This window comes from Astatotilapia calliptera, chromosome 2 (assembly GCF_964374335.1).
Source record: "Astatotilapia calliptera chromosome 2, fAstCal68.1, whole genome shotgun sequence".
Lineage (NCBI taxonomy): Eukaryota > Metazoa > Chordata > Actinopteri > Cichliformes > Cichlidae > Astatotilapia > Astatotilapia calliptera.
Window position 1 is genome coordinate 21,441,694 of NC_137423.1, and position 125,918 is coordinate 21,567,611.

Sequence of the window (125,918 nt, forward strand, 5' to 3'; positions counted from 1 at the left end):
TGATGTCATACAGAGCCAAAAGATTTTTTAAAAGTTAATTAGTTGTGCACATGCTGACTTCATTATCTCAAACTTCAATATAATTCAATATTAGCATGCACCATCTTATTAGTATATATGTATACGGGGTGAAAGGGAAATTAAATCTCAATTTTTAACATTCATCACAGTGTGAGTTCATTCCCACAGGGTGTAACCGTCTACATGGTGTTAGGGCTCAGAGTGAGTGTAACGGTTACTCACCAGTTCCACTACTCAGCATATTTGCCTTCATTCAACTTTGTCTGTTTTAAGTTTTCACTCACCGGAGGAGATCGAGCAGGCGAGCAACTAATGGGTTTCCCTGTAGTTGCCTTTGCAACTACAGGGAAAGCCAACAGGACTTCCAACAAAAGACCTAAAAATAGCATCTGCACTGAAAATGATACAGAGGCATTCAAGGAGATGAGCTTAAACGTACAAGTTTTCATTTAGCTCGCCAATGGGATTAGTTTATCCCAACTGAAAAATAGTACATTACAAAGCATTTTTTCTTTATGTTGCTTAGACTTAACATCTGTTTTAATGTTGCCCTGAGGAGACAGCATGAAGTTCAGTCTGTAGGTCTGTTAAGCAGAGCATCACGCTAAACTTTGTGTTAGCATCGTGATCCCGATCAATCCAGCGACTCATTCGTTTTATAGTCTAATATGAAGTTAAATGATCAAACTTACAAAGCTAAAGCAACTTCATATGTTACATCACGCATAATATTTTAGCCTAAATGCTTTGCTGCCTGCAGCAAACTTTAAAGACACGCCCACTCAGAACAACACCAAATTAACAGAAAAGCACAGACTAAAGCTGTACTTTCCTTCCTTCTGTGTTTCTTGATTGTGGTTAGTAATATTTTGTTTGCTTTTATAATACTTTCAAATTGGGACTATCCTATTATTCCCTCACCATACATTCGTTCACTTACATTCATGTTGTCATTGAAAGAATAGAAATAAGTAGAGTGAAATGATACCGAGTTCCATTTAATCTACAAAATAGCTGCAGTTAATCAAAAACATCAGTTTCATTCATGTAAAAAGATGTCACAAGAACACATAAGATTTCTTTGTAATACATTTCAATGACTTTCAGCATTTGAAGTTTACAGTTTATCATCTAACTCTTATTTCTGTGACACAGTTTGAATCTGAACAGATCAAACATTCCTTACAAATTTAGTGACCGACAGATGTTATTACAGAAATATGGTTCAACAGTGAGAAAAAAAAATCTCAATGTTATTTTGGAAAACAAACACATAACAAGACAAACTTTTAGTTAAAAGAAAGTTACTTTTTACACTTATGGTTGCGCTTTTAGCCAAAAGACTTCTAAATAATTTTTTCGACCTCTTGTCACATGGAGTCCCAGAGGTGAGGGAACAAAACGTTCTGCTTCAAAGAGGAGCGTGTATCACATGACCAGCGTGCACGAGCGCCCACTTGACTTTTTTTGTATTTTGGCACAGGTGTGGGATTGCAGGACTTTCAAATGTGACACAAACATCAAAGACTAATGCACAACGAGAACAAAAAACTTTATAGATTTTTAAATACACGGTAGGAGGTGAAGTGCTTGTCTCGAGTATGTTGGATGCCAACACCATCAGAGCATAAGATAATGACGTGCAGAGCGTTATCTTGCATAACATCGTATGAAAAAATGTAGAAAAGCTCCACTGAGTTTTAAAAACTGAGCAGAGATGAGTTAGCATAAACATCAGCTCCGGATGGTGTATTAGTTTTGGATCTTAAGAATGCTCCTCTTCTCCAGATCATTCATCTCTTTGAGAATCAAAGCAACGTTGTAACGAAGCTCCTGGAATTTAGACACAGGTACCTGGAAAAGACCACAGAACATTTAGCACACCCACAAAGTGTTCAGCATTAAAAATAAGCACACAGCCACATTCCACAGCTGTTTACTGTGTGTCTGAATGTCTAAAAATGCAAGAAATAGTCATTAAAGTCATTAAAAACCTGGATTTCTACCTAAAGGATGTAGATGGACTCCTTGCAAAATGCTGTGCTCTAATACTTAAGCCCAGAGTTTCATTTGCTGCCTCCCTAATTTCTGTCCCTGTCATCCCTGTGTTTAAGTCTCAAGCTGCGTGTGAGTCACCATCTGTTTGCAGCTGTTTGCAAGTGCTAATTAAGAAGAGTGTGCTGAAGAAGGAAGAAGTCATCTCGTCTGTTTGCTATTCATCCTCCCTTCACTTCCAGAGAAGCATGCGTCAGGTGGAGATGAGCTGCACCCATAAAGAAAAACTGCACATCGAATGTTGCTGCTGCTTATCTTCTAATTCTGCTTTAATCTGATTACGTAATCGCTGCACATCCGTAGTAGGCGTCCTCGTCCCTGCTTCTGCTCCGACCACACTGGTAGTCAGCTTTGAAAGCAGTTGTGGATTCTAGTTTGTCATTTTGAGGCTGATGCGGAGTATGGCGCCCCCTGCTGAATAAGACGTACTATAGCATTACGCCGTGGCAGTGAGGCTGCCGCACATCCTGGTGGAGTGCATCTATTTATTCTTCATTTTTTCCTGTTTTAAAACTGACACTTTTGCATTTATGTGAATGGATATCAGGCTTTTTTTTTACTGTAGTTTTTTTTCTGTAAGCTGATAAAAGAAAAAAATAAGACTCAGAAATGCAACAGTTTTTTTTTAGCATCTAACAAAACAATATTTGTAATAAGCACAAGCAAGCTGACTAGCACAGAAACAACACTGCAAACGTATCAGGGGCACTTGGTCAAGGACGGCTTGTAGGTTAGGCTGCCGTTAATAAACGTTACTTCCTCTGTAATCCTGTTATGCAATAACTGAAACAGACCTACATTAGCCCACTGGCTTACAACCAACATGTTTAACACTCTATGTTAATCCAGGAATAACTACTATAGTGCACAACCATCATCAGTCATGTGGAGAAAAAAATCCATATGATGTTAACAGGTTTCTCAAAAGAAAATCATTCAATGGTTAGCTCATGAGAATGAACTCATTTCCAATGCATACTTTAAGTGTAGCTTTGCATGATTTACATTTAAAAGTAATCTTTATTTATCTGTGTACTAGGACTTTATGCAACCCAGTTCCCTTCCACTGTCTGGCACAGGGTCTCCCCCGTTTCAGGCCACCCTCTTGTTTAACTGATATTCTGGCTTCACCTTCATCCACCTTTAGCAGCAGGTGTGTGGGGCTGTTATGCTCACAGCCAGAACTGTGTCTGAGATGACCATATTAAGGATATCTTCGCTCACTGACATTAAGAGCCAACAGTTTTTACAAGGCTCTATGCAGGTCCTTGAAAAACTAAGTACATCCCATGATTCACCCTCGGGATTGCAACACCTTGACTCGTTTCTTTGTAGTTGTTCTGTTAGAGATTTGCTAATGCATAAGACATTTTCAGGAATTTAAAAGGTATTGTTAAATCCATCCATTTTCGTAAATACTTAAAGACAACCACTCATAATTATCCCTACAGCGAAATTAGTACTACCAATTAACCTAACAAGCATGTCAGTGCTAAGAGAGAATCCATGCAGGCACTTTGTCATGTTGGGAAGACAAAGAGGCGAGGAAACCGTCAACGTCTTCTGAACAACTATTACTTTCAACAAGACTCTTAAAAGCCAAAAGACCAAGAGAAAAAAACCCTCTGAACTGTGGTTTTATGCACAGAAATTTGGCATGTAGATCTATACTGTGGTACTGGTATCGTCATTAAAAGTAAATAAAATGAGAATAAGAAGGGGACTGTGGGTCAGAATGTATTGTGTGTACAATCAGGAACAGGTTACTTGTTTAAATACCTCAAAGCGTTGAAACCTCCCATCTGAAAGTTTCATCTGCATGAGAACAGAAGGCTGCAGCGCTCGGGCTAAAGAGCTGTTTCGACACAGAAAAGCAAAAACATCATCACAAAGTCTAAAGAGTAGGACTTTAAAATGAGTGCAGTAGAATCTTTTGTAATCTTTCACTAAACCCTTCTTCCTGACTTATTTCTATATTGCAAGTAAGAGACGGTGGTAAGAGATGGTATTGTTCCAGGAAAGCTTTAAAACACTGTGTTAGTAGGCAGTTAACCATTAACAAAGATTTCTTGCACATATTGCCATATTGTTTTTGCAGTTCGTTTAGTATGTTACCTTGTAGAAATGGCAACATCCACTCTCCATTTCAATTCTTCAAGTGTGGGGAGATGAGGATCCTTCTGAGAGGCGGCCGCTTCTAGAGCTGCACGGCTGAAAACACAAACAGCACAGGAAATAGAACCTGATTGTAGCACTGCTCTGAGATACCAATCCTGGACATGCCTGAGGTTGTAAAATCAACATACTGATTTCCAAAAACCACACTGGAGAAATCTGTGATGAAGTCTTCGGGTATTCTAATAAAAGAAGAAAAAACACAATAGAAATAACCTCTTCAGAATCTGGGGGGTGGGGTTGTGGAGATAATAAATGGAAACAAAGAGAGGTGTGGAAAAAAAATGATTCCCTCACCTTAGCTCCTTCAAATCTTCCTTAAAGATCTAATCAATGCCCCATCAGGCACCACAGAAGAGGAATGAAGATGTTAGTTGAGAAGTCTGTTTCAGTGAATATAATTTCTAGTGCTTTAGCATCAGCTCACCTCCTGTTTAAGTAACGCTGTGGGGATGCGGATGGCCTCAGACAGCAGTCTGTGGATCCCAGCTACGATGTGACAGAGCCTCTCCTGCGGGATGACACTGCTCTCTGCTATGGACTTCATCCCCTCTGTGCAGTCCTTTCCCTCCAGGGCACTGACCACAGCTGGACAGGGAATCATTCACAGTCACATTAAATGCACTTATCCGGCATCTTCAACTGCTAACACTTGGTCCGAATATCAGCAGAAGATCTTATCACGACATAAACATCCTGGGAGGCTGAGGAGGTCACAACTCTACTGTGGATACTGTTATTGGTCCAGTTTCACAATAAACTTCACCAAAAGGCGTTCAGTTTTATTGTTTCAGGGTACGTATTCGAATAGACACAATATAATACGATTATTTAGTTCTTGCTATTTTTTTCTGTTTTAGACTTTATTTACCTTTCAGTATTTTTCGGAACAACTCTTGGTCCACATCCTTCAAGTTTTTTGACAATGACTCGACTTCCGGTGGTATTCTGCCTCCCAGAAAGCTCAAAGAGTCCTTTGAATGGCTGGAAGACATGCCTCGGTGTTCACTAACATACAGAATTAACAGATAAAAAGATGAGAAATTGGTGTTAGAGAGGGATTTGTCTAGCTAGTTTTGTATTTGTGCGACAGCTTCCGCCTTCATGTCACATGACTCTCATTCCGCGGAGTCTCGCGGTGAGAGCTCAGCTCGTCGTTTAGAGGAAAACGGATTTGCAAATGGAGGCGATAGAAGTGGTCTCTTTTTGAACAACCAAAAGGTAGGATTTTTAATATCGATAGCTTCTTAGTTACAGCTTAGACCTGTTCACATAGCGTTCACACATGGCATTTGTTGGGAAATGGGAGTTTCAGATCGTTTTGTGTATTAGCAAACGCTACATAGATATTTCGGAGGATTAGCAGCAAGCTAAGGATGTTAGCTTGTGTTGTGATGTCAGAGGCTTATGCTCGCGTTTTCTAAACACGATACTGTTTATGTAAGTTCTACTCAAGCTAATGGAGCTGGCTTTATCAAAGCCTTTATAAATATGTGTGCGAGCGCGCGCGCGCGCGCTTTTAACGCGTGGGGTTATGTTTACCGTAACTTGAAGTATTCAGGCTGTTTACCAGTTACTTTGAGTCTAAGCTGTGCCAAATAACAGAGCCAGCAGTTGATTATGAGCTTTATTATTAGCACAGTTGCTAAGTAAAAAGCATTCATAGTAGGTAGCCCAACTAGTTTTTTCCATTAAAGTAAATCGGTAGATGTTTCTTCTTACTGATGCTTGGACGAAAAACAGGTTTTCACCATTAGTGACTTTTTTTTAGTATCTGAACAATCAGAGTTAGATTTATTGACCAAGTACATGTACACATACAAGGGACAGAAGTCCGTTTTTTTTTCTTTGATCCCAGTATAAACAGATTAGACATGCACAGTACAAACAATAAAAAACGTGTGCAGTGGAGCAAATATGTTAGAATAAATTATATAATAATTTATTAACTCGAGAGATGAACCAGTATCACATCACAATTTGGCAAAGAAACAATTTTAAATTGTAGTCAAAGGAGCTTGCAAAGAAAAGCTCACCCGAAACTCTGGCTGATTGGGACCCACACCTTGGCTCAGACGATTAGAGAATCATCAGGGGGTCCTTTTGTCCCTCTGCGGGGGGACACTCCCACTAGGTTTTAATCTGGGACTCCCCACCATTTGGCCTTAGAACTGAAGAAGCTTCTCGAATGAGAGGTGAAACGTCTTCAAGTAACTTAAAGAAGTCCAGACACTTTTCTTTGCAAGCTCCTTTGACTACGATGACCTGGATGACTGAGAACCTTCACAGACAATTTTAAATTGTATCTTCAGGCACTTTGTTACTAGCAGCCTGTTACAAAAACATGAGCAGAACGCTAGTCAAAAACCTGGCATATCTCACAGTGTTTTAAGTAGAGATGGCACGATACCACTTTTTTTTAATGTCCGATACCGATATCATAAATTTGGATATCTGACGATACCGATATGAATCCGATATAGTGTGCTTTTTAATCAATAAAGCAGTTTTTTAATATCTTGCTGCATTTTGTATGAGTTCATACTCAAGTTCATACTAAAGCTATTTTGTTATACTTGTATGCAAAAAATACACTGCACCCAAAATATTTCATAGTTCAGCAGTACTGATCAATTTAATAAACTTAAATCCTCCATCCTTCCTATTCTGGTATTTTAACGAGTACTTAGCAGAAATATTAAACAACCTAACTAACAGGGTTGCCAACTCCCAGCAAAAAAAAAAGAAAAAAAAGAGATTTAATAGTTACTATATAAATAGTGGACTTCTATACATTTTACATCAGATTAACTTTGGGTGTAAGATTAAGATAATTATTTATTAAAAGCTAGACATTTAAAATGAGAATAAGAAAGAAAGGTATTTCTTTGTGCCCCCCTTTCCCCTGATTCGTTGAAGACGTCATTAATAAAAATATGTTGATGCGGAATTTTATCGTCGACGCGTCATATGCGAAAACGATGTAAACGTGTTTTTGTAACTGCAATACACTACAGGAAGTTATGGGGGCAGTATCGCTTATATGGTCTGGCCAGACTGCACGCAATACTAACGAAGAAGAACGTAGCTGCGATCCGCAAAACAAGTTAGCTTACCTGTCGGAAGCTTCTAAGAATAATTCTTGTGAAGCCAACACCATTTCAGTTTTGTTAGCTAATGAGTAAAATACGATAATAAAACATTAAACAGGAGTAACTACACTGTCTCTTAGTTTATTAATATTAGCTGTTATTCTGAATTGTATACACCTTCCACCTTGTGTATTTTTGATAAATATCGAACCGTGACACCAAAGTATTGTCAAATAATCGAGATCTCAATTTCAGTGAAAATAATCGTGATTATCATTTTTGCCATACTCGAGCAGCCCTAGTTGCACCCCTAATAAACAGTGGCATCAACAGTTGTGTTCACAAACAAGTCTTATGAAGGTTAACACATGTACAGTCCAGCATAACGACCTTGCATAATGTATTTATTTGAAGGTGTATTGAAACATAGCCCTGCCTATTTATTACCCTCCTCCTTTATTTCAGATACAGATTTACCATGTCTGAATCTTTGTATGAGAAGTTTTTGGCCCCGGAGGAGCCTTTCCCTCTCCTCTCCCAAAGGGCCAACCTGAGTGATGTGGGAACTCTGGATGTCAGCGATTTTGGCTGTCAGCTATCATCGTGTCATCGAACGGATCCTCTGCATCGCTTTCACAGTAACAGGCAAGTACAGAATGACTGTATTTGTGTTTGTACATGTATCTACTGTGCCTGTATACCCCTATTTTGGAGCTCTGTAGTGGTGTGGAGCCTACAGTGCTGAGGATACAGACCTGAATGACATCCCTGTTGCCTTTAACACTCTTGAGTTCAATTCGATTCAGTTTTATTTATACAACACCAAATCACAACAACAGTCCCCTCAAAGTGCTGCTACTGTAAAGTGTCTATTGTTAGCCCTCTATCTGTGTAAGAAGAGGAAATTCTAAGTGGCTTGCTAAGCTAGCAGCCAGTCTTGTTGCTGGGGGACTAGAGGAATCCCAGCAGTGAGAGGTTTCAGATTTTCACAGCTCATATTTACACCTCAGGTTTTTTTTTTTAAAAAACTACAAAAACCCTTAAAGAGTAGACACAGGATCTTTAATGTTACTGTGTAACAATGATGGGATTTCAGATTAGATTAGATTAGATAGAACTTTATTAATCCCTCGGGTGGGTTCCTCTGGGAAATTCGATTTCCAAAAAAGCACAGCACCGACAGAAGTTACAGAGTTACAGAATATTATATATATATATATATATATATATATATATACACACACACACACACACACACACATATATATATAAATACAGAGACAATATAAATAAAATATACAAGTGAATTGCACATTTCAAGTATTGAGGTCTATTGCACTGTTGACTATTTACAAAAGTATTGCACAAAAGGTATTGCACAGTGAGGTGAAGAGGCACTACAGCTTAGTTGGTCCCCCCTCCTTTGTCCTCCTGTTTCCCCTCCCTCTCCCCTCCAGAGAGGAGTTAAACAGTTTGATGGCGTGTGGGACAAAGGAGTTTTTAAGTCTGTTAGTTCTTGTCTTTGGGAGAAGCAACCTGTCACTGAACAGACTCTTCTGGTTGTTAATGGCCGTGTGCAGAGGATGCCTGGCATTGTCCATAATGTCCATCAGTTTCTTTAATGTCCTTTTCTCTGCCACTGTCACCAGAGTGTCCAGCTTCATGCCGACCACAGAGCTAGCCCTCCTGATCAGTTTCTCCAGCCTGGATGAGTCCTTCTTTGCTGTGCTGCTCCCCCAGCACACCACAGCATAGAAAAGTACTCCAGCAACCACTGACTGGTAAAACATCCTCAGGAGCTTCCTGCAGATGTTAAAAGACCTCAGCCTCCTGAGGAAGTACAGTCGGCTTTGGGCTTTTTTATACAGGTGCTCTGTGTTGCATGACCAGTCCAGTTTATTGTCCACCCACAGCCCGAGGTACTTGTACTTGTTGACCACCTCCACCTCCTCCCCCTCTATCTGAACCGGCAAATTACCACTCTTGGTGGTGCAAATTAATCCTTGGCTGATAGATAAAATATCTGTTAGTTGTCACTCTTTTGGGACTATCCAGATTCTTTTCTAAAGGAAGTAAATGCATCAGATAAACTCTGTGTGCCACAGATGTGCATGAGTGGTATGCCCTGTAAATGCAGAAGAACTTTAAATTGGAACATCCTGTTGCCTGTTTCCAGTCTGCTTGGCAAATTGGAAGAGTTTTGTAACCGTATGTGGAAAGTTACAGATTATACTCCTCTGCAACCAAAATGCTTCCACATAAATGCAGTCAAACTTGACTCATTTACCGTAAATGTTGGGCTATAAGCCGCTACTTTTTGCACAAGCTTTGAACCCTGCGGCTTTTAGTCAGGTGCGGCTTTTCTATGGATTGTCCGTGATTTTTGTCATATCGTAAGACGATTTGTTTTGTGTGTTCCGCTGTTGTACGGCACTACGTTGCCTGGCGGAAGGATCGGGGTTCAAGAGTGGTATGTTAGTCACATGTCCGTCCGCCAGGCAACGTAGTGCCGTACGAAGTAGCGCGAAAAACAAACTTCAAAGTAGCGCTACGCGTTCAGCGGGAGGCGTGGATGATGAGCGGCGATAAACTTGCAAGTTATGCCCAAAAAGCAAGTTATGCCCAACTCCACCGGTGGATTCTGACAGCGTGGAAAAGTGTGAAAACATCCACGATCACCAACGGATTTTGAAGGGCTGGACTGCTGCATGATGGAGAGGAGGACACCGCCACGGCCCTTCTGAGGGTGTTCGACTCTGACACTGACAATGAGGATTTCTTTGGTTTTGAAAGTGACAACGAAGGAGAGAAGAAGAGTGGATGACGAAGCCATCCTGAGCCTGTTTGTATCCGACACTGGAGAAGAGGACTTTGGTGGTTTTAGTGCGCAGGAAGAAGAGAAAGATGGTGGTGAATGACTGACTTTTCTTCTTGTTAAAGCTGTGTTACTGCACCTGAGCCTAAAAGGTAGGCCGAATCTATTGTTCTGGTGTGCTGTAGGCTACTGTTATGTACTACATGTGCAAATATGTACCCATAACTTGTTTTTCAAAATATTAATAAAAGTGATGTCTCCAAACAGCCATCTCTTTCCTGACAATTCCCTTTGTGCATATTCTCTTACATATGATAAGTCAACATTGAAACACCTGCGGCTTTTGGTCAGGTGCGGCTAATGTATGTACAAAACAGGATTTTCCCCTGATTTTAGCTTGTGCGGCTAATATTTAGGTGCGCTTTGTAGTCCGGGAAATACGGTACTAATGCTAAACTTGTTTAAATTATTCTAATTGTTTAATTTGGAGTAGCTGCTAATTTTCTGACAGCACCTCTTCATAAACTACAGAGTTCACATATTTTTTATGAAATTTGCTGATATGAAGCATAAAATGCAATTTTCAGATTTCACATCATATGATGTTCTCTTGGATTAGACACATTCCCAGTAACAGGAATTCTATAATGCTGCAAAGTAAAGTTAAATCTTTTTTATGCATATTAAAAATTCACACAAGTAATATTTTTTTTTTAATTTGCATTTCATTCGCAATATGCCATTGAAAGTACTGTGACTCATAATGTGCACCAGTAAAATGTGTATAACCTAGGGCTGGGCGATATGACCCAAAATTCATATCTCGATATTTTTTAGCTGCATGGCGATATAAGATATATATCTCGATTTTTTTTTTTTTAAAGCCATAAGTTAAGAACAAAAAGAGAGTTCTTAGTCACACTGTGTCCCAGATGTCACACGGGCACTTTTATTTACATACAACGTAGATATTACTCAAAAATAAATTATCAGCATTTATTAAATAATCATGGTCCATAAATAAAAGAAAACAATGTTGTTTTTGTGCATAACAAAAAGCTCACAATTGTGCAGTCAAAATGTAAACTAATAGACGCTGAGCATAATAACAAAGAGACAGATTTCACAGCTGCACCACGTCTCTGAACAGGTGCCATTTGTGGTCCTTATACACACACAGTACGGTAATATTACGTTGAAGCACAGTACGTATCACTCCGCGAGGCTCCTCCTCGGTAGCCGTTATCCTCCGACAATCCATCAAGCGGTGCAGCTCCTTAGCTTAGCAAAGTCATATTAAAACATTTTTTGACAGATTGCTGAGCGCTGTGCACCACATAAAATCGGTTCGCGGTCAGTAAGCATAACCAGAATTCATACATAAGGCGCACTGTCGATTTTTGAGAAAAGGAAAGGATTTTAGGCCGTGCAGCCCCTCCGGGCTGCATGTCGTTAGCGCGGTTAGCTCGTTAGTGCGGTTAGCTCGCTAACATGTTGACGCCGTCCAGCCCCACGCACGGTAACTCGCTAACGGAGATTTTCCGCTTTCATCTTGTCATTGCCTGCAGGTGAAGCTATGGGGGAGGGGGAGTTGTGTTCAGTGAAGGAGAGGCGAGGCCGAGTAACGTTGCGTAGAGACAAAAGTGGACGAAAGAGAGGCAAACCTGCGGCTCCACAAGTATAATTATAACGTAACATAGACTATATCGATATAAACGATATTGTCACATCTTATATCTCGTATGAAAATATATCGATATGTTTTAAAAACTCGATATATCGCCCAGCCCTAGTATAACCTTTACATTTCCTCTACTGCTGTCCTGAATTGTTAAATGATGGAATAAGTCAATAGTCAGACATGTAGACATGTCTTAAAAGCAGAATGTCTACATATCATGACCTGTGCTCCATGTCAAAACTGATTCATGTGTTAGTGTGTTCTAGTACTAAAGTTGGAAAAGCACGAAAAACAGGGTACTTGTAATTTTTTTGTGCTTAAGAACACAGCAGCAGCATGTTCATTGCTCTTTGTATGGTTTATTTAGTGAGTCGCAAGTGCACAACAGTGACGAGACACATCTAAAGTTTTACTGCTGTCCACTGCTTGGATGGTTAGTTCGGGGCTGGTGGGGCTGCTTTGACTTTCACGTTAAGTCTTCTCTATAATGAAGAAAGGTGAAAGATCATATGAAGTGACCATAAACAGATGAAAAGACATAAGCTAACAGTTCATGATTAAAACTTATGTTAACAGTGTGCATAGGTATAAAATGTTAAACATAAATATCTTGGAAATTGTAGCCAATCAATTATTTGAACTGTCATATTAGGATTTAGCAAATTAAACACAAACATAAGAAATAAAAGTGTTTTATCTCCAAATCAGACAGTAGCTGAAACATTGTTGCCAAGTGTTACAGCCTGAAACTGTGCAAAATAGTTTAATTATCACCTAGCAGTGGCTGCCAAGTGAACAACTGTTGGAGCAACGTTTTATTATCTTAATTTGAAGGCACAGGCGAACAAAGGTCCAGCTGTTCTGTAATCCTCCCCAAATCCTTCATCTGTGCTTTTCTTTTACCTTACTGGTCTAAAAAGAGAGAAGAGAACAACTTCTAGAAGTCACTTAAAAGATTAATTTTGATGTCCACTCTGTTCTCCTCAGGTGGAACCTTACTTCCTGTGGTACCAGTGTTGCCAGCTCTGAGTGTAGCGAGGAGCTCTTCTCCTCCGTCTCTGTGGGGGATCAAGACGACTGCTACTCCCTTCTGGACGACCAAGAACTCACATCGCTGGATTTGTTTCCTGAAGGCAGTGTTTGCAGTGACGTCTCCTCCTCTATCAGCACATACTGGGACTGGTCTGACAGTGAATTTGAGTGGCAGGTAGCTTATTAGTCGGTCTGATTTTTAATATTCTGTAGGTGCTCATGTTTAGTAGGAGTTGTAAGTCATTTGCACTTGTTGCTTTATCTGTATGAATGTGGAAAATGGCTTTCCTAAACAATCCTATCTTGTCATGTCCTAATCTAATTGTTTCCATTGTTGTTTTCCCAGTTACCAGGAAGTGACATTGCAAGTGGCAGTGATGTCCTCTCTGACATAATTCCAAGTGTGCCAAGTTCACCATGTTTGTTTTCCAAGAGGAAGCCGAAGCCCCACCCTCATCGCAACCTGGATGAGCTGCCTTGGAGTGCCATGACCAACGATGAACAAGTAAACAAAACAAGCTCGTTTTGTGCTGAGTGCTCAGAATTAGCATTAAAGCTAATGAACCAGGTGTTTTCTGTCTTGCGTGGTTTTGTTTGTTGCAGTGTGTCGTCTATTATTTTTTCATTTGTTTGTCTATTTTTTTTAACCTGTAATACATTTCGATATACAGTCAGTTGAACTGGTGTGTTATTCCCCCAACCGGTCGTGCAGATGGCCCCGCCCCTCCCTGAGCCTGGTTCTGCTGAAGGTTTCTTCCTGTTAAAAGGGAGTTTTTCCTTCTCACTGTTGCCAAAGCGCTTGCTCATGCAGAGTCGTATGATAGTTGGGGTTTTCTTTGTATTATTGTAGCATCTTTACCTTACAATGTAAAGTGCCTTGAAGCAGCCATCGTTGTGATTTGATGCCATTTAAATAGAGCTGAATTGAATTGAATTTCCCCTTCTAGGTGGAGTACATTGAGTATCTGAGCCGGAAGGTCAGCACAGAGATGGGCCTGAGAGAGCAGCTCGACATCATCAAGATCATTGACCCCTGTGCTCAGATCTCTCCCACTGACAGCGAGTTCATCATCGAGCTCAACTGTCTCACCGATGAGAAGCTCAAACAGGTGAGCAGCAACAACAGCTTTGTAGCTGCTGCATATTGAGGAGCAGCGCTGTCGAGAGTTGTTCAGAAACTCCCCTTTTAATGGATCTGTGTGACGTCATTAGGTGCGTAACTACATCAGGGAGCACAGCCCCAGGCAGCGAGCCAGCAGCACCAGGGAGGGCTGGAAGAGGAGCAGCCACAGCAGTGCCAGTACAGGCGGCGTCAGCGGAGCCAGCAGCAGTAACGCCAGCATGGTCAGCTCTGCCAGCTCCTCCACTGGATCTACTGCCTCCAACTCTGTAGCAGGTACGATGCTGCCTGGTTTGACACCGCCACAGGAGTCTGTGCTTATGTTGGTACTTCCAGCTTTTGCCAAGATAAAATTGCTCCCCTGCATTCTGGTCTTGATGTTTCTAACAGTGTCTGTGCCTTGTGTTCCAGGGGGTACAGCCTCTGCCTGTAGTGGGAGCAGTGTTGCTAATATTAGCAGAGCTCACAGTGATGGAAATCTTTCCAGTGCTGCAGAACGCATACGAGACTCTAAAGTAAGAAAGATGAATGTTGAAAAATGAAAAACAGTTTTTGTTTTCTTGGTAAATATTTTGCTCTGCAGAGTCCGGGCCAGTGGTTATAATATATCTCTCTGAAACACTGGAAGAACAGTTGCAGATCTTGATTGTTCTATACAGAAGGACATTTGGCGTTGTGTTAATAATTGTTACACATTTTCTGCCCTTGAAACTTGAGTGAGAGTTTTCTATTGACGAACGCTTGCTTGGAAGCCTTTCTTGGACTTATAACAGATGACCAAGTTGTTATCAGCACCGCTCCTCCCCTCACCCTCACACTGTGGTGTAGCAGCAGAGGAGACTGTGTGACTGTAATACCTGAGCGCAGAGGTGGGCAATTAATTAACCCAAGGGCCCACGTGAGAAACTGGGACTCTTGTGGAGGATCACTACAGGCGTATGAGTGTGGAGACTCTCACTGAATCTAAGGAAGTGAGGACTGTGGTTGGTGTGATTACGAGAAACCACTCAGCATTAGAGCAGGGCGATATGGCCAAAAATATTTATCACGATATATATTTGAAAATTTGCGATAACGATATAACTGACGATATAATGGATGCGAGACAAAATACAACTCCACAACATTACTAGCGCAAAAAGACAACCTTCCATTTATTTTCACTTAAACAAGAAGCTGGTTTTTATGTACATTAAAGCTTTATAAAAATGCAACAGTGCAAATGCAAATTCCTTGCTGAAAGTTTAACCAAAAGGCATTTCCAGTAGAAATGGGCTGACATATCCTGAGCATAACCATGTATAATATCCACTGAAGTTAAAAAGAGGTGCTTTGCAACATTAAACTGCAGTGTGCAGTACGCATTTTTCGGACCATAAGGTGCACGGGATTATAAGGCACATTAAGCGAAACAAAGCAGTCAGATAAATCAAACTTTATTAAACTCATTCTTCTTGCTTCCTCCACTTCTGTACCATTGATTCATTAATGTTGAATTCTCTGGCAGCTGATCTATTCCCATGTTGTTGCAGTATATTAATGACTAACCTCGTATTGTGGATGGATTATCTCAGTTGTTCTCCTGACTGAAGTTTGGTCCGTTTACAGCATCCTGCCATGTGATTGCATTTGTCTCTAACCATGAAGAACCTTCACGTTAACTTTTATAAGTGGAAAAAAGTTAGCGTTCATCCTCCAGCTTCACTGTTTATGTTATGCTAACATAGCTGTGTCGCTAGCGATCACGTAGCACATCATTATATACCAGCTAGCCCAACTTCAGTAACCCTGCAAACGTCACTGCTGTTTAGTTTCCTGTCTTCATTTATGTTGGAAGTGATAGCAGAGCTGTACGTTTTAATTTTTTCAGAAATCTCTCAGTCAGAACATGCTATATCATGCTTAGGTAACTAGCGAAACTAGCGAGCTAACTTCCACTAGCTTCCTGCTAACTTCTAACTCCGTTAAATGTAATAACTTTTGTTTTCATGGATGCCTGGAAGTTAAACTTTATAGTTACACCTGGTAAAGCAGCAATGCTGATCGTTTTATTAAAGATGAAAGAATTTAGACAGGTTTTAACTCTCAGTGATGCTGCAGTGTTGTTTGACCAGAAGCATACAGAGTTTAGGACCCAGATTACTCCCAGATTTAAGAGCATCTTAGTCCGACAAATACGACAATAACAACGGCTGCTTGCATGTTCTGCAAAAAAATGTGCTTTGTTGTGTATCTGACGGACAAACACCAAACCAGTTCCACATCACTGAAGTTGCACCATTTTTACAAACCAATTCTGGTTCATCTGTTTCACTCAACAATCGGCCATGTGCGTATGAAAACAAAGGCACTGCGCATGCGCGTTTTACTCCCATTCTATCGCGATATTTCATTTTCCTATCGTTGCCTAACATTATACCGGTATTACCGTGAACGGTATAATATGGCCCAGCCCTACTCAGCATTTCAGAACTAGACTTTTTTTTTTTCCTTTTCATGAACTTTGTCAGACAGCAGAGTTTACATTTCTTTAAACTGCTGTTAATTGCGACTTTAAATATTGACATCCACTGTGATCTAAAATAATTATGATCTAATGTGAACTGCTGAGGAAAAATAATTGATTCAGTGATTTAATCAGTTTGGTGAACTTTGCTGTGCTGTGTTAGAATAGAGCTCATCGCTTGAGTGATCTTTGATTGTTTTTTCTTCAGACACAAACACAGGAAGTCTCAGAGTGCAGTCTGAGTGTAATCAGGGGGCAGCATGATGGAGATCACACAGTAAAGAGAGAATAGATTCTCAATGGTTAGATTTTAGCCTGGATCAGCTGTAAGTTGGCTCGTTAGGATCTGTTAAGTCACAAGATGTAGGAAAGCATCACAAGACCAACAAGAATGTCTTTGCAGCCTTGTCTCTAAGCTTTGATCCTGAGGTGAATTGTGTGTTTTGTCTTGTAACTGATAATATTTTCCAGTGCCAGTTCTGTTGCCATACTATGATTCCCACAGTTGTTCTCAACCAAAGAAAGTCTCAGTTCAGATCATTGGTATGTGCTTTGTCTCTAGCTTAAATATCTCTTTCATTGTTTGTGGAGTACACGTGAGCCTTTTCAGGATTAACAAATTGTAGAATAAGGTTCAGTTAACAAGAAAACTATTTGTAAACTGCAATCATTATTCTACTGATGGCCTGTAAAAAGAGTATCACCAGAAAATGGTTATCCCCGGAGAGCCCAAACATAAGTACATGGATGGAAATCACAATGGAAATCTATAACATGGAAAAGATAACAGCTTCTGCCAACCACAAGCTGGAGAAATTTACATCATACTGGGAAAACTGGGTCAAATATATCACGCCTCATAGGCCAGATTTTATTTTCACAAACCAATAACTGTGATGTATGAGAGTATATATTTATAGGATCACCCCCTACCAACACATCCAGTTTGTTTGTTTGTTTGTTTTTGTTTTGTTTGTAGGTTTGTTGGTTTTGTTTGTTTTTCTTATTTCGGATTATGTGATTGTTTCAATTGTTTCTATAGTTGTAAATATTCTTTCTTTATGATTCGGATGTAAATTAAAATACTATTTCGGTATCTAAGGCAGATAACCTAAGCAAGAAGTATGCTTACATGATGTACATACTGTGAATGCCTGCTTTTGAAACCTTAATAAAAAATATATAAATTAAAAAAAAAAGTAAACTGCAATCATAAAACAGAAATCAGCCTTTTTTGGGGACATATGAGAGAGCAGGTTGTAGCTGACAGATGGTGGAGCTGGTGAAGCAGTGGCTGGATGTTCACAACAACAGCTGTGAGAATGTGCTTACACAGTTTTAGATGAAATGCTCTGATGGATTGTTGAGCTGTGAAATGCAAATTACTGAAAGGGTTGAAGTTGACTTGTATCCGTTTCTACAAAATGCTGTCACACTGCTGACGTCTGCTCATATCAGAGCATTTAGACCCACGATTTATTTATTGTTATTATTAACTCCTCTCTCCACACACCGTCTCTTCCAGAAACGTTCAAAGCAGCGAAAGCTTCAGCAGAAAGCCCTCCGCAAGCGACAGCTCAAAGAGCAGCGGCAGGCCCGAAAGGAGCGACTGAGCGGGCTGTTTCTGAACGAGGAGGTCCTGTCGCTACGGGTGACAGAGGAGGACGATCACGGAGACGACCTGGACATACTGATGTGACACCAGTGAATCAATCAGTGCTCCCTCTACGCCTGCTTTCACTCCACCTAGTCACTAGCATAGAGCTTATAGAACGTGCTAATCCACATCGCTGCATGCGTTAGCTCCGCATATGCTAACATGCTTAGAATGCTTTTTGTAAGAACAATGTGATGGCCAGTAATAGCTTCTTGCAGCATATAACTTAGCTCGACATATTGTTTGCTAATACTAGTGTTACCTGCTGGTGTGTAAATTGCTAAGTGCTGCAGTCACTACTGCTCTAGTTAATGTAGCAGTGATAAAGCACTGCTAATGCTTTAATAGCCACAGTCTCTCCTGCTTACAGCCAGAGGTTAGCGCTGCAGCTCCTTAGAAGATTGCAATTGAATTCACACTACTAATGATGATTATGGCATCTTAATGCAGGTAATAAGAGGTTTGCTTATAGATGCTGTAAGAGGATATATTCACTACTACCTGGCAGAAGGACAGATCAGACGAGAGAGGTGGACTTTGGCTACATTTGCTTCAGTGGGAGTGATGGCAAAGGCTTTATTCCCCACAGGGAGCTGGATCCAAGCTTTGGAGGATGATGTAATTTGATCTGCATACAAATATGTTCATAATCAGCAGGATGAATTGGTCTCGTCAGATTTAAAGTGCTCATACTTTTCTCCTTAACAGCCTCCTTTGAAGCTAATGTTAAAGTTAGCCATGTATGCGACACATTCTTTCACTTTTAAGTTCCTCTTAAATAGAAATATGGCCCAAATCCTGGAACAGCTGCAGTCTTGTGTGAAATAAGTCAGATATGTTTGCTACTGGAACATCAGGATTTTCAGCAGTGCTCAGCTGAACGATTCGGCTGGTTCACATTAGACTTTAATGTGCTTGATGGATTTTTTTTTTGGTTGTATTTAATGCTGCTTGGTGGAGCATTATATCGTTGTGTAACTGGAGTGAAGATTGGACTATAAACTAATCCTTTAAGGCAGCTGAGCAGCATTTTTCCTGGACTTTGATCTTTTATAGGTTTGAATAAAAGAAGGCAGATAACAGGCTAAAAGACACAGAGATCCTTTAAGCATATTATGGGCAGTTTAACATGTCTGTAAACTTACTGTAAATATAATACCTCTCACACTGTGTCGACACATTCTTGATGCTGAATGAACTGCACATCGATGCACCCATTGTTGCCTTTAGGGGAAAACATGAATCCAAACTACGATGGTTTAGGTGTGGAAAATGCAGCGAGCTGGTCTGTCTTTCTCTCTGCTGAGCTTTGTGGTCCCATTTCACTTTTAAGGCTTAGAGGGAGCACTGAAACACTGCATGTTTCAATCGTTACCCACAGCGAATCACCGTGTGGACCAGAAACTAACAACTTGCATCATCGTTCGCAAACACCTGTTGAAATAGCTTACCTGTGTTGTAAATAAGCGATCGGTACCATCATATTTACTGCTTGTTTTCAAGGTTTCCTCTGTGATAACGTTTCTTTCCTTTTGGGAGTGTATGTAAATGATGGACATGGCAAACTAACTGGTCATTGGGGCTTGAATGCGTTGCTAGGTTGCTGCCGATCCCTTCAGATATTTTCAGTCATATTTTGATGTGTTTTGTTGTTTTCATCACTTTTATTTGGTCTTTTTTTTTGTTTTCTTGAACTCCTACTTGAATGTTTGACCCTCATTGTTTGTTTGAGTGATTTTGGGAATTGTGGACGTTTTATAGGATTTTAAAGACCACACTTTGCTCAGTGGCTGGTATGGTTTTGGAGCTATTCTTCAGCTTCTTATTTGAGCCGTCAACGTCGTTTCCAGAGATGTGCTCACTTTGCTCTGAAGATTCAAATCCCAGACAAAGTGCTGATGAAGCAGGACAGCGTTCTGTGGAACTACCGGGATGTTTTCGTTTTGCTCAGTTTTTTCTTGTTAACTTGTAGAAAAGATTTTTTTTCCACAGCTTCTCTGCTGTAACCTGATGAACCACTACAACTGTCGGCCTAAAAGCTGCCGTTTCTGATACTTGATGTGGACTGAGCCGTGGCTCTTGTTTCTGTCTTGTGTATAAAATAATTACAGCAGTCGGAGGAAAAACAGCTTTGTGTATTCTGTAGCAATGAATTAGTAAAACTCTATTTTGAAAAATGACATAATTTTGAAATAAAAATAAGTGATGCAACAGAGTAACTTCAGCAGATAAAATGCCATTAACTGCTGAAAATGAATGATATTAAACTTACAAACCTACACAGGATGTTTTGAAAGGGAAGCCCACTGTGGAGGTGTTATATTATATTACGCAAGTGAAAATGTTTTCATTGGCTACTAAAGCAAAGAGTGGATTTACATGCGTTAACTCCTGATTAACAAATGATTCTGGAACAGTGTTGTGTTTGAATAACAGGGTTGATGGGAGACTGAGCAGTTCACTCGACGCTTCCTGTTTATTGTGAACTCGACAAATAAACATTCAGTGTTGCATCTTTTCTACACGTGTGCTTATTTTGACTTGCAACTTCTGTAGAGGAGAGCATGACTCATCAAGTTATTCATCAGTTTGCAAATTCCAAGCACTTTTTATTGAGCGCTAAATCACTGTGATTTTTATTTTCCACAATAATTAACAAAGGAAAGAACACTTTGGCTTTTCACAGCTCATCAGCTGCTCCTTTGTGTAGTAAGTTCAGGGTGGAGATTGAGATCTTTTGGAGGGAATCCCATCAAGAAGAGGGATCAATGGACTTCCCTGTTTTGCCCGGCCCCAGAGCTCACTGGAGGAAAACCTCTGCATTAAATTTTAGTGCATATTTGTAATAAATACCTTTTAATTAGGTTATTCCAAATAAACAAAATTTCATTATTCTGATCATGGTACAAAGTCAACCTATGAAAAGTTAAAAATGAAAACTAGTGTCTTTCAAATATTGTACACTCAGACTGGATTTCATACAAGCAACAAATTTTTTACCCCTCAGCCATGAAAGGCTCATGTTGTCACTCCGCCGGTGAGGTGGGTGTGTGGGAGGCGTGGACGCTTAAGTTTGTGATAAATTGCAAATGAGGCGTTTGAAATTAATACCATACATGTATCTATTAAAAAACAAAAACAAACTCCAATGACTTCAAATGTCAGTGATGTCAGGTCAAGGTCAGAGGTCAGGTTTTCTGAAGATGCCAATGCGACGTCACATACATTCTGTCTGTGAAGCAGTCAGACTCGAACGTCAAGGAAGGTGGTAGGGAAGCAGACATTTCAGGTTTCCAAGGTGAGCAATTTATTTACAGTGAACTTAATTTAATGTAACTTAACAAAACTTCCTCCCCAAATAAACTCTATTAACAAACTGCAAATTAACATGGCTCTGGTAACACAGCTCACCTCTCCTGCATCTGGTAGAGACTGGCTTTAAATAGGGCCATCAATTTCCCTCCAATTGCCCAGCCAGTACCACTCACTCAACTGAGGCATCTAAAACTACACAGATGATCTAAAAACACAAAACCTCTACACACTTCTAACATGCACATTTACACAACTAAATGGCAGTATTAACGAAAGGAAAAACATTCAACAAATCCCTTTAAACCATAACACAAACAAAAGGAAGCATCTCTATGGAAAAAGAAACCCCTCCACTTGGTTTGACCTGCTGATGTCATATGTGACATCATCAGGACTTTAAAATGAGGAAATGCCAGGCAAGCGTTTCCTCACACCTGACCCTCATGAAGACTGAAAAGACAAGCAAAGTAAATATGAACAAATGACTTAATCTGTAACATAATAAAATATAAAGAAACATGTAACTGAGTATTTAGCTTAATTTGCAGAATGTTTGATTTGCCGGCAACAAAACGCTTACACAAACAAACTCGGGATAGTGAGTGAAGCAATGTTACTTGACAAATGGCAAAACATAGTAAATACATAGAAACGGAATAATGTGTACAATGTGTACAATGTGCAAAAAAAAAAAAAAAAGGTAAACACATATGGGACAAATGGAGAGCATTGCAACTGCTCCTCCACTTTGTCACACTGTCATCTACAGATCCGTATGCCCTAAAGTGCTTTTATGCTGATTGAGCCATGTTTATGATGCTAAAATTAAATTTTACTGAGTTGGTGCCGTGCAGCAGATTGGTTTAATTACAAATGGATAACTGATTTTACATGATTCAGTTAGATTTTATACATGTGAGACATATTAATCATCCCAGTTTACTTTGCATTTGTTTAACTCACTTAATGCTGCTGAGCAGCTTTTTCCAGAGGCTGAACAGGTCTGCTAACATTGTTGCCATTGTTATTTGTCAGTCTGTATATCCTCAGTTCTTTTCCTTGCCTCCCCTCCGGCCAGTCTGAGTCTCTCCCACCAAAGATAGGAGCAGAGGAGGTGAGGAAGGAGGTCAGTCAGCATCACTGTAGTGATGAGAGATGTTTACTTTGGAGCCTCATTTCAACGCGTGTCAGTTAAAAGAAGTGCGGCACCTGGTATCTCTCATTGTTCCTTTTGAAAAGTTTACCATTCTGGAAAATGGAACGATATCCTTTGGATTTTTGCCACACTTTCAAACGGTGAAGACCAGAAAGTTGGATCACCATCCTGATCTTTTTGCTTTTTGTTTCCCTCTATACAGCAAAGGTAACAACCACTACAGAAACATACACCTGTGTGTCTCTTCTGTCCTCCAGATATATTTTATGAAACGGCATTCTGTAAGATGGCAAACTGACATACTTATTTGGTCTCAAGATTCAAAAAAGAGAGAAGGCAGGGCTGAAAAAATAAAAAACCCAACCTGTGACATCACATAAATGGATGAACAGATTGGAGGTTGGAAATCGGTGTGCTTTTACCTTTAGTAGTTCTCATTCATTATTTGCTTCCTCCTGTTGCAGTTGTGCTCATGAGTAAAATAACATATGTGGGTAAGATATAGCTTTTACTGATTTGCACATTTGGGGTGATGCTGACCTGATTTTCACCAAAATGAATCTGAATATATAGAACAATCATGCATAATGGACCTTCCAAGCTATATAGTTTGTCTTCCATATTTCCAACTATATCCATAATCACATACTGTGTATGCTACCATTGTATATAGTATTATCTTACTATTTTTCATTGATTGTACTTAATTGTATTTTTGTATTTCCTTCATATCTGTACCTGAGCTGAGGTGACGCAAAAATTTCCCCGTTGTGGGATCAATAAAGTCTTATCTTATCTTACAAGTAAAAACAAATACACGCTTGTAAAGTTCCCTTCAGGAAGGACAAATAACAGGAAAGGACCCAAAAAACAACACAGAATAAAAGAAAACATTTTGTGCTGTAATAATTAATTTAATTCTCCAATCAAACCTGCATCAATGAATTAATTTCAGAATTGATTTTTTTTTTTTACTGGGTTGATAAGATTTGGGACTGTAGGGGGCAGCAGTGCGTCTAAACCGGAAGAGGAGCAACGAAGAAAAGAGAACTGATGTAACGTAGTGTTTACGCTACACAGTGGATTCGCGAGGACGTGTAGGCTAACGGGGCTAATTTAGAGGGTTTTGCTTCAAAATTGGATGTTTCTCCGTGTAGTTTGGTGGCAGTTTCCGCATTTTCCATGGGCGCTCACGGAGTTTTGGGAAACGAGCCCGACTCCATAGACTACTCAGTGCACGAAGCGTGGAACGAGGCCACGAATGTCTACCTGCTGGTGATCCTGGTCAGCTTCGGCCTGCTCATGTACGCCAGAAAGTAAGGACGCGTTTCTTAACCTTACCTCATAACGACTGTAAATAACTGGTTTGGCAGGTTAACATGTTACAGGTCAAACCGTGTGCTCGTTGATGATGTTCCCCTAGTTGTTTGCGGATAACGAGCACAGACTGACGCTGTTTGTTTACGTACGCTTTAGAAACAAGAGGAAGATCATGCGCATCTTCACTCTGCCTCCCACCGCGGGCAGCAGCCCGGAGCCCAACTTCTACGACAGCCTGCAGAAGGTCCGCCTGCGACAGCAGCTGGAGATGTACTCTCTGGGTGAGGATGCATGTGGGCTGATGTGGATTGCAGTGAAACTCGATTTGACGCTACAGTACTGTGCAAAAGTCTTGACCCGCTTCTAATTTCCTCTTACTTTACCAGGAAGATGGGAAATAAGGGTCGGGTCTGGGTTTTCCCCTTTTCTTTTACATACTCTTCATACTTTTCTCTCCCTCTTCTACTTGTCAAGATTCAAGGACCCACTCCACACCACGCCGAGATACGCCATGTTTTCAGCTAACCTCTCTGTGGGAATCGCCTTGTTGTTGCAAAAATACTATTTTACGCCGACCACACTGTTATTTGTAACCTTTTTTTTTCAGCTAAAGAAATGAAAACAAGGATGCTCCTAACACAGATACAATTAAAATTTGGTTCTTTGCCAAGTGGAGTCATCCATGAGTAAGATGCCTTTTTATATGCTTGGATCATTCGTAGGTCAGTGTTAAGTCGCTTAACAAAAAAATGAATAAATAAATACACGATATAGTACAAAGACTGGACCAATGCAAGTGATGTCCAAGGAATAGTGTTTTAATTGGTCAAAACAACTTTAAGAAATTACAAGAAATTGTCTCCATTGAAGCAAAACGGTAGGTGGCTCAAGACTTTTGCACAGTACTGTAGATGCTGCCTTTATTGAACTAACATAAGGTTGCACAGCAAGTCAGTGAATATTGTGTGGCAAAGCCTTTAACATTAAATTCAAATTCAAATTCAAATTTTTATTTGTCACGTACACAGTCATACACAGTACGATATGTAGTGAAATGCTTGGACAACTGCTCGTGACCTAAAGAAAACAAAAAAGGAAAAGGCTATGAATAAGAAAGGAAATAAATATGAAAAATTAAAAAGGGTAAATTTAACTAGGAAGGAATAGAATATAAATTAAGGTTAAAAATGAAATAACTGTACAACACAAATTAGAATGAAGGGTAAATTTAACTGGGAAGAATAAGATAAAGATAAATATATAAATTAAAGTTGAAAATAAAATAACTGTACAACAAAATACACAATACACAATATAGAACTATATAAGAATGTATGAAGAAATCTAAATATAAATAAATATATACACAATAACAGCAGCTGTACAAGTATTAACCAGAAATGAAGAATATAGTGACCAGTGTTGTGCAAAACCAAAGTTCAGAAAGTCCAGTGTGTGTGTACACTACACAACATTACACTGGGTTGTGCTTGCTGGTGAGGCTATGGCTGGACGAAGCCAGACGGAGGTTTGATATTGAGTTGTTGTTTTTTTTTGTTTTTTGTGTGTGTGTGTGTGTGTGTGTGTGTGTGTGTGTGTGTGTGTGTGACTGTTTTTCAGCCTTAGAGGTTTTGTTTTCCAGGTAAAACCTCTGCGATCATGCCTCCCCTACTTGTCTACAGTGAGCCTCTGTAGCACGTGCGTAATTCTAAAACACACCCCAGAGTTTAGATTCTATTGAGCTGAGCAGACTCATTTTATTGATTTATTTATTAGCATTCAAATATCTCACTGAATACAGAATAAAGATCTACCACAAAGCAAGAAAGCACGAGACAAGGCTAATCAAAAGGTATTGGCTGAATATGCTTATTACGCCAACCCTTTTAACAAAAGATCTTTCAGCATGCAGCTCATGTACAAAACAAAAACTTTCCACCTTAGATAAGTAACTATATTAAATTAAATGTCATTAATATAATCAAAGCAAAACAACCAAGAGTTTCAGTGTTATTATTTTGCTCTTTTCATTCTTGATTTATAATTTTTCTAATACTCTATTTTTAAACAACGAAAATAAACTGCACCTGTTCCACCAGTTAACTCCTCTAACAGAAACACTCTGCTTTATCTTTGTCCTTATGTTTTTTTTTGTTGTTGTTTTTTTTTAAAGAAATCTGTTCCCCTTAAGTCGTATTTACCAAACAAAGAGCAAAAAAGTAACCTGAAATCACTGTAGTGTGAAACCAGATACTAACGTAGTCGAGCCTGTGTGTGTTGGCTCAGTGTGGGCTGCGTTAGATGGGGAAAAGTGGGGATTTTTTTTTTTAAACTGAGTTATCTGGTGGCTCTTTTGTGTAATGTTTTCCTTCACATTAATAAAGACATTAATTCAACATTTCAAAATGGTGCATAAAACATTCACAAGAGTGTGGAAAGCCTGCTGGACGACCTGTAGATCTTCTGCTTATTGTAGTAACTCTCCGTCTGTCTCATGTCTCGCCTTCTAGCCAGGAAGTTTGAGCAGCAGCAGCAGCAACAACATCAGCAGGGCCAGTCAGACAGTGTGCAGCTCTCCATGGAGTGAGAGCCCGTCTTCAAGCTTCTCCTGCCCGTGGATATGAAAGGACTGGGATGGTTGCAGAGTTTGTGTAAAAAGAATCTGCACCCATCCTTGCTGCTTCATTCACCGTCTGACGTTTCATTTGTGCACGTGGAGCTGCTCCACAGCTACAAAACAAAGCTGTGGATGCTTTTGTACAGCTGGCAGCTAGCAGGTGTGCTGTCTCACACAACAGTGACACTAAGCAGGTGTGACGAGCTAAAGCTGGAACTGCAGCGTTCGACACCGACACAGGCTGTACATGGTTCATCCCATTTCTTCTTTTTTCCCAGATGTGTGCAGAGAAAAGATTCTTAAATGTGAAGATGAAGGCACATAAACCTGAAGTTAGTAGTTAGATTATTTGTAAATGCATCATCTGGATCTCTGTGGGTTTTGTTTTGAAATAGCTGCTTCAGTTCACGTATATAAAGATTTTTCCTTCTAGCATTGAGCTTAAGACAGCACAGATTCACTGTGGAAAGTCCTGTTAAAAAAAAAAAGTAACACGATTCTCGGGTCAAATGAGTCGTTTGTCTGAAACAGGCTGTTGGTACAGCTCCTCAGTTCATCCACTGAAATAAACTCTCTCTGCTAGCTTTCATCCGATTGGCTGCCCCTCATAAACTAAAAACAGCATGAGGATGGCGCTTTGGCGCTCACAGCCAGAGGTGTGATGTCATAAGAAAGAGAAAGGGCTCTTGAGGAATCCAGAAAGATTACCATATTAGGTGTGTCCCCTCTCTGACATCATACAGAGCCAAGAGTAGAAAAGCCTGCTTGAAAGTGTTTAAAGCAGCCTGAAGCTCTTTGTTTGAAATGGCTGCAGGTGAAAGCTTGTACGTAATACCAAGCTAATTGTTTTGAAACTGCAATAGGTCACCTTTAACTTTGTGGAACACCATTATGATTTTGTAGCTGATTTCACACAATCATCATTATAATAAAATGATTCTATGTTGATGGCTTAAAAGTGTGCAACGAGTTGGAATATTACTGCTGTGCTGACAGCTCTCAGTTTATAAAATAACACGTGTTGGTTATGTAGTATTCAGACTTTTTCTGTTGTAAAAGTTCAGATTTTGTAAGAAAATCCAGAGAAAAGACGTCTTAAAGGTCTCCAGAATGTTGTTTTATTTATAATGTAACACACTTGTCACATCTGTCAGCATATTAAAAACACCACAGAGAAATTAAAAAAAACAAAATAATGTGCTCTGAAAACGCAACTATATACAGAAAAAAGGCAGCCAGTCGGTAAACTGCAATAAAACAAACAGCCAGCGGATTCTGCATAGATGCAATAAAGTTCAAGTAGTAGCAGCAAGAAAGCATACAGCTCTTCTAAATGCGATGCGCTTTTGATTCCCTCAATGGCGCGGGCACACGTCCACGTCTTCAACGGGGAGCGTGGAGGCGTACTCAGACCCCCAGTCTCTGAGGAACAGCTCCTCTGCTTGGCTCTGCAGAGTCTGCTGGCCCGGTTTAACAGCAGAGCCCGTCTGGTTCACCACCAAGCCCACGCCAGCCGTGAATGCAAAGTAGTTTTCTGACCAGTTGGACGTCCCTGTGAAGAGAAGCAGTTTAACAAGCTGGACCACAGGAGACTCTGGGTGAGAGCTACAGTCTCCATTTATCGAATGCTTTTCTATACTTTCTGTCACACGTACACAAGTTTAAAACAATGTGATCAGACAGTTTTTTACTCTTAGATCTGTATGTTGTGACAGAGATTGGAAATACCTAATATGGTCATTTTAGAAGCCCCGCCCACCTGGTGTTTAAACCGTGGAGGATGGCTTTACAAGGAGAGCAGCTAAAACAATTAGAGGATGAAGCGCTGCACTAAGACTCAATATGTGATGAACAGTGTTGAGTAAGTAACTTTAAATTAGTAACTTAGTTACATTACTAGTTACTTCTATCAAAAGTAACTCAGTTACTTCAAGTTACTTTCAGAGTAACTAGTTACTAGGGAAAGTAACTTTGGTTTAACTCAGAATTCTCTTGTTAATGTGTTGCTTCCGTAACTGGACACCCAGCCAGACTGCCAGTCTTCTAGCTTGCTTACTTGCCACAAGTGCACTGTGCCACCTACCAATAGAAAGGAAAAAAATAATGTGCAGACTTCCACGAGAGAAATCCCACGCCTGATTCTATCCTAGCCATTCTATCCTCGCTTTTTACATCCAACACAAAAACTGCAGTCGTGGTGCTTTCGATTGTACTCAGAACTCGGAAATTCTGCCTTCTGAATAGGAAGATGTAGGTAACACCAGACTGCAGATGAGCTGCTTACAGAGCTGGACTGGGACAAAAAAAAATCGTCCCGGGGAATTTGACTAGAGACCGGCCCACCATTATAGGAAAAATCATAAAGCCTTTGAATGAAAATAAACACTGTTGTGACAGTGATGTACACTGTTCTGATGGTATATATGTATCAATCTATCAATCGTTTGTTGTAAGACTCAGATAATTATTTTTTTTAAAAGCTAGACATTTTAAATGAGAATAAGAAAAAAAAGTATTTCCCCTCTCCCTTTTAATGCCCTACATGGACCCCTGGCAACACTTTGCTAGACCCGCCCCTGCACAGTTACCAGCTGTCAGCTACTTAGAAAAGGATCCTGGTGTTATTTGTCTCTCAGAAACAGTTCATAACTTCCCTTCAACTCATTCATGTCACCTAAAAGGTAAACCTGTTTCTCCATCACAGCTCTGATGTGATTCAGTAAGGACATCTCCTGGTTTCATCTTCATGTTTCCCTCTCACCACATAACCAAACCATATCATGACCAGCAGATTTACAGCTGTGGCTCCAGCAAACATCAGCTGATACTAGAAATTAATATTAAATAAATTCTAACAACAGCTGATCAAGCTTAAACGTGCTGCTGTTGTTTAGCGCGACATGGTTTCCTCTTTCTGGCGCAAAGTGGGCGATAAACAAACAAGAGACAAAAGCCGATCAGCTGATCATTGATCAATTTCATGATTGAAGTAGAAACAGGAGAGGGAGGGTGAGAGAATGAGAGAAGAAGAGGCAGCTGTGCAGCAAAGACAGAATAAATCCAGCTTTGTGTCTTTTTCATTGTAGCTGAAGTCCGGGACAAACTGTGCTCCTTTTCACCTCAATATGAAACGCGTAATAATTTCTCTGAATACGAGACGATTCTGTTTTTTACAGGACGGTTGGCAACTCTAATAATTAACCTTATGAACAAAATAAAGTTCAACATCAGTAACATAGCACCACCCAGCTGTATAGAAACGCCGTCATGCTAGCTAGCACGCAGTACGAAAATGTCAGCATAACAAAAATAAACTCAACCTAAACTTGGTTCATATCTGACCCAGATGGACTGCAGGTCATAACTTCTTACCTGAAGTTCAGTTCACCTGACACTCTCGGACCAGCGGCCGCTTCGGGTCTCTCCTCTTGCCTCCCCTTTCCTTCATCCACCTGCTGCCCTCCACCACTTGCTAATGTTATTGAATCTGTGGAAACTCCGCGATAGCCACCACACGAAGTAACGAGTAACGACCCTATCTAAATCCCAGTAACGCGTTCCTGGTTTTGGCATAATAACTAGTTACCGTGCTCGTTACCACAATAATAACGTAGTTACTGTAACGCGTTACTTAATAACGCGTTAGTCCCAACACTGGTGATGAATGCAAAGCTACTTTTGGAAAGTTCAAGAACAGAAACAGAGCTGAAATTGAGTATAATCGTTCCACTTTACAGACATTACCTACTAAATGTTAAAAGCTGGACACCTTATGCTGTTAAATTTTGCCTTTCACAGTTCAAAGGAGCTAAAAAGTGTTAAAATGTAGCCAGTGCTGGCAGCATACCTATATAGACCACTCTGTCTGTAACCATGTACTTGGCATGGTTGACTCGTGCAAAGGGAATCTTCTTCTGCTCTGCTGTTGAAGGCACTGTAAAGATTTTCTACAGATCATACAAAAAACGTTGCTTTAGAATCCGCCATGTCATCGGTGACTTAAAACGTTTCATGAAAAGAAAAATCAAATCTTCAAACGTACCACGTCAATGTCGCACGTCAGTGGATGCCTCCTGAGCACCTGCAGGGACTGCAGGAAGATGAACATGTCAGGAGAAGAATGCTCCCAGCAGCTGACCAGCAGTTGGACTCGCACGCCTCTGGTGCACGCCGCAGCACGCAGGGCCGTGTCGATGGCGGGCCAGAACCTGAAAATGAGAGACCAGGACATACTTTAAAGCTCTACAGCTTCCACAAGACACATCAGCACTTTTACTGTTTGATGCAGGCAGGTAGAAGCAGAACGAGCAAATTTCTTCCTCCTGAAATGCTCTCTGAGCGTGTGTACTTGATCTTAATGAGAGGCTGCTTTGTAAGCCAATCTTTTACCTTTTTAGTAAGTCGACATAACATTTTTTAACAGCATAACAGTAATTTCTGATTGTGTCTTGCATTAAGGTTGACTGACTTAAGAATCGCTATTAAATGACATGAACAGTGCAGCTGTGTGAGTGGAGTGTACCTGAGTGGCTCCGTGAACTGAGACAGTGGAAGGAAGTCCATGACAGAGATGTAAACGAATCCCTGAGCATCGTTGATGACAGACAGAATAGTGGACAGATCGTCAGAGCGGCCACGGGCTGAGATTTGTGGAGGGGCGCTCTGCAGAAAACAGACACAGCAGAAGCAATGATGATCAACAGAGCCAACACAGGAGGAAGAAAAGCCTGTGACAGCTGAGTGATGTCCTTATCTTGAGATTGGAATGGTGCAAAAGCAGTTTCAGACAAACATACAAATGTTGTTTTTTAGCTTTACACCAAAACATATTCAGGGCATAGTTACATTATGAAGATGATTTTATTTCAGGGGGCTAAACCAAAGTAAAAGTCCCAGAGTGCAATTGGTGTTTCTGTGAACCCACAACATGCAGCTAAAGGAGCTCTGGATACAAGAGCTCTATGAAACCTACACTTTTTTTTACATTCTTACAAAAAAAATAGTGCCCTGGTGATTGCAGACTCCTTTTTCATGGTAAAGAAAACCCGAGAGCACATCAGTCTTAGAGGGGTAAGCACAGAAGTAAGCATATCATTATCCAAGTCGAACATAAGAGGAATCTTGCAGAGAGTTCAGTACACCATGCAAACCAGCTATCGTAACAAAGACAGAAAGGGGAGATTAGACACAAACATCTACAAAAATCTGAACGAGCCCCAGAAATCCTGGTCCAGCATTCTCTGGACGAGGGAAGCTCAGATCAGCCTGCAACCGAAGGACAAAAGAAAAGAAACTGAAAGAGAAGATAAAACCACAGAGAAGGCTTGGAATGGTTTATGATCTGAAGTATGATGGCATGAACAGGGATGGCTTCCCGTGGCACTGGGCCACTAATGTGTATTCATGATGTAAAAGAAGGCAGTTAAAGACGCACCATCTGTACAGATTTAGAAAAGAACAGCAAATTAAAATAATAATGAACAAAGATGTTGGTTTTAATGTTTCTCTCACTGACTAAAAGACTCCAAACAAACCACAGACAGCAGCTGTCTGTCTTTTTTGTTTATTCCTGATCAAATGTTAGGATATTCCCATTCGTTCAGTGTTGGGAATAAATCTGTTTGTCATTGAGCATTTAGTATGATGACGTAACATAGACTCATCTGCCTGTGTCTATAAAACAAATAGCAATCGATGCAACACAGTTCCTGTAAAATGACAGCAGAACTCAAAAGGATTCCTCCTGAAAGGATACTCACAGAGAGGTAGACCTGAGCAGGGACCCCGTTGAACTTCAGATGCAGGGGCTTCTGGGAACTCGACAGGGCAGAGAGGCGAGCGGGCCAGTACGGAGGCAGGGAACCGTTTATCACACCGCCGATGCTCCAATACACCCCAAAGATCCGAAAGGCATCCTGAGCCAGGCAGCTGCAGTCCTCCACTGACAGACCCACCTCCTTCACCTTTGTTCAAGAGAGTCCACAGTCTGCATTAGCTCTGACACAGCACAGCCACTGTGCTAGTATGCACGATGTGTGGGCTGATACAGGGATGTAATTACTTCTTCTAAAGGGAAATGTATCATTTTCAGGTTTTAAAGCTGGACTCTGTATTTTTATTCATGGACTCCAGTAAAGCAGCTTTGCACAGTTCATGCTGGGCTTTGGTGTAGCTGCTCTTTTAGGGCCTCTCCCAGTTTACGTCTAACTGGCTGCCCCTCACCAACAGAGGGTTTAAATCAGCAGCTGAGCGGGGCTTCTGTGCCCATTGACAGAGCTGACCATATTAGAAATATTTCTTCTCTATGACAGCACAGAGGAAACAAAAACCATGAGACATCAGTCCTGCACTCTGTTGACACTAATGTACTTAAGCTGGGACGGATCTGTCTCCCTGCCCCACTTAAAAATGTTGTGTGGAGACTTCTTACTTGACATTACCCGACTAAAAACAGGGGGATTAGTGAGGATATCCATCTCTTATACAACCTATATATAATAGTTTAGGAGTTTGCACCATACCTGGCTTAGAGAGCGCCAGTCCATGTTAGCACTGCCCACATAGAAGTGCTTTTGGTCAACCACCCACAGCTTGGTGTGGACGATGCCTCCAGTAACGGCTTTGAGGTCCACCTCTCTGACCTCTGCACCTGCAACGGAAAAACAAAATAGCATGGGAAATTAATGCTGAAATTCCTTAAACGTCCTATTCTGAAACACAAACCTGGCACTCTTACCTGTCCCAGCCAGGTCGGCTGTGTCGTGATTTGACTGTTGGGGGGCGTTGACAGCGATCTGGAGCTTTACACCTTTGGATTCAAGTTTCATCAGCTGCTCAAAGACCTTTCTTCCCTGAGAATCATGCGAGGCCATTAGCTCAGAGGCTTAAAGCTTCAGGTACAACCATCTGATGTGCCGCATTGTGAGACCTGAGTGTGCAGGTGGTTGTGCTCACCTGAGAGTCTGAGGATTCGTGCGAGCCCAGATCGCTGTCCCGCAGTGTGAAATAAAAAGCGGCGATGTGGACTGAGCTGTTGGCTCTGTCCAGCAGGTGCAGCCAGCTGTCTGCGATGCTCTTTCTGGACGAGGGGGAAGACTGGTAGAGACCGACAGGAATGCTTTCCACCAGGTGCACTCTGAACAACAAGGACCACATTCAGCAGTACATTAGTTAATCCTGACAGGTGAATATAATATTTCTGACATAAATAACTCAAAAATATCCAGTTGCTGATATCATTTACCGACAGTCAGTGCTACAGGGCTCTGGTAACAATCCAAAGCCCTCCAGCCAGTGCAGCTCCAGCTGAGCCGTGAGCTGGGACACGGACATGGGAAGCCCGTAGTGCCACACGTGGTGAGAGAACCCTCCGAGAAGCAGCAAGGTGGTGCTCAGGAAGCAGAAGAGGGTAAAACTGGGACATCCTGACCTCTGAAGGATGATAAGGGGAGAATTTATACACTCCAACAGGCTACATCACACTCACAGCTTAAGCATAGCATAGCATACTGTGATGCATACCAAAGCTGCTACTGCAGGGAGTGGTAGAATTCTGAAGAATTCCTAAATATGCCTCAGCTGAGACGATCAAGGAAACAGACGCCAGTGGAAGCTCTCAGTCTCAAACAGTGACATAACTCACCTTGGCTGACTTGGTTGCTTTCACTTTAGCGGGCGTCTTTGGTGCTGCAGCAGCGTCTGAGTCGGGATCTGCTTTTTTCTCTTTGAGCTTTGGGAACTTTGACTGGCTTATGAGTAGTTTACGATCCTCCTTCACTTCCTCTGATCTCTCACCAGCCAACTCATCCTCACATTCAGCTTCTGATGAAGATATACTGTCCCTCAAACCAGCTGTGTTCAGTGGCTCTGTCTCCCATGGAGGTTCTTCGTCCATTATAGCTTCCACTTGGCTGTCCTCAGGTGCTTGAAAGATCTCTGCAGACTTTTCAGAGTCTCCAGATGGAGTGAGGAGAATCCTGTCTTTAACTGCGGGGTCGTACGTCTCCGCTGGCTCCTCCCAGGGTATCTTGCTGGGGAAGCTCTCGCGTGGCAGATGTGTTGTAGGCCCATCTGGGGTGGTTTCTGAGGTTTTGCTCTTGACTTGCTCTGATCTGAGAGCAGGCCGGGGGCTTGCAGTCAGAAGAGGGGAGTGAACAGGTTGAGCAGCAATCAGAGGGCCGTGAGCTGTCGCAAGAGCCACTTCTGTCCTGCTGAATGTAGAAGGAGCCTCGAAGCCAATTTTGGGGGTGTGGAACAATGGCGCGGGGAGCGCTGTTTCTCTGGGATCAGGCGGCTTGGACTTTGAAGTTTCCAGACTTCCAAGTTTCTCAGGAGGCTGAGCATGGACTGGAGTGTCCTTTCTGGGAACCGGCAGCTCCGTGCTCTGACTGGCTCCAGCGGGTCGCTTCTGGAAAGTTGGGATTCTGGAGACTGGTTTCCCACCTTTGCGGTTCATGTCTTCTTTCTCCTCGAGGTCTTTTTTCAAACTCTTTTCGTCAGCTTGGAGACGGTCCAGCACAACACTGCAATCCTTCAGATCCTGAGGAAGATGAAATATCTGTTATAAATCTGTGTAATCATGTAGCACACACACACACACACACACACACACACACACACACACACACACACACACACACACATGAAGCAGGGATTCTGAATAGCTTCATGGCACACACCAAAGGAAACGTAACACCTACGGCTATCTAAAAAGCTAGCAGTGAATCACTGAGAGACTTTTCCAGTCTTAGTCTTCCTGCTCCCGCTGGCTCCCGTCAACATCAAAGCTCCCACACTGACTAGCTACACCCATTTAAAGCAGCTCTCCTGACTGGTGCGTGGCTGCTGTTGACTTGTTAATATTTGTTTACCTGCATGACACGAGCCTTACCGTGGCTACAGCATTGTTTGACCTGATATTCTCATGGCAGTCAGTGCTCAACATTAGCCTTGCTCTGCTCCACCTCTGCCTGCTCATTTTCATAAATACACTGACAGCCCAGTGGTCCAAAAGTGGGTGTGGCCACTCTACAGGTCACATTTTATGGATGCTACATTAACTTGCGAGTAAAATATATAGCAGTGCCCCCTACAAACAAACAAACACTTAGATACGTACCTGCGTTTCCAAACATACTTCATATTACACCCGTCAGCCACAACATTGAAACCCCTGCACTGATTTTAATGGGTCACTTCATTGCACTGGGTCATTGCATTAATGTAAACGATACTTTGATACACTGTTGAAAGCCAAGCACATTTGCAAAACATGTTCAGCAACAGCCGCCAGGCTCCCCAGATCTACACTTCCAGAAAGATCCTCACTTATTAAAGACAATGAAGACAATGTCAAACCATATATGCATTCCCGTATAGTAAGTGAGACCTGGTGCTAAAGTGACCCAGCTGTAGTTAATCAGTGTCACCCATTTCATGAAAACTGGCACATTATGAAACAAAACAACCTCCCCAAACTGTTGAGAACAGAAACTGTAAAACAATCACGCCTGGAAGAACGTTTCTGTCTTAAACAAACAGCAATTTGTCTCCTCCCTTTTATCAAAAGAGCTGACGATGCACAAGTGGTAAAGACACGTTTTTAAAATGTGCTGCTGGCATCAGCATCATCATGCATTTTAATGATAATAATAATAATAAATTTTATTTATGAGCGCCTTTCAAGTCACCCAAGGACACTTTACAATAGGATAAAACACTTAGTAAAACAATGGCAGAATAAGAACAATAAAATAAAGCACAAGATAAAATGAACAAACAGTGGATTCACAGTGAATATGCAGATTTGAACAGATGAGTTTTGTTCTGCTAATCCAGTTTAGGGTCACAGTTGGGTAGGAGCCAATCCCAACTGTGAAAGGGTGAGAGACAGGGTACACCCTGGACTGGTTGCCAGTCTATGTGGCAAGGCTCACACACAGAGACAGAACAGATTTGCACTCATATTTGCAACTACGGCCAATTAACCCAACATGCATGTCCGAGTATCCAGAGAGACCCCAGGCTTCAGCTTTTGCAGATATATTGGAACCCAGCAAGTTTCATGTTTTACAGTTGCCTTTATTTTAATTACAGAAATACTCTACTATTCTGCAATATTCATTTACTTTAAATTCAACTGTATTCATATAATCATCACAGCAACAGTCACCTCAAGGTGCATTATACTGGGGTCTTCTCTCTACAATAATACAGGGAGAACCCCAACAATTAGTCGACCCCCTATGAGCAAGCACTTGGCAACAGTGGGAAGGAAAAACTCCCTTTTAACAGGATGAAAATTCCAGCAGACCCAGGCTCAGGGAGGGGCAGCTTCTCTGGTTGGTGGTAAGGGGAAAAAGACGAGACAATAGGCATGCTGCTGAAGAGAGCCAGAGACTAATAATAACTAAAGATTAAATGCAGAATGGTTTATAAACACAGGTTGAGTGAAGAAAAAACACTTGGTGCACCGTGGCCCCCAGCAGCGGATGCCCATTGCAGTGTAACTAAGGGAGGGTTCGGGGGTCACCTGATCCAGGCATAACTATCCGGTTGTTCAGTCTGACGTCACTAGCCGTGTCTGGGTCTAAACTCCGCTGCAGGTCCATATATCAAACGATCACTATGGCATTACTGAGAGTTGAAAAACTGTCTAAAGTCTTTCATCTTTAATAAAATGATCAGCGTTCTGCTCTACCAGGTGTAAGAATTGAGTTTAACATCCAGGCATCCATGAAAACGGAATTTATGACATTTAACGGAGTTAGAAGTTAGCAGGGAGTTAGCTCGCTAGCTTCTATCTAAATACAATATAGCATGTCCTGACTGTGGGGTTTTGGAAACAAATTAAAACGTACAGCTCTGTTATCACTTCCAGCATAAATGAAGACAGAAAACTAAACAGCAGTGACGTTTGTAGGGTTACTTAAGTTGGGTTGCTGGTATATAATGATGTGCTAGGTGACCGCTAGCGACACAGCTATGTTAGCATAATATAAACAAGCTAACTTTTTTTCCACTCGATAAAAGTTACCGTGAGTGTTCTCGGTGGTCAGGAACAAATGTAATCGCATGGCAGGATGCTGTAAAAGGACCAAACTTCAGCCAGGAGAACAACTGAGATAATCCATCCACAATACGAGGTTAGTCATTCATATACTGCTGCATAGGCTGGGCTGTAGTTACATCCTAAGGTTTTAAAGACTGAGCTTAAATAAATGATTAGTGGTAATAAAAGCCGAGGGAGGTCAACAGGGATCACTGACTGTTTTAGGAGCTTTTTGAGATCAAATAGAAGAAAATACATAACATTAAACATGTTAACAACACAAAAGCCATATTAAACGCAGACTACTTTAGACCCGGAAGTAGGATTCGTCGCGTCATCACTGAACAACCGGGAGGGAATGTTTTATAGAGTTTTAAGGAACCACAAGAATGCCAGCTGTCTGAGAACAAAGTGCTCTTTTGGGGTGATATGAGATATTTAAGAGAGAGATGAAAATAGATATAAGCCAGTATTGATTGTGACTATTCAATCTTCTGTTTATTACTAAATAAGCAACAGCTCTCTTCTCTGCCAGCAGGGCAAAGGAGGTTGAGACATTTCCGCACTGGCCTGCCAGTATTTCCCGGAAGCGGTTTTATGCAGCTGCAATGACACAAAGCAGGATATTTATACTGCAGGGCTGTGCAAATAGGAGCTCTGCCACACCCAGGAGGCCTCACAGGTGGCTCTGCTTTGCTCCCTCCCCCCACATCATGCGTGCACAGAACAATATCTGAAAGTGAGAGAAAGGGGGGTGTTTGTAGGTGAATTATAGCCTACCGTCAGATCTGCCTCCTCAGCAGCTTCCTCCTCCAGCTCAGCCTCACGTCTCTCCATCTCCTCCTGGAGCAGGAAAAGCTCAGAGTCTGACTCGTCTGACTCCTGACAGGAGATATCGGTAACACCGTTAACGTTAACAAGCGATGGAATAAAGCACTAGTTGCTGCGTGCACTCTGCATTAAGTGTGTTAACCATTAAAGTAACAGAAAAGGGGAAGGAAATAATATGAAAGGTATTTTTTGTTATTAACCACATATAAACATCCTAAGCTAGTTAAAAAAACTTACCATGATTAGAGACCTTTAACTAAGTTTTGGCTCGCACGCGGAGTTAGCTAAAACAATGCTAGCCGCTTAAGCAAATATTTATTGCGGTAAAAAAAAACAAAACTAAAGCAGTAAAGTTGGATGACTTAAGAGCAGTACGGCCTCTTTATAATCCTCGCTTAAGTATTCTACACGTATTAGCCAACTAACGTCTTCGCCGTTGACGTTAGCCAGTGAGCTACGTGGCCCACGATGAAGTTTGCAGCAGCGGAGGAAGAGGAGGCGGAAAGGAAAGGCTGAGTAATAGAAATCCCACCTCGTACGTAGCTCTCTCCTGCCTGCTCCTGGAGCTTCTCCTGGCTGTCGGTGTCGACGTCGGCAACTGTACCTCGCCGGGGCGGAGGGACTTTCTGGATCGCAGTACCATGGGCATCCTGGAGCACTTTTTTTTTTTTTTAATAATGCAGCACCTTCGTGACTCGAGGCTTAACGGACGCTGCGGAGCGTTAACAGCGGGCTCGTTTGTCTGCGGTGCCGAGGAGAGCTCAGCGACACACCCGCTAAAGCTACGCTTCAGTTGATTTTTTGGGATATACTCACATTTATTAAAAACAAATCGATTGGGTCGTGTAAACAATCTTTAAATTGATTTGAATGCACCTACCTTCACGCCATACGTAAACAACAAATTGAAAAAACCGCGATTTCCTGTCTTCGCTGATTGGCGGTTGAAATCAAAACTGTGGCTCCTCCCACAAGTCTTGACTCACGTCACACAATGCGGAAACCAAAAAGGGATTACCGTCGTCGGCTGCACATCCCAGGAGTCCTTGCTCGCGAAAGGTAAGCGCTGTCTTTGTTGTTAATAAATTATTGCGGGTGTCTTGCGTGTTTTATGGTTCTAATGAGGAAGCAGACGGCCTCTGACCGCTGGCAGTAGCAACACTTCACATTAGCGCTGGCTCACAGTTACTTTCAGTTAGCCTGGCTGTGGCTGAAGACCCTGAGCGGAACAGCCGGTTGTTTATGCTTTTGTAAAGCTCAAAGGAACCTCAAGAGCATAAAAGCAAATCAATTACATAACGGAAGTGTGACAGAATGTGGCCGATTGTTGCTGTTACTGTGTTATGCTGTTTTAATGTTCTGCTGTTATCATTAATAACAACTGCATGACTGATTGAAAAGATATAGTTTTGTGGAAATCGGATTCGATTTTTCTTTCGAGGTTAGATATTTTATATCACAGTACTACAATATGAATCAAAGGCTTGGACACTACTGACCACACAGGCCACTACTTGGTCGACTGATCTACTTTGCAGTATGTTGTTCTGAAAACCGAGGAAAAAATCATCTTCCCATTGAACTTTGTGTTTTTCTGCCTATTTGAAGCTAAAATAGAAAGAAAGTGTACTTTATTGGTCCCCGTGGGGAAAATCCCTCTCTGCATTTAACCCATTCACTCAGTGAAGCAGTGGGCAGCCACTGGGCGCCCGGGGAGCAGTGTGTAGGGACGGTACCTTGCTCAGGGGTACCTCAGGGTAGTTGTTCAGGGGAATCGAACCCCCGACCTTCCGATCATGGGGCCACCACTCTACCTACTGAGCTATCCCTGCCCTGTAGGCAGGAAAACACATGAGATATTAATGGAAAGCCCAGGATGTCCTCTATTAAGTACATCAGGACTTAGTAGGGTAGCTCAAATAATCAAAAGATGTAGACCAAAAACAAATGTCTATTACAGAGGACATAAATGAATAAGCTAGTTCTCAGGAGGATATATTTATTTCTTTTTCCTCGTAATGATTTCTGTTACAAGCACAGTAGTTGTAAACGTGCCTGCATGTCACCTGAGGCAAGTGATTTGGAGAGGGCCTGTTATCACATGAGAACGCTGCGTGTGATAACATGCAGTGTTCTCATCATTCTTCTTGATCAAACAGCCCACACAAAAGGATGGAGGTGTATTTTAGGCCACTGTCCTACTGTGTGAAGGGATATGATCAAGGTACACAGGGGTGACACTGAGGATAGATTCTCTGATCACATTTGTGTTATCAAGATTGTTTTTTTCCCCATCTTCTAACTTCTTGTTTTTTCATTCAGGTCTCATGTAATCCCCTCTGACAGAGAAGATAAGCTTTGGTTCTCTAATGATGATGATGATGACAATGCCAGCTATTTAATCACATCAGTAGTCCAATGGAAGCCCCAGTTACAGCCACCCCTCCTGCCAACTCCTCCAATTCGCCATCCCCGGCCCCCCTGCGTCCTGCTGTCGCCCCCTCGGTCCAGCTTAGCTTTACCGTCCTCTACACCACTTTGTACGCCGGGCTCTTTGTGGTGGTGTACGTGCAGCTGTGGCTCCTCTACATCTATGGACACAAGCGATGGAGCTACCAGAGCGGCTTCCTGTACCTCTGTCTGCTGTGGGCTGCCCTTCGCACCACCTTGTTCTCTTTTTACTTCCATGATGCCCTGCAAGCCAACCACCTCCCCGTTGCAGTGTTCTGGCTCCTCTACTGCTTCCCCGTTTGCCTGCAGTTTTTCACTCTCAGCCTCATTAACCTGTACTTCACTCAGGTAAGGTTGAAGGGATGTGGATGGGGAAACGTTCTTAAAAATCTTGTGTCATTTAGAAAATGTTGCTCAGAATGTAAAAAGAGTTGCTCTGGTACAGCCGTGGTGATAAAAGCACAAATAAAACTAGTCAGAGGAAAACACAAGAGCCCCTTACAGTGGATCATGTGTCCTCAGCTACAGCGCCACATTTTTTTTCCAACAATATCTTTATTATTTTTTACATTTTAATGACTTGCAAACAGTCCAACATTCTAAATACTACATGAACATACACTCCTCTCAGACAGCAAAAAGAAAGCAACAAAGTCGTCAGATTTGTCACTCCGTTAAAGGCCTAAATTTGTCATTATCCCAAATCAAATGTCATTGCCCTCAGTCCTCGTCCTCCTCAGATAATACAAATCCTTCTACAAAATTTACAAATGGTCTCCACACCTTCTCAAAAACATCCAATTTCCTTTTCAGTATACATGTTATCCGCTCCAATGGCAAAGCCACCATCATTTGTTTTATCCACTGTGTGATACTCGGTTCCCTTGTTTTTTTCCATTTTAGTGTGATTAATCTTTTTGCTTGTAACAAACCCATATCAATAAGCATTCTGTCACTTTTTGTGTACCTCATGTTTTCTGGGTACAATCCCAGAATAAGGAAGCCAGGATCCAAAACAACCTCTTTGGATAATATTTGTTTCATAGTTTGTGTTACTGCAGCCCAAAAGGATCCTATCTTCCTGCAATCCCAAATACAATGCCAAAAGTTACCTTTATCTTCATTACATTTATTATAAGTGTCTGGAATATTAGAGTTGTACTTATTTAATTTTTCCGGAGTAACATATATTCGCATTAACCATTTGTATTGCAACAACCTTAGTCTAGAATTAATAGTTTGTTTATGAGCTTTTGCGCAAACCAATGCCCATTGTTCCGTGGATATGTCCTTCTTTAAATCATTTTTCCAGGCGTTCAACCTTCCCAACGAATTGTCAGATGTTTTGGACCTAATCAATTTATATATTTCTGATATTGCCCCTTTTTTTGAACTGCTTTTGCTAATTATGTCTTCCAATTCTGATTTTGGTGGTTTGGTGCAGGTATTATTTTGATTTGCTCGAATGTAACTTCTAATTTGGAGATATTTGAAAAATTGCTTTCTATCTATATTATATTTATGTCTAAGCATATCAAAGGAAATATCTTGAGAATCTGTTGCATACAAATCTTGGATTTTTTGTAGTCCTTTAATTGACCATTGTCTAAAAACTTTATCCTCTCTTCCTGGTCTGAAATCCTGGTTTCCCCACATCGGTGTAAACTGTGACAATACAACAGGTTCCTTCTTATATCTTTTTACACCATACAACACTTGGACCATGTTCTTTACCATTGGATTTTTTGCCTTTTTAATCAAGTTTATTGCTCTGTCTGAGAAAAAATATAAAGGTAAAGGTGGATACATCTGTCCACTATCTCTGTTATTTCTTTAGAAAGTCTTTCATAGTCATTTTCCACGATCTCACTTAATTTGGGCGAAATCATTATTCCTAAGTACATAAAGTCCTTTACTGTCTTAAAATGAGATGTTACTATGGGTGGGTTTTTCCTTTCTTCTTCATTTAGTAATAAAACGGATGATTTAGATTTGTTAATGACATACCTGATATTTGACCAAACTCCCCTATCAATCTAAGCAGAGCAGGTATAGATTCTGTTATTTTAGAGAGATATACTATTACATCGTCTGCGTACAACGAAATCCTATGTTCTACTTCATTTACCATAATTCCTGTCAATGATAAACTCGAACGTACGGCTATAGCTAATATAAACAACAGTGGGCTTATCGGTGAGCCTTGTGGACATCCCCGTTTCACCCTTATTAGTTTAGAGATATTTTTGTTTGTCAAGATTTCAGCAGTTGGATTTGAGTGTAATAATTGTATCCATCTTCGAAACACATCTCCATAACCAAATCTAGTCAGAACATCAAAAAGATAAGGCCACTCGACCCTATTGAATGCTTTTTCAGCATCCAGTGAGAGTAAGGCCCTCTCTGAAGAATTGTTTAGTCCGTTTATAATGTTAAAGACTTTTCTTACATTATGTAGACCTTGGCGCCCCAATATGAAACCGTTTTGATCTCTTTGAATTACTGAGGGGAGAATATCTTGCAGACGTGTTGCTAATATTTTACCTAACACCTTAAAATCAGAATTAAGTAAGCTTATCGGCCTCAAATTTTCACATTCATTACTCGGTTTTCCTGGTTTAGGTAACAAAATGATTAGTGATCCTGTTACTGATTTAGGGAGACTTCCTTTGCTTAATGATTCCTGATACATTTCCAATAGCGGTTTCATTAATTTACTTTTAAATTTTTTATAAAAATCAATTGGGAATCCATCTGGTCCAGCTTTTTTACCTGATCTCATATTGTTAATTGCCCTGCTTATTTCCTCTTCGATGATTTCTGCATCTAATTGTTGTTTTACATCGTCAGCGATAGTAGGAATATTTATTTTATCCAGAAACGCATTTCTGGAGTTTTGATCTGATCTATCCTGGGATTCATAAAGTTTTTCATAATAGTTTCTAAACTCCTTGTTTATTTCAGTCGGATCCATTATCATTTCCCCTTTGCTGTTTATAATCGACGTTATATTTTTCTGCACTTCCAATTGTTTAATTTGCCATGCCAATATTTTTCCAGGTTTCTCTCCTTGTTCATAAAAAGACTGATTTAATCTCAAAATGTTCGAAGCTGCTCTATCTCAGCGCCACATTTTTATTCTTGGTCTTTACATGATTCACAATTCAAAATAACCACTGTTCATTTTAAACTGGAGCCTGGTGCAGCCGTTCAAGTAATCTACTGTGAAACATGATGTTGTAGCTCCTTTCCCTTTCACGCAACTTCCTTCTAATTGATCGTATTAAAAAAAAGGCTAACAGCTCTTGTGACTATTATGCTCGTGCCACAGACTTCAAAGAAGTATAACAGGACTGACTACTCGGCTGTGTTACCTGCAGTTCTGCCCCCATCAGATCTTAATCAAGCCTGTTGTGTTTTGAGCAGGATGCATTCTTTGTGTCTTTATGTTTATGTGGGTGTCTTTGTGTCTTTGTGCAGGTATTAGTGAAAGTGAGAGAAGTGGACAGAGGGCTGTAAGTTTTACATCATTTTCCTGTTGTTAAATCTAGAAAAGCGCCTCGTTATGTTATTGTTATGAGCCCTAATCGTCCCGATTGGACCCCCTGTATGTATGTTCCTCAGGTGGGCAGCAAGGTGTTTGTACGGTGCGCTGAACGCCATCTTCTTCTGCGTCAACGTGGTGTGCGCTGCACTCGGGGAACGAACCAGCGATGGCGAGAGGGGAGAGCGCACCTGGAATCTAGTCCTGGTTCGAGTTGTGGTCAACGACTTGCTCTTCATCCTGGAAGCAGTGCTGCTGGCCTCCACGCTGTTGCTCCTGACCCGACACTCGCGGTCCGCCAGCATCCACCTGATCAGCAGGGTGTGTTCAACGTTGTTCCCCAGAGAGAAAAATAGGGATATGCTAATCTTGCACTCACTATTGACTTCACTGCACTGGAGTTTATACTCAACGAACGATGCATCTGCAGCTCAGATGTGTCTAGACAAGCTAGCTGTTTAAGAAAGGAAATCTCGTGGTATCTACTCAAAGTATGTCAGTATCAGCATCAAACATGAAGAAGTGGTACTGAGCCAGCCCTGATGAACCGAGCCAAGTTTAACAGCAGCACACGCATGATTAAACTCATGTTTAGTCCTGAGCTGCTTGGAAAAACAATGCGTGTCATGTCTCCAGTCTGAGAAGATCACGGGACTGACATCACTTTGACATCATCGGGGTTATCTCAGCTTGAGCTGCTACACTACATATCTCCAACAGATCGTTTTAGGTGTTGCGTTAAAGGCAGCGAGGCTCCTTTTTAGCTACACAAAAGACATTTCCTCAGGTGAGAGGTGAGACGTCTTCACGAGAGCCTACAAAGAAGTCCAGTTACCTTCAGCTCAAGTGCTTAAAACTACCAGAACCTGGATCACAGACAACCTGCACCAATGTCTGTAACAGATCTGTGTAATAAGCACTGAGATGCATTATGGGAACTGTAGGATCCAACATTACTTGAGTGATATAATGGATGAAAGCAATGTTGAGCATAGCCAGAAAAAAAATGTGATGCTGGACACAGAAAAGCCAGGATACTACCATAAAGAGCGATGGAGATGTCTGTATTTTGACAGTACTCCAGGCTAACTTTGTTTTTATTTTTTAACCTGACCAGGGGACCACAGTGTGGCGTACAGCAGCACTGGGAGGAGCAGTGATCTTCCTGTTTGCCAGCAGAGCCTGCTACAACCTGACCGTCCTGTTTCTGTCCCAGAAGTATCGGGTGGAGTCCTTTAACTATGATTGGTATAATGTCTCTGACCAGGTAAGGATCCAGTACCAAAGCCTTCATGTCTGCTTAACAACTTTGGACAATTAAGGTGCCCCTAAAGAGCACTTTCTGCACTTACTTGTTTTAAGGCGGACTTGGAGAGTGAACTCGGCGACAGGGACTACCTGGTCTTCGGTGCCATTCTCTTCATGTGGGAGCTGCTTCCAACTGGCCTCCTCATCCTTATCTTCAGAGTTCGCCGGCCTGCTCAAGAGGTAAATCTAGTGGATGTGAAAGTAATGTCCCGAACTAAAAATCTACTAATGACACCTGAGACTGTATTAAATACAATTATTTACTGCTTTATTACTCAAAAAAATAGTGCAAAATCACAACAGCAGTCGCCTCAAGGTGCTTTATATTGGAAGGTAAAGACCCTACAGTAATATAGAGAAACCGCCAACAATCATATGACCCCCTGTGAGCAAGAACTTGGCAACAGTGGGAAGGAAAAACTCCCTTTTAACAGGAAGAACCCTCTGGTAGACCGGGCTCAGAGTGGCAGCCATCTGCTGTGACCGGTTGGGTTCAAAAGTGGGAGACAGAACAGAAGACACGCTGTGGAAGAGATCCAGAGATTAATTATAACTAATGCTCTTCCTCCCATTCTACTTTTAAGTAACCACAGAACCTAAAAGTAAGCCCGCAGACTGAGAGCGAAGTGCTCTAATGGGGTGATATGGTACACTGAGGTTTTTAAGATAACATAGGGCCCGATTATTCAAGACCTTGTGTGTAGGGAAAAGGATTTTTAATTCGAAACATTATTTCATCTCATTCTCACAGAACAGCATCATGGCTATAAACAACAGGGTCCTGCCTCGGCCGTACTTCTTTGACGACCCTCAAGGCAGCGATGAGGACATACCCGCTCCATGGGCCAATGGTTCAAATTCAAACATAAGGTACAAGCACCACAAAATCTGATACACGCAGGTCATTACCTTAAAGCTGATCACAGGGTTTCAGAAGTGTGAGAAGAGCTCTCATCTTCTTCTTTTCTTGCTTTTCCCCCACAGCTGGTACGGATCAGAGACCGCGCCGCTCCTATTTGCCAACAATCCTCCAGACCAGAACCACCAGCACCACACTCTGTATTCCACTCCTCAAAACTGACCCCCCCCCCTCCCCGAGTTCTTGTTTCCTTGATGACATTTAACTCAAAGACAAGCCGCTCTCTCTCCTAGACACACTCACAGCCAGTAGTCCCTCACTGTGTGAGCAAATTTGCACTGAAAAGTCTCAGGAAATCATCACCAAACAGTGAATATGCACCTTCTATTTTTCTAAAGAGACTGTATTTAAAAAGTTCTTCCTCATTTAAAGGGAACAAGCTATGTAGAAACAGACCAAACTGACTTAAACTGGCCAGTACTGCTCTCTCATGAAGATCATACTGAGCTACAGCCACAGGTTGACTTCACACACATGCCATTGTTCAATTTTGGAGAGACCCTTGCCATTTCCAAAGAAGAGGATGGCACACGCGGCCTCATTTGCATTCCTGTCGGTGTGATGTCGATGCTAAGTTCAGTGAAGTTAAACAGCGACTTTTTACAGGCTCACATGTGATCGTTTGTCTTGTAGACAGACTGTTTCTTTTTGGTGTTTGCAGCTAAGTACTGTTTTAAGACCAGGGATGTCCTTGGCCTGTACACTGCTGCTGGTATAGTTTTCTTTCATCTTTTTTAAAGGCCAGTGTTTGCTCCCATGTCTGTAAAAAGTTGCATCGTTTAAATATTTCTAAGTTGACTGAAGTCCTTATTGGATCTCTAAGTTTAACTTATTTTATAACTGTGGGTCTACCTGTAATTAGAGTTGGAAATCAAACGCGACTCACCCTTTGCGACTTTTATGCAAAAAAACCAACTTCCTCATAGTCTGTCACTCACCTGTGGTTTGGACTTATCCACGTGACAGGTATGTACTGTCCATGCTACGGACCAATAACAACATCAGAATAAACCTGCTGGGCATGTTGCTGAGCAGAAAATCTATGTGGTAGAAATTCTGTATCTACAGTGGTGCTGTTATGCATTTTAGCCCTGTTACTGTGAAGGGTATGTGACTCGCTCTTTGAAATTCAGGACTCCTTTTGTCTTTTATGTAATTGTTGACTGATAAAAAATAATAATCTAAAAAGACTCACTGTGCCACATGCATTACTTAGTGCTTCAGTGTAAGGGTCCGCAACTGCTTTGGGGTTTTCATCACAAATATCAAGTCCACTAAGTCTGAAAACATGACCAACACCTAACTAAAGATGCATGTTAAATAATTCTTCCATTAATTATCTGGATGAATATTGACCATGGACTGTATGAAAAAGAAAACAAAGCTGCAGATGAGTTTGGAAAGTGGAGTCAGCATTAAAGTGTTTTAAAACCTGCATTCTTTTTAATGGCCAGCAGGGGGCGATGACAATGGCTGTCAAAAAGATGTTCTGAAGTCTTTGGAAAATGGCCCTCTGATCATTTTTGGGCTCAGTGACTAGTTTCAGCTAATAGACTAAAACATGAAATTAATTTAGTAAATTATTGGTCCTAGTAGTAGAGCTGGATGGATCAATCCAAATATCTATACTATTAATACCAGTGCTGATATGGTTATTGGATTGATACTAGCACAATAGGATCAATACTTTATTTCTAGAGTCCCAGAACCTCGAGTAATGTCACTGACATGTGTCATCATGGCATGATGGGTTGCTGTTTTAAAAAATGTTATAATCTTATTCCCTTAATAAATGGAACCATTTGACCTGCACTGGAGCAGACTGGGTTTGCAATGATGCAGATGTTTCCCAGTACAAAGTAAAACCAGGGTTAACCCCAAATTTATCTGGATAAGCCAAAATTCTGCTTTGTAGTGCAGGCCTCTGGTTTCAAACCACCAAGACGTGAAACCAAACGCTTCAAGCAGCACTTTACAAGCTGATGTGTGATAGTACAGCAGCCATCTTTCGTATACAGTCTGTGCCTAACATCTATAGATAATGACTGGACACAATACCAGTGTTGTTAAACCTTCAGTCACTGTTATATCGTACATGGTGGGAAAAGAATAAATGCCTGACAAGAGTTTGCAGTTGTACAACACACCAACTGCACATAAAGGACAAGTGAACCTTAAGATGCAGTGCTGACATCCGAGTTTTTCCTCAATGATTCTGGCTAATGCCCGACTTTCAGATACCAGAAACACGAAAACATTTTAGCCTGATTGAACTCAGCGTTAAAAGAAATGTTGTGCAGTAGTTCTGTCTAGGGATGGGTACCGGTATCCGGTGCCATGATGGCACCGGTTCTGACATAAACGGCAGTAACCAGACCGAAAAGCAGCGCACATTTCGGTGCTTTTTTTTTCCTGAGCTGTGATACACTTTAGATTCTAGCCAATCATTTTACGTTTCCGAGGATAGTAGGCGGGTCCAGGTACGTACGTTCTTTTAGAGCAGAGCTACAGATTAAAAATGCCCAAGGCAAAGCGGTCGAAAGTCTGGCTGTACTTCACAGCAAAAGATGCAAACTCAGCAGCCTGTAACAAGTGCTTTAAGCTGATACTGTGATATTGTCAAAGGAGGTAACACCTCAAATCCGATGAAACACGTGGCGACGCATAACGTTTTTTTAAAAGCCGAGAAATGCTTGCTGCAAGACCTCACACCAAGCACATCTACTGTGGGTGTGATGCCTGTTATCGACCCGGAGTTAGCAACATCCCCCAAAAACCCGAAGAGTAGAGTCCTGGGCCCGTATCCCTAAAGAATCTTTGTGCAAAAAGTGGCTCCTAGCGGCCAAATTCTAAGAAAATTCTCAGAGTCATGACGTTTTCTTAGAATTTCCCCTAAAAGTGACACGACAATCCCAGTTAATATAAAAGCTATTCCTCAAGATTCCTAGCGCTTAAAAGGGCTCCTAAGGCGAGATCTGCTAAGAGCAGGGAAGAGGACTTTTAGTGGCTTAGGAGTTCCCCTAAGCAGATGCACAAAATGGCCAACAGAAGAGGCAGGAGAGATGTCCTGCAAACACTGGATGACAGGGAATTATTGAGATGCTACAGATTGGATCGTGCAGGAATCATGTTTGTGGTGGATCTCCTCAGAGATGCAATTACTTCACCAACTCGACGCCACAACACTATTACACCGGAGACGAAAGTAATCACAACCCCGAGGTATTTGGCAACCGGGAAAATGCAACAATGCAGCAGTGATGACTTGGGTCTGCAATCACAGACATTGCTAAAAGCTGAGCCATGTTACCCTCGTTAAGACCACACTGGACTTGTAACGTTGTGATTTCTACTTCATTAAGGACAGCCTCTTGAGATAGGCCATCTTGTTTTCAACGGGGTCCATATGGGAGTGAAAGTACAAAATATGCCAGCTAGGATATTAATATGAGCAAATAAGACACGAATCATTATTTGAACAGGGTGTAATGAGTTTAAGTTTTCACATATTTTAGATTCTAATGGCTATAACCCCTACAGCTTACTATTCATTTTCCAGATATTTTCTTGAATGTGAAATATTATTTACAATTACAGTCAGCATAAGATTAGAGTATATAATATGTTTATTGATTTGAGGGTACATCCTTTGCTCATTATCACCAAAAGCTCATTTCCATCAAACTTGTAGGATCAACCAATCACGGCTTTTGAAATGATGACTCATACCTAGCAACGGGGTCAACCACACCTCCTCACTAAGATAGGATTTTCCATCCATTCCTTGCTCAGAGTTCACTGAAAATGTTCTGGAATCACTTCTAAGCTAAAACTCCTGGCAAGGAATTTTTAGGTTAAGTTAGGAGCTCTCTGAGAGGATTCTCAGAATCTTTAGGGATACGGGCCCTGGCCCCTAGCAGTGTTGCCAACTTAGCGAGTTTTCAGACCCCTTAGCGACTTTTTCGCTAAAAAAAAAGAAAAAAAAAAGTGTCGCTTTTTTGCTAAAGCGACTTTTTTGCTAAAAAAAAAAAAAAAGTCAGTTCTTCTTTTACTCTTATGCTGTTTTGTGGATCACAAGGTTTAAAACTACTTATAAACACACACACACAAAGTAACTCCACCAGAGTGCCTATTTCGGGTCACTTGTCGGTCCAAGCCCGGATAAAGGAGCAGGGTTGGAATTGTGACATTAAGAAAAAACAATAATTGCTAAAAGAAATTTAATTTGTAGTTCTAAATAAACTCTAAATGCATTTAGGACGTTTTTTACTCACTTTATGTCTCTTCCACGATGTTATTTCTCTCTCCAACAACATAGGTTACAATTAGATTAGCATGACCAATTATGCAAATTAGGCGATGACGTCATTTAGCGACTTCTAGCGACTTTTAGGACAGCCAATAGCGATTGAGGAGTTGGCAACACTGGCCCCTAGCCCTGCCAGTGTAACAGAAATGATGACGGATGATGACGGCAGCAGCAGCCGTTCTTCTCTGCGTGAGTAGTGTGAGGCTAACCACATTATTACATTAATGCATGTAAGGTGAACTAGCAAACATCATCATAGCTACATGCGGCTGTCTTCTTGTTTGATGGCAGATACTCCCTTCCAGAGGTGGGACCAAGTCATTGTTTTGCAAGTCTCAAGTAAGTCTCAAGTCTTTATCCTCAAGTCTCAAGTCAAGTCTCAAGTAATGTCAGGCAAGTCAGAGTCGAGTCTCAAGTCACTGGTGTAAAAGTCCGAGTCAAGTCACAAGTCTGAAACTTTGAATTTCAAGTCCTTTCGAGTCTTTAAAAAAAACAAAACGAAAAAATAATGTTGCAGTTATGCTAAATGTAAATATTAGACCATGTAATTTTTTAATCTGTGTTTTTCTCAACACATGACAAAATAGTGAACTTAGAAAATATACACAAATTGTGAAATTGCACCTCTTTAAAATGCAGCTCAATTAAACCTAGCTCCAAGAATAATTTTCACCGACAGTTCTGAGATAAGCTGCATGTTATTCTTGGATGCGGTTGTAGGACCAGCTTTAAAATCGCATGACAAAAATATCATACACATTAAAAAAAAACTGCATCACCAACGTAGCCTGGACAACATTTGCTAGTTAGATGAAGTCAGCTATCTCATCGTAGCATATTTATATGCATATTTATAATCATACGGTTCTTGGAGTGAGTGCATACACTCATGAAGTTTAGTAACTTCCGGTCACTGCAACAAGCCCAGGTACAGTTTACCGACAGATGGGTGCAGGACCTTGAAATGCACCGTGTAGAACGAAAGACCATCGTACATATCATAAGTTTACCAGTCTCACAAATTGTCGTCATAAATACACATTCCTTAACCGTTTATTAATAGGACCTTTGAGCTCAATGGTAATTAATTAGTAGTGGAAATAATTTCTGGTAGCATCACAGAAATGTAGCAGTGACAATAATATTGTATGCTGTAATCGTACTGGGCAATTAGTGATACAAAAAACCTGTTTTATCCTGTGAATAAAAGTATATGTTTTTGTCAATGTACCATAATAACAGAAGCGAAACGCAATATTGTGTCAGGACAATTCACTATTTATGCACAATAAACAAAGGAGCATAGCGCGACAATTTCTGTTCAGCGCCAGACTTACTTGTAACCTATATCACCAATTATGTTATGAAAATGACGCATTAACTACAACAGCAGACTGACCTTCGTGTAAATGCTTGGAGCAGACTAACCTGTGAGCTGGAGTGTTCTGGGACGTTATATTTGATCTTTGAATGGCTGCAATCCAGGCCATCCGTCGCGTCTTTGTTACTTTGGAAACATGGCTCGAACAATTTCTCTTCAACGACGTAATCCGATAACAACCGATCTCTTTACCCGTCGGCTTCCCGTGGCTGTCATGCGACCGGCTATTGCAGTTAATAATACAACAGCTTCTTGACATTTTTGTGTTTCTTTTTATCGCTGTATAACTGATTTTAATTGAAAGCCTGCGTGCGCTAGTACCGCTTGCCACGAGTTCCCAGAATCCTTTGCGGTTCTACCCGTGAATGACGTCACATTTTCAATCTCTATATAATATGCATGTTAAATTTTATATTTGGGGTAAAATATCAAGTCTTTTCAAGTAAACCGGTTCAAGTCCAATTCAAGTCCCAAGTCATTGGTGTAAAAGTCCAAGTCAAGTCACAAGTCTTAGAACATTATTTCAAGTCAAGTCTAAAGTCATAAAATTAATGACTCGAGTCTGACTCGAGTCCAAGTCATGTGACTCGAGTCCACACCTCTACTCCCTTCACCCTGGCCAAAAAGGCTAAAATGACCAAAGAAAAAGTGGAAAACAGTTAAACATGAGAGGTTTTTGGACAAAGTTTGATTTTTCCCCCCCATTGTTTAAGCACTGCTTCCAGCCAAGAGTGATGCCATATATGTCCCAAAAGCTGCAGAAAAGGCTAACATTGTTATCTTTTTACATAAAAAAAACAAAAGCAAAAAAAACAACAACACCTGAACATGAGAGGTTTTAGGACCAATTTTGTGTTCTCCATTCTTTAAGCACCGGTTCGAGCACCGTTTAAGCACCAGCACCGTTTCGGCACCGGTATTGGATAAAACCTAAACGATACCCAGCCCTAGTTCTGTCAATCTTTATTACTTAAGTGTAAATGGTAAATGGCCTGTATTTATATAGCGCTTTTCTAGTCCCTAAGGACCCCAAAGCGCTTTACATATCCAGTCATCCACCCATTCACGCACACATTCACACACTGGTGATGCCAAGCTACATTGTAGCCACAGCCACCCTGGGGCGCACTGACAGAGGCGAGGCTGCCGGACACTGGCACCACCGAGCCCTCTGACCACCACCAGTAGGCAACGGGTGAAGTGTCTTGCCCAAGGACACAACAATCGAGACTGTCCGAGCCGGGGCTCGAACCAGCAACCTTCCGATTACAAGGCGAACTCCCAACTCTTGAGCCACAAGTGTAGCAAATGAGAGACGCTGGAATCAAATGCTAAAGGTGCTCACTCATAAAGACGTGATGTCATTTAGATCAGCATTAAGTTTTAATTAAACACCCCAATCTCTAGCTCAGAGGCAACAATGACGCACTTAAACAGAAACCCTGATGAGAGGTGCTCACACTCACTGAGCTTCACTGTAACAATCCCACCTCTATGACAACAGTTTGCAAACAACTTCTGTACCGCTGCAATTTCAGTCAGTTTATTCTGCATTATGTACAGATCATCCTATTAAAACTTTATACAGTATGTACACATTCAAATAAATCAGTATGTTACAGTGTCTGCAGTGGTAACGTGTTGAGAATGCAGGAAACAGAAGAATGATGCATGTTAAATGAAAAGACAGCAGAGGAAGCTGATTGGTTTCATTTGATTTGAATTCACTGGATTGGTTGATGATCCATGTCCTCTGTAACACATCGATGAGGAGCGCGGGACCTAATGTCAGACGAATTAAAATAGGAAGTTCAAGCAAAGACGTCACTGACAGTAAAACTACCAAACACAAACCCAGCATGGCCTCTCCCACACTGATCAACCACAGCTTGGTTTGAAAGGACATTTCTTCTTCTGTCTCAGTAAGCTGACAAATGCCTGCAGTACAACTACTGCAGCAGTCCCTGATGATGCAAATCAAAACAAACAAAAAGCAGGTGCTATTGCTTTCTGACGCAGAAACAGTCCACAAGGATTTTCTGACAGTCCAGCTCGACACAGTTAGAAACCTGAACCTGTGGAAGAAAGCTAATGGAGAACCAAAGCAACTGAACACCAGCTCAGAGTTCCTGTTGGTCCAGAGTGATATGTCTGAGTCGGGACAAGTGGATCAGTTGTCTGGAGGAGGAGAGGGAGGCGATGACGACGACGATGGTGTTGTCTCTAGCTTACGAAGGCGGCGGCGTCTCAGCTCAGCAGCATTTGGCTCTCCATCCTCTCCGTCCTCCACTCCTTCGTCCATCTTCTCTTTTCTTTCAGTGGAGTCAGCGGACTGAGAGGAAAGCGTTGCCCCGTTCACCTGATCGGCTGGAAACAGAATCGTCACGGTTACTTTACTTCTCTCCACTGTTAAATCCTATGAAAAACAAGACTTGAAAGGCGATAACCAGTTCCTTACAGAGGGACGAGTCCCTGTCCGTGCTGGGACTCTCTGTGTTACTGCCAGCTGTGGAAGATGAGGCAGTGCGATTCGTCCCGCTGGCTTCTCCAGTGCTGCCAGCCCGAGGAGGACTGGAGAAATCAGCAGAGGCACAAACGGTCAAACAAGCAATAAGCTCAAAATTCTATGTAGGAAACAGCATAGAGGACCAAACCTGGCACATCACTGTATCTCTTGAAGCACTGAACTGAGTTAAATAGTTACAGATTCCTCATATCTAATCAAAAGTAAGAGAATCTATCCATTACGTGAGTGTTGCGACGGTGCTGAGGTAGTGGTGGATGTTGAGCATGGCAGCGTCTAGCAAGGTGTGGATGTTTTGAAGACACTGGAGTCGGGCCTCAAGGCCCCGCCGACCCTCTGCCTCCAGCTCCCTCAGCTCCTCTTCTGACAGCCGAGACAAGGAGGGAGGGGGAGGAGGCATCGAGGACACTGTAGGAGAGAAGACAAAATAAACTGAACTGTAACAGCACTGACACGCTAACAAACACGCTTAACCAAGAGCTGCCAGAGCTTTGGGACACATTTGCAGACACTCAGTTAAATTCAAGATGTTCCTACAGCCGTCGTGGCCAAAACATTTGAGAATGACACAAATATTGGTTTTCACAAGACCTCTACAATTCACCCTGGCATGCTCTCAACCCATTCTTTCATAATCAGTGCTTGGAGTTTATCACAATTTTTGTTGTGTTTGTCCACCCACCTCTTGAGGACTGACGACAAGTTCTCAATTGGATTAAGGCCTGGGAGCCACTTAGTTATTACTTTGGCCTTATGACGCATTGAGCCCACTTCCTTGGGTGAGAAGCACCCCCACAGATGAATTGTCTCAGGATGCTTTACTGTTGGCATGAGACAGTAAAGCGGACAATCCTTTTTCCAGATGCCCCAAACAATCAGAAAGGGGCTTCATCAGAGAAAATGACTTTACCCCAGTCCTCAGCAGTCCACTCGCTGTACTTTTTGCCGAATATCAGTTTGTCCCTGATGGTTATTTTGGAGAAAAGTGGCTTCTTTGCTGCCATCCTCCAAGTCTTCGCCTCACTGTGTGTGCAGATGCACTCACACCTGTCTGCTGCCATTCCTGAGCAAGCTCAGCACTGGTGGCACCACCGATCCTGCAGCTGGATCATCTTTAGGAGACGTCCTGGCACTTGCTGGACTTTCTTGGGCACCCTGAAGTATTCATGGTTGATTTAGGTGCGATCATACTAGCAACAGCATCCTTGCCTGTGAAGCCCTTTTTATGCAACACAATGATGGCTGCATGAGTTTCCTTGCAGGTAACCACGGTTAATAGGAAGAACAAAGATTTCACGCATCATGCTGCTTTAACACATCCAGTCTGCTATTCTGACTCAGTCATCATGACACAAAGATCTCCAGCCTTGTGTTCACCAACATTCTCACCTGAGTTAACAAGAAGATTACTGAAATGATCTCAGCAGGTCCTTTTATGGCAGTGATGAAATGCAGTGGAAACTGTTTTTGTTGGGATTAAGTTCATTTTCAAGGCAAAGGACTTTGCCCTTCATCTGATTACTCTTCATAACATTCTGGAGTATATGCAAATTGCCATCATAAAAACTGAAGCAGCAAACTTTGTGAAAACTAATATTTGTGTCATTCTCAGAACTGTAAGTATGGCGATGTATCCAGTTTGCATCATTTATTTACCCTGTAGCTTGAATAAAATGGTAAATGGCCTGTACTTGTATATCGCTTTTACTAGTCCCTAAGGCCCCCAAAGCGCTTTACACAACCAGTCACCCACCCATTCACACACTGGTGATGGAAAGCTACATTGTAGCCACAGCCACCCTGGGGCGCACTGACAGAGGCGCCCCAGAAGTTAAGAATGCTCATGAAAACTGATGCTTTACACAAAACTGCCAGAATCCAAATACATGTTTGAAAAGACAAAACAGTCAGGCTATGAGAGGTCTGACAGGACCGAGGCACCTTGGTGTGACAAATGAACCAACCTACCCAAAGTTTAGATCATAAGGAACAGAAAAGATGCGTTTGTGCAGAAAAAAAGTCACTCATACAGATATTATCATCGCCAGTATCCTTGAACAGCAGCCTGCTCAGGCAAAAACTCTAAATGTGAATTTAAGGATAGACCACAATATTTGGAAAACTGCTAACCCTTACCAAAGGGAGGAGGTGGTGGCATGGGGAGCCATGGTGCAGCAGGGAAGGGAGGAGGGGGGAAAGAGAATGGGAAGCCTGGCACTGCTGATCCTGGACCTGCTGCCGTAGCAGCAGAATCTGCAGTAGATGTTGTGGGCTGGGTGGTGCCTGAAGGGAAAAACAAAAGCAACAAAAGCCCAATCACTCAGAGGTGTCTCTTTCATTTTACATTCAGGAGCTACAGGAGGCATCCTTACTAGCTGTCTGAGTGGACTCTGTGCTGCTTTGTGGAGCATCAGTAGCACCTGGAGCTGGAGGTACAGCTGCTCCAGCAGGAGGAGGCACTGCAGGGAAGGGACCCCAGAAGGGGAAGATGCCGGGAGGAAACCCTGGTAACATGCCTAGAGCCACTGGAGAAAATACAAGGACAAAAGAACAGTTAAATTCTCACATAGTGGAATATTCCTATTGCATAAGCTGCTTTAAAACCACGTTCCCACTTCAGTTTACTTTTATCCAATGGCTGCTTTCAAGCTGGGAGAACCCACATTACTGATGCTCTGCAATATAATGTGGATGACCTTCATGTACCACTGAAAGCAACACAAACACGGGGGTTGCGATCACCTGGTCTTGTTTTTACTCTCACCATTTGGTGGTTGGCCTGCGGGGGCGTTTGCAGGGGCGTTGGCAGGGGCTGCCGGGGCTGGAGGCGGAGCTTGGGCTGGAGCCGGAGTCTGGTTGTTATTCGTAGCACGGAGTACGTCCATGCGGCAGGTGGGACAGGTCTGCTGTCTCTGGAACCAAGAGCGCAGGCAGCTGGAAGGAGGACAGGACAAAAACACAAACCTTTCAAACACAAAGTCATGTTCAGTCTGCCACACTCACTCCTTTTCTGTTTAAACGCAGGTCCTGTGTTTAATGCTGACCACCTCTGACATGGAACTGTTTGTTTTTCTTTGCAGGCTACAATCTTTCCTTGCTGATTCAGACCTTTTACCACAGAACTTACCTGGAGTGAAAAATGTGATTACAAGGCAATTTCTTGGCTCCAGTCACCATTTCTTCTCGACAGATGATGCAGACGTTGTCTGAGGCCTGCAGATCTTCAGGAGTAGCGTCGGGGTATCTGATCACAGACAGAAGAGAGAGGCGGAAGTGAACAATGTTTCTGGCCAGAGGACACATTAGTCACTCCATTATTCTGGGCCTTGATTTCACATCTACAAACCAGACGTGTACATACAGCGTATTCATGTTGCGGATGGCTCTCCGGGACATCACAGCATCTGTTACAGCTTTTTTGAACTGCCTGCAAGATACAAGAAAAGAGAAGCAATAATCACAACATATTCAGTAGTATACAAAAGAGTCTCATTATGAAAAATGTCATTTTAATTAAGGACAAAGCACTCAAGTCTCCTCTATTAGTTAACTTACTTATCTAGTTAGTTACTACAGTGGGGCAAAAAAGTATTTAGTCAGCCACCGATTGTGCAAGTTCCCCCACCTAAAATGATGACAGAGGTCAGTAATTTGCACCAGAGGTACACTTCAACTGTGAGAGACAGAATGTGAAAAAAAAAATCCATGAATCCACATGGTAGGATTTGTAAAGAATTTATTCGTAAATCAGGGTGGAAAATAAGTATTTGGTCAATAACAAAAATACAACTCAATACTTTGTAACATAACCTTTGTTGGCAATAACAGAGGTCAAACGTTTACTATAGGTCTTTACCAGGTTTGCACACACAGTAGCTGCTATTTTGGCCCATTCCTCCATGCAGATCTTCTCGAGAGCAGTGATGTTTTGGGGCTGTCGCCGAGCAACACGGACTTTCAACTCCCGCCACAGATTTTCTATGGGGTTGAGGTCTGGAGACTGGCTAGGCCACTCCAGGACTTTCAAATGCTTCTTACGGAGCCACTCCTTTGTTGCCCGGGCGGTGTGTTTTGGATCATTGTCATGTTGGAAGACCCAGCCTCGTTTCATCTTCAAAGTTCTCACAGATGGAAGGAGGTTTTGGCTCAAAATCTCACGATACATGGCCCCATTCATTCTGTCCTTAACACGGATCAGTCGTCCTGTCCCCTTGGCAGAAAAACAGCCCCATAGCATGATGTTTCCACCCCCATGCTTCACAGTAGGTATGGTGTTCTTGGGATGCAACTCAGTATTCTTCTTCCTCCAAACACGACGAGTTGAGTTTATACCAAAAAGTTCTACTTTGGTTTCATCTGACCACATGACATTCTCCCAATCCTCTGCTGTATCATCCATGTGCTCTCTGGCAAACTTCAGACGGGCCTGGACATGCACTGGCTTCAGCAGCGGAACACGTCTGGCACTGCGGGATTTGATTCCCTGCCGTTGTAGTGTGTTACTGATGGTGACCTTTGTTACTTTGGTCCCAGCTCTCTGCAGGTCATTCACCAGGTCCCCCCGTGTGGTTCTGGGATCTTTGCTCACCGTTCTCATGATCATTTTGACCCCACGGGATGAGATCTTGCGTGGAGCCCCAGATCGAGGGAGATTATCAGTGGTCTTGTATGTCTTCCATTTTCTGATGATTGCTCCCACAGTTGATTTTTTCACACCAAGCTGCTTGCATATTGTAGATTCACTCTTCCCAGTCTGGTGCAGGTCTACAATACTTTTCCTGGTGTCCTTCGAAAGCTCTTTGGTCTTGGCCATGGCGGAGTTTGGAGTCTGACTGTTTGAGGCTGTGGACAGGTGTCTTTTATACAGATGATGAGTTCAAACAGGTGCCATTCATACGGGTAACGAGTGGGGGACAGAAAAGCGTCTTACAGAAGACGTTACAGGTCTGTGAGAGCCAGAGATTTTCCTTGTTTGAGGTGACCAAATACTTATTTTCCACCCTAATTTACGAATAAATTCTTTACAAATCCTACCATGTGAATTCATGGATTTTTTTTTCCACATTCTGTCTCTCACAGTTGAAGTGTACCTCTGGTGCAAATTACTGACCTCTGTCATCATTTTAAGTGGGGGAACTTGCACAATCGGTGGCTGACTAAATACTTTTTTGCCCCACTGTAGTTATCTAACTGGTTTCGATAAAGATATATCTTATACTGGGCTTTGGTGCTGCCCCTCATTTCCAAACGGTGGAGGCAGATGCTTCTCCCCGACTCTGGTTTTTCCTGAGGTTTCTTCCTGTTAAAAGGGAGTTTTTCATTCCCACTGTCACTGAGTGCTTGCTCAAAGGGGGTCATTTGATTGTTGGGGTTTTCCCTATATTACTATAGGGTCTTTACTTTGCAATATAAAGCATCTTGAGGCGACTGCTGTTGTGATTTGATGCGTTATTGAACTGAAATGAATAAAGCTCCCATCCTTTCACAGCAGCTTTCTTCTCAACTGCCCCTCACAGACAGGACTTTAGAACAGCAGGTGGGTGTGGCTGCTGTGAACACACCCTCTACCCTGATCTGGACACTAAATGACAATGACACAAGGGAAGGAAAAAAAGCCTCTTTTTTTGCTCTAAATGACTCGAGAATCAAAACCATATTTAACAAATTAGAATGTTATACAAATACAACATAAAATAAAAGCATCATGGGTCCTTTTAAATAAGCATTTTTCTTTTCTCAGGAATCATCTTTGTTGAACACGAAGGAGAAATTACACTTTGTCTCCACTCTAATAATTATTAGCACTGTAGGCAAATGTGCCGAACAGATATACATCTGGCTTTATTTCATTCATTCAAAAGGCTGAAATTAACGGTGACGACAGTCCTCGCAGTCCCATTTTTACAAAGATAACAGGACTAATGAAGCACAAGCAGGAATTCTGGTCACTCGTGATAATTTTTTCTTTCTAGTTTCTCTTTCTCCACATTTCCACTGCCTCTCTGGTGCTGCTCTTTTCTCCGGTAGCACAAAAACTTTAATGTTTTCCAATGAATTTAAACATAATGGGAGCTTTGAAGCCTAAGCTTCTTGCTCAGGGACACTTGTTGACACAGTCGTCCTTATTTGAAATTTTGGGCATGTTTAAAACAAATTTGGTCTAACATAAAAGTATATTTTCTGTAATTCAATAACTGTGTCTCATGTGTTTTAAATGACTAAATGAAAATCCTTAAACTGAACTGTGTATAAAGCCCAACACCACAGACCAATGGTAAAAACATCATGAAGATTTTGATCATAAGTAGTAAAGGAATCGCTCACCTCATAGCCAAATACATGGGCCGAATGGCAAACAGAGGGAAGGTGTGCACCTTTATCATGATGGTCATGAAAGCAATGTACAGGAACACTTTGACCACACCTGGAATAAAGATGTCAGATAACATTTAAGAACACCTGCCACCACAATCCCAGAACAATTTCAGCATTTCATACTTTGAACCCCAACTGAATACAGCACCTGTGAAGAGGTCAGTGTAAAGCATATAGACAGCCTTGTTATCCCAGGGGTTCTCACTCTGCAGGTCAATAGTATGCAGAAGATACTTGATAAAGGTTGTCAGGACCATGGTCAGCAGGATGGCATACTGAGAAGAACAAATGCAAACATTCGTTTTGGTTGTTATGTGCACATATCAACCGATGAGTATCCATCATTTCCCCACATGAGCCAGCAGAAGGAAAGAGTGAGAGGTTCACAGCAACTGGTTCAAATCTAAAGAGCAGACGCATTTCACAGCAACCATTATGACACAGAGAAAAAACACTAATCCCATTTATTAAAGCTCTGATCCTTAATTGAACAGAATGTTTTAAATGTCAGTATAATACATGTGTTTACCTACTATTTCATATCAAAAATGGCTGCTGTGATTGTGAGATCCATCTATCTATATATCTCTCTCTCTATATATATATATATATATATATATATATATATATATATATATATATATATATATATATATATATATATATATATATATGACATTCAAACAGCCAAAGACGTGTCAGTCAAGCTAGCTTATTGTTTGCATGCACAACAGTTTCAATTCAGCTTCAGCTCACGACAAACCTCAAATCCAAACACAAGCTGGACCGAAGCGCCTCGGGTAATGATGCTGTGACAGGCATGGTTGACGAACAGGAAGTCCATGACGCCCAGCAGTCCCATGAGAGCTGCAGAAAGTAAAGGAGCACATATCAGTATTTTTCTAACCAGTTTCTCAGCTCGAAGTTTGCATGCAGACGGTTGGAAGTCTAAACAAAAATGATGTTGCAAAATTTGAATGTGTTGGATTTGATTAAGGAAACCTATCACGCTGACAGAGCCACAAACTGTCCGCTGTTCACTTACAACAGTTTGTAAATACAAATAAGTCATTAGCTTATACATATTCCCTTATTCCTAAAGAATTTCACTTTGCAATGATGCCACCTGCAGTTAAATCCACTTATTAATATCAAGGCATCCTATTACAACACCAAGACTAAGGCAGACTGCATGGCTTAAAGAGGTGGTCAGAGTAAATAAAAGTTTTTTTTGAGGCAAAAGCTCAGATACTAGAGGCTGATGAAAATTAATTAATTAAATTAGACAGTTTTTCCCCTGCTCTTGACTCTGCATGATGTCACAGAGAGCAGAAATCCCTACAGTCATCTGAGGCACAAAACTCTGGTTAACTGTGGCTGTGACACACAGCAACTCTAACCAGCCAATAAGAAAGCTGAATTAGGGATGAGGGGAAAGAAGCTAAACAGTTCGTTTGAGCACTAAAACATCATGAAGGTCAGTATATGATCAATTTTCTTTATGTTATACTTTAATATAATCTGAGACTAAATACATAGAGGTGGAAACGAACACAGCAGGTTTTTTGTAACAGACCAGCTTCCCTTGCAGTGTTCAGGAAACTGCTGTGGCTTGTTACTGTTATCCACTGTAATGTTCTGGCCTTACAAATAAACCAGTGCAGGTGGCCTGTAGTGCAAGTACAAACATTTGCATATAGTTTCACTTAGCTAAAGATTTATGACTTCAATTGGTGGAAGAGACAGAGTTGCCCAAAAGGAGAAATGAAAGACAAAAAGAAAGCCGGCACAGAAGTGAGGTATGAATGATATTCCACTGTGCTGATGTCTACTTACATAAAACCCTCATGTGAAAAACCCATGATATGTTGGGACTCCGCTCCATCTGACAGAAAAAGGATTGAAAAGACCCGTTAGCACATGCAAAGCTAAATACACTCAAATGCTACATAAGATTCAGAGTATCGTATAAATCTGTATGCTTTACATTCTGCAACTTACAGGTCTTTTTGAAATGGCAGTTTTAATATAATTACAAGTCATCTAATTTACAACATGCTAAAGGCTCTTTATGTTTAATTTCTAATAAAATCATCAGTTATAAAATCTCCAATAACAATGACATCAATACTCCACACCCTTAACCACACACCATCTGTTCCACCCGGTGTCCCACACTTCCTTTCTACCTTTGAGCAATGTCCTGTACACAGATGCACTGGAGTGTGTTTTATGTGCATTGTGTGAGACAAGGAAGCGCTTTCTCATTCATCACTCACAAAGTCCACTCGATCCTCAGCCAGCCAGTGAAAGCACTTAAGGAACAGGAGGAGGGTAAAGAGGGCGACGAAGCGAGGAGAGAAATCATCCCTGAACACAGTGAAAGCCAGGCACGTCTCGGTCACAGCGTACCACGAGCGTTCGATGAGATGCTGGGGGTAGCCAGAAAAGAATGTTCAAATGCATATGAACAAAAGAGTCTCAGCAGTATTATAAAGACCGTGCAATAAATTCTAAATTAAATACGTCACGATGAATCAACTGAACATAAAAGATATCTCTACCTCCATTTCTGCAGCTCTCAACTGACCAAAAAAGACCTTCCTCATAAACTTTCCCAGCAGAAACACAAGCACAAATGCCTGGATGTACAACACCTGATACCAGGAGAGAAAGGAAAATTTAAAGAATTTACAGAAAAAACAAAACAAAACATGGAACATTTGACTTCATTTCCAATCTTACCGCCATGCTGGGACTGCTCTTGGTGAGGTAAACTACAGTCGGGTAAAACTGGTGTTTGAGTAAATAAGCATGTGCCACAACGGCCCCAGTCAACGCCAGACTGGTGACAGTCACTAAGGCTGCTCGCACCATTTTGGCCTTGGATGCTGTGGAGGGAAAACAGATGGAGAAGGAATGGAAGAACAGGTTAATGCTTGTGAAAGTTGACAAATACACTAAAGCAGAACGCAAATAAAAGTGATATGCTTGGGGGGGAGGGGCGTCTTTATGCCATGTTCGTTTTACTTAGATAACGACTTTTAAAATAAAATGTATTAGGTAGACTTTATGAGGGTATATGGTCAAAAGGTTTTGGCACTCATAGTGAAATATAGTTGTGCTGTTAAACCAAAAAAATACAGAAACGTTTTATATTTAAACATCAATGATGCTTCCTTTTGAAGTTTTGAAGCTGACCACTACAATTATCAGGAATAACTTATAGTAAAGCTAGTTAAACAACAGCTACACTCCCTCTTCAGAAAAATCAAACAAAACCACGTATACAGATGCTAAGTAGCTTACTGTTTTTAAAGCTAATGGGCCAATGAAGTCTGAAAGCCGACTGACCTGCTAGGTTTTCAAGAAATGTTAAATGCTAAAACCACAAATATAAAGAAGCTACACATTATCCAAATACCCGAAGATACGATTGTCTGGGTTAATAATGTTATCTGCTCCACAGACTGTCAAACAGTTAACTGTGTTAGTTAGCCAGTTTTAGCTAGCGTTAGCCTGCTAGCTGCTACCGTTGCAGCTGTCACTACTCTGCGGGACTCACCTACTCGATGTCTGTGGTAGACTTTCTCCTTAGTACCTTTGTCGGATGTATCCCTGCCTACTTGAACTGTATATTATGAGCAACTACTCCATTTCAGCTCTTTCACAACACCCTCCCTGTAATATTTATTATCCTCACCCCTTTCTGCCTGTATACGTGTTTATCTTTGGCTTGCTCACTAGAAGCCACCTCACATCCGGTTGGTAAAATTATTTTGACGCAAGACCAATTTGTGTGTCTCACGACATGCTTGTGTTCTTATGTCCGGTAATCGCTATAAAAAGCAGATAGAGGGACGCTTAATTTACAGTATTTAGTCACGACTTAATATTAGTGTTTGACCCCTATATCGCGTAACAGTGTTTGTAGGTGCGGTTTGTTTCACTCTACTGTATTGTTAAGCGACGCACCTTTTAGGATATTTACGGTAAATAGAAACGTGGACCAATAGGAAGTTGACTGGCTGATGCGTCGTTGGTTAACGCTTCAGGTCTGGCGGTGAAAAACTGTAAAAAGGGCAACTTGCTATTCTGTAACCTCCTGTACTCATTGTGCCTATTTTTGTTTATTTATAAGCTCAGGTAGACACGTATACACACACACACACACATAGGTGAAAAATATTTGTGCTATGTTGTTATTCAGAGCTGATTATAGATTTGAATAAAGCTTCCTGAAAGATTTATTGAAAAATTTCCTTTAACTTGAATTGTTTCTAAAGGTTCTGCGTGTACCTACCTCATGAATATGAAGGAATCCTGCATGCTGTCCTTATTGAGACATGCTGCATGAAATACAGAAATATCAACAAACATTTCAACATTTTTTAAGTTCTCCATTTCAGCCAACAAGTGCTCTAAAACACTAGCATCCCCAGGCTTCTACCTTTCTACCTATAAAACCCGGAGAGCAGTCAAATGGTGGAAGTGGAAGCTAAATTGGCTAGTCATTCATATGTATATTAGGCTGTTAAGTAGGAATTCTGGAGGGTGGGGGAGTGGAGTGTTTCAGTTTGCCATCTTGGGGAGAAATCAACACACATGGGTGTATGTCCTTTGTTGCTGACATTTATTGATTAAAAACAGTACAAAAAACCAACCATTTGTACACATATTTACAAATAATTCAACATTGTCAGCAATCACTCACAATCCTGGCACTGCCATGGTACCTGTAGTCTGCATTTACCACATGTGTATCTTTTGCAGTGAACACATCGCACAGTGGCCTGATTTTTCTTGCATTTGTGTTTGACCTGACACGTGGCTCTTTTTCCAGGGCTAGGTGTGGAGGGTTCTGCCCGAAGCAACTGATCTTTTCTTGCCTTCTTCGCAGCTACATGAGAGTGAGCCAACTCTGTTGCAAGCGCCACCAGGAAGTCCACCCGTCTTTCCTTCGTCCCGGTGCATGCTTGATACAGCACATGTGCATTCAGTGCTGCCATGTCAATCATGTTATAAGACACGGCGACTGGCCAGCGCCGTGTTCCTTTGCGGACAGTGTACTCCCGAACCATCTGGTCCATCACATCCACGCCACACTTTGTTTTGTTGTAAAGGGTGACAGTGTTTGGCTTCCTTTTGGTGGTGTTATCAGTCTGAACCACGCTGTGCATGCTGCTAAGAATATAGACTGTCTTCTTCCGTTTGGCCGCATACGCCGTCAGCGTGGCAGCAGAGGTTGAAAACACCTAAGAAATAAGATAAATTGTTATTTTCATAGCCCTTTTACACACAATGAAACACATAAACATAGAACCACAAAAGACCTGCAACATACCTGAGTGGTGAATACATTGCGATCTGTCTGTCTAGTGGATTGAGGAATTTCCCTGCGAATCTTGTTGACTGTGCCGAGGATGGTGGTTTTCCGTCTAAGAAGTTTTTGTGCCAGTGAAAGCGATGTGAAAAAATTGTCCGTGGTAACATTTCTGCCCTTGTCTAGGAATGGTTCCATCAGCCTCATTACTACATTTTCAGAAAGTCTCTCCCCAGTGGGACGACTGGGGTCCTTGCCAAGATATGGGAAGACATTGCAAATGTACTTGGATTTTAGGTCGCAAGCCACCCAAAACTTGATCCCAAACTTGTCAGGTTTACTTGCAATATACTGCAGGAAACAGCACCGAGTCTTTGATGGGAAAAGCTGTTTATCAATGGTGATATGTAGACCAGGGTTGTAGCACGTGATGCAGTTGGTGACAAATGATCCCCACACACTGGAAATTGCAGCAAACTTGTCAGTCTTTGCTCGATCACAGCGGGTGGACTTGTCATCAAAGCGTAGGTGTTGCATGATGTTTTGGAAGCGGTTTCGTGCCATAATTCCAATTATCTGTGGGTTTCCCAGGTTTGCTGACCAGCAGTCATTTACAGATGGAAGCCTGCAAACCCCCCGCAAGATCACAATTGCAATAAATGCCATTAGGATTGTGAGTGATTGCTGAAAATGTTGAAATGTACTCACTCACTTTTTATCATTATTTGTAAATATGTGTACAAATGGTTGGTTTTTTGTACTGTTTTCATCAATAAATGTCAGCAACAAAGGACATACAAAGGACATGTGTTGATTTCTCCCCAAGATGGCAAACTGAAACACTCCACTCCCCCGCCCCCTCAATCACTCACCCCCACTCCCCTCCCTCCAGAATTCCTAGGTAACGACCTAATATACATATGAATGACTCCAGCATTTGACTGACTGCTCTCCGGCTTTTAAAGGTAGAAACGCAAAATGATGACTCCGCGGGGGTCTAAGGTAGAAAACCAAAATGACTGCTCTCCGGGGGTCTAAGGGTCTAACCTCATGGAAAGCAAAAAGAATGCTATTCTTGTATAACAGATTTATTGACACTAAGCCGTACTGTAAACAGAAATAAGCTGTGGACTTTGTGTACTTAATCTTTCAGTCATTACAATTCACTGTCCTTTATGAGTTTACCACGGTGACAGTGTATTTTCACAACCCTTTACATCTAATAAAGGCTATTCAAAGCAATCAGCCATAGATAGAATGATTCCATAGAGAAAGCTGGATGCTGTGTCATCAGTTTTCATTATCAGAACAAACCACTGTGTACGGTGAATCCATCTGCTCACGTATGTTTTGACTGATTGTCGCCAATTTGCCAAGACCAGACGTAAGCACAGAACAATAAGCTATCGCTGTTATCAACTGGTAACTTAAAGACATTTTTGTTACCTGAAGTAAAAATAAAAACTTGACTTTAGAAAAAAAGAAAGAAATAGAAACAGTATTTTTACTTAAAACAAAAAGAAAAACAAGAGGAAAATAAAATAAAAATTCACAGGAAATGCCTTTGTCCAACACAAGCAGGAGATTGTTGCACACTGAGGTTATCGTCTCTATGCGACTGAGCCAAAAGTCAAAAATTTAAAAACAAAAACACTTAAAAGTACAAAACTAAAATTATTCCGTTACCAGACAACCCCTTTATTTCATTGAGCAAAGGAGGTCAAATTATTTATCAACATAATGCCTTGGTACCCACGCCAAACCCATCCAACATGCCTCCATAAAATTCATGAGTGCACAATATTGTTAATACAGTGAGTATGGAAAATACAGCCACTCTTACTTGAACACGAGAGTACAAACAAGAATCAATAATGATGGCGTCCACTTTCTGATTATATCATATATGACTACTTCTATTACGATAGATGTAACATTCACAATGTTGTTAGCTTATGGCATGTTAAACTTGTTCAGTGATTGATCTCCCATATCAAAAACTATCAGGTTGGCATACATAACTTTCTTAAAAGGCAGTAGCTCAGTGTTCAATTCTAGCAGTAGAGACTATAAAAAGAAAGCATGTTATATCTGAGTCTAATGGTAAACATAGTCATGTCTATATCTTTATTGTAAATATTTGACATTGAGACAACAATGTAAGAAAAGTGTTTTGTAAAATTTCAAATTGTCAAGACACAAGGCAGAGTAGTGAAACAGTTCCGCTTCATTAAAAACTACACATATGGAGAAACAAAAAGTTATTCGTCAAACAATAAAACTTGATGCAAAAAAAAATTAACATTTGACAGATTCAAGCTTGACAATGGAGCCCTCAGTTCTTGTAGGTATTGTAGCATTGTCAAGCAGTAGTGTGTCCATGTCGTCACTGCTACTTGGGCATATTCTCATCTTTCTCCAGGTATTTTCTTGCAACATTGATGCCATTTCAACAACTGGATGCTGGCTGCAGGTGCTGTTGAATTATTAGCCAATCCCTTCCCAAAGTAAGTGTAAACAGTTCAGCCATTAAGACTGTTTTAAATTAGAAATCATTGAGGGGTTTTGGGGGCGAGGGGGGTGATTTTCATAACGGGTCTCCCAGGCTCTCACAAGTCCAGTATTAGGACACAGAAGAGATTGGGTTGAGAGGAGAACCCATTTGTGTTAGCACTTTGTCTAGCCACTGAAGCGGCCCGTGCAGGTGCACTTCGATCCAGCAGGGGGTGCTGGTGACATCCTGTCGATGATACTCTGCTCCCCAGCCCTGTGGAGGGAAAACACAAAAAAAAAAACTAAAGGTACACCATATTACACAATGACAGTGACTGATGATGTTTGCACTTATTAAATCAAGCAAAAGTGTGGCTGGTATTGTTTTCACCGTGTGTGTGTGTGTGTCTCATCATGACTAGAGAAATCTACTGTAACAGAAACTACCAAATAGGTGTACTTCTTGGAGTACTTTGGTAGGCTGTTTTTCTGACTTTCTTATAGCAAAAAGAAAGTCAGGTTTTGAAGTGCTTGTGGTCTGACTCACAATTAGTGAGGAATCAAGAAATTACCGAGAACGTCTTCATTCGACTTGTGTACAGCATGAAACCCTTACCTTGACAAAGCTCATCCTAATTGTACACATCTTGGTAAGCTCATAGACGGCCTCAAAGCCATGGTTAACCGACTGAGCCAGAAGTTGAGCAAACTCTTGGTTGTTGAAAATCTTCAGGCTACATCCACTGGGGATCTTGCACACAGTGGTAGGGTGGAAGCCGTGGTGGTAATTACAGTTACGACTCTGAACAAAAATGCTGGTGTCGCTGAGGCACTCTGCATACACCTCCCCTCCCACATAGTACAGGTGCACTCCTGGACAACAAACAAAAGTGTAAGAACATTTAATCACCATCATTTCCTTATTTCCTACTCTTACTGGGGTTATTAGTCATACCTTTGCCAATGTGTCTGCGGGTGTTCTCGATTGTGGAGTTGCGGTTGACGTTGGACAGCAGTCCGAGGCAGAAGCGGTTTTTGTTGTTTGAGGGGTCAGTGAAGCCATCCACGAGCACACTGGTGGATGAAGCGTGGTAAGCCTCTCCGACACGATTGTTAAGTTCATAGTAGACAATAGAGCACCAGTGACTGGGCTCCTCATACTCCACTGGCTGCACATCTGCAAACAATAGGTAAGATCAACAGATGTTGAACATGGATTTGAAATGAATTCAGACAATCCAGACAGTACACGACTGCGTGGTTAAATAAACTACAAGATTTATTAATTATTACGGTTAAAGAGGAAAAGTAACCAGGAGCAAAGCTCTGTTAACCCAACTCATGTAAAACTACATTCAATGAGGTTACCTCAACTAGCTCTAAAAGACCAGTCCTAACATATGGTCTACACCAACAGTCTGGTCAGAGATCATGCAAGTTTAAATAAATCCAAAGCTGTCACATCTTTCTTATTTCTGTAGTACAATGATGTGATGCTCCATAGAGGCTCTAATTTAGTCAACCTACATAGACTCACTCCCGACTTCAGCTCTCATAAACCAAATACTGCTGGTAGACATGAAGTGTAGCGATACTTGTGCTTCAGTAAAATGTTGTTATACAGAGATTTACAAGCACCAGGTAAATCTCAGTAATGTGTGAACTGTTTTTGGCAAGGGCCTGAAAAATGTCAAAGCCCTGCATATCAGCTTAAAAAGGTTGTCAAAACACCTTTTAAATGTGGGCACAGCAAAACACTGACAGAGTCAATAGTCCAAGTGATATTAAAACATCTTTTCCTAAATATAACCATGAATGTAACAGAGAGCTGCTTCGCACTTATCCAATAAGAGTGTTCTGTTAAATGAGTCAAAGGACTTGAAACTGTTATGTTTAGGTTTAAGCATAATAGCTTATAAATAGGGGGTCATGACAGCACATTGGACAAAACGTTTGATTTAGTAGAGTCGTACCGCAGCTGCCCAACCTCACATAACCCTCCTAGAGACTTATCTGGGTCTCAAACACGAGAACTTTCACACATTTGACAAATGGGTTAACTTAACCACTACAACTGAAAGATATAAACCAGGTTTAATGGAAGATTGTGTAAAAAGTGTCCCATAAACTAAAACGGAGACAGCACTACTTGGATTTGAAGAGAAAAAAAAATGAGGAAGAAACAAGACCTTTGTAAATTAAACTCTGTTCATAATTTAACAGCTAGTTAAAGAGGAAAGGAAACTTATACATGAAGCTGAGATATACCAACAGGTTTGGTATATTTTTGCTACTGTCAGTATAACTGTGAGCACATCTCACCACCTCTGGCAATGCTCTGCGGTACCAGGCTGCTGTTCGTTTCCATGGACTGGGGCTCCTGGCCGATCGGCTCATCAGGGGGCATGTAGGCTGGTGGTGGGGTGTCAGCTGAGACATTAAGAGAGACATTAGTGGGACCAGTTGCTGCTGCTGACAAATGTACTCTCTCTCTCTTACGCACACAAAATCCCCTTAGACACTCCTTAGAACAATCATGACAAGATCTGTACCCCGGAAATGGTGTCAGATTACACACATCCCTCATTTGCTAAGCCACATGCTAACCCATTCCCAACAGATGCAACATGAGCTTTTCAAGCCCTTAGTGAAGCATACAGGAAACAAAACATCTACTTAAAACTGCAACAAGGACATTTCAGTGGATCATGATGCTTGTCAGCATTCAAAAAGCCAACCAAAGCTTTGCAGGATAAATAACTTAAATCCTAAATTGCTGTTAAAAACAAAAAACAAACAATTTAAAAACAAAACAAAAACCACCCCTTTTTGCCAGACTGCCTTAAATCACTGGATGTGTCAGCAGATCTGGAGTGAAGCAGAGTCTAGACCAGTGGTTCTTAACCTTGTTGGAGGTACCGAACCCCACCAGTTTCATATGCGCATTCACTGAACCCCTCTTTAGTGAAAAATAAAATATGATTTTTTTCAAATTCAAGACATAGATATGTTTTTTATTGGTGCACAAAATGAGCGGTGCATGTCACGGTGGAGGGTCTGCTGAACCCCTGAGACCGACTCACCAAACCCCTAGGGTTCGATCGAACCCAGGTTAAGAACCACTGGTCTAGACTAAGAGCATCAGTGCTGGTGGATGGAACTGGATTCGCCTGGCTACATCATTTGTTTTTTCACCATACAACTGTAAACAGACTCCCCCCCCCCTTGCATTATGCAACTTGAAAAACAGAAATCCTGAGAGACCAGTGTTTATCAAAAGTCAGACATTTGTTGGCTACATGACAGTGACAATTCAGAAAAAACAATGGTTTGGCAACTTTCCCAGGGTTAGGTGGAGGAGTGTATTTGGTGTACCTGGGAGTTGGAATGGACTTGAGGGCCCCGAACTGGCAGGAGAGTTTGGATAAGTACCAGAGCTGGCTGGAGAAGGAGGATATGGAGAGTTGGGAGAAATGGAAAAAGAGCTGCCGCCACCTCCACCTCCTCCACTGCTGCCACCCCCATTGTGCGGCTGTTGGAAGGACTCTGGATAGGTGGCATTCAGGGGCATGTGTGGCTCGTTGTGGGTGAGGTTACGGAACTGTACCAGCAAGCTGTGCTGTGGGTTGAACTCGCTGTGCCGTGGTACCAGGACAGGAGGAAGCACTGGATGGAAGAAGAAAAATGAATTAAACAAGTGAGAAACTGCACACATGATGTATCACCATGTGAAATTCACAATTCATGAAAACTAAGTTTTTAAGGAGTAGGGCAAGCCCAAAACAATTAAAATTTACATGAAAATAATTAAAACCAGAAAGCAGCATAGATTAATCTTGTAGAGGCTGAAAATACCTAATGTGTAGAACACTGTATATGCTGAGATCGTTATTACAGTATTTTAATATGATTTTAATAATGCTACTATCAAAAATAACTGAAGGAATTCCAACCTGTATGTTGAAATAGAGATGACTGAACAACAACAGTGAGTCTTGAAATGTTATTTTTAGCTCTTGATACATAAGAACAAGATGTTCTTCACATCTAATTTTACCCTTAAAAAGGATTGAAGGTTTCCCTTTGCAAGATATTACTCTGACTTTAAGAGTCCAGGCTCCAAGGCTGAAATATAGTCTTCTCACCGACAAGTGATCTGCATCTTTGAACCGGTCAATACAGACCTTGCAATCCTGAACCAGTGTAGTATCAGAAAGCCTGTATCTTTAGGGTCATCCATGGGTGTGTAAGTGTATATGATGGGGTGTGGGAGAAAAGGGGGAAGGGGGGGTTAAGTGATGTGAAAGTGCTGGGAGTTTAGTCTGAGTGGTTTATGCGTTTAGTACACTGCTTTCTGATGCCACACCCAATCTGGAATGCCTGAGGCATATAATCTAATAAGACTCCCAGAGCTAGTGATATTGATTTTCTGTGAAATGGAGGGGGCGGGCAGAAAAGGCCTGTGTGATGACAGCCTCCTGACCTTTGTAGATTTGTTTACCAGCTCTACAGTTTACTGAGAGATGTGCACAGTTCTAAATTGCTTTAATCCATCTTGTATTTGAAAGTTAAAAGGCAAAAAGCAAAACGAAACAATAGGCTAGAAATGTTAGAAACACTGCAAATAAACCAATTATGTGATGACTATGCCTCACAGAACACAGGTTTAATCGTATATACAACAACCATTAACATTACATGTCTGTTTAAATATAAAAGCTAAGGTTGATTAAACAGAACCTGTTTAAGGTGAGAAAAATTACATACCAGGGCTCTCCACTCTCTTGTAGTGATATGGGTTTATGCACACCTCCTTCTGTTTGGAGCCAAACGGATACTCGCAAATGTCCAGAGGCTTGAGCTCATGGTGGGACTGTAGATCCGGCCAGCGCCACACTCTGCAGTAGATAACATGAGGAAGACCCTTCCTGTGGGAAACCTGCAGCCGGCCGTCCAGTGATCTTGGAATGGTAACACACTTGCTGGGCTGTCCAGGGCAGCTCAGCGCTTTCTCCAGGTCTTCCATGGCACCCTTCTTCTTCTTCAACTTTTTCACAAGTGCATCAACTGCCTTTTCTGCCCATTTCTCTTCCTCGTCTCCCTGTTTCCAGCCGAGCAGGCGCCTGACTGTCGGACTTGTGAAGGAGAACAAACTAGACATGGAAGTCATTCTGCAAGTTGTAGTGCAGGTAAAAGAGAGGAACTTTCCTTCGCGATGACACTGGGCCTATGCAAGGGGGCCAAAAATCAGTCAGCAGGTAATCTCCAAAGAACGTTATTAACCCAACACAGTCTGTGAGCGTGTGATCAACAAAAGAAGTTGCTTGAGAGGGTAATATAAGTGTGCAAGTATGAAAAGCCAACACCGATGAGGGGTGGGGTGAGGGGAGAGGAGATTTTAGCCTTGTCTGACCAAGGACAGGAAGCAGGGGAGGGCCAGGAGTGAGCAAGCAGGACGCAGCTGCTGCTGCTCAGGAAGGGCCCTCCAGCAAGCTGTCCGGAGTTGGGTCACTACCACTGATGGAGAGGGGGGGTGTAGTCTGTAGGAGCTCAAATCAGGACTTATGTTGAACTGATACACTGCAGCAGGCCTCACTGGTGCAAGTCTGACACACGTCTTATAAGGAAGTGCTCATTTCTTGAGAACTACCAATGCTCTTTTGGCTAACTTCATTCAAATCGCCCACAGTCAGGGTTTCCTCTGTCAGCCTTCTGCAAAACACAAAAGATCAGAGAAAGAACAAGAACACATGTAAAGTTTGAAATTACTGTTATCTAGATGAACAAGCAAGCCTTTCTAAACATTTTTATAGCAACTGTTACAGTTTTTTGTTTAATGACATGAAACAGTCTTTATGGCAACCCACTTAGAGAAGCACTATTCTCGATCCATGGGGTGGGGGTTTGGGAATTCAAGAAAACCCTTTGTGCTATTTTTGATCTGACACATTTCCACAGAAACGCCACCATCACTACTTAGATGACTCAGTTATGTGAAACGCGTTCCATCTCAAACTCGAGATCAATCATGCACATGGAAAACACTTAACAGCCATATGGCCTAAAATGCATCTAACATGATCATTTGTCACACAACAAGCAATTCTGCAGAAAGGCAGCTACAGAGTGCTCAAGGCCAACTCCCCATTTAAACAAAATAAGGAAAGCAGTTTGGATCGGGACCAAAATTTAATGAGCTCTTTTTAAAGTGGCACCTCTTCAAGTTTCAGGACATTCTGCTTTTGGTGGACTCATGCTTAGAGGCAGACACACAGCTGTGATCACACTGGCAGAGGAAAGAGCAGAATAGATGCTACAGTCGGACTAACAATGATTGCTGAACTGACTGGTACAAGTTATGCCACATAAGGGAAAAACTCTTAAGGCAGCATGTGGAGAATCTACTTTAAAAAAATAAATAAAAGAAAATCTGTTTTTTGCCTAGTGAAGTCTCAGCCAATTTTTGAACTACTTTTCAAATAAATAACATGACAGTTGAGACAAAATACTGACCTCTCTCTTCAGTATTTGCACTGGGAAAGGAAAAAAAAAAAAAAAAAAAAGTAAAACTAAGAGTTGCTGATTACCCCTCACTACTGATGCACTGCACCAAGATACCTTTGTCTCAGACTGCTCTAGAGATGTTGGGGAGTTCGGGCAATTATGACATATAACACTTCAATCCCCTTCATACAGACAGAGCAGACAGAGGGTCAACACATGCAGCCTGCAGCAGCAGCTGTTTGGGCTGTGAAACTGGCCTTAGTCAAAAAGGATGTAACCACAAAGAGCTGCTTCCTCCCTCATCCCATCTCTGCCCAATCCCTCCCTTCCAGCTAACAGCTGTCCAACAGCACTGCACTCACTCCCATTACTCATTGTTCTCCACACACATGAAAGCAGAGAGAAACATCCTAAAGCAGGACACACACACACCGAAAAAAAACCCATATCAACATGTAAATGTTGGGAGCTTTTCTGGAAGTCACCAGGCCACATTAAAGCAGTTCTTCCTACATGTGGATAGGCCTTTTTCAGATTCCAAGTGACACACAAGTTCATGGTTCAGTTGGTAAAGACAAGTAATCAATTTACACATCCAAACTTGTGGATAAACACACTGTAGCTACAAAGACTACATTAAATAAGATTTCTCATGCCAATCCTTCAGATAAAGCTGAGCTTTTCAAAAGACAAACAGTTCACGACGATAGCTTATTCTCTGTGTCAAATCAGTCTCGACTAAAGTATGTTTAACCAGATTCAGACAGATATCAGTGGGCTGATATTGGCCTATCACAGATTTATCTGTAGTTTACAGTACTGGCATGTTAATAACAACACCATCGGTTTCCATTTTTATTACAACTAGTTCCATGTGCGTGCGTGAGAAGAATAGCAACAAATACATCTACGCCAAGATCCCCCCCCCCCCCTTTTTTTTAAACACCCTAAAAATACTACCCACTATCAGTTAGGGTGCTATGTATTTTACAACATCGCACTTTGACAAGTACTTATTTGTTAACCCTCAGTAAAGGTGGCTTACATTCTTACAAAAATGACCATGAGTTTACTCTTTGTGGAACCAATTTAGTATGACAGGGATTGCTTGCCAGATATATAAAAACTATTAAAGGGCAAAAACACAAAACAAAACACTACAACACCACACCACTGGGATTTCTTAACTAGTTGTTCCCAAGTCGAGTTTCATTTCCCCAAGCATAAAATACCTTTTTTAAAATAGCCTAATATAACAACCAAAGGTTAAGACTTGTGGATCAGTCGTGTTTAAACGGGTAGTAAAATCGTCAAAATCCCGCTATGACCCAGGGAAAACTCTTTATGAATCACAGAAAATATATAGGTCATAGATGCATTAAGAAAATGCATATACACATATGTACATGGATACAACATTTTAAAAAATACCATCTCCAAGCATGGCGGGAAACAATGAGATGTACTTTAATAATAGGAAGTGCACCCCAGAAGCTTCTCAAATCGTTGATAGATATTCATCAGTTTGGGCTGCTCTGGATTACACGCCTGAGAAATTCCTTTAATCCCGTTTAAAAGATGTCTACATAAAACGCACACAGCAAGCAAAACAAAAAGACAAAAAAAACTTCCAAAAAACTGGAAAACCTGACAACACTACTTTGTTTAACAGCGTGTAATCCGTCTTTAACGCTTGTCAAACATGAAGTAACACGGAACAGACAATATGGAAGGACGATTCAGTACCCCCCCCCCCCAACCAGAGAAAGAGAGAAAAGGCATTCAGAAAGACGCATCTAATTATACACAGACCCCAGAAACAGCAATAAAAATAGCTTTTAGTACTGCTCCAAGTGCTCCACGAAAATACACACGGTCACAATATAATATAATATCCCACTGGCATTAGCTAACTCTGGTATGTAGCAACTTGATGTAAGTAGCATCGAGATTTTGCTAACTAGCTTAGCTTGCTTTCACAGAACACATCTTGTTTAGCGTGAAGTTTTTAATTAAACACCTCATAACAACCATCTACATAAGAGTCTACCATAATCGTTTTATCATCAAGTATAACTTGGGGAGTCATCGTATTCAGCCTCTTAGTAGTTTGACAACGTTTACTTCAGCCTTCCTCCTCTTCCTCCATTCCAGAAACTTTTTGAACTTCTCACAACTGAAGCTAAGCTATGTTAGCTGTTAGCCAAGCTCTCCGAGGGGAACGGAGCGCCGAGCCTCTCTGTGTCCTGCTGATGTAGCTCCCTGGAGTTCAAGTCTACTCTCTTATTTCAACCGTTAAATAACCACATACCTTTCAACAATGCGTACGAATCATGACAGTGATCTTTCTTGCAAACATTTAGCCCGTAATCCCAACTTGTGTATACATTTCTTTCGTTTTCAGAGCCCCTTCGTTCCGTCTCTCCGTGCCATGTCCTCCAGATTCTGGAGTGAAATAGTCTGGGAAGGCGGAGTAAATATCGCTCCGCTGTCCCAACAAACTAGTGCTCGCTTTGGCGTTAATGTCCGTGAGGATTTAGTTTCTTACTGCGAAGACACTAAACATTAACACTACTTTTAAACAGCTTTTAATGTACCACTAAGCATGACCCACAATCGCTTACTTTTCTAAAAAAAAAAAAAAAAAATCAGGTCACTTTTCTTGAGTATAGGTCAGATTGTTCCAAGTGAGCTAACTTTTCTCCATCTTGACATTTGCGACCCGAATATCGAAAATATAACGTTAAATGATACGCCGGCAGCTAAAAACGTATAAGAAATGAAAGTGAAACGTTTCCATTTATTCTTTTCTGCTTTTGATGTTTAAGTGATTGAAGCTGGACGTCTTACGGTGGTCGTGCTGCGGCTCTGGAACGTCTCACAAGTTGCTGGCTCCACTCAGTCTGGAGGGCTGCGGTTTGTTGTGTATTGTTGTCCTTTATAGTCACTTGTTCGACACTTCGCCAGCCCTCGCGATGTTAACCCTTTGAACCTGAGGAATCAAAACAGAACTAAATATTCCACGACGATTCCCGTAGACGAACCGCTACTTTCTCACAGGACAGTGTCGAAGCTGCGGATTCTTCATTCAGTCTGCGGACTCCGAATGAAATGCAGTGCGCGTGCTCTGCCACTAGCGAGCACCCGACAACCTCACGAGGAATATCACAGCCTACTGGTTTGCTTTATAAAGTGGGATTCTCCCGATTCCTTCCTCCCATCCCATTGGGATAGTCACTTCAACAAAGAAGTGTTCAAGTGAGTTAACCAGACCTACAGCATTTGTAAATAAAAACGTAAGATATATGTATTTTTTAAAGGTGGATTAATACTTTTCTTCACAAACTAAAATGACTTGATCGTTTGCTGATTGTCAGGCTGAGCTTTAATGGGAAACCAACCACAGTAGTTTCTGAGATTTTTTTTTTTATAAGACTCAACAGTGAGCATCAGTGACCTTCAGTGGGCCAGCGTGGGCAGCCAAGTCTGAAGTCACCTGTCTATGAGTTGTATCAAAGTGTTACAGGAAACACTATAGCAGTGGGTTTGGGGACCACTTTATTTTGTTGCTGACATCACTGCTCTCAGACAAAACACAACATGCTACATACCATCCAGACAAGATTACAGGCTGCCCCTAAGAATCCGTCATGCATTGACTCTGTAATCCTTTGCATGAGGAAAAATGACACACTCCTTCCTCCTCCGGGCTCTGTGAACGTGTCCCTTCTGGCTGTAAGTTATGCGTTCAAACGTGACCAGTGGAACTATCATATTTGTTTTTATAACAAATGGTAACCCCACTGTCGAACGGTTGCCGCAATGCAGCTTGGAGTTTACATTGGTCTAATTAAATATTCACAGCGGATGGTGACGTGAGCTCAGTCTGGAAATCACACTTACACTTAAGCTTGTGTATCAAAATGCAAGATATTCAAGAATCAAATGCATTATTATGTATGTATTCCCTTAATGCTTTCAAGGCAACTTCTATGGGGAAATTCCACCTGCAAATCATCATTGTGTAATGCTATTGATGCTTTGCAGGAGGAAAACTACTACTGACACTATTACAGTTCATGTCATTCAGGTGTACAAAGCTTTCTTTTTTCTATCAAAGGGGATATATTCAGTTTTTTTCTATTTTCTTATAAATATACACTTTTCAGAGATTTTGGTCCATACTGGCATATTGACATCAAAGTTAGTGGAGCTTGATTGCCTGCACGTTTATAACTAGAAGCTCCCGTTCTGTTACATCCCAAAGGTGCTCTACTGGAAAGAGTTCTGGTGACTGTGGAGGCCATTTGAGCACAGTGAACTCATTGTCATGTGAAACCAGATTGGAGTTTTGTGACATGATGCACTGTCCTACTGGAAGGAGCCATCAGAAGATGGGTACACTGTGGTCATAAAGGAATGAATATGGTCGGGAACTATACTCAGGTACGTTGTACCACCTCACGGCAAAAAGCGTGTCAAGAAAGTTTCCTCCACACCATTAGACCCACCAGTCTGAAGCGTTGATACGAGGCAGGATGGAGCCGTGATTTCATGTAGTTTCATGTAGTTGGCGTCTGAACTTGCCATCCAAATATTACAGCAGAAATTGTGACTCATCAGACCAGGCAACATCTATTGTCCAATTTTAGCGAGACTGTGTGAATTATAACCTCAGTTCCTTGTTCCTAGGTGACAGGAGTAGCACCAGTTGTGGTCTTCTGCTGCTGTAGCCCATCTGCTTCAAAGCTGGACATGTTGTGTGTTCAGAGATGCTCTTCTGTATACCTTGGTGGTAATTTGAGTTGCCGGCCATTCTCCTCTGATGTCAACAAGACATTTTCACCCAGAGAACTGCTGCTCACTGGATTTTCCCAGCAGTTTCTGAAATACTCAGAGCAGCCCATGTGGCACCAACAATAATGGCATGCTCAAAGACACTTTTTTCTTCCCTGTTCTGATGTTCCATTTGAACTTCAGAAGGTTCTCTTGACCATGTTTGACTATGATGGTCTATTAGACATGATCAAAGCTCGAAACAATTAGGTCAGATTAAATTGAAGTATTCCCTTCAAGGCAAAGGTTCAGGCTTCAGACAGTTTCTCAGCCCTTTGTGATGTAATAGAGAGATGTTCCCAATGGTGCGGTCACGCCAAGCAGTTTTAGCTTGGCGTGACTATATGAAAAAGTCTATACAACGAGGCAAACTGAAATAAATTTGCACAGCTGTTGGCCATACAGGTAACTCTAGGATAGCACAAGTTAAAACACATTTAGCTCTGGTGAAAAATTCTCTCTGGCCTGTGTTACGAAAAACCATCAGCTGGGATTTTCCTATGGGCTGCAGATTCTCTTCTGACGCCACCAACAGCCAAAATGTCACTGTAACTAGACAGTTACCAGTTGTACTCCCTTTTTGTCCTGGTGGCTGTCAGGGGCAAATATTTTCAGGTTTCCAACAAAGCAGACTTCACAGGAGCAATTAAACCTAAACTTTGCTTTGCAGTTGGTGCGAGTGCTGTTTAAACCTTTTTGTGAGGGGCAGCCAATCATAAGAAAGCGGGCTTGTGATAGCAGCTAAACTGATGGGCTGCACCAACTGAAATAATGATGATTTTTTTGAAACTGGGAATCATGCAAAGTCATTCTAGTAGTCTCCAATCAATAGATAAAAATAAATAAATAAATGGAGCACAATAGATCAGCTTCATGGACAGACAGGAGATTACAGATATACAAGTTGTATTTTTCTTATCAATAGGAAGTCTCACTGTTCAGTTAACTGGCTTTCCACTCCTTTTGTGGTTATAAAAACTTTTGTAGGTTTTGATAAGCCATCATCCGTGTGGTTCACTCACAGGTCAGCTGCCAGTGCAAGCAGTTTGATTGACAGGTGATCAAACAGGTTAAGTATACACTGTTCAGGTAGTATGCATTTGTTCAATATCTGTAGGTGATGAGCCAGTCTTTTGAACTGAACAAGCATGTAGTGTTGACATAGTTTTGAGCTGAACCCTTATGTGTCACACTGTTCTCTTTGACTGTCTGCCTATTCTGCCCGTCACAGTCAGCTACACAAATCCTCTTCCACCTTCTTCAAAAATAAAACTGCACAATGCATCACTTCCTGTTCAAAGGTTTTTTGTTTTTTGTTTTAAAAACCAAGCCAACGTCAGGCACATCGTGTTTAGAACAGCAAGTGAGTAACATATTCATGAACTGGCGGGAAGCTGAATCACAGCTGTGTTTGAAAACACACAGCAGTAAACTTGGTGGTCGGCCTCAAGACACCAAGGCGATTTTTGATTGGTTGGAGAAATTAACCCGTCCTGAATTTAGTCACACGCAAGACGATTGAGATCTGAAGAGTCGGTTGCTGCAATATTAGAGAGCTAGAAAGAATGCCGCCTGCGGATTGCTGGGAGCAACCATTCAAGGAAAAAAAAAAAATACTGTGAAGCCATCACTATCATCAATTTCTCCATGCACATAGTAAAAATGCTAGGTTATGTTTCAGCCAGCTACTTCAAATTGCTCTTTTTAAATCTACTTTATTTATTTTTTTGAAGAAAGTAAAACTCAGTTGTGCAACAAAGAGATACAAATACATTCACCATAAAATGAGTAGGTTTATTCGTTGTTCGTCCTTAAATGGATACCAACTTTTATAAAAATGATTTGCTGTTTTGTGGGTGAGTTTAAGTATCAATCAAGCCACTGACAGTGGTGGCTAAACAGTGCAGCATTAAAGAGAGACAAAGCCCCAATCCAGGTCTTATGGTACATCCATTCAGCCTCCACGTACGGTCTATGTTAAAGGGGATCTTTTATGCTTTTATATGCGTGTGTTGCAAATAACGAGGCCATCTGTGCAGGTAATCACTATGAGCCAAAAACGTCAGTGCTCTAAATGTTACAAATGCACAATGCTATTGTACAGGATGTATCAAAAAGAATAATCCCATTTTAAAGTGCTTTCATTCAATGTTCACAGGAAACAATCTAAACATGTACCATTTAGAAAGAGGGCATTCGTGAGTTTCACTTGGTTCCTGGTTGGTAGCATAACAACAACAGTGGCTGCAGAGACTGCAGACATACCCACAAAAGTAGGGCTCAAGTTTGACTTTCTTATGGATATAAAGTATGTGTCAGGTGTAGGGATGCATTGAGCAGTTGTGAGCATTGTGTGATCAATTTTACATTCAGCCATGCACTTTAAAGATTTAATTTTCTTCATGTCCTTTACTTTTAAAAATATAGCTTTTGGAAATCAGATGACTCTTTTGATACACCCTGTTCTCTTAATTATGTATAATGTCAGAAGTGGATCGCCCTAATATGGTTAGGTCATTTAAACAGGTCTGGCCGACACACTGTTCAAATCTTCCATTTATGAGAGTCAGCCAGTCAGAAGATAGTGTGCTTAATGAGACAGCGGCCATAAAGGGAGAGGCAAAAGTAAAAATTTAGAGCATAAAAGGTCCCCTTTAAATTTTGCAAACTACTTCTGTGTAGCCTCTCACTTACTACTTTGGTTTGTACTTTTGATTTTTTTTTTGCCAGAAACATTTAAACATTCTGCCAGAGTCAAGTGTCAAGATTACTTTAAAAATTACAGATTACACACTCAGTTGGTCTGTAGTTAATGTACCTGAAGCTCGGGACTTTCTTCCCCCTCCATGATTTTATTTTGTCCCTTTATACTCAGAGTGACAAAGAATGAAGTTTTGTTCTTTTTAAACAGAAAATTACAGTGATGAGTCAAATATGCTATACTCACAACAAAACATAACACTGGGGAAACAAAAGGAAACAATATATTATACCACACTCAAATATTAGGAAGGAAAATTACCAGTGTCTCGTGTACACACTTTGACAGCAGTGCAAGTCAGTGGATCGGGTTCATTTTGGTAAAATCTTCTAAGATCTGAATCGACAAAAATCAACACATTGCAGGTGCACGCAGTAGGCAGATTTAAACTAATTAAAATTGATTAATGTGAAAAGCTATTTTCCCGACTCCAGTTCAACAACATGTGACAGGTTAAGATAAGAAGAAAAAGTAACGAAGAAGAATTAAAAGCCCCTTCCTTAATCAAAGCAGCACTGGATCACCGACGCTAACACCACAGGTTTGATCTTTTTAGTTCAATTTCAAAATATTGCTTTTAATGATTTCTTCTCAGATATCACTAAAAAGTTAGTTAAACACTCGGAACTGATTTGTCTCCTCCAGTAGGTTTAGGTGAATGATGCCTCCTGTTATACTCTGTAATGATTTCACTGTGCTTCTGAGCAAATATTCACACGATACTTGAAAAAGCCTGAATGTTGTTACAAAGTTACAGTTTGAGAAGTTTTTTTCTGTATTTGATCAGCATCATGACACAGTTTCATATGAGGGCTCTCAATTACAAGAAAGGAGGCTTATGACTTCAGCTGAGGGTCACCGCCATGAGCTCAGCTTTTTGTCAGAGTGCATGCACTGACTTCATATTTGTGCGTGCCTTTTTTTTGTGAGCGCTCATGGCTGACATGCAGTGTTCACCTGTGCTGTCTCGTATAGCTTGCTCCACTGATTCACTGAGAGATGGTTTCATTTTTCCTTCAGCAACCTTCCAGTGGAATTCACCTCCCGATCACGCATCAAAGTAAAGAACAGACGGATTTTCTTTTTTCCCTAATTTAAACTGCTTTTGTGCTTCTGTGGATTTTTTCTCTCTACATGTAAAGAGATCCAAGAATAAACCAGCCTTTTCCCCACAGAGGTGCTGAGTGAGGTGTTGGCCTCAGCACTGCACTTGGTCCCCAGGTACTGTTTGACTGTTCGCTGCTGCTAAATAGTTAGCATAGGTCAAATGCAAAGAACAAATTAGCCCGCTGGGATTTTAAAAGTACCTAAATGATCCAGAATGACTACTTTACCCACAAACTGTGAAAAATCTACACATTGGTCATTTTTCACTCCAATGTGTAGATTTTCCTGCACAATTACTTCACTCACAAGCACTGAAATGTGTCCAGTTACACCAGTCAGTATACTGGAGGGTCAATCTGCTAATATAATAACATTTCACACCCAGCTGGTTGGTGATAAATTGGTTTGTATACGATCACCTGGGTGCGTTAGATAAAAAGCACTTGTTGTACAATGTGTAAGACGGTCGTGGATACAACTGATCAGTTACAATTCATTAAATGGTCGTTTAGCAAATGAAGGCACTGAAAAAATGAGTCTGATAAACGTCACCACACTGTTCTGTAGTGCAGAGGTACATACATGTTCCTGCAGCATCACAGTTTCATGACAGTATGAAGAGCATGTAAGGAACGACATTTCCACTTCATGAGGCAAAAAAGCTGGTGAGCCTTGACGTGAGGAGGCGGGCCGCCAATGTCTCCTTTGGTGCTGGACACTATCTGTCTTGGTTGTCTGACCTGAGGCCGCAGTCCGAGGAATCCTCAGAGGGAGTGTCTAGGACAGGATTGACAAACCCTTCGAATTCTGCAGTGTCCTCTGGGTGGGTGCTCACAAAATCATTCTCCCACTCCAGTGCGGTGGAGTCCTCGGAGGCTGAGGTCGGCCCGCTGTTCATTTGCTTGCCGCCTGGCCTCAGGGCTGCGCGCAAGATGTCCTCCTCTGTTCGAGACCTCTCCCACACTGGAAGCGCGCGATTGATTCCTACAATGCAGAGACATGAGGTTTGATTCTGACAGAAGAGCAGTAACTGATGTCAAACAGCAGAAGGTCCACGGTGGAAGTCACAAACCGCATGTATTACATAAGTGTGCTGCCTTGAAACGTACACAGGAAAAGACCGAAAATAAATGACAGATGTAGCAGCAGAGAAATGAAAACAAAAGAGCAAAATATGTTTTCAAATAAATTAAAATACTCTTGGAATTCTATGAAAAAGAGGGCTCATCACATCATCACTATCCTAATCAAACTTTTCAACTTCAGTCAGAATGTTCTTACCTTCCTCATCCTCCCACTCCAGATCTAGTGAGGTACCGTCATCGTTGGTGGAGCGGGTCTTGGTGGTGAAATCCCAGCTGCACTCTGTGTTTGGAGTCACCACATTTGTGTCAGACGGGAGTCCTGGGAACAAACAGAAAGCATGTAAACCTGACCTCTCATGAATATATACTCGCAATGTACAACAAAACGATTATCTTCTCGATGCCGATACAGCCGGCAGTCGGTTTTTGCAGTTTTCAACAAGTTGCAGAGGTCCTCAGAGCAACCGCAGCTCATTCTTCTTTGGCAAATCTCTCAAGATCCTCCAGATTTGATGGTCTTCTAGCGTGGACCCTGGTGTTCAGTTCACCTGACAGATTTTTAAGGCAATGCTTTTGTGCAGCCCAGTCAGTAACGTTCACTTACTGACTGGCTCACTGGAGGTAGTTCTTCACCAGGAGCGACACACGTTTTGGGTCGTTGTTGTGTTTGAAGATAAAGAGACGACCCAGACCCAGGTTTGTTTCTGACTGCTCGAGGTTTTCTTTTAAAATCTTCACGTATCCTCCTTTCTTCATAAGCCTCCCACCACTGTGTTCCCCTGTGGGGACGGTGTCCTCTGAGTTGTAGAACTCTCACTTTTTTCTCTAAACATCAGCAAAGTGTCTGCAGCTAAAGAGCTGTAGTTTTATCTCCTCTGACCGAAGGACGCTCTTCTAGTCTGGATTATTTGTCTCCAGGTCGTTCTTAGCACACCTCAGTCTGGCTTGAAGGCGTTTCTTCTGCAGAAGTTTTTCCTGGTCTCTAACCTCGCAGCTCATTCCTGTGCAGGTCTATAGTGATTGTCTCCTTCAGACTACAATTTCAAACTTGACTAAGTCATTCACGGGTGTCTTGGCAGTTGTTCTCTCACCATTTTTCTTTCTAGAGTCTTTTGCTTCCCACTGCTGCCAGGTGTGCTCTGTGTTGTGTGTCTGTCTTTACATTTCTTGATGATACTCCCCACTCCAGTTCTTGACACTTGGAAACACTGTGATAACTTTGTATATCGTTCTTCTGTTTTCTTTCTTTCTTCTTCTGCCAATTCTCTCTAAGCTGATTTGTTTTGTAGGCTTTTTTTTGTATGATGCTTTCTCAAGTAACAGCTTGAACCCTCCATCAGGTTTTCATACTGTGTATAAATCGAAGCTAGCGCTCAGTTTTAACTTAATTGTACAAGCTTTGAGCATTAAAGTCGCAATTAAGGCAGAATAACAAGGTCACAACCCCGGTCACTTTTGTTTCTCTGAAATATTTCGTACATTGTGTGCAAACAGAAATAACTAATGCTTTCTAAAGAAAACTAGTATGTTTAGATACGCTATGTTTCTCTGCCCTGTTTAAAAAAAAAAAAAAAAAGCACCTGGGAAGAGGTTGACAAAAGCCTTAAATTTCATATAGATGGTTCACTCACTGTTGCTCCTGAAAGCTTCAGACTGGGCTTTAACATTTTGGAGGTAGGCATCAAAATCTTCCCCAGAGGTTTGTCTGAAACCAAAGAGAATAAGACGTGTTTAGCAGCAGTAAAGCACAGGAATCCCTCCAGTCCAGCGTACTTTCATTATTTCTGCTGCTTTCATGTGCAGTGAAAACAAATGAAGACGGACTGGACAGCTTGGAGCACTAAAATCTGCTCTGCAGTCTACACACTGTCTGGCTGCAGCCGCAAATATAATGTGCACTTCATCACACAGATGTGTGTTTTGAACCTCCACAAAAAAACAAAACAGACATGGTATAAGACTTTTCCAGGCAAATTCAGCCATAAATGTTAATGACTAAACAGTCGATTAGCTAGAGGCTGCAAGTTCTGGTTTTCCAGTCTTTCTTCAACAAACACATCGTTACTTAAATCCTCCTGCAGAGTCCCATGACCCGAGTTTGTCCTCAGCTCAACAACTACGCCGTTGTCTAATGAACTTAACTGACTCACTTTCTTTGCTGGGTTTCACCGCCGGAGCCATCTGCTTTCCCCCGTGTCCTCTGGGCAGACAGCTGCTGACAAAAACACCACAGATCAAGTAAAAAGATAATCTCATTAGAAATTTCACAGGATTGAAATACACACTGGATTCATTTGAAAGCCTTTAACAATTTTGGCATTATCAAGGAAAAATGTGATCAGACATTTTTGAACAGATGAAGAAGAAAAAGAAAAATAAGCAACACCAAAGGAGCAGTGGAATGTGACCACAGACAAATGGCAGTCCTGCTAGTTGTCCTTTTTTTCTTTAGATCATTGGTCCCCAGCCTTTTTTGCACCACGGACCGGTTTATGTCCGGCAATATTTTTATGGACCGGCCTTTAAGGTGTCGCAGATAAATACAACAAAATAAAACCAGTAATGGTACCAAAAAAAGAAGATTTATTCATACCACACGGGAAAAGACCCCGGGAAACCGAGTTAGCGATAAAAACCATAAATTTCCCACCCGAGCCTCTTAAGGCCCGGTACCAAACGACTCACGGACCGGTACTGGTCCGTGGTCCGGGGGTTGGGGACCGCTGCTTTAGATCACATGAGCAGAAGAGTACATATGAAACCACCATAGTGATGAAAATTCCTGCTTGATTATTGCTACATGCCAACAGTCTAGTTTGTCTTTGTAAAAACGTGCATGCAGGGACTGTAAATATCAGCCCTTTTATGGACCTTTTTTCTTATTTCCCTGCTTGACCTTAGAAATAAAGCCCATATCCAGATTTATATCCACTGGCACCTTTGCCTTTCTACTGTAACGCAAATAAACTCCTCCTAGTTTGTTTTGCTTGCTTTGCCAACAAGGTTCCTGCACCATTTCAAAACCCAGCCTCAACTAATGACAAATAAGAGCAAACAATGCTGAAAAGATACGCTTTGACTTTGTTATACATGCAATAACTACTAGTTGCCATACTATTCAGCACGTCACTACCTCAAGAATTAAAAGCTTTTCATTGCTGCACATGAAAATAAAATGAACCTTTATTTACAGGTACAAAACACTGAAGTACAGAAGTACATCTGCTTCCAGCAGCCTGAAGTGTGTCAGAGAAAACAACCTGATTCACACATGTACATTTCCTGTACAGGGTTTCTGCCTGACAACAGCTGACAGCAAGCCCCCCACGGTCCCACCATTATTAAATGACCCCCACCCACCCAGCAACCAAAGCAAGCTCATTTATTTACTGCAGTTAGTAATTTTAGGTTTAGTCTTCTTGCTGCTACATTATATGTAGTTGAGATCTACTATGCAATAAATATATATTTGGCATTTTTTCAACTTTTTCTACTCTAATGTATCTGGTTGTGCTAATTTCTCCCCCGGAGCCGTCAGACTTTTCAACACTCAGTAACTGGACTGACACACACACACACACACACACACAACTACCTCAAGCTACTTTTTGGCACAACCCATTGTCATTGTTGCACTTTTCTATTGCACAGTCTGTATCGCTCTGTTCTGTCTGGTGTTGCAGTGTCTATGTTTTGTTTTGTTTTTTGCCATTTTGCACACTTTTCTTGGGCTCTTTATGTAGTCCTGTGTTGATTGTCTGTTATATGTCCTATGTAGCGCCACGGTCTTGGAGGAACGTTGTCTCACTTCACTGTACCACTGCACTTAGTTGACATGACTATAAAGCCACTTGACTTGACACGGAGAAATGGCCACATTATGCTGTGACCTTAGTGCCCCCTAGTGTTTCACGCCCTGTAAATCCACGCAAAAGCAAAAGGATAACAACAAGTGGCAACTAAACTTACAGGCTTTTCTTTTTTTCGTACGAGTCTTGAACAAGCCTTCTCCAAATTTAACAGCCGACCTGCAGCAAAGTTAGGGAAACATAAGACCTAGGTTTCCTTGGTTTTAATGTCAGATTCTTCAAGGACTTCATTGATCCACGGGAAATCAACAATCTCAAGCAAAGACAAACAGTATACTTCCATGAGCAGACAACAGTGATGAAGGCTGAACAGAGAAAGGTGGACTTGTGCAAAAATAATCACTGTGAGCTGAAATTAAGATTGGCTACTTCTTCTTTTCCTCCTGCCTGGCTGCTCCATCTTCAACATCTTTTGTCCAAAACATCCACTGTCCCTCCTCTGCACATTTCCAAACCATCTCAGCCTTGCACCTGCACCTGAGCTGTCCCTCTGATGTACTCATTTCTAATTTTGTCCATCCTGATCCTGGCAGAAACCTCAACACCTCCAGCTCGGCCTCTTGTCACTTTGTCAGTGCCACGTTTCCAAACCGTACATCACAGCAGGTCTCACCACCTTGTAAAGATTCCCTTTCACTCTTGCTGCTATACGTCTGTCACAAATCACCTCTGACACTCGTCTCTACCTGCTCCACCCTTCTTCACCTCTCGTGTGCTTTGAATGGTTGACCCCAGGTATTAGAACTCATCCACCTTCCCTTCCTCTGCTTCTTGCATCTTCAGCTTTGTATCTGCCTCCCTCTCATTCATAAACATGTATTCTGTCTCGCTTCATACCTCCACCTCTCCAGACTCTCTTCATAGATTACGATGCCATCTGCATTCCTACTGTGGTTATATCAAGGACACAAACCCCACCCACCAGTCCACAATAAGAAGTATTGAATTTAGGGGAAAGAGAGCCAGAAGGGCTTATTTCACTAAGGCCCAGTGAAAGACAAATATTGTGACTTATATAAACTTATTATATTTCTGGTCAAGAAGAAAAATGGAGCTGGAAATGATTATCATAGTCCCCTTTAAAAATACATTAAAAAAACAAAACAGAAAATTGAAATCCTGGGAGGTCTCTGCACAGAGGGGCCAGCAGCTTAGAGGAGGAGGAGGAGCTTTAGCCGAGCAGTAAGGTAAAGAAGGCAGCGCTCAGTACCGCCTCACCTCCTTCAATTTTCGTTCACGTGCCAGCCTGGCGGCCTCACGCTGGGCGGCATTTCTAGCCTCCTCTTCTAGCCTCAACTTCTCCTCTTGTGCCTCTAACTGAGCAGAAATAATGAAATGAAACAAACAAGGAAAAAATAAATAAATAAAAGAACAGAACAGAAAATTACAAAAACAGAAAAAACAATGCAGCAAATTAAAGGTAAGCCAACATAAGTTAAACACAAAATGAAACAATGAGGGCTGTTTAATCTTGACGTGGACAGGTGGCCTCACCTCGGCTCGCAGCTTTTGGTCTATGACGATCTGTTTGTCTGAGATGGCAGCGTAGCGGTGCTCTTTGAGGTTCTTGATCTCATCATCACTGATGGGCCTGGTGGAAAAACAAGAACACATATTACTCTTTTTGTTTTCTTTTTTCATGCCAGAGATTATTAGCTTTTTCTTTACATCTGAGCAGGATCTCTTACCTCGGGCAGGGCTGGGGGCTCTCAGCCTGCAATGCAACATACACAACATACTTTTTAGCAAATAGCTCTGAAATCCACTAAGAAATGCATCTACCCTGCTGCACTGACTCAAGAAGTGCTACTCTGGGACTGAGCGGAGAGTAATCGAGTTACTCTCTGGGAGGAAAAATGGATGACTCCCATATCGCAGGGATGGCCACATCACATCGTTTTCTATCCATCATGAGCCGAGCACGGCAATAATGGACGGTCTGATCCAAGGAGCATAATCCAGCTTTTAATCAGAAAACAGCATTTTTTCACAGACTTATTTAGCTCGTAAAATCTAAACTTACCTCATCACTTTCTACCAGATTCTCAAACTGAAAAAATAAATAAATAAAAAGCACAGTTAGACTCATTGCATTAGCTTAAATAGTCATTCTTAAGAAAGGTTCAAATAAATAAATAATGTACACACCTCGATTGTGTAGTGCTCCCCTGTGGTGCTGCTGCGGAAGTATTTTGACCTGCAGGAAAAATGAAGAGAAAAAAAATTAATTTCAAACAGCAGGGGTACCAAACATAAGGCCTGCGGACCAGAATCGGCCCACTTCCAAGTTCCAGTTTTTTTTCCACTATGTACTTTAAATTTTTATTTCTGACAAACTCAAAAAAAACATTTTTGTGAATTACTGTGAATTGTTCTGTTTTAGTTGCAATTACTACAATAACTTTATTTTCTTTAATTTTATAGATTTAATCAAAATTAAACATTTCTGTCATTTACTACAGCAGCATTTCGTTATCATGTAGAAAAACAGAGACATGCTAGACGTACTACTAAAACTGCAACTTTCTTCTTATATTAAATGGGATTAATTTAGTAGTTAAACACCTTTACACTGACAGAAAGGGCTGTTTCACTGGTTTGGCCCACGATGTAAAATTACTTTGACATCCCTGATCTAGAGTATAATGAATGAGACAAATATAAATTAGCATCAGCACTTTTCACTTTCCTGTCTCTTCTTCATATTGTTAAAAATATACACCAGGTCTATTCCTGATGCTTAATTTTCAAAATACAATTAAAATCTTCAAAATAAAAGGCCCAGTGTAAACTAAATACTCATTTCTTGAAACCTCCTTAGTCTGACACAAAGCCTTGTGAAGGTCTTAAAATAATGCTAGGGACTCATTTGTGTGGTATTAATTTGATGTTTGAATTCACAATGCCAGAGTTATTGCATCATAAACCAGGAGGAGTGGCTTCATAAAGGAAATGAACTAAAAAAAAAAGAAGCATGAACCTATAGCCAAATCTCAAAGCTCTACAGGCTGTTCCACCAGTTTCATGAAAGAAGTCTCAGCTGTATGTAGGTAAACAGATATTAGCATAAGCAAACTCTATGAACTTTGTATTGTGAAATTTCCCACATAATTATTGATGCGTCACTGTCAGGCCTGTGAAATAGGAAACAGGTTGTTGAGTGTTGGCTGTTCAGTTTGTGTTCAAATGTAGTCTGAATCCATTATTTTGTGTGACTTTTGGGTGCTGCTGAGTCACCACAGCAAGCAGCTCCACGTGTTTGATTTGGCAGAGCTGGATGGCCTTCCTGACCCAACCCACATAAGGACTTGAGGCTAGTTGAATGCTTTATGTGGAACAAACTGTACATGAGAAAGCTATATTACACAGATGTAACTTCCACTAAAGCAGCGTGCTAAATGACATCTGTACCAGGAGCCCTGACAGCCTCACCTGCCCTGCATCAAATACTGCCAATTAACATTATTGATTTGAGCTGTGACCTTTAGGATCTACAACAGTCAAACCTAAGAGAGAAAAAAAAGCTGTTTTTTTCCCTTCATTTTAATGACTGTCAGTGAGAGTGTGACTTAAAAACTTAAAACCAGGGGCAGATCTACAGGGGGGCAAGCGGAAGGGGGGCAACTGCCCCCCTGCTGTAGAGCCTCGCCCCAACTTCTATGTTCCTAAAATATTTTTCGCCTTTGCAGGATTGCTATCGTTTGTCCAGTGAGCACTGCAGAGTGTGAGCAAAGTTTTTCTACTTCAAAAATCACCACGCTCAACCATTTTAGTTTATACCTAAAAATGATCTTAGAACAGATAATGATACAATAAATGTTTTGTTGACTGCATTTACATATTGGGGGATTTTCAGATACCTCACTGAAGAGGACACCTTTGTTGTAATGCCACTTTGGGCTAAGTTACAACTACTACTGTGGTACGAAGTGTTAGCTACTGTCAGCTCCATTATATAAATCTATGGATGAAAGTGTGAAAAGGCTCGTTGCTGGTAGAGTGAAAGCCTTCTCTCACCTTAACAAAGCACAAGGTAAAGTCAGACTAAAAAGCATCAATTATTTACATTCAACTGGGTGACACAACAGCCTGAAGCTAAGGCAAAAAACAGGCAATTAATCCCAGCAGCTAGCCAAGCAGCCAAACTGTCCATATATTAGTTTACATGATTGTGTGTGAGCTCTCCAGAAGCTCTGTCAGCTGTGCTGTCATTATCAGACCTTAGCTAAACTACAAGTCTACAGCTAAACTACAGGCTCCTGACACTAGGGGTGGGGTCTTGATTCCCACTGGCACTGGCTGACTGCAGGTACCGTACAGCTAGAGGCTAAACTAGCTGGCCCGTATCTCTGATTTACAACATCACCGTCTGTAATAACAGCACCCCTACACAGCTGCCCAAGTGCTCACAGGCAGACTGCCGTGTCAAACTACCGGCCAACCTTATCAGCAAGCAGATAACGCCGCTTCAGGTGATGCTTGCATGCTAGCTAGCTCAGGCAGCTAAAGCTCACAGTTGACTCACCCCCCTCCTCGCTGGATCCTGTTGGTTTCTCTCCTGAAGAGCCCCACACAGTATGCCCAGCAGTTACCCATCGCATTGTCAAATGTTCCTATGATCCGGCTGCCTATCGCCTGACAGCTGCTGGAGCATTAGCGTTGGCAGCTACATCTCCAAACGTACTCCTCTCGCTCCAGCCACTTCCTCATCCTCCTTTCTTCCTCTCCGGCTGGTGACAGAGCTCAGATGAAAGTGAAACATCACCACCTGCTGTCCTCTACGTGAAGTTTTGTGAAGGGCCAAAATAAAATCCAAATAAAAAAATAAAGAAATGACTCAGTGAGAAAATAAATGTGCTAGAAAATAATGCAAATAATATCTTACTATAATGATCATAGGGTATGTATTTTATGTTCTCCCACTCCTCCAAGATGCATCAATCAGTCTGAATCAAACCTACTTTATATAGACTGCTGAGGGTACCAGTATCATCAACATATATATAGCTTTTGGGAATATATTTGATTCATTCATGATTCATTAATTTGTTTGCTATGTGTGAACAGACATTTTTTTTCATCTGAAAATATACAGTGGTATAATGGAGATTAAAAACTAACATGAGAAATTTACACATGTGTTTTCATACATGAGCGAAGCAATTAAATGTCACACACCTGAGAAAACCTACCAGTGTGGTAGGGGTATTCACTTGACAAATTGTTTTTTTTGAAGGTTAACTTTGTGTTTATTGGCTAGAGTGAATAACTACTATTTTCTCCCATATTTTTAATAGCATTTACTGTATGCAGTTCTGCTTTTTCCCCCTTCCAGCAATATGGGAGGCCCTTGCTGGGGGTCTCATCCTGTTAAAAGGGAGCTCTTCCTTCCCACCACTGAAGTGCTGCTCATATGGGATTGTCCATGTGACATTAGCTTCAAACTCTAATATCACATGGTCTTCACATAAAGCACCTTTAAACAATTGTATAAAGAAACTAGAAAAAGCTTAAAAAATGCTTAAACATGTTTGAAATATTCAAAGCTCAGCTTTCTAAATGATCTTAATTGCATAAGATTAGCAAAATATCAGCGAGTTTAAGAATAAAAGGCAACAAAACCAAAACGTTTACCACAGTTAGATGGCTTTATTCTGCACTCCAACGCTAAATTTGTAGTATCTCAGCTCATATTGACTTACTGACATGTCATGATTGTGGCATCTGTGTGATAATACATGATCACTCATCAGCCTGTGCGTCTGAGGCATGATAGCACTTTCAGTTATTTTCTTTGTATTTTTTTTTTATCAGTCCGTGTTCTCAGGGCCAAAGAGGTGTTCGTGAATCTCATCTTGAGCTGGGATGCTGTCCATGTTGCTGACTTTGACTCTCTGGGTAACAGGCATATATCTGGGCATGAGCTTTTTCCCACTCTGAAAGAAAATCCCGAAAGTGTGCAACTGAATCAGTTTCTTTAAAAGTTGTAAGTCAGAAAAACTAAACTGGAGAATAGTGTTAATGGAAAAAGACCCACGATTTTCTTGGAGTCAGCCAGCGATCTCTCCGAGTACCTCCTCATCCTTTCTTTCTGTTTTTCTCTCTGCTCTCTCAGCTTGTCTTCACGCTCCCTGCAACATGTTGTAGAGAGAGTGGGAGGGTGTTTATATAACACTGCACTGTAATTTATGCTAAGACTGGAAATAATACATTCAAGAAGAAAAAAAAACAAAAGCTAGTTTCTAATCAAGGAATTCTGTTTTTACCATAGAGCCTCACAGTTCTGCAGCTGTTACTGAAAATATTTCAAGTTTTTTTTTTACAGGTGAAAAATTCAATAGCCAAGTGGGCTGAGGGTGGAACATTGAGCCACTGAGGCACACAGTACCTGGTCCTCCTCTCGCTGTCCTTGATCTTCTTCATTAACTCCAGTTTTTCTTCAGGGATGCTCTCAAGGCTCTGCAGTAGTAAAGACAGCCGCTTCTCAATGTTGGTCAGCTTCTCCAAAGTGTTTAGTTTGGTCATCCTGTCATCCATGCAGCTGCGGTGCACCTCTGCCACCTTCTCGCTCAGAGCATCCAGTAACACATCCTGTGGGTAAGCGAAGTGATTACGAGGCCTGTAAAAGTCACCAAGTGCAGCTTGGTGCAGCGGTGTATTCTGTGTTACCTGGTCCTGTGTATTCAGGGACACGTGGAGAAGGACCTTCCGCTCAAGCCTGGCTCCTCTCGCCTTCTCCTTCTCGATTCTCTCCTTCATTTCATTTATCTGCATTGTAATTTGTTTTTCATCCTTTTCACTTGACAGAAAGAAAGCAGCAATGAGAAAAGAGGGCAGCTGGAATAACCAGAAAACAGTAAAAGCCTGAGTGTTATAAGAGCTCTGAAGCTGCAAGCAAAAAGAGATTTAGCCACTGCGTAATGTAACAGAGCCATGTGACATGCTTACTGATTCTTCTTGGTTGTTTTCAAGGACTGTTGGAGCTGCTCCAGAGTCTCCTCCACCCTCGTAGAGTTCTGAATCAGGGACAGGTTCTGCTCCGTCAGCTCTGTCATCAGATCCAGCAGCTGCTGGGGATCAGTGAAATACAGCTCTGGCTCATCCTACAGAGAGGTGGGTAAGACATACCACTGTCAGTACTGGGAAGAAATATTCAAGCTGCTCCTTTAGTTAACGTAAGATAGGATCGGGAAAAACTGACCTCATAATCTGAGCTGTCACTGTCCAATTTAGGATCTGTGACTCTGCAATGTAAGAGTTTTACACCTGTGAGAGAAGTTACAGCAACACTGGAGAGGATTTTAAATGTGATCTTCTAGTTTTTCTTTATTTTGCGGTTGTTGTTTGAAATACAAAACCTCTTTCTGGCAGAATTGTTGCGACTGTGCTCATGTAGCTCATATATTGTTGCCAGTCACTGCTGGTCTTTCATTTTCACGTTTTTCCTGTACAGGTTGTGAAGGCTTACAACGAGGGTGGCTTGTTTCAGACAGAGGGTGAATTGAGGGTGCTCCTAAGTGCTTAACTACCACATTCAGCACTACATCAAAACTATGACACAAACAGTGGATGTGCAGAAATATTAAACAAAGCCATGAGTGAAACGAGAGTGCTGGTGCTCCCTTACAGACTGTCACTGTGGGCTGGGGACAGCCTGGTCTCCTGGATGGACGTCAGCTGTCTGCCTGGAGTCTCCAAACCTGCGTGCATGTTAATAAATGAAAGAATCATTTAAGTCAATTGCAGGACATTAAGCAGAGTACCGCCATGCTGGTCTCTGTTGCCTATTTTATGGTGATTTACTGGGCATTACTTGCCATTCCTAATAGCAGTGTCTTTAAGCTCCCTGTTCTGGTCCTCCTTGGTGCCTTTACAAGACATAACCTTTGACCTCTGGGCCTCCTGCCACTCTGGAGGAGACAGCTTGAATAGAAGGTCCTTATAACTCTTGTAGTCTACCAGGATTTCTTCAAAGCTGGCAAGTTCACTGTGCAGAAGAAAGACTACATTAAAATCTACACAACATAAAAACTGTATCTTCGAGGGAAACCACCTTTAGCGCCTCTGTGTTCACCTTCTGGATAAACATGCTGACGGACTGAGACAGGGGTGATGCCCACACACATTTGATTTTTTTCAAGATGATCTGAATGCTACCTTTTTATGGTGAGTATTTCAGCAGTTAGCCTCCTGATTTCATTGTTCTTCTCCTGTGTTGACCTGGCCTCCTGTTCATACCTGGCAGCAGAGACAAACACAACTATTTGCAAAGGAACCTTTTAATCATCAGTACAGGTACGGCAGAAATAAGCGTGTTCAGGATTCTTTGCATATTTTTTTGCATACTCTTGCACATTGTTCTTTATTCTCCTTTTATGAGCTGAGAAACAACAACCAAACATTCTTATTATAAAAAAAATACTTATTTTAAAATCTATGAGTACTGCTGGTATAAACATCGACATCAGTCAGCATGATTTATGTACATCACAGTGGTGCATCCCTAAAACACTATTTTATGAAAATGTGATTTTAAATTGAACAGAGACGCTAACAGGATAGCCACTGTTTAATCCTTACAGTGTTCTGGCCTCCACAGACTTCTTCTCATTCTCCCTGAGAAACTCTTCAAATCTGACATTGTCTCTCTCAATGCTCCGCTCCAGGTGTTTCAGCAACTTCTCTTCCTTTGCTATGGCCTCGTCCATCCTCAAAATCTCAGACCTCTTTGTCATCACGGATAACTGAGGAAAGGAGGACGAGAAGAAGATGAAGCCAGACTTCTATAATCTTACATGATGCATATTATTGTAATAGTAATTAATAATAATTTCCCTATCTGTCTGTCTATCTGAGATGACTTTAGTAAGAGAACAGAAGTGGATCATTCATTCAAGCAGTCATCTGCTTGATCTAACTCATGGGGAACATTCAAAAGCACATACACAGAAGAAGATACACATGTGTGTTCAATTCTATTGTCATAATTTTCATAACTCATGTTGAAAACATTAAAAGCTGGTGGCGCTGAGTTTAAATGACGTGAACATTCACCAGGTGAGGTTAGAACAGTAGGCCTGACCCAAAATGAAGACCTAAAGAGGATTTATTAACCTTTTCTGCATTAACTTGACTTTGTCTCATTCGGCTGGATCTATAAGGCTACATCAGAGGAAAAGTTTTTATTTAACTAGAACAACCTGTTTTAGTTCAGTAGCTGAGTTTGGATGATAGTTATCCTCCATTAATACTAGACAGAGCGCTGATTCAAAAAACATGACAGCATATTAGCAACTGTTGAAATCATTTACCTCCAACACAGCTTTCTGTCGTTCCAGGGAGATTAAGGCATGCTTGTTGTCTTTTGTTACTTTTTCTGGGGACAGAGGACAAACAACATGTTAAATTGATCGTATCTGTTCACATATATTTTGAATTTTCTACTCCTCTTCCACTTACCTTGTTTCATTCGTCCACCAGATGTTTGCTTAGGGGGAACTGTCCTACTCTTGATTGGTTTTAGATTCGTCATCTTCTCATTTCCCCCCTTCTTCTCCTCCTCCGCCTCGTCCTCCACTTCTCCCACCAGCTCATTCTTCAGCTTGGCCGTCACTTTTGCAGCGTGGGTTGTCTTCTCATCAATTGGCAGAGCGAGGAATTTACGCATCTCCTGAGCACAAAGGGCGAACAGCAGCATGACTTTAACACAACAAAGATCCATTTTTCACTTTTAGAAAATGCTGCCATGCCAGTATAATGCGTGGAGAGAAAATCTGTCATTTGGACATACATAAATGTGCAAAAGCACGCTCACAAACCTCTTTACGGTCCTCTCTTTCGTTTACATGCAGCAGAAAAATGCTGTTGCCGTCTGGCACTTTGAACGGGCTCAGCTGATTCCCTCTCTTCCTCCTTGTCCCTACACACGTTGGGAATAAAAGATAAAAACAACAAAAGTTGCAACACTTTCTGTTATTTCTTTTTATTCTACAACTCAGTTTTATTTTACAAATCTCTCTTCTCTCTGATGAAAACATATTTGAAATGCAGCACAAACCAATCATGATGCGCTGACAGTACACACACTGTAATGTGTAAAGCACGACTTTATAAAAGAAGCTTACTAAGCTGTGGCGATGACATATCTGAGGTGCTTCTGACATCAGGGGTTGAACTAGCTTAGCATTTAATGTGGCTGCAGGCTGGGAAAAGAAAAAGTTATTCTTGGCAGAACAGGAAGTTACATTTCTGAACGTTTCACACCGTAAAAGCCAGATGGATGTCCTCTGGTGAAGGCGTCCTGGCAATTTCCACCTACAAGATTCCTTAATCGTATTTATTTGTTTTACATTCTTTCCTAAATCTTAAAACGCCTCTTATAACCGACAGTTTTATTTTCAAAATACATTTACTATCATTAAAGGCATTGTGTGTGTTTTCATACTAATTGGATCTATTTTGGTTGGAAACGTGGCGTGATCTCTATAATGTCATCAGGCTCTGTGTAATGATACAAATATAAAGGTCAGGGGAAGAGGCCCAATCAAACATCTGTGTGTGGGTGAGGGGCTTAGATGATTAGATGATTACTTAAAGGATGTTATTCTTGTTTTCTCTATATTTTTTATATGTTAAATAAGTATTCTTAAACATGTATTCTGTATATATGTTTAAGTGACGTTGAAGGTGTCAGTTGGTATGTGTTAGTGCCAAATGGGCTGATGTGCTTTTCTTCTCACTGCAGGTTCTGGGCAAAAAAGTGTCTTGTTGACGCCAGAGATTAGAGAAGTAATTATAGTATTATAGTACTTGGCACACTAATAATGTTTTGCTATAAAACATTTCTGTTTCTGACCTTTTTTTTTTAGGAGTTTCTGGTAATGTGTTAAAGACGCTTTTCAAAAGTAAAGTATGTTCAATGTGTCATAAAGACAGTGAGTAAGTGAGTCAAATCCTACAGAAACAGTGTAAATAATTAATAAATGAATTTAAAAAATACACTTTTTTTTAAATAACTTTACCCCTAAGTAAGGGCTCGTCTTTGCTGTTGAAATGTGACCGTCCTCCTGTGATTACACCAGCAGCAAGCAAACGCAAGCAAACCCTGCCAAACTACAGATAAATAAACGAAGTTAGTGATAAATAAAAAAGGTCAAGCTGCTGCAAAAGACAGATTTAAGGACATATTTTTATTGGTATTCATAATAAAGCTAACTCACCGTCTTATAATGCTGTAGGTAAACAGTATAGATCGCAGCTAGCCGCCCCGCTGGCTCTGTATACCGTTGTCATGGTGAATGTTGCCTTCAGGGCCTCCTTGTTATTTCTCCCTTATTATTTAGTCTTTTGTATAAATAAATAGGGAGGATGTCTATATTTGTATTGCTAGTTTAGTAAATGTGATGAAAAACAAACTAATTTAAGAGAACAGTTACTTGTTATTCTGAAACACTATAAGCATATTACAGGAAATGGTTTTCAAGCTGGCTCTTCAGTTCTGTGGACCATGTTTGTTCTCCACTAGATGGCATGAACATATCACAAAATCCATCTCAGGCCTCTCTGCACTGGATTGCCTTCTTATGAGGGACCCAGGTTCCAAGATTAAAGAAAAGAAATAAATGTTTGTAGCTAGAACCTGTTTCGTCCTTATTTAACTCCCCACCACTTTATCTTTCACTTCATCATGTGTATCAGTGAATATACTTAGAATCAGATACTGTATATTTTCTTCCCACGCATCCACACATGACCCTGCACATCTCCGCTCAACAAAGCAGCCCACACACTATGCTTGCTTGTAGGAAATCCCAGTGTCAGATTGTCAGGTTAAAGTAATGCAAACACATGGGGGAGTGTTGGCTCACACAACAGAAGGGGGCATGTTGTGTAAGAAAACAGAAATGGCGTCTTATTCACATTTGAAGGAATGGCTTCAAGAGCAGGGATAGATTGGAAATCAGAAAGAAGCAGAGGCTCAAGGCTTTTCTCCAAATTCCCAATGTTTCCCTTCCAGAATTCCTCAACTCTCCAGTAGAGAGGGGGAAAAACTTTCTGAAGTGTACAGCTGCACAGAAACATGATTTGTACTGTACATAAGACTACCATATAATGCTATAAGTGCATTAGAGTATCTTATGGAACAGTACAGATTACTTCTAACTCCCCCGCTTATGCAGCCCAAAGACAGTGGATATTTGCTATTATATAAGAGGTGAACATTCAGCCTTCTGTGCAAGGCAAGACCAACAGCTTTCCTTCAATCAGAGTCCATGCAGCCACCTTCAATTAACCCAAACTATCTAACCTGAGAAATGATTACACACAGAACATATAATGATTTGAATACTGTAAGAACTGAGTCCCACCCCCATCTCTTACAGTTTAACTGAGTTGGTTGAGTAAAAAACAAAACAAAAAACTGGACTCCTGTCATGAAGCAAACGTTACAGAAGAGTTGGAGCTGCCACACTGTCGAGCAGCTGTTCAGAGATGCAGACTGTGCTTATGTCCATACGACTGAACAGCGGGGTTTCAAACGCAGCCAACATTTTATAGTGTGTGGCTGGTTTGTAAGCGTGCCTAAGCATTATAATATATTATAAATCCACTTCTGATCAAATTATTCACACATATATAAATGCTTTCCTATAGCATTTCATCATCATTCATATTAACAGTTAAATGGTTTAGTGATATCTGTGCATACTGCTGTAAGTATCAGTAAGGAGGTCTGCTAATGACCCGTGAAAGTGACATATTTTCATACAGATGTACAGCACAGTACAAATCTTGAGCGTCATTCCATTTCTTTATATTTTGCTTCCAAAGAGCTCGACTTTCCTGTATTTGATTAGTGTTTCTCCAGGACATCTGAAGGAGCATAAAAGAAGAGGCAGACCTTAAAAACGATCTACGGCAGATGAAGAGTGTCTGATAGTCACATTCTTAACGAAGAACCAAAAGCCCAACAAAGACCTGACACAGGAGCTGACAGTCAATCTGACCGTTAAGCTGATCCATCTACTGTTCCCCGAGGCCTCATCAGAAATGTTCTCAGTGGTGGCTGTCAAGAAACCGTTCTTAAGGGAAACAAGGAGCGAACCTTTGGTTCACGTTATCATCATTAATGGAGGAGTTCAGGAGAGAGGGGAGTGGGTGCAGACAATCGAGGGCTGCTTTTCAGACAGTGTTGTTGGGAGTCTTGCCAAAATTGCACTTATTGCAGTCATTCATATTCAGTTATTTACAAATCAATACATATTATCCTAATGTTGGTGTAGTCAAAATAGACATCTCCCATGCTACCCTCATCTAATTTTTTACTGCACTACAAACTTCTTAAAGTCCATTTAAAAAGAGCAAACAAAACAAAACAAATCTATAAAAAATACAACACTATTCCCTTCAAAGTAAATACTCCAGAGAGCTGCCTTGATGGGAGGTTTGTGCTTTGACAGTGCTTCTTGTTTTTTAATGCATTCTTGATAGCAGTAATTGTGGTTTAAAGAAAACACATGAAAAAGTGTTCTAGGGTACAAAAGCCTCTCCTTGTCTTCTTTGTGGATTTCGATGCTTAAAAAAAATCAAATTAACATTAATGTTCATTTGCATGATTTTGGATTAGACAAGTGTCAGAGCTTTCAGTCATAACCTTAAAACACTAAATGCACTGTTACCAAGATATCACCCTTTGCTTCAAAATCATTTTCTGCATGCATTTGTCTGCAGTGTGTGTAGTGTGTTGTGTTGTGTCATTGGGAAAAAGCTGTAGGACTATAAAGTCCAATGAGAAGTCTCACTTTTTCACTCTTACACACTGTAGAAGCATTTCAAATAATACTCATGTCATTTAAATATTAAATAAATCAAGGCTGAGATTGGCAGAGCCTCAAATGAAAATGCTCAATTGATTATATCAGAATCAGAATCAGAATCAGAATCAGAATACTTTATTGATCCCTGGGGGAAATTATTTTTTGTTACAGTGCTCCATTTTAAACCAACATTAAGACAAGACAGACAATACGCTAACTAAGAATAGTACAATATATACATATATATACATACATACATAAGTCACTTATTTGGCATTGATTGTCTGTATCTAAAAACAATCTGGTTAATTGAATTAATTATTGCTGTGTGAACTGGGAATTCAGAAAGGCACTTTCTAAATATAGGACACTCCAAAGCATGTCTAATGCTAGTTTACACAGAGTAATAATTAAGTGGGAAATGAGCAAAGCTTCAACTTGACATAAAGCACAGAAAGAAATTGAGACATTATTCAAATTCTCCATATATCTATAACCAGACCTCGCTGTGTTTATACACTTGTCTTTCATGCAAAGATGGTAACAGCATTAACATTTTAATTTTCCTCTATTTGTGAAAAAAAAAAAAAGATCAATGAATGCTCCAAGACAGTAAGGACAGTAACTGACTGGACTAAATTAAATAATACAATATATTACATAGTTATAAATATAAGACATAGCTCAAATATATACAAATAACTCAATTATAAAAATCCAGAATATTACTGAGATTAAATATATATGATTTACTCTAATCTGTAAAACTTGGTTATTTGTTATTTTCACTGCAGAGGATATGCAAAGGCTATAACTATTGCACTGTGTATTGTGCATTTTGCATTAGAGGAGTTGTACAGGCAGGAATGATTTCCTGTGTCGTTCAGTGGTGCATTTGTGTAATCTCAGCCTCTCACTGAAAGTGCTCCTGTTACTGGCCAGCACATCATGGAGTGGGTGGGAGGTGTTGTCCAGCATTGACCGTATCTTGGACAACATCTGCCTCTCTGACACCACCTTAAGGGAATCCAGCTCCATCCCCACAACATTATTGGCCTTGTGGATCAGTTTATTAAGTTTGTTGGCATCTGCGATCCTCAACCTGATGCCCCAGCATGCAACAGCATAGAGGCTGGGACTGGCCACAACAGACTTATCAGCTCTCTCTTCATCACGACAGCATCCGCATCACTGCAGCTGCAGCACCAATCCGTCTGTCGATCTGCCGCTCCCTTCTCCCATCACTCATGAACAAGACCCCCAGATACATAAACTCCTCCCCTTGAGGCAGGAACTCGTCCCTGAACCAGAGAGGACACTCCACCCTTTTCCAGCTGAGGACCATGGCCTCAGATTTGGAGGTGCTGATTCTTGTTCCCACCAGAACCGGTGACAAAGGGCAGCACTGGGTGAGCCCATCACCCACCGGAAATGATTCAGATTTATTGCCGGCTATGCGGACCAAACTCTTGCAACGGTTGTATAAGGATGGCCCATATGCCCATAGCAATGGGCCAGACACCCTATACTCCCACAGGACACCTCGAGGGACACGGTCAAATGCCTTCTCCAAGTCTACAAAACACATGTAGACTGGTTGGGCAAACTCCCATGCACCCTCAAGTATCCTCAAGAGGGTAAGCAGTTGTCCTCCAAGACCCACCACCTGTAAGTAGAAGGACAGTAATCACTCCGACCTCAGCAACCCAACTCTGTCTTTAGTCAGGGGGATATAGTAGGCCGTGGCCTGCACAGAGACAAAATATAACAGCATCATCATTATACAATTCACAGAGCAGTAAACTATCCATCATCATGCACACTCAGGCTTTTGGAAAAAAAGAGTTCAGAAGTTTATTTACAAAATCCACAGTGCAATATATATACAAGGTGTGGGGCAGAGGGTCAAGGGCTTCAGGGACAGGAAGGGTATCTACACACTTGACACACTCCTCTTCTTGCTTGCACACTCGCAAGTACCGGTCCGTGGCCCAGGGGTTGGGGACCGCTGGTCTGGACTTTCTTGAGATAGACCAGGCTGCACCCACCTGTCAAACAGGTGGAGGCTCACCAAGACATGCAGAACTCATCGATGAAGTCGTTGCCACCTCTCACCTCCTTCATAGAAACTGTCACTCCAAGAGGGGGAGGGCTGTGAGGCACCGCCCCTGTCCCCCCAGCACCCCCTGCCAGACCCCACCTTTTGGAAAGCCCTGAGAGTGGGGAACCTGTGAGTTTTGTATGTCCGCTCAGGCACAGTCCATACTTCATCTGTAGGCAATTACCATCATAAGTGGTGGTCATGGAGGGGGTGTCAGGTGGCGGAAGGTGGTGCCTAAATGGCTCTCCTCTTCTGAGATTGTGTAACAACTTAGGTCAATGTAGTCTAAGCATCTTGGAAAGAAAGGAACTGAACGTCTTTTAATTTCTTGGAGATGGTTGCTCAAACGTAAGTATTTTATTGTGAAGCTGCTTAGATTGTCATGACCCCACATTTTCTTTTTGTTCTCTTTCCCGTGTGTGTGTGTTATGTGTGTTTGTGTGATGATCGGAAACTTATGTTGGATCTGAATCTGTTCCTGGATTCCTTCCTCCTGGTTGTCATCCGTCACAGCCCATGTAGAAGATGGAGAAGTTCATTGCCCATAAAGGGCTGATAGGCCAGCATGGATGCCTAAGTTTGTGTATGATAACGTGTGAATGAAGCGACGTATTATTTTGAAATTGATACTGTAGGTGTATCTATTAAAAATCACAGATGTGTTCAGATATCAGTGACCTCCAACCTCAACGTGAGACGTCAAGGCAGAAGTGCTAAAAACTGGATGGCCACTTGAAGCTTGGAGAGTGTAGAGTCCCTGTAGAGTTCATTGTAAACTCAAATTGTAAACTTTGAAGGGTAAAAAAGAAAAAATCTTACAGCCTGTCACTAAAAAGTGTTTACAACAACTTTAGTTGTGAATTACGAGTCCAGTTGCTTTGAGTGACAAGTATCCCATCAAAAGCTTAGCAGAGCCAGGCCTGCACAAGCAAGCATGAGCCATGCAATGTGGTTCATGCTTTCCATGCTGTCAGCATTCACAGCCGTGTGCGTATGCAGATATGAGGTAACAATTAGGAAGTTAATAGATACATTGGAGATGCTCACCTCAGTACTGTAACCGGCCTGTATTTTTGACAATTTATTTGTTTACTTACATGTATCTACATTAGCCTGAATATACTTCACTGGGCAAATACTTTATCACAGATTATAAACTGGTTTGTTGAGGCTGTTGAAGCGCTTTCTGGTTACACCGGCATAGTATACCGGGAGGAGACTGATTGAGCTTATAATAGGGAGATTATATTGCTTGGCTGGCTTGGGAATGCCTCGGTGTGGATCTGAATTGTCACGGTGACCCAGTATGTGTAAATCCTAGTTAAAGTTAATATTCTTTGATTTATTGTTATTCATAGTTTTGGTTTATTGTTTTCTGCTTATGTTATACTTATAGTTTGATGGCCTTAGCGCTCTGTCTCTGTGAATTCCCTGTGTTCCACATTTCTCTTTTAGTTACCTTTGTTTCTGAGATCCATGCCCCCTCTGGCTCTGTCATGGTCATGAGTCTGTGATCCAGTGTTTTGTGTTTTTGAATTATTAATATTCCTTGATTTCATTGTTATTTATAGTTTCTAGTCTCTTGCTTTGTGTCTCAGTGCCTCCCCTGTGTTCCATGTGTTCCTTCTGGTCTCCATTGTCTCTATGTTCGTGTATTTCCTGTTTTACTTTGACTGTCTCACATCATATGTTAGTGTGTTCAGTTTTGCTTCCTCCCTGTCTCATTAGGTATGTCCAAATTCATAGGCACCATCCTTTGGAGGACCCGGCCCTCGCGGTCTACGTGGGCCGGGTCCCAGTGTTGCCAACTTAGCTACTTTGTCGCTATATTTAGTGAGTTTTTGGATCCCCTTAGCGACTTTTTTCTAAAATTGACTAGTGACAAATCTGGTGACTTTTTCTGGTGTTACTGGAGACGACTTTTTGACCTGAAAGCACGTACTGCCAGAGTGCCTATTTTATCCAGACAAAGGAGGATGGTTGGAATTGTGAGATTAAAAAAACAATAATTGCTAAAAGAAATTTAATTTGTAGTTCTAAATATATTCTGAATGCTTTTAGGGTGTTTTTTTACTCACGTTATGTTTCTTCCACAATGTTATTTCTCTCTCCTACAGCGTCTATTACAATTACATAGGCATGACCAACTATGCCAATTAGGCGATGACGACTTCTAGCGACTTTTAGGGCAGGTCCTTCGAAGACCGAGAGCACCGGAGGTACGAGGCCTTCAGATTTGCGTCACCAGCTGTCTCGGTGGAGTTGAATAAACTCAGCCATCTGCTCCTCGCTCACTAAAATATAAAGGACATTGAAGTAAATTCTCGACCATCTCACGCTTCTGTTTAATCTGTTTTCTGTTTGACGTTTATTCAGTTGAGTGAAAACTATAACTTTAATCTCAGCCAAACTGATTTACTCATGAACAAATAAAACACTGAAAAAAGCCAAACACAACATTTTTTAAGTTATCTAAGTGACTTAAATATTGTGTTTAACCTGAGTAGCGAAAGACTGCGGGAGGTCTGAAAACGATGTGACGGGAATTCGCTATTCTCCCCGGCTCTTGTGAGCCTCAACCTCCCTGTCAGCTTCGAGCTGGTGGGTAACAGACGTCTCCGAAAACGTCGGAGTAGTTTTGTAAATATGTGGTGTCTGGGTAAACCGAGCAGATATTTGAAGTTTACACAGCTACATTCTCACCTGAAAATATGTTAGAAATTTATTTTGTGATCCAGAAAGAGTAATAAGAGTAATATTCAAACTTGGTAGCTGCCGCCATTGTTGAAAACTGTAATTGGCTGGGCCGCGCTACGAATTCTGGGATAGGTTGGGTGTTACATCCCCCAGGTGGATGTTTCTTATACATGAATACAAATGGATGGATGACAAACTGAGTACATTTTTCAGCGTAACTTTATGGATGGATATATGTGATGAATGACTGTACAAGGAATAGATACAGTATGTTAATCCTTTGTCCCTGTCACCTTGTTTGCAGCCTTTCTGCCCTTTTGTGGATAACAAAAATTAATTATTGCCTTTAAAGAGGACAAAAAAGTAAAACACCTGATTGGTGCAAGAAAATACTACTCTGAGTGAAAAGATTTTAAAGATTATTAATAATGGATTGCATTTATATAGCGCTTTTCGAGAACCTCAAAGCACTGTACAATTCCACTATTCATTCACTCTCGCATTCACACACTGGTGGAGGCAGCTACAGTTGTAGCCACAGCTGCCTGGAGCAGACTGACAGAAGCGAGGCTGCCATATCGCGCCATCGGCCCCTCTGGCCATCACCAGTAGGGGGTGGGTGAAGTGTCTTGCCCAAGGACACAACGACCGAGACTGTCCAAGCTGGGGCTCGAACCGGCAACCTTCCAATTACGAGACGAACTGCCAACTCTTGAGCCACGATCGCCCCCGACATTGCACAGACATTGCACCTTTACCCCAATTTCAGCCTGTCCATATATGTTACATTAGTCCCAGAAGTTCTAATGAATTGACATGTTTTTATTTATATATATATTTTTTTGCATTTGCAAATTTTAAAACTTGTAAATGAAATGTACCTCTGTCAGCGGGAATGTACAACTAAATATTCGGGGGATTCGTCCATGCCTGTCAGCTTTGATCCCAGCAGAATTAATCCTCACGTAATTAAAAACTCGTTAGCAGACAGACGTCTGGTCTTGTCTGGAGGAAAGGCTATTTGTATTTCGATAGTCGCGGTGTCAGTTTGGCAGCAAAAGGACATCTTAAAAGGAAACGATTAACTGGTTAGCTGAAATGAAAAAGACATGGATGTTTTTTTTATTCCTTCTGGCAGCTTTGTGGGGACCACTCTTGTGGCAGATGTAACCTATCCCTGTACAGCGTTGCCTTGTGCGTCTCTGCCTGATGAACAGCGGACTATTCACAACTTTAGTTTAATATACTATGAAAAGACTTTAATAGTTGTAAATGTGTAGTCGCTTGTACCTCAGGAAAGATAATTGCCACAGAGATTGGACCTCTTGGACCAAACCTCTAATGACGAAGGATAATGAGCTCTTTCACCTTGGCCCACAAATTTCCTTCATTTAAAACCAGTAATCGTTCCAAATCTGGAATCGTTTGCTCTGTGAGGATAATAATAGTCTTTGATACTTGTTATTCATCTGGGGGGGATTAAAGAGATAATGTGATTGACTTTGATCGTTTGGTGTCCAGAGTTTTGTTTGGACACCAAAGGACAGTGTGAAGACGGATAACGGTCCATATTTGGGGTGTTCAGTGCTTCGAGAAAAGCTCAACACGTGGAGCTGCTTTTGCATTAAACCACCAGTGATGCAGTTCAAAGCCAGGCACTTTAACACCTAGAATTTAAATGTCAAGAAAGGTTTTTCCGCCTCTAATAGCTGCATGGTTTGCAGCATGAGGCCGCTTGCTAATGTCCATCATCCTCCAGCTATACGGACTGGTGCTCTAAGTGCACAGTTTAAAAGTCGACTTATGGCAAAGAATTTCTCATCACTGAAGTGTAAAAATAGATTAGGATTTAATCAGAAGACAACTGCATGCAAATCATTTTCCCTTGAAGTGCTTTGCCACTCAAGGGACTGAAAATGAAGGAGATTTGGGTTAGATTCCTTATGGCGGGCATTTCACTCCTCTGAGATTTTCCCGTTTTTTTCCCTGTCTTTTTCTCTTTCTGCCACACACAAAACTACAGCAACTCCATTCACTGCTTAAAATGACCCCATTCATTGTTAAAAACAAATGTACGACTCAGTGTGGTGTAAAATCAGTGTTCCAAAGGTTTCGAGGTTGTATTACTGAAAGTTGAGGCACACATGAAAAGCCCAGTGGGCCTGTACCTGTAGAATATCATTACTGTTAAAGATGCACATTTGTGTGGGGGCTGTATTAGTGGAGCAGTATAAATCAGTTTGACATGATGAAGCACTGTGGAAATGTGGTCAGTACTGTCATGGTTACTCTGCGGCCTTCAGTTGAAAGATCTTTTTTTCCCTCCAAACTGGACCATTATTTTGAAATGCTGCACACATGGCTGCTTATAACTATAAACATTCTTCATTCAACAAAGTAGAGCATGGGAAATTTGAACATCTTGAGAATTACAAGAATTCTTCTGGAAATTAAAATTTTGCCAGCAAGTGCCTCTCATCGCTGCTGAGTTGGACTTCCAACCTGCAACTTTTGATTTATTGTCTGCTGTCACTGCTCTTATAAGCATTGCTTTATCAGGAAAACCTCTCCAATGAATTCACTGTATTTTATTTAGTTTTATTTATTTACTCTACAGCATTACAGTGAGAAACCCATTGATCAAAAGATCCTTTGTTAGCAGCGCTTAGTGATGGTGAGGGAAGAACTCCTCTTTGACAGGAAGAAACTTCCAGCAGAACCAGATCCAGTGAGGAGCAGCCAGGAGTGGCTGCAGCTCTGGAGGTAGAGCAGGTCATCTACTCGTTGGTGGTTCAATCCCTGGCTGCCCCAGTCTGCATGCCAAATATCCCTGGGTGAGATACTAACCCCAAGTTGCTGTCCGATGCATCCATTGGAGTATGAATGTGTGTGAATGATAGGAAGCACTTAAAAAGCATGCTTGTGTGAATGTGTGAATGCAGCATGTTGTATAAAGTGAGTGCTCTGGGAGACTAGAAAAGCGCTATTTAAGAATCAGTCCATTTACCATCTGATGAAACTGGTTTGGAGATGAGGAAAAGTGATGTCATTAGAAGGATAATCTGTCAGGAGTTTAAAAAAAAGAAAAACAAATTGAAAACGAAAAATTCATTATTTACATTCGCAAAACAAAACATAGAACCGTATAAACTGTAGTTCCTAGGATCATTGTGCTGTTGCATGACCCAGTTTGCCCCAAGCTTTATTTCTCGGACAGATGGCGAACATGGTCGACTTGATGACTGCAAGGTAACGAGGTGCTGTGGGTGTAAAACAAGCCTATATCATCACACCTCCACCACCATGCTTGGTATGAAGTCGTAAAGTCTCTCTGGTAATCCTTCCTGACAAGGCATAATGGCTTTGTTAGGAAGGATTGGTTGATGCTATTAATTACTAGTTATTAGCATTAGCTAGTTATTAGCATTAGCTAGCATTAGCTAATAACTCCAAAAATACATCATATGAAAGAGGCATGGCACATGAAGTATTTTCAAATCTACTGTATAGGATATATTGTTTAGGGGAAATCATGAGAACATGTCCAGGTACAACCTGAGATGCTAGCAAACAAAGAAGTTATTGCTGATAGAGTTTTCCCCCCTCAGTTGTAAAATGTTTTTAGGGTACTGTATAGTCACCCTGCTGCACAAATAACTGGAGAATGAGGTGGCGTAGGATTTTCAAATGATATCGTAAGTATCTACTAAAAATCTTGGACGAGTTTGAATCTCGATGACTTTGAGGTTAAGTTTCTGAAAATCTTATGCACATGCTAACTGGAGAAAGATGAGGGTTAGCATTGGCAGCTGTTTAGTTATTTACCATTCACTGTGCAACATTTTGCAGGCAGTTTGTTAAAACCATCAAAAAACATCAAGAAACCTGCATTTTGAAAATGTTATAACAAGGAACTGCACAGTCATCAGATATACAGTATGACAGATATAATTAGATTCTGTGAGATCATCATTCATTAAAGCCTTGTAAATAGCATTGATGTCTTCAGGGGAAAAACATGTCTGTTCGTGCACAACATAATTGCAACAACATTACTCAGAACAGGGTTCGTGATGAACAAATAAACAGACCTGTGTAGACTGTTGAAGATAACAGCAATGGACGTCATGGCACACAGCAAATGAGGCATAGAAGAGCAAATGGGTAGTAAATGAATAAATGTTTTGGCTGCAGGAGGAAATATTTTTGAAACAACTTTAGTGCATTAAAACTGGTTGCAAAGTTTCATATTTGAACCCCCCCCCCATGATGTTAAAAGATTTGAAACTTCTGCTCACAGCTACTTTTTAACAGGGATTCCACAAAACATCATTACGATCCAGATGTCTGTCGTGTTCTGGCCTATATCTCAGTGTTGGAAATCTGGTCGCTGGTCCAGGCCCCCCCTCCTGAGAGGCTCCTCTGAGAGTGAAGGTCTATTTCCAGTGTGCCTATTTTTACAGTGCCTGTCTCAAAAGAGAGGCAAAATGAAGAAAAATCTTCCTAGCAATCAGGCCAGGAAAGTGAAGGCTTGGTGGGAAAACAGCTTTTTAAACTCAGCAGCATTGCAACAGTTCCCAGAGTCACCTAATCAATGCAGCATCCCTTCTCTTATTTATCTAACCATAGAAAAATCTAAACTAAATGCCAAGCAGTGTTGTCTGTAAACGCCTGCACAAGTGACAATTAGCATGTAGTCAGGATGTCAGGATAAACAGAGCACTAGCAAGAGAATAGCAGGGACACACTGATGTGCACAGACTCAGGTGAACATGGTAAAAAGAGCACTTTCTGCCTTGGTCACCAGAGGACTATATCTTAAGCGCCCTTAAGCGTAAATTCCAAACACTGTAACTCATTAGGGTCTATTTTACAGAACCAGGTGATGCATGTGCTGGAGACAGTTCTAAACTAAACAGTACACTACTTCCGTTTCAACAACAAACTAAGTAATAAGAGCTTTTCTAAATGATCCCAACCATATTTTCTTCATTTTATAAAATGTTTTTATATCATTGAGCACTGTAAATGCCCATAAATATGGAAAAAAATACTGGGACACAACAATAAAGTTGAAAAAGTTGATTTGCAGTTGAAAAAAAATTAGTAGTAGCACTGTAATACTCAGAGATGGAGGAGAGGAAGAGAGAGCGGGCAATACAGTTATCTGCTTTATTACAAATATCATATCACACGGTACTTTTTAAATTTAAATCAGAAAAACTGAAAAAAGTCTCAGGTTCGAACCTGAGACTTGAGAATTACCTGAGAATTATTTTATACAGGCATCCAGTCAAAATTAGCTGCTATCTACTTTCTGAGGAAAACTTAATAGAAAGAGTTTCTGGCTTTGAGATGACACTTGCACATTAGAAGAAGGATCCTTTTACAGAAACTGAAGTCATCGATGTCCTAGCTCAGGAGCAGTCTTTTTTCCCTGCAGCTGAAGTCTCTAACAGGCTGCTTCAGGCTACTCCGGCTAAAATTCCTGGAGGGTGCTGAAGCGGTCTGTTTGGTAAGTTTTCAAACAAACTCGGCTTAGTTTAGGTGTGAATGTCTTTCTACAAGGAAAAGACAAATTACAAGAAATCCAGCAAAGCTATTGGTAGGACTTGCACATAGTATCATTCATTGGCTGTATTTTTAGACTTTTGGAAAGGCCCATAATGTTGGTATCAAGCTAATGAAACACCCCCCCAAACTGGCACCAAACTGCTCCCATGACACGCTGCCTGCCGAGATTAAAATGATGACACGGTTACCATAGTGACATGCTAAGTTTGTCCTTGTGTGTGTGTGCATGCGTGTTGTTTCAATGATAGCAAGGTTATGTGTTGTCACCCTGTTTCTGTCGCAGTTATCATAGCTCAGCAAAATGGCTCAGTAAAGTGTTGTGGCTACATCTGCTGCTGGTGGTAGGGGGCTTTGGCTGCTGCGGAGACGACTGAGGAAGCGAAGCATGAGCAGACTGGGACCGTGTTTTCCATTATTTCCTCCACGAGGATGTGCTGTGAGCCCCATCCAGACAACTAGGCACTGTTCATTTTTCAAAGAATAAATTGTCATTAAAGAGAGTCAGCCCAATACAAGTGTATGAAATTTGCGATTCCGATGTGATTTTCGATGAAATGTTCACATCTTAACTGTTTACTTGCTTTTTTTGCGTGCAGCACCAGTAATTTATTCAGGAAAACCACACTTGCATACATGCACAGAAACATGCGCTCACACACGCACTCAAACATCACTCGCTGTAGGGCAAACATTCTCCCACCAACATTTATGCTCTTTTTGTATCTCCCCCCGGCCACATCCCCCTGCAGACAGATCCAGTCATCACCAGGAATTTTCTATAAATGTGTGATCGCCTCATTTCCATCTGTTTATAAAAAAATAAAAATTCCTCCACCCACAACAGCGTTTCTCCTTTGCTTGCTAGATACAGTATGTTTATGTGTCTGTTTATATATTAAATATTTAAAAAAATATTTCAATTTAAAAAAAGGGATAAAGTGTGTTAAAAATTGAAAAAAGAGAAGTTTATGTAACTGTGCTATCTTCAGTTCTATTTAGCAGAATGGATTTTGAACATTTTTAAGAGAATCAGGTGGTGATATTTTCCACATTTGTGCTTTGCTTTAATTGTCATACACAACAGGAAGTAGTCTGCTTCAGACACATTCAGACTATAAGACTGCTTGTTTGGATAGAGTGTACAGATGGCAGTTATCATAAAACCTGGCTAATAACAACTAACGTCACTTGACATTTGCATTTTTTACATGCACCTGTGTCGGGTAAAGCAAAGCAGAAATCAAACCTGCCTCTTTAAAGGATGCTTCTGCTAAGCTTCAAGTTTTAACCTGGAATGATTCATATATATCCTCCTTTCTGGTTTGCAATTTAATGACAGGTCTGTCCCCTTTGAGTTAAGCCAGGTCAAATTTTAGTGGCAATGTCAGTAGATTGCAACTGAATTCTGCTTTCTTACCCCTTCCAAGTGCAAAATGTTTTTTTGGTAGCTGCTGTAGGACAGATCAGCTTTTAATCAGATGACAGATCAAAAACAGAGTATCCTCCATAATGACCAAAGTTGAGCTTGTTTCTTTGTCTGTTTGTGTATAAAACTATATTTTAACATATCTAAATATCAGCACCTGGCAATAAATCACAAAAAACAGATATGTGTTAAATAAATATTTTGCAGCATTTTATGTTTTTACCTTTGAGTCAACTCAAAAGCTCTGGCTGCCATTTATCTGTAGTGAATGTAGGCCATCAGTCTACTGTTTACCTCAGCTGTCTTCAAATCTCTTTATTCCAGAGGAAGCTGTAAAACTTTGTGAAAGGAGTCCAGTAAAGGTTGTTGACTGAGGAAAGTTCACTCCTGTCTGACAAAAGCGATAATGAGGTGAGTTGTTGAAGATATCCTGATCTTTTCTGTTGGTAAGTGGTACTGTTTTTGTTGCTGTTAGCCTCTGTTAGCTGCTGTTAGTGAAACCTTGAATGTAATCAAACTGTTAATCAGAGTAAAAGTGTGACTTTCAGGACACTCATGGCTAACATTAGCAACTATATTGTTAGCTTATAACCAGAAGCTGTTGTTGTTTAGCCAATTTGTTGTTGGGAGAAGGGAGGGCCATATCTTTATCATCAGATGTGAAGAGAGGTACATTTCAGTAGGATTTTAATGTTTGTTCAGTTCAAGTCTAACAAAAAATTGAGCCTAAATACACCTAGAGCATTGTACGTTTGTTACCTGCGAGTTTTTATGGATTTTTGGCAGTTCTGGAAACGTGTTGTAACAGTTGCTGTTGTAATGCAGTGTACCGCCGCATGGTGGCGCCTCCTGTCTCATGACTGGTGTACTACCCCCTTTTTGTTCTTCTTCGCACCATCTCTGTAATGGGTTCTTCCATGTGTACAAGGACTAGTGTGCTCTCAAGTAATGTGTGGTAGAGGTAACACTTAAATTTTTGATATTTTAAATAAATGAGTTCTTGTGGAAAGTTAGAAGCTGTTGCTCATTCCCTATCCATCTGCACACCTCCACAGCTAGCTTCATCTCCACATTACAGTGTCATTGTCTTTATCCCATTATTCATTCATCCACTACATATGGTTTCCCGATTGTATTTAGGCAAAGGCATTTAATATGGACCTAGGCCAGCCAAACATCCAGTTTTGTTTTTAATGCTGTTTTTAATGCTCATTCAAAATCAACAGGCTCCTCTCTTTGCCTGCAGTCTGCATGCTGTCGCAATACAGCTACACCTCCAATTCGCTATACAAGGCAACATGCATACCTGGAGGTAAAGTAGGGAGATAAGTGATAATGTTGTAAGAGAGAGGCCTGCACCACTAAGGCAAAAGAGAACAAGAAAGTCCAACTAGAGAAACTTAAGTAATAATGTCCAAGGATGAAGCCAGAAAAGAGGCAGCTCTCCATAGCAATTCCACAGATGTGATAGCCAATCACATAATTATATGAATAAAATAAACAAAAAGTGACACTTGGGTAAAAATAATTGGTTGCTGAATATCATTTGCCCTGAGACACCCACTGTGGCTCAAGCAGAGGAAAAGGAGCAACTGTTGGCCCGAGATAAGAAATTCACAGCAAAGAAAAACAAACACGAAATACTACAGATTCTTCAGCACTTGTTGGGATAGTGCCAAAAAATGTTATGACAGAGATGACATAAGGCATTTTAGTGAGAGATAATTTAAGACTGAAAACTGAGCTTTTTAAAAACTCTTTCCAGGGTTAACAATTTCAGAGACTGCTTTTACATGGGGAAGAAATAGCAAAGATTTTGTTTTGCAGCGTTAAAGACCTGCTTCTTTAGCTCCTTCTTTATTATTAGACTGTGCAGAATATTTGCATGGTTTCTGATTGGCTAGCTTTTCAACAGCCCTTGACTTAATATTTTTTGTATTTTGATGTGGCCTTAAAAAAAGGTTGAAAACTTCTGTGTCTCTGCCACTGTGGCCCCAACACACATACAGTCAGTACACCACCTTTACTGTGCTTACTTTCTTTATTACTCATTTTGTTTTGTTAAAGGTGTTTTTCCAGACAATGTCAGCTCACTCAGTTCATCGCATCATTCTCCTGGTCCCAGCGCACTACTGCATAAAGAGGAGAGACATAATTAGACAATGCCTGACAGCTGTGCCAGCCAGCCTCTCCTGGCACTGCCCCCTGAAACCTCTGCTCCACCCCTTCACTGCAGCTGAATCAAAACCATCCCTCACCATCGCACTATAGTTTGAAAAATACCTGTGGACCAAAAACTATAAAAATGTTAGTGTTTTGTAGTCATTGGTGTGAAAGTAGTGTGAATCAAGCAGCAACCTACAGGGCAGAAAAATGAAGCCAACTCAAAACTGCTAAATACTGGGGATCCTTGAAGCCCACAAGGCTGCCTCCAAACGTGAGGCAAACCTCAAACAGTCCCATGTTAAATTCCAAACTTTATAGCAGAAATAGGCATGCAAGCATTAAAAAAATACGGTTTTGGTCTATTTTTAGACAAAAAAAACATTTTTGTTATCTCAATTCTACAGATCTATTAAATCTTCTTAGTTAAACTAATGAGGAAAAGAATATTTTTCTGCAGAAGATTTTACTGACATCCTGCTAGACATTCTGAAAATGGTTTAAGTGCTCTATCATGATGCAGCCTGTGTGAAAACCCCATACGGGATCAAATGCTCAGTTTCTTTGGTAAGTATGCTTCATCTTAATGCTGTTTATTGCAAGCCAAAATCTACATCCTATTTAATATCAGTGACGTACTGGGACATCTTGCTATGTTAGGTAGCCAATATTAGCCTTAGCTGATAACTCTCGAGCACTAACCTTTTAAATATTGTCATTTCCATTTTAAAAAACAAACAAACAAGAAAACTAAACTAACTTGAGACTTAAAAGTAGTAGTCCACAAACCAATAGGTGATGTCACAGTGGTTGCATTCTTCTTTTATGTACAGTCTTAACACTTTGGTATCAGAGCTTTGGAAAGCTAAGCTAAGCTAATCACCTTCTGACGGTGGCATTTTGGTTGAAAATGTCAAATTATGATTCACAACACAGCATATTCTATGGGAAGCAAAGAGGCGGTGTTGAAAATTAGGGGAGTGCTCCTTAGTTTGCTTTCAGAAATCGATGGCTGGGTAAACTTACCAAACATTTATGTCTCATCAGTTTCACCATTAAAAAAATGTAAATATCCCGTTTGCATAGTTAATAAAATGAGTAAATAAAACATAAAATTTTAGCTGTATAAGGCGCATTCACACTCATTTAGGAACTCACTGGAGACTGAATGTTGGTCTTAATGTTTACTGTCTATGGCTTATTCTGACTCCTGGTATGTGGATAAAAACTAAACTTTTAATGAGTGCAGATGCCTATACTTAGAAGCTGGGATCCCAAATAAACCTCAGGCCTCAGGCGGGTGTGCGACATCAGGTTATAATCATCTGGGCAACACTTATTGATTATTTGATGATAGACAGAAACAAAACCAACAAAATAAAAAGAGATGTTTCATGAAACACTTTTGACTTGAAAATAAAGATAGCCTTACTGCTCGCCTCTCTGTCTGACTTTCACTTGCTTGAATAGCACAGACATAAACTTCACGTAAGTGTGTCAGAGCAGCGAAGTGTTGAAAAAGAGGGAAATTTGCCATCTGTATATCACAGGGCACTCAAGTGTTGTCAAGTACTTGTATGTAATGTGTGGGCAGGCTTACTGAAGTAGATAAGAGGACGCCGGGGCAGTGCAGAGCAAAAAATGACTCCCAATCACTCAGAGTCACAAGTGGATAATGGCTCAGGATGATGCCTCCTTTGCATTTGGATGGGACGACTTCATTTGTCATGATTGTGGACAGCAATGACAGAAGAAAGAGCACTTCATAAGACATGAAACATTGGGCCGCTGTATTCTGAGTGCTTCTCTGAATATATCTTGTTCTTGCCGGACGATTTAGTGCCTCAGGATCTTTTTTTTTCTTTATGCAGCTTTACTGTTCATTTCTACAAAGTGTTAATAAAGATAGGAACTGCCCAAGAGCAATATGAGCTGTGAGGTGGGAACTTGAACCTTGAAAGTAAGAATTTATGTCAATATTCTTTCTTAAAAATGGATGAGTGGAAAATGCAGTTTATTTTTACAGGCTTGCATGTCAGTGAAGATGTCATACCATGCTGTTTGAACCCTGAGGGCAGACTCTCTTTTTGGCTCCACCTCCGCCTCTGCAGGGAGGTCAGAGATCATTGACGGCTACCGTAACGGCATCCGCATCCTCCAGATGAAGAGCGAGCATCTTCACTGATGTTTGCTTGAGCGCATACAAAATCAAACTGGGGTTTCCAAGCAGTGTGCGGAGCTTCAAGCTACAGTCTGAGTGGATAAATTCACCCGTGATCAGTGTGAGCTGTGAGAGTTTAACATGAGACAAATGGAGTGCGAAGCAGTTTGGACATTAAGTTGCATAAATGTATCTTAGAAGGAGAGCTGCACTGGAGCCTAACTTCATGACTTTTGCACCAGGAAGCTCTGTGTCAGGAGACGTGACGGACAGATCACACGGTGGGAGGGGCTTGTCCACACTTTATCCAAACTAGGGTCTGAATCTGTATCAGTTTATCAAGAAAAAAATAATTCAGGACTTTATATCACAGGCACCAAGTAAGGTGGTTAAGCCTTAAAACCAAAGCAGTTTAGAAAAACTGTACATTATAATTAATTGTTTTGTAAAGTGTTGGTTCATTAAATGTGATCATTTTCAGACTGTAGTTGTACTTCTTTACACTCAAAGAATTACCTTTTTTTTTTTTTACGTAGTTTTTAATGCAATGTTTTCCACCAGTCCATCCCATTTTGAATTAAATTGTGCTGTATGTGCTCCATGGAATACAATTAGTGTTCACATCCCTACGTTAAGTAAAACTGGAGTGAGCAGTGGGCCATTTTCCAAAACAGCTTCAGATTTATTCCACCCCCTTTTCTCAATCTGCAGTGTAAATTAGACTTAGACAGCAGCACAGCCTCATTGTATGTGGATTTCTGAGCCGAGTTACTGACTTTTATTGTGCCACAGCTGGATCATGGAACAAGATGTAGCCTAATAATCTGGAGAATCGGTCTTCAGTAGATGGAACTTAGGTGGCAGAGCCCCCACTAAATACAATAAGCCCCACACCCCACAGTTTGAATATTGTTACATGCATGTCAACGTTTCCATTTTTGATACAAGTGCGCTGTGAGATTGGTTTTACTTTTTGTCCTGTGCACAAACTAGAGCTTTAATTATTCCATCACTTGGCAGGCAGCTTGCATCCCAATCATGGACAACAAGCTGTCCAAAAGTAATGGAATAATTAAAACAAGGATGTCAAACTTAATTTTACTAATGGCCACACTGGGAATTTAGGTTCACATCAGGGCTGCAAGTAGTTTATTTACAGCCTTAAATTAACCCCCCAAAAGTTTAACAGCTTTGATAGCATTGTTGAATGTCCCATGTGACCTCAGTACATATAATTTTGTCAACATAAAAGGGTCAAGAAAATAGACAAAAATGGAACTTGTGTAGCTGATATACAGTTGCGCTCAGACATTTACATACACTCAACATGGGTATGACGAGTGTATGTAATTTTTGACGCATTGCAACAATCGTTATTATGGCATAGCTTCAGTAGGCGGAGTCTTTCCATCCCAAGAATGTGCTGCTGTATTCTCTCCTCCTTGTGATGAAAACCTTACGCTTGTAACAGGCTGACGCAGTCAACTTCTCGTTCCCAGGACTTGTATGACCAGATAGTGTAGAGCCAAGGAGACCTGGCTTATTATTGCCAAATAAATGCCTATTGTTCTACCTACCTGACTAACGAGTTGTCCGGTTAAATTGCCAGCTGCACACCTGCTAGACCTGCTAGCTGCTCCTCCCTCGCCAGACCTCCGTTACGAGATCTGAATAACTTGCATACAATTGCTTGAACTCATGATCTTGGAATCGACGATTGTTCAGAAACTGCTCCAAGAGACCTCCTTTGGACTTCCCCATTCTTCTGAGTAATGGTCAATTCAATGAGTGCTATCAAATAAATCCTTTCTATGTTGGCAAAGAGAAACTACCATTACTAATGAGAAGTAAAAAGGCCTTGGACTTTTCATCTTTAAATACATTGTAGAACCTCCAGCACAACTTTTATTAATAGATTTAAGTAAGTGTATATATCTGTATGTATACAGGGTGGGCCATTTATATGGATACACCGTAATAAAATGGGAATGGTTGGTGATATTAAAGTCCTGTTTGTGGCACATTAGTATTTGTGAGGGGGCAAACTCCTCAAGATGGGTGGATCGAAATTGTGTTGATATCTGGTGAACGCAGTAATCGGGTCATTGCAGCATATTTCAATGCAAGACACCCTACGAGACCACCCATCTCCCATGCTACAGTTAGCAAACTGGGGTCTGGAGTGTGGGGCCTCCCTGCTGCTGCGGAGTCGGGGCGGTCTGCTTCTCCCCACCGCAGGGAAAAGGGTAACACCACCTGGGTCTGGGTGCAGTTTCCCCCTCCAGGGGCAAAGGTATCTAGACCCGGTTCTTAGAGTACACTTGGGTAGTGTGATCGTGTGTACAGCGTCTCTTTATGTCTGTCTCCATGTTGGTTGAGTGTGGAGTAAGTGCATATGAGAGCATGAGGGTGGGAATGGATGTTTGTATCTGTGTGTGCCTGTATGTCTGTGTCTATATGTCAGATTGGGTATCAGACGCCACCTCTCTGGGGACATCTCAGGCCCTCCAAGGTTTGGAGGCCTATCTCCCCCCACCACCACTTCCCCTGCCGGTGGCAGACGCCCTCAGACATCGGTGCGTTGGTGGTTCTTTGCGTCCGGGGGTGGGCGCCTGGGTACACACCGGCTCACTCCTTGGTGGCTGCTTATCGGGGCCTGGAGCCTGGGGCTCGCTCAGGCCACCTCGGGGGTGGGGTGCCCTCGGCCTCTCGGCCTGGGGCTTAGTCACTCTGGCGCAGCTGGCTGCCGGCGGAGCTCACGGGCGCGTCACTGCAACCCCCCCTGGCTTCTGCTCCGCGGCTGCTGAGTGAGCCCTCATCTGGGACTCTCCTCAGCTCCTTCTGGGACAGTGGCGCGGCTGCCCCTCTGTTGGTCTTGGTCTCTTGTGTTCTGGGGGCCTCTGGATGTCTGGAGTCTTGATCTCCTCCATACCTGCTTCATGCCCTGGAGGACGGGGCTGTGGCCCCCCCACACCCTCTAGCACATCATTACATGAAGGAACCTTTTAAAAACAAGCGCGTCCATGCTCACAGGTGTACACATGGCTGCTCACACCCACAAACTACACCCTTTTTGGCTCCTACCTCAAAGCACACTGTGCGCTGTCGATCTTACGTGCTGCACAATAATGTTTAATATTTAGTATTTACTGTCATATTCCCATATATCATTGTGATGTTGTTTATTGCATTGCTCTCGTTTTCTTCTGCTTGTTTTCTTTTTTCTTTCTCAACAGGTGATCCAGGTGATTGATATATGCATTTTTTTTTTTTGTCTGCTTATTTAGTTGGTTTTTGGGGTTTTTTTTCCCTTTATCCCCATCACTCTTCTCCACCTCTTCCTTTCTCCCTTTTCTTTTCCTCATTCAAGTCTGTCCCGTATCTAGCAAGTGAAAATAAAATAAATAAATAAAAAAAATAAACAATAAAAGATGAATCAAATAGACCATTACGGCAAGGCTGGGATGGTCAATTTGGTAAAGTAAATCCGTTGGGCATCTTTCTTCGCCTTTAGACAATAATTCTGATGGCAAAAGAGCCAAACGGGACAGGCAAAAAGAAAAAAAAAAAAAAAAGCAAACTGTTTGCTAAGTTTCGTGAAACTGGTTCAGTGTTGGATTTGCCAAAATGTGGACGCAAGAAAACTGTCACAAATGAAGAAACATCAGGGGCTGTCCTAGCTTCTTTCAGCAAGAGCCCACAGCGTAGCGGTCGCCGCATGTCACTGGAGAGTGGCATTATCCGAACATCCCTTCGGCGGATATTAGCTACTCAAAGCCCCAAATTACCATGACATTCATTACCCATGTATGTAAACAGCTGTACCATTTGGTGCTACACTCATTCACTACATTCATGTGAAAAAGAAAGTCTTCACAGGACTCCACATGGCAGGTTGTGGCATTGTATTAACAACCCCCTGAATGCTTCAGACCAGAGCACTGACAAAAGCCCTGTCTTTATATAGGTGCTCACACTTACTGATGATCAGTGAGTCAAGTGCATTTGATTAGCACATATGCTCTTAATTCCATGGACATGGGAAGGGTGTCTCTAGTTTTACACAGTTCTGACATGAGCTTTCTTTTCTTATGCGCACAACAGTTAGTGCAAAGGTAACAAAACACATTCTTATGTAAACTCAAGATAATCAATCTGTATTTTTTGAACATGACTCAACTCAATAATTGTGGGAAATTTCAATAAAAGTAAAATTAAAAGATTTTGGATTATGTACTATATAAAGGCGCAATATATTCTAGCCCTCTAGTGTGAAAATAGATGTATGTAATCCAATAAATCACAAATTAACGGCTAGATTTGGCACCAAAACCTCGAGTTTAAAAAGAAAGTATTCACCACTCTTTCTACAGTTCCTTTCTGTAACGAATATTCACATTTTCAAAGCTGTACTAATCAATATTCCCTGTTGACAGCTGCTAATTATGCTAAATGTAACAATATAATCAGCAATCTTAGCCACTCTTCATTTTTTTTCCTGGTAGGTGCACAGCACCAAACAGCAGACTAACCAAGAAACATGTGAATATAAATTAGGATTTAAAGTGCCCGTGGATGCTGGATGTCTAAATAGAAAGATGTTCAACATAACAATTTGATCTTCCATTGTTCGGTGGGACAGATGTGAGTGACAGTCTCTGTTTAACATGTGTGGCTGACGAGTAGAAAGTAAAGTTGAGAGTATTCTCTCCTGCTGTGTTGGTGTTGATTAAAGAAGATGATTTGAAGAGAAACTGTAGCCCACTTAACACCCACAGCTCAGAGACTCTGAATAACACTACAAACAAAGGAATCAGGGTTATGTCAATAGATAAACTTAAAAGTAAAGTAGCCACACATGTTTATATTATTCAGTACTGATCAGAGTCAAGAAGACATGTTAAATTATGAGGCACTATTTAATTTCTTTGCTTTTATTTTTAAAGGTGTGTATTCTGTATGTGTGTGTGTATAGTACTGTACTGTAAGTGGTGATTCGCTTTCAGATTATTGGTAATTTGTGGATCGTTAAGCTGAAATAACTGTTGTAGAAATGAATTACTGTTGAAGTAAAGCAGTGACATAAGCGCTCGTTCTCCGGTGTCTCATTTTCAGTCAGCCTGTGTCTCTCCAGTAGCATTTGTTTGGAGTTGAAGATCTCACGTTGGGTTTTTACAGGGAGGGTTGGTGGCGGCGTGATTTCCCAACAGCTTGACTCGTGGTTCTGACTCATTAGCTTCCTGCACTGCCACAATGAGCCTCATCAATCGTAACCCCCAGCGCAAAAGAGCTACTTTCTCTCTACCTGGCCTTTATGGTTCTCTTTGCTCAGTAACACAACCAGGAAGCTGTGCGGCTTTTCTAGGACGTAAATGCATAAAGGGATATAAATAACTCAGAAAGGAGTTTTTAATATAAATACAGTCAGAGATAGAGTGATGTACAGTGCTCAACAAATGAATCAGACCATGTCCCAGTGTTAGGGTTTTGTCACAGATGTGATAAATTAACAGTGTTGATAATAATCAAAATCATTGTTAAGAAAAAAGCTGAAAAAGAAAATCACATTATTTATTCATTTTTTATTAAGATATCAAATTACATTTCATGCCACCAGAATAGATGCCAATCTTTGAAATCTGAAACCCAAAAATGGAAACAGTGGCATGAAAGCTTATGTCGCTTTTATGATTATATAAAAAGACATAAAAAGCTCCACTGAAAGCTAAAATACCAACATTAAAAAAAGCGTTTAACAACCTTAATAAAGAGATTTGTTTACACTGACTGACCTTTTTTGTTTACAGTGTGTGTGTGTGTGTGTGTGTGGGGGGGGTTCTTCAGTTTCTTTTCGATGCCACTGCTTTTCAATCTAAAAAGGTCTTTTTTACACTTACGCATTTTTCTCTAGAAGCTTCAGATGAAAGGACAGCGGGACTTCCTGTCATTGCCCCAGGCCTTTTCCATTAGAATAATTTTACTGCACCAATGAAAACACTAGGCTACCCCCAGCTTCTGGCTCATAGGGGGAGTGCATCGCAAGGACGTCAGCTAGCTAATGCAACCTAGCTAACATTTCCTCTCTAGCTAGTTAAGAGTGAAGCAAGTGACAAGAGGAAAGGACAAAAAATCTTTACATGCTGTTTAGGAGTTTACGACGCTGTTTAGTTGGATCTGAACTTGAAACATTGTTGTTGAGTTGCTGAGTTAAGATGGCCGCTAGTAGGTAGTACCTGTGAAGCCCCGCCTCTCGGTCTCAACTATTAGCCCTTCCCACTGAAACTGGAAAGCTGCTACATCAAAAAGAAACTGTAAAAATGTCTATCAATCATGCGGTTTTCACCAAAGGGGAAATTAGTTATAGAGACAAGTGTCTTAGTAACAGGCTGCAAACATGGATATTTCTGCTGTTAATTTGTTCCTTTTAACCAAGGAGTCTGTGGGGACTACCTCGCTTGTGGCTCTGGCCTCAAGTAGCCATTTGTGAAACTGCAGTTTTCAGCTCATGTGGTCAGGCTTCATTTTTCAGTGGCTGATGCTCCCGCTTGATTTCCACACATGAAGTCAGCTGAAATCCAACCAGAGATGAGAGCGAGCTGAGGAGGTGAGGAAGAGACACACAAAAATTAGACATCCTTGCCTCGCAGCGTTCATTTTAAAGCAAAGTCAATTAAATATGACGTTTGGCACAGCTGCATCATCTGTCAGTTGTTTTGTTACAGCCGACTGCTGTATGTTATGATTTCA

At 41.3% G+C, this 125,918-nt stretch overlaps 9 protein-coding genes across 19 annotated transcripts; 3 read left to right on the top strand and 6 right to left on the bottom strand.

Moving 5' to 3' along the window:
* Positions 1-1,003: 1,003 nt before the first annotated feature.
* commd5 (COMM domain containing 5) lies at positions 1,004-5,381 on the bottom strand. The gene is made up of 7 exons (XM_026186668.2): positions 5,123-5,381; positions 4,679-4,839; positions 4,549-4,577; positions 4,383-4,433; positions 4,192-4,287; positions 3,856-3,931; positions 1,004-1,875 (listed from the first exon to the last, which is right to left on the bottom strand). The coding sequence occupies exons 1-7, from the start codon at positions 5,244-5,246 to the stop codon at positions 1,774-1,776; spliced, it is 639 nt and encodes a 212-aa protein (XP_026042453.2). The 5' UTR covers positions 5,247-5,381; the 3' UTR covers positions 1,004-1,773.
* fam199x (family with sequence similarity 199, X-linked) lies at positions 5,335-19,943 on the top strand. 2 transcript variants are annotated; one of them, XM_026186655.2, is made up of 8 exons: positions 5,335-5,472; positions 7,809-7,988; positions 12,827-13,046; positions 13,218-13,376; positions 13,819-13,980; positions 14,084-14,267; positions 14,403-14,506; positions 18,023-19,943. In XM_026186655.2, the coding sequence occupies exons 2-8, from the start codon at positions 7,822-7,824 to the stop codon at positions 18,194-18,196; spliced, it is 1,170 nt and encodes a 389-aa protein (XP_026042440.1). In that variant the 5' UTR covers positions 5,335-5,472; positions 7,809-7,821; the 3' UTR covers positions 18,197-19,943. The 2 variants fall into 2 exon arrangements, with proteins under 2 accessions (XP_026042440.1, XP_080162277.1); XM_080306151.1 differs by lacking the exons at positions 5,335-5,472; positions 7,809-7,988 and adding an exon at positions 9,030-9,262 and having other exon boundaries at positions 18,023-18,278.
* Positions 19,944-23,643: 3,700 nt separating this feature from the next.
* On the top strand, positions 23,644-27,520 carry smim19 (small integral membrane protein 19). Of its 2 annotated transcripts, none has more exons than XM_026186749.2 (3): positions 23,644-23,941; positions 24,102-24,226; positions 26,456-27,520. In XM_026186749.2, the coding sequence occupies exons 1-3, from the start codon at positions 23,808-23,810 to the stop codon at positions 26,530-26,532; spliced, it is 336 nt and encodes a 111-aa protein (XP_026042534.1). In that variant the 5' UTR covers positions 23,644-23,807; the 3' UTR covers positions 26,533-27,520. The 2 variants fall into 2 exon arrangements, with proteins under 2 accessions (XP_026042534.1, XP_026042526.1); XM_026186741.2 differs by lacking the exon at positions 26,456-27,520 and adding an exon at positions 24,420-24,624 and having other exon boundaries at positions 23,655-23,941.
* Positions 27,521-27,657: 137 nt separating this feature from the next.
* pld7 (phospholipase D family, member 7) lies at positions 27,658-39,414 on the bottom strand. Of its 2 annotated transcripts, none has more exons than XM_026186680.2 (12): positions 38,976-39,414; positions 38,393-38,494; positions 34,205-35,101; positions 33,806-33,993; positions 33,517-33,697; positions 33,299-33,413; positions 33,084-33,211; positions 32,322-32,525; positions 31,085-31,224; positions 30,605-30,770; positions 30,410-30,509; positions 27,658-28,114 (listed from the first exon to the last, which is right to left on the bottom strand). In XM_026186680.2, exons 1-12 carry the CDS (start codon positions 39,090-39,092, stop codon positions 27,918-27,920), a joined length of 2,535 nt encoding a protein of 844 aa, XP_026042465.1. In that variant the 5' UTR covers positions 39,093-39,414; the 3' UTR covers positions 27,658-27,917. The 2 variants fall into 2 exon arrangements, with proteins under 2 accessions (XP_026042465.1, XP_026042476.1); XM_026186691.2 differs by lacking the exon at positions 38,976-39,414 and adding an exon at positions 38,681-38,954.
* gpr137 (G protein-coupled receptor 137) lies at positions 39,365-47,855 on the top strand. The gene is made up of 8 exons (XM_026186707.2): positions 39,365-39,502; positions 40,766-41,242; positions 44,375-44,409; positions 44,519-44,759; positions 45,556-45,705; positions 45,801-45,926; positions 46,498-46,616; positions 46,731-47,855. Exons 2-8 carry the CDS (start codon positions 40,862-40,864, stop codon positions 46,825-46,827), a joined length of 1,149 nt encoding a protein of 382 aa, XP_026042492.1. The 5' UTR covers positions 39,365-39,502; positions 40,766-40,861; the 3' UTR covers positions 46,828-47,855.
* Positions 47,856-53,876: 6,021 nt separating this feature from the next.
* syvn1 (synovial apoptosis inhibitor 1, synoviolin) lies at positions 53,877-65,017 on the bottom strand. Of its 2 annotated transcripts, none has more exons than XM_026186772.2 (16): positions 64,820-65,017; positions 64,000-64,145; positions 63,819-63,911; positions 63,534-63,686; positions 63,091-63,139; positions 62,018-62,121; positions 61,403-61,529; positions 61,204-61,303; positions 58,241-58,306; positions 58,007-58,123; positions 57,644-57,813; positions 57,252-57,404; positions 57,016-57,162; positions 55,104-55,287; positions 54,814-54,926; positions 53,877-54,722 (listed from the first exon to the last, which is right to left on the bottom strand). In XM_026186772.2, exons 2-16 carry the CDS (start codon positions 64,129-64,131, stop codon positions 54,526-54,528), a joined length of 1,905 nt encoding a protein of 634 aa, XP_026042557.1. In that variant the 5' UTR covers positions 64,132-64,145; positions 64,820-65,017; the 3' UTR covers positions 53,877-54,525. The 2 variants fall into 2 exon arrangements, with proteins under 2 accessions (XP_026042557.1, XP_080162259.1); XM_080306133.1 differs by having other exon boundaries at positions 64,824-64,956.
* A 3,237-nt stretch (positions 65,018-68,254) lies between these two features.
* Positions 68,255-78,734, bottom strand: smad5 (SMAD family member 5). 3 transcript variants are annotated; one of them, XM_026186794.2, is made up of 7 exons: positions 78,425-78,734; positions 73,838-74,782; positions 72,446-72,736; positions 71,393-71,500; positions 70,026-70,247; positions 69,687-69,943; positions 68,255-69,344 (listed from the first exon to the last, which is right to left on the bottom strand). In XM_026186794.2, exons 2-7 carry the CDS (start codon positions 74,238-74,240, stop codon positions 69,201-69,203), a joined length of 1,425 nt encoding a protein of 474 aa, XP_026042579.1. In that variant the 5' UTR covers positions 74,241-74,782; positions 78,425-78,734; the 3' UTR covers positions 68,255-69,200. The 3 variants fall into 3 exon arrangements, with proteins under 3 accessions (XP_026042579.1, XP_026042588.1, XP_026042570.1); XM_026186803.2 differs by lacking the exon at positions 78,425-78,734 and adding an exon at positions 77,886-78,036 and having other exon boundaries at positions 71,396-71,500; XM_026186785.2 differs by lacking the exon at positions 78,425-78,734 and adding an exon at positions 77,886-78,036.
* A 4,480-nt stretch (positions 78,735-83,214) lies between these two features.
* ap1ar (adaptor related protein complex 1 associated regulatory protein) lies at positions 83,215-93,973 on the bottom strand. Of its 3 annotated transcripts, none has more exons than XM_026186818.2 (10): positions 93,758-93,973; positions 91,381-91,429; positions 91,256-91,282; positions 90,921-90,946; positions 90,727-90,823; positions 90,451-90,549; positions 87,514-87,578; positions 86,995-87,068; positions 85,560-85,682; positions 83,215-85,262 (listed from the first exon to the last, which is right to left on the bottom strand). In XM_026186818.2, the coding sequence occupies exons 1-10, from the start codon at positions 93,826-93,828 to the stop codon at positions 84,997-84,999; spliced, it is 897 nt and encodes a 298-aa protein (XP_026042603.1). In that variant the 5' UTR covers positions 93,829-93,973; the 3' UTR covers positions 83,215-84,996. The 3 variants fall into 3 exon arrangements, with proteins under 3 accessions (XP_026042603.1, XP_026042613.1, XP_026042624.1); XM_026186828.2 differs by having other exon boundaries at positions 87,514-87,575; positions 93,758-93,972; XM_026186839.2 differs by lacking the exon at positions 90,451-90,549 and having other exon boundaries at positions 87,514-87,575.
* An 888-nt stretch (positions 93,974-94,861) lies between these two features.
* On the bottom strand, positions 94,862-100,518 carry cfap100 (cilia and flagella associated protein 100). 3 transcript variants are annotated; one of them, XM_026179745.2, is made up of 16 exons: positions 100,452-100,500; positions 100,254-100,344; positions 99,357-99,434; positions 99,051-99,151; positions 98,692-98,902; positions 98,544-98,608; positions 97,813-97,976; positions 97,390-97,470; positions 97,050-97,219; positions 96,860-96,932; positions 96,434-96,476; positions 96,181-96,335; positions 95,902-96,031; positions 95,621-95,823; positions 95,270-95,363; positions 94,862-95,168 (listed from the first exon to the last, which is right to left on the bottom strand). In XM_026179745.2, exons 3-16 carry the CDS (start codon positions 99,373-99,375, stop codon positions 95,043-95,045), a joined length of 1,635 nt encoding a protein of 544 aa, XP_026035530.2. In that variant the 5' UTR covers positions 99,376-99,434; positions 100,254-100,344; positions 100,452-100,500; the 3' UTR covers positions 94,862-95,042. The 3 variants fall into 3 exon arrangements, with proteins under 3 accessions (XP_026035530.2, XP_026035566.2, XP_026035540.2); XM_026179781.2 differs by lacking the exon at positions 99,357-99,434 and having other exon boundaries at positions 100,452-100,518; XM_026179755.2 differs by lacking the exons at positions 100,254-100,344; positions 100,452-100,500 and having other exon boundaries at positions 99,357-99,506.
* Between the last annotated feature and the right edge of the window lie 25,400 nt (positions 100,519-125,918).

What these genes read in the sequence shown, in the direction of transcription:
- commd5 (XM_026186668.2), bottom strand. Translation starts at nt 5,246, where the DNA reads ATGTCTTCCAGCCATTCAAAGGACTCTTTGAGCTTTCTGGGAGGCAGA. An exon ending in GTTCCGAAAAATACTGAAAG is followed by an intron (nt 4,840 to 5,122) that starts GTAAATAAAGTC and finishes TTCCCTGTCCAG; the next exon opens with CTGTGGTCAGTGCCCTGGAG. An exon ending in GAAGATTTGAAGGAGCTAAG is followed by an intron (nt 4,434 to 4,548) that starts GTGAGGGAATCA and finishes TTCTTTTATTAG; the next exon opens with AATACCCGAAGACTTCATCA.
- fam199x (XM_026186655.2), top strand. Translation starts at nt 7,822, where the DNA reads ATGTCTGAATCTTTGTATGAGAAGTTTTTGGCCCCGGAGGAGCCTTTC. An exon ending in CCATGACCAACGATGAACAA is followed by an intron (nt 13,377 to 13,818) that starts GTAAACAAAACA and finishes TTCCCCTTCTAG; the next exon opens with GTGGAGTACATTGAGTATCT. An exon ending in AACGCATACGAGACTCTAAA is followed by an intron (nt 14,507 to 18,022) that starts GTAAGAAAGATG and finishes CGTCTCTTCCAG; the next exon opens with AAACGTTCAAAGCAGCGAAA.
- smim19 (XM_026186741.2), top strand. Translation starts at nt 23,808, where the DNA reads ATGGGCGCTCACGGAGTTTTGGGAAACGAGCCCGACTCCATAGACTAC. An exon ending in CTGCTCATGTACGCCAGAAA is followed by an intron (nt 23,942 to 24,101) that starts GTAAGGACGCGT and finishes CGTACGCTTTAG; the next exon opens with AAACAAGAGGAAGATCATGC. An exon ending in GCTGGAGATGTACTCTCTGG is followed by an intron (nt 24,227 to 24,419) that starts GTGAGGATGCAT and finishes CTACTTGTCAAG; the next exon opens with ATTCAAGGACCCACTCCACA.
- pld7 (XM_026186680.2), bottom strand. Translation starts at nt 39,092, where the DNA reads ATGCCCATGGTACTGCGATCCAGAAAGTCCCTCCGCCCCGGCGAGGTA. An exon ending in ACGAATCCTCAGACTCTCAG is followed by an intron (nt 33,414 to 33,516) that starts GTGAGCACAACC and finishes CATGATTCTCAG; the next exon opens with GGAAGAAAGGTCTTTGAGCA. An exon ending in AGACAGAGTGGTCTATATAG is followed by an intron (nt 28,115 to 30,409) that starts GTATGCTGCCAG and finishes TTCTCTTCACAG; the next exon opens with GGACGTCCAACTGGTCAGAA.
- gpr137 (XM_026186707.2), top strand. Translation starts at nt 40,862, where the DNA reads ATGGAAGCCCCAGTTACAGCCACCCCTCCTGCCAACTCCTCCAATTCG. An exon ending in AGAGAAGTGGACAGAGGGCT is followed by an intron (nt 44,410 to 44,518) that starts GTAAGTTTTACA and finishes TATGTTCCTCAG; the next exon opens with GTGGGCAGCAAGGTGTTTGT. An exon ending in TTCGCCGGCCTGCTCAAGAG is followed by an intron (nt 45,927 to 46,497) that starts GTAAATCTAGTG and finishes TCATTCTCACAG; the next exon opens with AACAGCATCATGGCTATAAA.
- syvn1 (XM_026186772.2), bottom strand. Translation starts at nt 64,131, where the DNA reads ATGGTGCGAGCAGCCTTAGTGACTGTCACCAGTCTGGCGTTGACTGGG. An exon ending in TGAGAGCTGCAGAAATGGAG is followed by an intron (nt 63,687 to 63,818) that starts GTAGAGATATCT and finishes GGCTACCCCCAG; the next exon opens with CATCTCATCGAACGCTCGTG. An exon ending in GCCACCACCTCCTCCCTTTG is followed by an intron (nt 55,288 to 57,015) that starts GTAAGGGTTAGC and finishes TCTCTCCTACAG; the next exon opens with TGTCCTCGATGCCTCCTCCC.
- smad5 (XM_026186794.2), bottom strand. Translation starts at nt 74,240, where the DNA reads ATGACTTCCATGTCTAGTTTGTTCTCCTTCACAAGTCCGACAGTCAGG. An exon ending in GCAGAGCATTGCCAGAGGTG is followed by an intron (nt 70,248 to 71,392) that starts GTGAGATGTGCT and finishes TATTGTTTGCAG; the next exon opens with ATGTGCAGCCAGTGGAGTAT. An exon ending in CCGCAGACACATTGGCAAAG is followed by an intron (nt 69,944 to 70,025) that starts GTATGACTAATA and finishes TTTGTTGTCCAG; the next exon opens with GAGTGCACCTGTACTATGTG.
- ap1ar (XM_026186818.2), bottom strand. Translation starts at nt 93,828, where the DNA reads ATGGGTAACTGCTGGGCATACTGTGTGGGGCTCTTCAGGAGAGAAACC. An exon ending in GTGAACGAAAATTGAAGGAG is followed by an intron (nt 87,579 to 90,450) that starts GTGAGGCGGTAC and finishes TGTTTTTGTCAG; the next exon opens with CAGCTGTCTGCCCAGAGGAC. An exon ending in TGAAGCTTTCAGGAGCAACA is followed by an intron (nt 85,683 to 86,994) that starts GTGAGTGAACCA and finishes GTTTGTTCCCAG; the next exon opens with GACTCCCGTCTGACACAAAT.
- cfap100 (XM_026179745.2), bottom strand. An exon ending in AAAGAGAGGACCGTAAAGAG is followed by an intron (nt 98,903 to 99,050) that starts GTTTGTGAGCGT and finishes CTTTGTGCTCAG; the next exon opens with GAGATGCGTAAATTCCTCGC. An exon ending in TCTGTGGAGGCCAGAACACT is followed by an intron (nt 97,471 to 97,812) that starts GTAAGGATTAAA and finishes CTCTGCTGCCAG; the next exon opens with GTATGAACAGGAGGCCAGGT.